Below are 144,179 nucleotides of genomic sequence, written 5' to 3'. Positions count from 1 at the left end.
TGGGCTCCCAGTACAGAGTAAGATAATAGATATTTTTGCTATTTCCATTTGATTTAATAAATAATTCTTCTTTCTGTCTAGAATTTCTCTCTTTCTTTTCTCTCTCTAAAGCTGTGTGTCTGTGTGTTTCTCTCTCTCTTCTGCCTTCAGATCTCTGTAGTTAAAATTCTAGCAGAAGATAAGTGACTCAGCAAGCTGGATGTTAATCTCAGTGGTTCATTTATTCTTAAAGGAAAAAATTCTCTTAACAGTATATCTAGAAGTAAGGGAATGAAATTTTTAAGGCTCTTGTAGGAAAAGCATCTTAGATACACACAACATGGCTTAGATTTCCCTCAACATGGCAGGAAAAGAGGTCCAAGCTCATCAGTTCAGTTCAGTCACTCAGTCGTGTCCGACTCTTTGCAACCCCATGCATCGCAGCACACCAGGCCTCCTGTCCATCCAAGCTCATAGCAGAGGTTAAATAGATATCTTGTTGTTTTTCGGTCGCTCAGTCGTGTGACCCCATGGGCTGCAGCGTGCCAGACTTCCCTGTCCTTTATCATCTCCCAGAGCTTGGCCAAACCTCTGTCCATGAGTCAGTGATGCCATCCAACCATCTTATCTTCTGTCGTCCCCTTCTCCTCCTGCCTTCAATCTTTCCCAGCATCAGGGTCTTTTCTAATGAGTTGGCTCTTCTCAAGTGACCAAAGTATTGGAGCATCAGTCCTTCCAATGAATCTGCTGCTGCTGCTGCTGCTAAGTCGCTTCAGTCGTGTCCGACTCTGTGTGACCCCATAGACAGCAGCCCACCAGGCTCCGCCGTCCCTGGGATTGTCCAGGCAAGAACACTGGAGTGGGTTGCCATTTCCTTCGCCGATGCCTGAAGGAGAAAAGTGAAGGTGAAGTTGCTCAGTCATGTCCGACTCTTAGCGACCTCATGGACTGCAGCCTACCAGGTTCCTCTGTCCATGGGATTTTCCAGGCAAGAGTACTGGAGTGGGTTGCCATTGCCTTCTCTGGAGTAGATATATACATACCATTTATTATGCTCAAATGTGCAAGCTATTTTTTCTTTCTGTGTTTAATGCTTATGAGAAATCATGCCTAGGATTGACTTTGTCAAATTTGATCCATTGCCTCTATCTAGTTCTTAATCTGCATGCATATAGCTCATCTATTTTTATTCTTTTCTATTTTTATTCTGAAACAAAAGAATTGTAACACACTTTTTCCGTTTTAAGCTATATGACCTGGATTTGGATCATGTATTGGTCAGAACAGGCTAGATTATATTTCCCCTCATGTTCATAATGGCCTCACCATCGACAGTTTATTTTTCTAACCTCTACGTGTACAGTGCAGACCAGCAGGGCCTTTCTTCATCATCCTCATTAATGTATATCCACTGTTGGAGACTCCAATATGGGCTTTTGTGATTGTCAGCATAAGGAGAAAGGGGGAATCAGCCAAGCACAGGGACGTATATGCTTCCACTGGAAGACACACATGAACACTCCTGTTCATATTTAACTGTGTAAACCAAATCATGTGGCCTCTCTTACTTAAGAAGGTGGGGGAAGTGCAGCCCCGCTATATTCCTAGAGAAATAAAGACAGAGGCTTTATAAGCAGCTCTAATAACAGGCCAGATGGCCTCCCTGGTGGTCAGGTTGGCGACATAGAATAAGGAGTGATTCAGTGCGAATATGCAAAGTGCAATTAACATTCCCTCCAGTTACTTGGAATACAGAGAAGGAAGTCTTTCTACAAATGTTTGTAGCAGAGACTAGCTCAGAACTCACCAAATGTGTTGCTTCTTTCTGGTCTCCCAGGCAATACTACCCAGCCTCACTTTTATTTAGTCCAAGACTGTGTGACAAAGTTCTGGCTAGTGTATCTGGCCACACTGATGTGCCTCCTATAAAACCCCTTGTTTTATTCTTCATGTTCTTTCTGTTATAGGAACCATGAAACCCGAATGCAGAGGGTGGTAGTACCATTAGCTGAATGGAGCTGGGTCCTTGACAACATTGCTTGGAGAAAACACCAGGAAGGCCTCACAAATCCAGCTAGACTGTTACATGAGAAATAGACTTGTATTGTGTAAAGCCACTATAATTTGAGGGCTGTTTGTTGTAACTATTAGCATCAATTACCTTTATATGGTTCAACTGGCTTAAACTTGGATATCAGATATAATCACAGACTATTAGAAAGTTCTCAGTCTATTTCATTTCTTTATCTCATAGAAAAAGAAATGAAGTGACTTGCCTAAGTTCACCCTGCCAGTTTTTGGAAACCCTAGGACTAAAATCCAGTCCCCAAGTCTCAGTCAAAGGCAGGCTCCACCAAACCAGACTTGCCTCGGTTAGTATACGCACACTTTTCCGTTCTTTTGTACAACTGCCAGTGAAACAAAACACGCAAGTTGAATTTTGTGAAAAATAAAAATTTATCTTTTTGAGGAAGAGGATATTGAGATTTAGCCTAATCTTTTTCCATATTAGCATATCTAGGCTGTTCATAACATATTGAACTTAAAGCTTACTTTAATTTGTTGATCAGGACAGATTCAGGTTTATCACCAGGACAATGCCTTATTATATTGTTTGGTTTTGTTATACTGTGCCTGATGTTTAAGTTTGTCCACCTCTGGGAAGCGAGAGGTTGAATTCTTTGGGTACAATATATGGGTTCATCAATTTCTGAGAAAAGAAGACTAACCTTGCTGACCTTCAGTGTCATCAGATTAAATTCAAAGTTTTTTACTACCTGGACTAAATCCATGGTACTTATAGTATCTAGGATAAAGTGGGGCAAACAAAACCACACACAGGTTAATTTAATTGCTGTAGCAGAAACTATACTTGCGTGATCTGTTATAGATACCAAATCTTGATTCATTTGTGTGGCAACCAGCCTAGGCCAGGTGATGAAGGTGATGGATGTAAACCAGATGTGCCAATCTTGTCTCCTTTGTAAACAAGTTTTCTAGAAATGAGAATGGGGACAAATTTTGGCCAGTGAAATGTAACTAAAAATCTGCTGGAGTTTTCTGGAAAATATTTTCCTCTCCAAGTCAGACACGACTAAGCCTGCCTGCATGCCTGAAGAGGGAAATGCTGAGGAAAGGCCATTAGTCTCTTCCACTGCATTCCTCCATTGGGATTTAGTCGTGGGAGGATGAGACTCTCAAAGTGGGAGCAATAGTCCAAGGTGGGAAAGACTAATGCGAGTTGGGCATCTCTTTTTCATATCCCTTTATAACATTACCTGCACCCCTCCCGATAAGCACACGGTTTCTTATTTCTCAGTTCATTGCAATTGAGGGATTAAAGGTTCACTTCAGTTCAGTTCAGTCACTCAGTCGTGTCTAACTCTTTGCAGCCCCATGAATTGCAGCACACCAGGCCTCCCTGTCCATCACCAACTCCTGGAGTTCACTCAGACTCACATCCATCGAGTCAGTGATGCCATCCAGCCATCTCATCCTCTGTCATCCCCTTCTCCTCCTGCCCCCAATCCCTCCCAGCATCAAAGTCTTTTCCAATGAGTCAACTCTTCACATGAGGTGGCCAAAGTACTGGAGTTTCAGCTTTAGCATCATTCCTTCCAAAGACCCCAGGGTTGATCTCCTTCACAATGGACTGGTTGGATCTCCTTGCAGCCCAAGGGACTCTCAAGAGTCTTCTTCAACACCACAGTTCAAAAGCATCAATTCTTCTGCACTCAGCCTTCTTCACAGTCCAACTCTCACATCCATAGATGACTACTGGAAAAACCATAGCCTTGACTAGACGGACCTTAGTCAACAAAGTAATGTCTCTGCTTTTGAATATGCTATCTAGGTTGGTCATAACTTTTCTTCCAAGGAGTAAGCATCTTTTAATTTCATGGCTGCAGTCACCATCTGCAGTGATTTTGGAGCCCTAAAAAATAAAGTTTGACACTGTTTCCACTGTTTGCCCATCTATTTGCCGTGAAGTGATGGGACCAGATGCCATGATCTTCATTTTCTGAATGTTGAGCTTTAAGCCAACTTTTTCGCTCTCCTCTTTCACTTTCATCAAGAGGCTTTTTAGTTCCTCTTCACTTTCTGCCATAAGGGTGGTGTCATCTGCATATCTGAGGTTGTTGATATTTCTCCCGGCAATCTTGATTCCAGCTTGTGCTTCTTCCAGCCCAGCGTTTCTCATGATGTCCTCTGCATATAAGTTAAATAAGCAGGGTGACAATATACAGCCTTGACATACTCCTTTTCCTATTTGGAACCAGTCTGTTGTTCCATGTCCAGTTCTAACTTTTGCTTCCTGACCTGCCTACAGATTTCTCAAGAGGAAGATCAGGTGGTCTGGTATTCCCATCTCTCAGAATTTTCCACAGTTTATTGTGATCCACACAGTCGAAGGCTTTGGCATAGTCAATAAAGCAGAAATAGATGTTTTTCTGGAACTCTCTTGCTTTTTCGATGATCCAGTGGATGTTGGCAATTTGATCTCTTGTTCCTCTGCCTTTTCTAAATCCAGCTTGAACATCAGGAAGTTCACGGTTCACATACTGCTAAAGTCTGGCTTAGAGAATTTTGAGCATTTCTTTACTAGCAATTCATTGCAATTGAAGGATTAAAGGTTAGACCCTTTAAAACTTCCCAAAAGATTTATTGGGTTCCAGCCCCCCACCCCGTCTCTGACAAATTAGCCTAGTCACCACATTTCCATCCCTTCTATCTTGCCAGGATAAGGGTGATACAGATAATATTTGTCCTCAAGTTTCTAATTTATAAAATTGCAGTGATAAAAATCTACCTGTTTTTGTTATTAAAAGGACTGTACTGAATTCATTTATTAACTCATATTTACTAAGTGCCTATGAAAGTAAAGAAGTGAAAGTGAAGTCACTCAGGCCTGTCCGACTCTTTGCAACCTCATGGACTGTAGCCTCCCAGGCTCTTCTGTCCATGGGATTTTCAAGGCGAGAGTACTGGAGTGAGTTGCCATTTCCTTCTCCAGGGGATCTTCTCGATCCAGGGATCAAACCTGGGTCTCCTGAGTTGTAGGTGGACACTTTTACTGTCTGAGCCACCAGAGAAGTCCCCACTAAGTGCTTATAGTGAGCTAGAAATTGTGGTTAGCACTGATGATACTGAATGAACAAAATAGACATGATTTTTAGCCCTCATGGAAATTCTGATTGAGTAGAAAAGACAGGCAGAAAAAGTAAATTGTTAAACAAACATACCAATAATCAGAAAGAATTTCAATGAGCTAAGCAGGATAGAATATGGAGGAAAATGAGTGGGGCAGGAATACTACTTTAGATAGTCCAGAGAAGACCTCTAAGAGGTGATGAGATTTAACCTGAGAAGTATGGAATGGAGCCCACCAAATAAAGAATGGGGAGCAAGGGAAAAGATTTTGTAGCAGATGAATAATAAGAATAAAAGTCTTGAGATAGGAGGAGCTTGGTTATACTAAAAGAAGTGAGAATGTAAATGTGGCTGGAATGCAGTTAATTATAAAGAAAAATGGCAGGGACTAGGACATGTAGGGCTTTATCGTTCATAAAAAGGAATTTTTATTTGATTCTAATTGCAATGAGAAGTCTTTGAAGGGTTTTCAGCAGGGGAGGCATGATTTTATAGGATTTAAAAATTAAAACTCTAGCTTTTGTGTAGAAAAGATGTAGAGATGTTCAAAGTGAGGAGACCATATAGAATGCTACATAGTGCTATAGGTAAGCAATGGCTTAACCTGAGAGAAGAGATGGAAGAGGGGCTGGAATAGAAGTGAATAGATTTAAGACAAATTTAAAAGGCTGAATCAACAGAATTTTCTGATGGATTGAGTGTGGGAGGTAAGAGAAAGGAAAAATTTACTGGTATCTTCCATATTTTTGATTCAAACAACTAGATGGATGGTGGGGCTGCTTTCTAAGAGGAGAAGACTAGAGAAAGGAGATTTTGGACTTGGGGTGATAATCAAGTCTGATGTGGATTTTTTAAAACAGTTGGCTAAAAGTAATTTATTTAGAGATGTCATATTGGTAGCTGAATGTGTATTTATAGATACGTCTAAACTGGTACAACAGTTAGCTATTGCTGTGTAACAAACCATACCAAAAATCAAAACTTAAACAACAACAGTTTTGTTAGCTTGTGTTTTTTCAGGTTGGTAAGTTACCCTAGGTTAAGTGAGGATCTTCCTTGATGTCACCTGGGTTCTCTAGTGAATCAGGAGTCAGCTGAGTGTTGGCTAAGTGCCTTTGTTTCTGGCGGTTGGTTGATTGTCAGATGGCATAGCGATCTATATGGCTTTTCATTCTTTAGTGGGCTGCTTTGGTCTTGTTCATAAAATAGAAAGAGGGTTCTAAGAGTTAGTAGAGCCTTAAGCTCATAACTGGTCAGCATCACCTTCCCAGAATTCTACTGATCAAAGAAAAATTAAAGCCCCTTCCAGATGCAGTGAGTAAAGAAATAGAGTCTACTTCATGATGTGAGCTGTTGCAAAGTCACATAGCAAAAGGGTATATACACAGAGAGGTCATTAACTGGGGCCTCTTGTTATTAACTGACTATCAGTTCAGTTCAGTTCAGTTCAGTTCATTTGCTCAGTCATGTCTGACTCTTTGTGACCGCATGGACTGCAGCACGGCAGGCCTCCCTGTCCATCACCAACTCCCAGAGTTTACTCAAACTCATGTCCATTGAGTTGGTGATGCCATCCAACCATCTCATCCTCTGTTGTCCCCTTCTCCTGCCTTCAATCTTTCCCAGCATCTAGGTCTTTTCAAATGAGTCAATTCTTCGCATAAGGTAGCCTGAGTATTGGAGTTTCAGCTTCAGCATCAGTCCTTCCAATAAACATTCAGGACTGATTTCCTTTAGGAAGGACTAGTTGGATCTCCTTGCAGTCCAAGGGACTCTCAAGAGTTTTCTCCAACACCACAGTTCAAAAGCATCAATTCTTTGGCGCTCAGCTTTCTTTATGGTCCAACTCTCACATCCATAGATGACTACTGGAACATAGCCTTGACTAGATGGACCTTTGTTGGCAAAGTAATATCTCTACTTTTTAATATGCTGTCTGAGCGACTTCACTTTCACTTTTCACTTTCATGCATTGGAGAAGGAAATGGCAACCCACTCCAGTGCTCTTGTCTGGAGAATCCCAGGGACGGGGGAGCCTGTTGGGCTGCCATCTATGGGGTCACACAGAGTTGGACACAACTGAAGCGACGCAGCAGCAGCAGCAGCAGCTAGGTTGGTCATAACTTTTCTTCCAAGGAGTAAGCGTCTTTTAATTCCATGGCTGTGATCACCATCTGCAGTAATTTTGGAGCCCCCAATATAAAGTCTGTCATTGTTTCCACTGTTTCCCCATCTATTTGCCATGAAGTGATGGGACCAGATGCCATGATCTTACTTTTCTGAATGTTGAGTTTTAAGCCAACTTTTTCATTCCCCTCTTTCACTTTCATCAAGAGCCTCTTTAGTTCTTCTTCACTTTCTGCCATAAGGACAGTGTTATCTGCATATCTGTGGTTATTGATATTTCTCCCAGCAATCTTGATTCCAGCTTGTGCTTCATCCAGACCAGCATTTCTAATGATAAGTTAAATAAGCAGGGTGACAATATACAGCCTTGACATACTCCTTTTCCTATTTGGAACCAGTCTGTTGTTCCATGTCCAGTTCTGACTGTTGCTTCCTGACCTGCCTACAGATTTCTCAAGAAGCATATCAGGTGATCTGGTATTCCCATCTCTTTCAGAATTTTCCACAGTTTGTGGTGATCTACACAATCAAGGCTTTGGCATAGTCAATAAAGTAGAAATAGATGTTTTTCTGGAACTCTCTTGCTTTTTTGATAGTCCAGTGGATGTTGGCAAATTGATCTCTGGTTCCTCTGCTTTTTCTAAATCCAGCTTGAACATCTGGAAGTTCATGGTTCACGTACTGTTGAAGCCTGGCTTGGGGAAGTTTGAATTTTGAGCATTACGTTGCATGTGAGATGAGTGCAATTGTGTGGTTGTTTGAACATTCTTTGGCATTGCCTCTGAATGGGATTGGAATGATAATCGACCTTTTCCAGTCCTGTGGCCACTGCTGCATTTTCCAAATTTGCTGGCATATTGAGTGCAACACTTTCACAGCATCATCTTTCAGGATTTGAAATAGCTCAACTGGAATTCCATCACCTCCACTAGCTTTGTTCATAGTGATGCTTCCATTGATTTTGCATTCCAGGATGTCTGGCTCTAGGTGAGTGATCATACCATCATGATTATCTGGATCATGAAGATTCTTTTTGTACAGTTCTTCTGTGTATTCTTGCCACCTCTTCTTAATATTTTCTGCTTCTGTTAGGTCCCTACCACTTCTTTCCTTTATTGAGCCCATCTTTGCATGAAATGTTCCCTTGGTATCTCTAATTTTCTTGAAGAAATCTCTAGCCTTTCCCATTCTATTGTTTTCCTCTATTTCTTTGCATTGATCACTGAGGAAAGCTTTCTTATCTCTCCTTGCTATTCTTTGGAACTCTGCATTCAAATGGGTATATCTTTCCTTTTCTCCTTTACTTTTTGCTTCTCTTCTTTTCACAGCTGTTTGTAAAGCCTCCTCAGACAGCCATTTTGCTTTTTTGCATTTCTTTTTCTTGGGGATGGTCTTGATATCTGCCTCCTGTACATTGTCACAAACCTCCGTCCATAGGTCATCAGGCACTGTCTATCAGATCTAATCCCTTGAATCTATTTGTCTCCTCCACTGTGTAATTGTAAAGGATTTGATTTAGGTCATATTTGAATGGTCTAGCAGTTTTCCCTAATTTCTTTAATTTAAGTCTGAATTGGCACTAAGAAGTTCATGGTCAGAGCCAAAGTCAGCTCCCAGTGTTGTTTTTGCTGACTGTGTAGAGCTTCTCCATCTTTGGCTGCAAAGAATATAATCAATCTGATTTTGGTATTGGCCATCTTGTGATGTCCATGTGTAGAGTCTTCTCTTGTGTTGTTGGAAGATGGTGTTTGCTATGACCAGTGCGTTCTCTTGGCAGAAATCTATTATCCTTTGCCCTGCTTCATTCTGTACTCCAAGGCCAAATTTGCCTGTTACTCCAGGTGTTTCTTGACTTCTTACTTTTGCATTCCAGTCTCCTGTAATGAAAAGGACATCTTTTTTGGGTGCTAGTTCTAGAAGGTCTTGTAGGTCTTCACAGAACCATTCAACTTCAGCTTCTTCAGCATTACTGGTCAGGGCATAGGCTTGGATTACCATGATATTGAATGGTTTGCCTTGGAAATGAACAGAGATCATTCTGTCATTTTTGAGACTGCATCCAAATACTGCATTTCAGACTCTTTTGTTGACTATGAGGGCTACTCCATTTTTTCTAAGGGACTCTTGCCCACAGTAGTAGATATAATGGTCATCTGAGTTAAATTCACCCATTTCAGTCCATTTTAGTTCACTGATTCCTAAAATTCCTAAAAACTATTGGCTATAGTATATGTTATAATTCAGGAATCTTCAGCATTTAGGTAGTATTTAAACCATAGAAAAAACTGAGCTCAACTAGAGAGAAAGTATAAGTCAAGGAGAGAAGAGTCTTAAGACATTCCAGCATTTGGCTAGTTAGGTTGGGGCCAGCAAATAGACTAGAAGGCAAAACAAGAAATAGAAATACATAGAGCATGTACTAATGCTTAACAAACTGAGTCTCAATATAGCTTATCTTCATTCACTGAGGTGTCTTCAGTTCAGAGAAGACTTAGTTAGCTCTATGGTAGGAGAAAATGGGCTATAGACTATAAGAATCCAGTAAAAACCATGTAGAGTGTATAATTTAGTTGGAGGGACAATTTCATGCTCCCATAAAGTTAATAACAATGTAAGATAGCTATACAGGTGTTTCTCAAGGGCCTATCACTGAGAAATCTTCAGCAAGATAAAAATCAACCCTTTGGCTGGCTACATGGATGCTTTTGCTTTGTGAAAAATTCATTGAGCCATACTCTATTACTTGTAATCTTCCATGTGTGCATTATATTGTATAAAAAGATTAAGAAAAACATAGTTTATCCCTCTGAGCTATTGATACTGATAATGATTTAGTTTGATTTAAAATACTGCCTTTTCACAAGAATTTCCTTTTATTATACTAGCTTTCATATATATGATATATTCTTGTATAGTTCGGGACTAAAATTTAGGAAAAGAGGCTTGACAATTAAAAAATACCTTTTCCTTATAAGCAATTTAATCATGATTAATTTTTAAACCTTTTTTCAATGGTTTTGAAAACATATATTATCTTTGTCTTCTACCTCAGCTTAAATGAACTCCCATTATGAAAAGCAATATAGTTCTCTGCTTTAGCATGTACTGTACTTTAAACATATGAGCAAAAAAAAAAATTCAAACAGAGGATAAATTGCTTTTTGTTATAAGTTTTTGCTAACAGAAGGTAAGAAGTCCTTTTGAAAAATACAGTTGAAGGAAAAGAAATTGGAACAGTTAGAAAGAAAAGAAGACTTTGCAGAAATAAAATAAAGACCAATCAGATAGGAGCTTACTTGGAAAACTGGAATAGGGACAAATTGGCTGGGTCAAAAAAGGAAAACAGCTTTTAGAAAAATGGCTATAGAAATAATCATAGAATTTAAAGTTGGTTTGGATGATTTAGGAATGCTGGGGAGGAGGGATGACAAGACAGCTCATGTTTCAGGAGATTTGCATCATGTTTTATGCAAAGTTGAGCTATAAGTTGTTTTTATAATCAAAGTAACCAAAAATGATTATTAACTATATATTCATGGCATGTGAGCATTGGTAGTGACTGAACTCTCAGATAGCTGTTTGAGTGATGAGGTACAAGGACCCTCAAATCAAATGAGGAAGCCAAGACCCAAGGAAATTAAGTAATTTGGTGAAGGCCATCTGAAGAGCCGAGAATAAAGAGGTATAGGACTAGTCTGAGTTGTTGTTGTTGCCGTTGTTTGGTCACTAAGTCATGTCTGACTCTTTACGACCCCATGAACTGCAGCATGCCAGGCTTCCCTGTCCTTCACTATCTTCCTGAGTTTGCTCAAACCCATGTCCATTGAGTCAGTGATGCCATCCAACCGTCTCATCCTCTGTTGCCCCCTTCTCCTCTTGCCCTCAGTCTTTCCCAGCATCAGGGTCTTTTCCAATGAGTCTGAGTTAATCACCTCAAAATCTAAACAGAGAGGCTTGCTCTATTTTTGTAGGTAAATCATGCAAAAATGAACTTGGTAGAAGATGTAGTTGTTATGGATTTTGTTTTCATATTGGGCAAAGCCTGTTACCAGAAGCAAAGTGAAGTCGCTCAGTTGTGTCTGACTCTTTGCAACCCCATGGACTGTAGCCTACAAGGCTTCTCTGTCTGTGGGATTTTCCAGGCAAGAGTACCAGAGTGGGCTGCCATTTCCTTCTCCAGAGGATCTTCCCAACCCAGGGACTGAACCTGGGTCTCCTGCATTGTAGGCAGATGCTTTACCCTCTGAGCCACCAGAAGCAAACGGAATGCCAAAGCAAGTGATTTACAATGGGTGCCAATATTTCTGTAAGAGAGACTGTGGCAGTTTTTAAAAATGGCCACAGATTCTTTGCTGTTTCTTTCATCGAGAGTTTGAGGGTCCATGTCACCTCCCCTGGACCTGGGTTGGGCTGTGACTACCTCCTGCAGAACAAATTGAGGTTGGAAAGCAAGTACAGAAGCCAGGACACCTGGTCAGAGGTTGTTGCTTACATTCAGAATGATTGCAGCTTGGAGTAGGGGGATGGTTTTGGGGATGGTTTTGGCGATGGAAAGAAGCTCTAAGAGGTGGAATTTAAGAGGTGGGATTAACTGGATCTGATGATAGAATGGATAATGGGAGGGTATGACTTGAGCAGTAAGAAGGTTCTGATTTCCCTAACTGGAAAAAAAAAAAAAAACTAGGCATAAAGCCCCAACATTCTATTTTAGCCATTTGGGATGACCATGAGACATCCTGCTTTATACTGGTGGTTGGGTTTCAAATGGGCAATTAGATCCATAAGTTCAGAGCCCAGGGGAGAAATCTGAGGTAGGTATAGAATTTCTCTTATTATACAAAAGTTAATTTTTTTTTTTTACTTGAAATATTCTTTTGGCTTCTCTCCAAACCTATGAATTTCAATATTCTCTTGGGCTTCCCAATCACTTCAGTTTCAGGTAACACAACACCACGGTCATCTTCCTCCATCTCTGTTTTCATATATGAAGGTTTTCTTCAGTTCTCTTCTTTTGTGAAGTAAAACAAAAGCTAACCAGATTTCTGAGTTCTTAGCCAGAACATCAGAAAACAAACAAAAACACAAGACTTAGAGCTTAAATGGCTCCACTGCACATTTGCAATTTCACAGCAGCCCCTAAGGGTTTAAGGGAAGTATTGCAGGCTCAAAGTCTAAGAAACAGATGGTGCCCCTCATCAGATTTGCCCGTAAAATTCTGTAACTCAACATGACAGATTACATCTATTTTTCTGTTCATAAAAACCTCAAGAGAAGGCCACTTCTCCAGATCTAATAACTACCCATGGGACTATAATGCTGGTTGGTACTGTACTCCCAAATCCACACTCTCCTCCTCTCGGAATTACCATTATTGCCCCAATAGGTCATTTCTATTCCCTCAAACTTGCTAGTTTGACCCCATTAAGTCATAGTTTGGAAAGAACTCCTGTTTAACTTCTTTCCTCAGAAATAATTTCTTTGTAATCTTTGTGATCAAAATGGTAACAAGAGTAAAATTGGCCACATACCCATATGTATTGGCTATTGTTCAGAATTTCTGGGCTCAGGAATCAAACTGGGAAATGCCCCCATAGATAACATAATGAGATAAGTTCTGTAAGTGCCCTATAAGGGCAGAGGGAGAGGGCTTAGTGGTAACAATTTTGTCTCTTTAGGAAATGAGGGCAGTATCATTCTCAGAGGGGAAAGCAGCATTTCTCACAAACGGTTAAGATCATGATCATTTAGATTGTTGCACTTCTGGATCATCTTTATCTTTCAAGCCTTAACTCAAATACCCCTTTTCTCAGAGGCCTTTTCTGCCTGCTCATTCATTTAAGGGAACCACCCTCTTCTCTGGCCAATTACTTCTTTATTCATTACTGTATCTATTCCCTTCCTTGTACTCATGGTAATTATTTGTAATTTCCTGTTTCAATGTTTGTTTATATGCTTATTTGGTATTCAAGTGCTACTTTATCCCTCATTCAGAATAGTTGCTCAATTAATTAATGCAATGTCTGAACAAGGCCCAATTCACCAGCTAGTCTAGTGAGAGAACTCCATCCAATTGATTATCTGGTATCCTCTGCCAAGCACTATCCAATAGAAATATAATACAAGTCATTTATGTAATTTTAAATAGTCTAGTCACTAAAGAAATAGATAAGAAATTAACTTTATAATATATTCTATTTTATGTAATATATCATTTCAATATGTAATCAGTATAAATATGATTAATGTAAAAATGATTAGTGAAATAGTTTACATTCTCTTTTTTTGTAGTAAGTCTCTGAAATCTGGTCAGTTTAGTCAGTCAGTTCAGTTGCTCAGTCATGTCTGACTCTTTGCGACCCCATGAATCACAGCACACCAGGCCTCCCTGTCCATCATCAACTCCCGGAGTTCACTCAAACTCATGTGCATTGAGTCGGTGATGCCATCCAGCCATCTCATCCTCTGTCATCCCCTTCTCCTCCTGTCCTCAATCCCTCCCAGCATCAGGGTCTTTTCCAATGAGTCAAGTCTTTGCATGAGGTGGCCAAAGTACTGGAGTTTCAGCTTCAGCATCAGTCCTTCCAATGAACACCCAGGACTGATCTTTCTTCACAGTCCAACTCTCACATCCGTACATGACCACTGGAAAAACCATAGCCTTGACTAGATGGACCTTTTTTGGCAAGGTAATATTTCTGCTTTTCAGTATGCTGTCTAGGTTGGTCATAACTTTTCTTCCAAGGAGTAAGCGTCTTTTAATTTCATGGCTGCAATCACCATCTGCAGTGATTTTGGAGCCCCCAAAAATAAAGTCAGCCACTGTTTCCACTGTTTCCCCATCTGTTTCCCATGAAGTGATGGGACCAGATGCCATGATCTTCGTTTTCTGAATGTTGAGCTTTAAGCCAACTTTTCCACTCTCCTCTTTCACTTTCATCAAGAGGCTTTTTAGTTCCTCTTCACTTTCTGCCATAAGGGTGGTGTCATCTGAAATCTAGTAAGTATTTGATATAGTACATCTTAATTTGAATGTTAGATTTTTATAGGAGCTCCTTGGTTTGTATTTTGATTTTATAAAATTTATAGTTGAAAAAGAAGACTCATACCCCCAAGCAGTTCCAAACATGTTTAAACGTTTTCTGAAAATGAATCAAGTATCAGATTTTAAATGTGAATTTAAGTAAATTAAAATGAAAGAAAATTAAAAATTCAGTTTGTAATTACAGTAGACACACTTCTAGTACTTAACGGTGCTAGTGGTTACTACATTGCAGCATAGACGTTTTGTGAAACTTTTCTCATCATGTTGTCTTGTGGAAACGTGTCCTCACAATCAGATTATGCTATTTCAAGAGGGAAAAGAAAAAGAAACTTGCAACATTAAGTGGGAGTGTTTGCCAGGAACTTTGGCAGGTATTTTCCAAATAAACTTTCAAACAAGCCTATGAGGTTGATTCTACTGTCTACATTTTATCCCTCGGGAAACTGAAAGCTGAGTGAGAAAGAACTTGCTGCAAGCACATGGCGTCTTTTTCTCTCCAGTGGTTTCTAGATGATAAGAGTGAGCAAATGGATGCTCATCCTCAGTTTTGTACCGCGTCTTCCTCGTCTTTCTGGGTACTACCCTGACCACATGGGAGCATGCCCAGCTCTGCAGGTGTGGGTCACATAGTGCAGCCTCTCTGCTTCCAGCTCCTCACAGATCCTGGCGAAGTTTGGTCCTGACATAGGAGGTAGATGGGCCCCTGGGCAGAGCAGCTGGAGTTTGTCAAGCAGAGTAAATTGAAGCTGTTTTTCCTAGACACTCCAAGGACAAAGTTAATGGCAGGAGCTGAGCTCTGCTGGAGTAAAGAGATAAGATGACCACTCCTGAGGTCAGTGAGACCTTCCCAACTGCATATGTGCAGAAAACCTCCTTGGGGGGTCAAAAGGGAGGGGGACCACCCCAAAATAAATGTTTTCAAACCACCCCTCAATATCCCTTTTCTTTTCTTCCTTAGTGACAGAACACCTTATTTTTAGCTGGACATGTGCTCCTCCCCTGAGAACAAAAACTATATTTCTCTACTTCCTTAGCTACCTGTGGTCGTGTGACTACCTTTTGGCCAATGCAATGTAGGAGGAAGTGTGTGAGGCTAATGGGAAGTTTCCTTAAAGAAAGAATTCCTACCTTCCTCTATTGCACATAGAGTAGCCTCAACTGAATGCAGAGTTGATGGCTGGAATTTCAATATCCATGTGGATCATGAGGTGGGTGCCATTGTGCTTTCTGAGAACTTCTTTTTTGTTTAGTCAATACAGAGGACTGTAAATAGTAGGAGGGATTCTGGGCCAAGCTGGGGCCACCTGTAGGCAGTATCTCCCAAGCCTTTCTCCCTAAATATTTGTTCTAGGTACTTGTGCAAGAACTCACTTTCATTTTGCTATCTATCACACTGTTTTCTGAGTTTCCTAGTTCCTCTTCCTCCAGGCATTTCATCCTTCTTTTCTCTCTTCTAAGAACTCGTTGTCTGTCTAGCTTTCTGGCTATTGACTTGCTATTGGAGGTTGATTGCATTAATGTCACAGATTACCAGGCCTGCCTTTATCCATAGTTTTCTTTAGTGATCTTTCACACTGATTCTGGGACCTGGCCCTGAGATATTTGATTAATGAGATAGCAGCTATCTTTTTGAAAAGTACATGCACATTTTTCCTTTCTCTCTTGGATCTCTGCACCACCAAAAGAACATGCCCGAGTTAGCCTGCTGGAGGGATGGAGGGGTGTGAGAGATAAATGGAACAGAGCCAAGGCGTCTCAGCTGAGGTCACTCTAGACCAGCCAGCTGACAGCCAGCCTGGCAGCTGATAGTGGATGTCTGAGCAAGCCCTGCCAAAATCAGTCAGTACTGGTCCAGGGTGGCAGAACTTCCTAGTGGAATCATAGGCTGATGAGAATTTACAAATGATTGTTGTTTCATGACAGTAAGTTTTGGGGTGGCTTATTGCATTACCATAGCCACACTTCCTTCCCCAACTGCCCCTCCCACTGTCTTACCACAAGCATCTCTGCTTATAATTGATAGGATTTACCACCTATATGATTACATAAGTTGATATTCTCAGTTTAACTAACCCCCACCTGAGATTTTTGGCTTAAAACAGCAATCATTTATCCGTGATTATTCATGAATATATGGGTCATCTATTGGATCTGCTGTGGGTTTTGCTTGCCTGATCTTGATGGGACTTGCTCATGCATCTGTGGTCAACTGGAGGTTAGGCTGATTTATTATAGCAACACTGGGATGATTCTCTCTCCACGTGGTCATCATCATGGCCTGAGCTTATTCACATAATGGTCACAAAGCTCCAGAAGTACTCAAGAGTGATGAATTCTAATGTGAAAGCTGTTTTCAAGCCTCTGCTTACATCATTTTTGCTCTTTCCATTGACTCAAACCCAGAATGAATATGGAAAAACATTGTAGAGTGACATCAGAAAATTAGGATCACTAGTGCAATTGATCCACTGTAGTGATATCACACAAATACTTTGGTTTCTCTGAGCCTTGGTTTCCTCTTTCAAAAATGGAGATAATAATACTAAGACGTTATATTTGAATTATATGTAAATATGTAGAAGTCCTGGGTCTTCCCTAGTGGCTTAGATAGTAAGGAATCCATCTGCAATGCAAGAGACCTGTGTTCAACCCCTGGGTTGGGAAGATCCTCTGGAGATCGAAATAGCAGGAGATCACCAGTATTCTTACCTGGAGAATCCGATGGACAGAGGAGCCTGGCAGAATACAGTCCATTGGGTCACAAGAGTTGGACATGACTTAGGAACTAAACCACAACAACCAAATGAAGTCCTAACCCTCAGTTCCTCTGAATGGATCTTATTTGGAAATAGGATCTTTGCAGATATAATTTAGTTAAAATGAGGTCATTAGAGTGGGTTTTAATCCTGTATGACTATTGTCTTTGTGAGAAGAGGAAAACATTGTTAAGATCCAGACACATGAGGATTGAGGGAGATGTAGGCATAATAGAGCCGCAAGCCGACATATACCAGGGATTGACAGCCACCACTAGGAACTAAGAAGGAGTAAGGAAGAATTTTATCTGTAGCCTCAGAGGAACACGGTCCTGCCAACACCCTGATCTTGGACTTCTGGCCTCTAGAACAGTGAGAAAACACATTTCTGTTATTTTTAAGCCACTCAGTTTGTAGTACTTATTACAGCAGCCTTAGGAAACTAATACAGCCCTACTTCTCAGGCTTAAAACTCAACATTCAGAAAACTAAGATCATGGCATCCGGTCTCATGACTTCATGGTAAATAGATGGGGAAACCGTGGAAACAGTGACAGACTTTATTTTTCAGGGCTCCAAAATCACTGCAGATGGTGACTGCAGCCATGAAACTAAAAGATGCTTGCTCCTTGGAAGAAAAGCTATGACCAACCTAGACAACATATTAAAAAGCAGAGACATTACTTGACCAGCAAAGGTCCATCTAGTCAAAGCCATGGTTTTTCCAGTAGTCATGTATGGATATGAGAGTTGGACTATAAAGAAAGCTGAGTGCCAAAGAATTGATGCTTTTGAACTGTGGTGTTGGAGAAGACTCTTGAGAGTCCCTTGGACTACAAGGAGATCCAACCAGTCCATCCTAAATGAAATCAGTCCTGGGTGTTCTTTGGAAGGACTGATGCTGGAGCTGAAACTCCAATACTTTGGCCACCAGATGTGAAGAACTGACTCATTTGAAAAGATCCTGATGATGGTAGGGCAGGAGGAGAAGGGGACAACAGAGGATGAGATGGTTGGATGGCATCACAGACTCAATGGATATGAGTTTGGGTGGACTCCGGAAGATGGTGATGGACAGGGAAGCCTGGCGTGCTGCAGTCCACAGGGTCGCAAAGAGTCGGACACGACTGAGCAACTGAACTGAATGAACTCCACTGGCAGAACTTTTATCTAAGTATCAGTGAGAGAAGTGACTGCTGATGGATGGATGCTGGCCCTACAAGTGGATCTTCTGAGGTAATGCCAATCCCATTTCATATTGGGAAGAATTGCTTCAATAAAGGGAGAGGGTGCACAGCTGTGCAACATCAGAGCTGCCTCAGATCTCTGGTTTTAGAATCCTTGGTTTTTCAAAGGAAACACCACTTGTCTTCCTGTCAGCCTCCCTCCTGGCTTGTGGTCAGCTCCCCACATCTGCCCACACCAGTTCTTGGGAGGTATGTCTGCGGTGCCGGGATGTTTCCATTTTCTGAAGAAGCAGCTCTGAGCTCTGATTGCTGGCCTTGCTCCCATGTAACTCTAGCTCCAGTTAACATTCCAGGAAGACAGAGGCTAAATTTAATTCCCTTTAATCTCATGATTTCTATACCATATCCTCCATTCAGACTCTTGTATTATGCAAGGAACTTGATTCTGGGCATTCTAGAGGCAGTAGTGGTAGTTTTTGTAGTCAAACAGGTGGGGAAAGTCATGTTTCTCCTGTGGGAAATCTCACATCTCCTTAGACATTTTAGGAAGTTTGGCACATGAGAGTGCTTCCAGAATGCACCACCAGATTCCTCCCAGAATGCTCCTTGCTGCTTCCCAACCTCTAACATTGTTCATTCTGTTCTCCTTGGCAAGATAGTGCTTCTTAAACACTAAGAACTTTATTTTTGTACAACTTTAATCCAGCAAAATATTTTCCCCACATTTGCCTTATATTGTCTTTTTATTAAATTATAATTGACTTATTATATTAGTTTCATAAGCACAGCATAATATTTAGTATTTTTATACATTATAAAATGATCACAAATCTGGTTGCCACCTTTCACCATAAAAAATTATTTCCAAATTACTGGTTATATTTCCTATCCTGTACATTGTATCTCCATGACTAATTTATTTTATAACTGAAGTTTCTACTTCTTGATCTCCTTTACCTATTTTGCCCATCTTCCACTCTCCTCTCCTCTGGCAACTACCAGTTTTTCTATCTATGAGTCTGTTTCTGTTTTATTTCTTGTTTTTTAGATTCCACATATAAATGAAATCATACAGTACTTATCTTTTTCTGTCTTACTTATTTCACTTAGCATAATATTCTCTAGGTTCATAAAGGTTTTTTCAAATGGCAAGACTTCATTCTATATGATGGTTGAGTAAAATTCCATTATATATATATATGTACACATATACATATATTTATATATATATAAAATGATTTAGTGACTAAACAACAAAAACTATATATATATATATATATATGGATATATATACATACACACCACAATTTCCTTGGACACTTAGCTTCCATTACTTGGCTATGGTAAATGATGATGTGATGAATATAAGGTACACATATCTTTTCAAATTAGTGTTTTTATTTTAATTGGAAAAATACCTAGAAGTGGAATTGATGGGTTGTATGATAATTCTATTTTTAATTTTTAGAGGAAACTTCATATTGTTTTCTATGGTGGCTACGCCAATTTACCTTCGCATCAACAGTATACAAGTGTTTCCTTTTCTCCACATCCTCACTAATTCTTGCTATTTCCTGTCTTTTTGATACTAGCGATTCTGACAAGTGGGAGGTGATTTCTCACTGTGGTTTTGATTTATATTTCCCTGATGATTAGCGATGTAGAATATCTTTTCATGTGTCTGTCAGCAATCTGTACCTCTTCTTTGGAAAAATGCCTATTCAGGCCCTTTGCCCATTTTTCAATAAGGTGTCTGGTTGTTTGTTTGTTCTTTAGTTTTATGAGCTCTTTATATATTTTGGATATTAATCCTTTATTAGGTGTATGTTTGCAAATATTTTATCCAACTTAGGTTTTCTTTTCATTTTGTTGATAGTTTCCTTTACTATATAACAGGTTTTTAGTTTGATATAGTTCTATTTATTTGTTTTTGCTTTTGTTCCTCCTTTTTGAGCCACATAGCCAAAGAAATATGACTAAGACTGATATCAAAGCATATACTGCCTATGCTTTCCATTAGGAGTTCTGTCCCTTCAGATCTTTTATTTAATTATTTAACTCATTTTGAGTTCATTTTTCTATGTGGGGTGAATAAGTAGCTCAGTTTGATACTTTCACATGAGGTTATGCAGTTTTCCCAACACCATTTATTTCAGAAGTGGTCTTTGTGCCTTTGCATATTCTTGCCTCCTTTGTCATAGATTAATTGATCATACAATCATGGCTTTATTTCTGGGATCTATTCTGTTCTGTTGATCAATGTATCTTTTTGTGTTAGTACCATATTGTTTTGATTACTATAGCTTTGTACTATAGTTTGCAATCAGGAAGAGTGCTATTTCCTGCTTTATTTTTCTTTCAAGACTGCATTATTCTTCTGGGTCTTTTGTAGTTCCATACAACTTTTAGTATAATTTGATCTAGGTCTGTAAAAACTGCCATTATTATTTTGATAGAGTTGTATTGAATCTCTATAATGCTTTGGGCAGTACAGATATTTTAGCAATCTATAACTGTGGTATATCTTTTCACTTATTTGTGCAGTTTTCAATTTCTTTCATCAGTGTTTCATAGCTTTCAGAGTACAGGTCTTTTACCTTCTTGGTTGAATTTATTCCTAGATATCATTCTTTTAGATGCATTTGATGAGGTTGTTTTTATCATTTCTTCTGGTGGTTATTGTCAGTGTATAAAAATGTGACAGATCTCTGTATATTAATTTTATATCCTGAAATTTCACTGAATTCATTTATTTGTTCTAATAGTTTTTTTGTGAAATCTTTAAGGTTTTCCTTATATAGTATCATGCCATCTGCAAATAGTGCCAGTTTTACTTCTTCCCTTCCAATTTGGTTGCCAAATTTTGAGAATTTTGAGTCATGGGTCAGAATAGAGAGAGCATAGAGCTTGAGATAAAAGGCCTGAGTTCAAGATTCATCTTTAACACTTAGTATATGTCTTTGAGCATGTCATTTAACATCTCTATACCCTAATATTACTATCATTATTATTATTGGTGGACAGAATAACTTCATTCTGAGAATCAGCTAAGATAATGAATCTAAGTGTGCTAGACTGTGTAAGAGTTATTCAGTTCAGAAAGAGAAAATGTATTTATTCATTCACTGAGCTAACAACAATTGAAAACCCATATATGTGTAGGTCTTCTGCTAAATGCTGGAAATATAGTAGTGAACAATATAGTTGAGGTCCTTACCCTCATATATCTTATATTCAAATGCAGGAAACAAACAATAAACTACCAAAAGATAGGCACAATTGCAAATAAGTAGATACTTACAAATTATATTATTTTCTAGGAAGGAAGCTATTATAATGGTAAACTAGGAATAATTAGGAAGCCATTTGGGCTAGATGTTAAGCAACATGGACAGAGCTGAGATTGTCTAAGATTTGAAGGTTCTAACTCTATGCTTGGAGGAAAAACTAGGCAGGCAAAAGTGTGATGAGAAAAAAACAATCTTTTTGCTCTTTTTCTGTAAAACAACTTGAATTTCCTGTAGATCTATTTGTCTTGCTGCCTTGCTACTCTCTACTCATTGGATCACCAAAGAAGCATCCTATCTTCAGGGGAAAGCAGATGCCCCCTAGACAAATGCCAAGTGTCACTGAATTATAGAAGGGCCTTTCTCAAGTCTAGTGAACAAAAGTTTAGGAAGCTAGATTTTGTTGACAAAAGAACAAAGGAAGTTTTAAATTTAAAAATTTTCCTTTATACATTAAGAGCAATTAGAGTCTAAACACAAGGTTTCAACATGCCACAGAGGTAGAAAGAATTTAGTCTGTATTTGAAGGGAGTTTCAATGAAAAAAAAGGGGTAGAAACTTTCCTACCACTAAAACAGAGAGGGAAACTGAAGGATAAGAAGTCAGATTAAAAAAAAAAAGAGAGAGAGGGTCAGATATGAGTGAACTGGGTCTTTGTGCACGGTAAGTTGCTTCAGTCATGTCCAACTCTTTGCAGCTCCATGGACTGTAGCCCACCAGGCTCCCCTGTCCGTGGGATTCTCCAGGTAAGAATACTGGAGTGGGTTGCCATGCCCTCCTCCAGGGGATCTCCCCAACCCAGGGATCAAGCCCATGTCTCATGTGTCCTGCATTGGGAGGCAGGTTCTTTATCACTAGTGCCACCTGGGAAGTGTTTTTATATCTTTGTAGTAGATATAAAAACATCTTTCAAAACATGGTTTTAGGGAACATTGTTGAACAGCAAACATAAGTCCATAAATGCCTATCTCCTTATTGACAGGATGAAGAATTTATTAAGTGTCTATCTTTATCTCACATAGTCCTTGTTACTAGGAAACTACACTCACCTCTAATGACAGTGGTGGGGCTTAATTGAAGTACATGATGGTAATCTCAACCCCCTTAATTGCAAAACTGGTTTAGAAATACAGGCCTTAGGCAATCAGCATATGGCCTTCTTTTGTCTGTTCTTGTTTCGAGTTGGTCCAATCAGGCTGAAGGAAAAGCCTTTTACTACAAGGTTACAGGAAAGTTTCCTCCTACCCTCTCCCATTGCTCATGGAGGAAGCAGGTTGCCAATACGATTTACAGTCGACTTCTGACCAAATTAGAATCTGGATTTGGAATGAGGCCAACATTGTGGCTCTCAGAGTGAAGAAGCTAAAAGAACTCACATCCCAGCTGACTTTGTTAAGATCTTGAACCAACCAATTCCAATACTAGACTTCCCATTTTGTAATATTATAATTTTATTTCCCCTTTAGTCAATTTGAGTCAGGCTTTCTGTTACTTAGAGCCAAATGGGAGAAATAGCCAAACTGTTCTGGAGAAATGCCAAGGTAGGGAGAATAATTTCTCACTTTTATGAGTAGATCCTAGGAAATTTTAAAGATTATTAGAGGAGTCCTATGTCAACAGGAGGAGGCTAAGGCAAAAGAGAAATACACACATGGCATGATCTGATTAATCAGCAAAAAAGCATATGCCACCTGCATTAACCTGAGAATGCTTTATAAAAAATTCAGAATTTCTTGCATGATAAAGGGAACAACGGGACATGTAAGACAGTTGAGGGAGCTGCCATGTGACTCCTTTCCCAGTAAAGGGTGTGGTGATTTTGTAGTAGAGGGCAGTAAGATGTGTCACTCAGGCTAAGTTTGAATGGAAATCACTGCAGCAAGGATGAGTCAGCAAAGGCAGACCATGAGTTACACAAGAGCCATCAGCACTGGCTGCAGCAAGATTAGACTTTTACCAGATAAGGGGAGGCATATCTGAACTTGAAGTCGTTGGGAATCAGCAGAGAACCCCAGGTAGGTAAGACTGTAAACATCTACCTATACCCAAACTCCATATTAGAGGGGAAGATCAAATTGTGAAGCCAGCTGAGAAAGAAGAGATAGAATCTTGATAGAGCATCTGGAATTAAAAGTGATTAATTACATATCTAAATGAAACTGGTTTAATCTGAAAGAGACTGTGTTAACCTCACTCTGGTAGTTTGCATTATTTGCTGTGATTCTTTGCCCATTCTGTATCCATGCCCTTGATCATGGGACCTCATAACTCCTCTTTCTAATGAGGTAAAGTCTAGGGTGAAGTCTATTTCCACACTCCTAGATGTGTGGCTACATCACCTGTTTTAGTGAATAGCAGGAAGCTGAAGAGATTTGTTTCAGTTTGAAGCCTAAGTCTCAAAAGGCCGATCTGTTTCCATTTTCTTGCACTTTTATGTCTGCCATCATCATGAAAACATACCCAGGCTGAAGAGTTACATGGAGGAGGACTGAGTCACTCTAGTTATGCCAGCTAAAGACATCTTTAGATCAGCTCACATCCAGACATCCCCAGATGTAAAAGTTTTCTCTTAACACTGTAAAAATTTATCACAGTTTTAGAGGCTTACGAGGGGTTCTTCCCTGGTGTCTCAGATGGTAAAGCATCTGCTTACAATGTGGGAGACCCAGGTTCAATCCCTGGGTAAGGAAGATCCCCTGGAAAACGAAATGGCAACCCACTCCAGTATTCTTGCCTGGAAAATGCCAGGGACGGAGGAGCCTGGTAGGCTACAGTCCTAGGGGTCACAAAGAGTTGGACACGACTGAGTGATTTCACTTTCACCTTCAAAAGGACACAGATTTATTGTTGTAGATCTGGAGATAAGAAGTCTCAGAAGAGCCCACAGAACTGCATTCTTTCCAGAGGCTATAGGGGGAAGTCTGATTCCTTGTCGCTTCCAGCTTTTAGAAGCTGCAGATATTCTTTGACTCACGGACCCTTGAACCACCTTCAAAGTCAGCAGCATAGCATCTCTTTTGTGTGACGTCCTACTGATCTCTTTTATGAACCCTAGTGAGTATCTCAAGCCCACCCAGATAATCAAAAATAATCTTTCCATCTCAAGATCCTTAATCACAGCTGCAATGTAATATATTCACAGGTTCTAGGGATTAGGATATGGACATCTTTGAGTACCATTAGTCTGTCTATGGAAATATATATCTAAGGAAAGATATAAGCATCTGAATGCAGAGTTCCAAAGAATAGCAAGAAGAGATAAGAAAGCCTTCTTCAGCGATCAATGCAAAGAAATAGAGGAAAATAACAGAATGGGAAAGACTAGAGATCTCTTCAAGAAAATTAGAGATACCAAGGGAACATTTCATGCAAAGATGGGCTCGATAAAGGATAGAAATGGTCTGGATCTAACAGAAGCAGAAGATATTAAGAAGAGGTGGCAAGAATACACAGAAGAACTGTACAAAAAAGATCTTCACGATCCAGATAATCATGATGATGTGATCGATCATCTAGAGCCAGACATCTTGGAATGTGAAGTCAAGTGGGCCTTAGAAAGCATCACTATGAACACAGCTAGTGGAGGTGATGGAATTCCAGTGGAGCTGTTTCAAATCCTGAAAGATGATTCTGTGAAAGTGCTGCACTCAATATGCCAGCAAATTTGGAAAACTCAGCAGTGGCCACAGGACTGGAAAAGATCAGTTTTCATTCCAATTCCAAAGAAAGGCAATGCCAAAGAATGCTCAAACTACCACACAATTGCATTCATCTCACATGCTAGGAAAGTAATGCTCAAAATTCTCCAAGCCAGGCTTCAGCAATACGTGAACCATGAACTTCCTGATGTTCAAGCTGGTTTTAGAAAAGGCAGAGGAACCAGAGATCAAATTGCCAACATCCGCTGGATCATGGAAAAAGTAAGAGAGTTCCAGAAAAACATCTATTTATGCTTTCTTGACTATGCCAAAGCCTTTGACTGTGTGGATCACAATAAACTGTGGAAATATCTGAGAGAAATGGGAATACCAGACCACCTAACCTGTCTCTTGAGAAATCTGTATGCAGGTCAGGAAGCAACAGTTAGAACTGGACAGGGAACAACAGACTGGTTCCAAATAGGAAAAGGAGTACGTCAAGGCTGTATATTGTCACCCTGCTTATTTAACTTATATGCAGAGTACATCATGAGAAATGCTGGACTGGAAGAAACACAAGCTGGAATCAAGATTGCCAGGAGAAATATCAATAACCTCAGATATGCAGATGACACCACCCTTATGCAGAAAGTGAAGAGGAACTAAAAAGCCCCTTGATGAAAGTCAAAGAGGAGAGTGAAAAAGTTGGCTTAAAGCTCAACATTCAGAAAACGAAGATCATGGCATCCGGTCCCATCACTTCATGGGAAATACATGGGGAAACAGTGGAAACAGTGTCAGACTTTATTTTGGGGGGCTCCAAAATCACTGCAGATGGTGACTGCAGCCATGAAATTAAAAGACGCCTACTCCTTGGAAGGAAAGTTATGACCAACCTAGATAGTATATTCAAAAGCAGAGACATTACTTTGCCGACTAAGGTCCGTCTAGTCAAGGGTATAGTGTTTCCTGTGGTCATGTATGGATGTGAGAGTTGGACTGTGAAGAAGGCTGAGCGCCAAAGAATTGATGCATTTGAACTGTGGTGTTGGAGAAGACTCTTGAGGGCCCCTTGGGCTGCAAGGAGATCCAACCAGTCCATTCTGAAGATCAACCCTGGGATTTCTTTGGAAGGAATGATGCTAAAGCTGAAACTCCAGTACTTTGGCCACCTCATGTGAAGAGTTGACTCATTGGAAAAGACTTTGATGCTGGGAGGGATTGGGGGCAGGAGGAGAAGGGGACGACCGAGGATGAGATGGCTGGATGGCATCATGGACTCAATGGACGTGAGTCTGAGTGAACTCCAGGAGTTGGTAATGGACAGGGAGGCCTGGCGTGCTGCGATTCATGGGGTCCCAAAGAGTCGGACACGACTGAGCGACTGAACTGAACTGATTCTGTCTACCATACCATATACATGAACAAGCCCAGACTAAGACCAGCTGACATAGGTGTATGAGAAACACATGCTCAGTGTTGTGTGCCACTGAGATTTTGAGATCATTTTTCATGTGGCATTGTTTTGCCAGTCGATAACTGACACATGATAGAGATTGAACTATTCTTAACTGGCCAGTTTAAAATTATATCTTGCCATTAGTTAAAGTAAAATCTACAGTGCAAAATGAGAGTAAAGTAGTAAAAAATGTTACTTTACTTTTGTTCTTTCTTTGTTTCTACTTTTTAATTATGGAAAAAAAAACAGAAAATGTAGAAAAACAAAAATATAGAAAAACAAACTGAAATATATAATTAAAAAGTCATTTGTCACACATCATTCGAATATGATTGCTATCAACCTTTTGGTGCATACCCAGAATTTTCAAATATTCAATCCTTAGAAATTATATTAATGGGACTTTCAATGGAAGGTTGACCTGACCCAGGAGAGCTCTCTTCCATCTCAAATACAGAACAAGTGTATTATAAAATAATAACACGAGTGAGAGAAGGTCAGAGTTAGTGCATTCTAAACTATTGTACTGTTTGGAAGAAGGAAAAAAAGTGAAGATTATCTTGTGATTTTTTAAGAAGGAGAAAGATGAAGATTAACTTGGGTTTCTTAAGTGTAAATGCTAAACACTTAAGAATAACCACTAAAATAGTAGAAATAAAATGGGACCAATAAAGGAAGCCAAAGGAAAGGGATCCAACAAAATTCAGGGACAGGAAGAAAAAGAAGCAAAGAACAGTCTCCCAAATGGAATGCACAAAATAAGATGGCAGAGATAATTCATTATAGTAATACAAATAGATTACATAAAAAGTAGAGACAATTAATCTGGTTTAAAAATTATCTATTTGCTACTTTCCAGAGAAGCATTTAGGTAACAAAACTCAGAAGGGTAGGAAACAAGAGATGGAAAAGGTATTTGGTGTATCAGGCAAATACTAAAAGAAAGATACAAAGCCCTGTATAGATTGAAGAGCTGTATGTACTAGAGAAAATTTAAAGATAATATATAGAGCTATAAAAATGGAAGATTATATAGTCATGTGATGGAATACTAGGTAACAATTGATATGAATGAACTAGAGCCATATAAATCAGACTAGAGCCATATGAATCAGATTTCAAAGCATGTTGAATGGAAAAAGAAATGGAAAAATGTTATATTCAGCCTGACAACATTTATCCATATAAAAAAGCAACTCTGTATATCTCCCGTATGTATGTGGCAAAAATAGGAAAATCTGGACTAGGTGATATACACTATATTTATGAATCAGTCAGTTTGAGAGGGAAAAAGATAGGCTAGAGAAATAGAATAAACAAGACTTCAGCTGATGTATAATTATTTTAAGCATGCTGAAGGAGATACTGCCAGGGTCCAGCCCCGGTGGATCCAGGGAATTCGAAGGGTGGACAGCGTTGGCGTGGAAAGACTTGTTTATTGATTGATATGATTAGATTAAGAAACTGTAGCGTAGTAGGAAGATTAAGTGGAGGAAGAGGGCTGAATAGCTTGGTTTACGCGGAAGGCCAATAAAATTCCAGACAAGGAATTTGCACCATCTACGTTGGGCCACCGGCGCCCGCTTGAATATCTAAGGGTGCCTCGCCTTAAGCTCCCTTTCGTGCGGGTCTTAACAGCCAGGGCAAGTAAGTAGACCTGGCGAGCCTCCGCGCCCCAGGTGGAGATTCAGCCTGAAGTTAAAGTAAAGAGCAGAGAGAGGGAAGGGGAGAGAAGAAGAGAGAGAGAGACACGGGGGGAGCCAGAGTCCCAAGAAACCAGGCCGAGAGACCAGTTCGAGAAGCTGGTCCGAGAAACTGGCCCCCGGCCCCTGGCCCCTGGCCCCCATCCTTTATTGTTCAGAAGGTAATACAAAATTATGTAGCATTCGCAACCCAGATTCTTTCTGTGTATCATTTTGTATACAAAAGGTCTCAGGTGATTTACATTATCTTCTGGCCAAGAGGCTTGTTAACACTTTTTGGCACTCTTCCTTAATGAATGTTAATTTTGTTTCCCCTGAAGTGTTTTTCTTTAATCTGCATCTCCTTAAAGCATTAAAGTTACATCTCTATAGAACAAAGGTGCAGTGGGATATAACAAAGAAGGTACTTAACTCGAAGATCTAATGTTGCTAATACCAGGTCTACTACTTGTTTTTCTATATACCAACTATATCTAAAAATAAAGGATATGAAAATTTGGCAGCACACATTGACTCAACAAATGAAACGTTTAATCAGTCCTATTCTAAAGATTTTGACTCCTCGGAAGCTCCTACATTCCTAGGATGTTTTAAGCTTCCTGTGCCTCCTGCGGTCAGGAGGCCTCAAACACAAGCGCAGCTGTACGAGTCCTGCAGGCAGGCTAGAAAGCCATCGGAGGGGTTTTTGGATTGAAACACTCTTTCAAATGCAGAAGACTAAAGCCCTGAATTGACTTTTTCCAGAAAATGTCAGAAAAGTGGAAAAGCAGAGCACAAAAACCGGCAGATTTTTGTTGGGGTACATGCTTAGGAATTTCCAGAGGGGCCCCTGAAGTCTGAGCACGCCTTGCGTATGTCAGCTTCCTTCCTCATGACCTTGTCACGGGCGGGATTCCTCACACTGGCTCCCTGCAAGATACATAGTTGAACCTTGAACAACATGGATTTGAACTGCTCTGGTCCTCTTATTCACAAGATTCCTTTCCAGTAAATGCCGCAACACTACAAGGTCTACTGTTGGTGGAATTTGCAGATGCAGAATCAAGGATATGGAAGGCCGACTGTAAAATTATAAGTGGATTTTCTATTGCACTGGGGGGCATTCTTCACTCTGGCATTGTTCAAGGGTCAACTGTAATGAATCATTCGCATCACAAATGCAAACTGATGTTGAAATACAGACCAGCATTGTCGTTGCTGTTGTTGTTCAGCTGGTAACTTGTGTCTGGCTCTTTCCAGCTCTACGGACCACAGCTTGCCATTCTTCCCTGTCTCACTATCTCCCTGAGTTTGCTTAAACTCATTTCCAACCATCTTATCCTTAGTTGGCCCCCTTCTCATCCCACCCTCAATACTTCCCAGGATCCGGGTTTTTTCCAATGAGTCAGCTCTTTGCATCACGTGGCCAAAGTATTGGAACTTCAGTTCCAACATCAGCCCTTCCAATGAATATTCAAGGTTGATTTCCTTTAGAATTGACTGATTTGATCTCCTTGCTGTCCAAGGGACTCTCAAGAGTCTTCTCCAGCATCACAGTTTAAAAGCATCAGTTCTTCAGTGCTCAGCCTTCTTTATGATCCAACTCTCACATGACTACTGGAAAAGCCATAGCTTTGACTATACCAACCTTTGTTGGCAAAGTGATATCTCCATTTTTTTTTTTAATACACTGTCAGGGTTTGTCATAGGTTTCCTTTCAAGGAGCAAGTGTCTTTTAATTTCATGGCTGCAGTCACTGTCCACAGTGATTTTGGAGCCCAAGAAAAGAAAATTTGTCATTGTTTCCACTTTTTCCCCATCTAGTTGCCATGCAGTGATGGGACCAGAGGCCATAATCTTAGTTTTTTGAATGTTGAGTTTTAAGCCAGCATTTTCATTCTCCTTTTCACATTCAAAAAAGCAAAATGTTGTCTGAGGAGGCCTTGCAAATAACTGAGAAAAGAAAAGAAGCTAAAGGCAAAGGAGAAAAGGAAAGCTATAAGCATCTGAATGCAGAGTTCCAAAGAATAGCAAGGAGAGATGAGGAAGCCTTCCTCAGTGATCAGTGCAAAGAAATAGAGGAAAACAATAGAATGGGAAAGACTAAAGATCTCTTTAAAGACTAAAGAACATTTCATGCAAAGATGGGCAAAATAAAGGAATGAGATGGTGTGGACCAAACAGAACAGAAGATATTAAGAAGAGGTGGCAAGAATACACAGAAGAACTGTACAAAAAAGATCTTAATGACCCAAATAACCACGAGGGTGTAATCACTCACCCATAGCCAGACATCCTGGAATGCAAAGCCAAGTGGGCCTTAGGAATCATTACTATGAACAAAGCTAGTGGAGGTGATGAAATTCCAGTTGAGCTCTTTCAAACCCTAAAAGATGATGCCGTGAAAGTGCTGCACTCAATATGCCAGCAAATTTGGAAAACTCAGCAGTGGCCACAGGACTGGAAAAGGTCAGTTTTCATTCCAATATCAAAGAAAAGTAATGCCAAAGAATGTTCAAACTACCCCACAATTGCATTTACCTCACATACTAACAAGAAGTGAAGTCACTCTTTGCGACCCTATGGATGTAACCTACCAGGCTCCTCCATCCATGGGATTCTCCAGGCAAGAATACTGGAGTGGGTTGCCATTTCCTTCTCCAGTGTATCTTCCAAACCCAGGGATGGAACCTGGGTCTCCTGCACTGCAGGGAGACTCTTTACCATCGGAGCCACCAGGGAAGAGCCACCACATGCTAGCAAAGTAATGCTCAAAATTCTCTAAGTCAGGCTTCAACAGTATGTGAACTGTGAAATTCCAGATGTTCAAGCTGGTTTTAGAAAAGGCAGAGGAACCAGAGATCAGATTGCAAACATCTGTTGGATCATTGAAAAAGCAAGAGAATTCCAGAAAAATATCTACTTCTGCTTTATTGACTATGCCAAAGCCTATGACAATGTGGATCACAACAAACTGTGGGAAATTCTGAGAGAGATGGGAATACCAGACCACCTGACCTGCCTCTTGAGAAACCTATATGCAGGTCAAGAAGCAACAGTTAGAACTGGACACAGAACAACAGATGGATTCCAAATAGGGAAAAGATTACATCAAGGCTGTATATTGTCACTCTGCTTATTTAACTTAGATGTACTATTCAGTTCAGTCGCTCAGTCATGTCCGACTCTGTGCGACCCCATGAATCACAGCATGCCAGGCCTCCCTGTCCATCACCATCTCCCGGAGTTCACTCAGATTCATGTTCATCGAGCCAGTGATGCCATCCAGCCATCTCATCCTCTGTCGTCCCCTTCTCCTCCTGCCCCCAATCCCTCCCAGCATCACAGTCTTTTCCAATGAGTCAACTCTTCACATGAGGTGGCCAAAGTACTGGAGTTTCAGCTTTAGCATCATTCCAAAGAAATCCCAGGATTGATCACCTTTGGAATGGACTGGTTGGATCTTCTTGCAGTCCAAGGGAGTCTCAAGAGTCTTCTCCAACACCACAGTTCAAAAGCATCAATTCTTCAGCGCTCAGGCTTCTTCACAGTCCAACTCTCACATCCATACATGACCACAGGAAAAACCATAGCCTTGACTAGACGGACCTTATTCAGCAAAGTAATGTCTCTGCTTTTGAATATGCTGTCTAGGTTGGTCATAACTTTTCTTCCAAGGAGTAAGCATCTTTTAATTTCATGGCTGCAGTCACCATCTGCAATGATTTTGGAGCCCCAAGAAATAAAATCTAACACTGTTTCCACTGTTTCCCCATCTATTTCCCATGAAGTGATGGGACCAGATGCCATGATCTTTGTTTTCTGAATGTTGAGCTTTAAGCCAACTTTTTCACTCTCCTCTTTCACTTTCATCAAGGGGCTTTTTAGCTCCTCTTCACTCTCTGTCATAAGGGTAGTATCATCTGTATATCTGAGGTTATTGATATTTCTCCTGGCAATCTTGATTCCAGCTTGTGTTTCTTCCAGTCCAGCATTTCTCATGATGTACTCTGCATAGAAGTTAAATAAGCAGGGTGACAATATACAGCCTTGACGTACTCCTTTTCCTATTTGGAACCAGTCTGTTGTTCCCTGTCCAGTTCTAACTGTTGCTTCCTGACCTGCATACAGATTTCTCAAGAGACAGGTTAGGTGGTCTGGTATTCCCATTTCTCTCAGATATTTCCACAGTTTATTGTGATCCACACAGTCAAAGGCTTTGGCATAGTCAATAAAGCCGAAATAGGTGTTTTTCTGGAACTCCCTTGCTTTTTCCATGACCCAGCGGATGTTGGCAATTTGATCTCTGGTTCCTCTGCCTTTTCTAAAACTAGCTTGGACATCAGGGAGTTCACGGTTCACGTATTGCTGAAGCCTGGCTTGGAGAATTTTGAGCATTACTTTACTAGCATGTGAGATGAATGCAATTGTGCGGTAGTTTGAGCATTCTTTGGCATTGCCTTTCTTTGGAATTGGAATGAAAACTGACCTTTTCCAGTCCTGCGGCCACTGCTGAGTTTTCCAAATTTGCTGGCATATTGAGTGCAGCACTTTCACAGCATCATCTTTCAGGATTTGAAACAGCTCAACTGGAATTCCATCACCTCCACTAGCTTTGTTTGTAGTGACACTTTCTAAGGCCCACTTGACTTCACATTCCAGGATGACTGGCTCTAGATGATCGATCACACCATCGTGATTATCCGGGTTGGGAAGATCTTTTTTGTACAGTTCTTCTGTGTATTCTTGCCACCTCTTCTTAATATCTTCTGCTTCTGTTAGGTCCATAACATTTCTGTCCTTTATCGAGCCCATCTTTGCATGAAATATTCCCTTGGTATCTCTAATTTTCTTGAAGAGATCTCTAGTCTTTCCCATTCTGTTGTTTTCCTCTATTTCTTTGCACTGATCGCTGAAGAAGGCTTTCTTATCTCTTCTTGCTATTCTTTGGAACTCTGCATTCAGATACTTATATCTTTCTTTTTCTCCTTTGCTTTTCACTTCTCTTCTTTTCACAGCTATTTATAAGGCCTCCTCAGACAGCCATTTTGCTTTTTTACATTTCTTTTCCATGGGGATGGTCTTGATCCCTGTCTCCTGGACAATGTCACGAACCTCATTCCATAGTTCATCAGGCACTCTATCTATCAGATCTAGGCCCTTAAATCTATTTCTCACTTCCACTGTATAATCATAAGGGATTTGATTTAGGTCATACCTGAATGGTCTAGCGGTTTTCCCTACTTTCTTCAATTTAAGTCTGAATTTGGCAATAAGGAGTTCATGATCTGAGCCACAGTCAGCTCCTGGTCTTCTTTTTGTTGACTGTATAGAGCTTCTCCATCTTTGGCTGCAAGAATATAATCAATATGATTTCAGTGTTGACCATCTGGTGATGTCCATGTGTAGAGTCTTCTCTTGTGTTGTTGGAAGAAGGTGTTTGCTATGACCAGTGCATTTTCTTGGCAAAACTCTATTAGTCTCTGCCCTGCTTCATTCTGTATTCCAAGACCAAATTTGCCTGTTACTCCAAGTGTTTCCTGACTTCCTACTTTTGCATTCTAATCCCCTATAATGAAAAGGACATCTTTTTTAGGTGTTAGTTCTAACAGGTCTTGTAGGTCTTAATAGAACCGTTCAACTTCAGCTTCTTCAGTGTTACTGGTTGGTGCATAGACCTGGATTACCATGATGTTGAATGGTTTGCCTTGGAGACGAACAGAGGTCATTCTGTCGTTTTTGATATTACATCCAAGTACTGCATTTCAGACTCTTTTTTTGACCATGATGGCTACTCCATTTCTTCTGAGGGATTCCTGCCCACAGTAGTAGATATAATGGTCATCTGAGTTAAATTCACCCATTCCAGTCCATTTTAGTTTGCTGATTCCTAAAATGTCGATGTTCACTGCTTCCATCTCCTATTTGACTACTTCCAATTTGCCTTGATTCATGGACCTGACATTCCAAGTTCCTATGCTATATTGCTCTTTACAGCATCGGACCTTGCTTCTATCACCAGTCACATCCACAACTGGGTATTGTTTTTGCTTTGGCTCCATCCCTTCATTCTTTCTCGAGTTATTTCTCCACTGATCTCCAGTAGCATATTGGGCACCTACTGACCTGGGGAGTTCCTCTTTCAGTATCCTATCATTTTGCCTTTTCCTACTGCTCATGGGGTTCTCAAGGCAAGAATACTGAAGTGGTTTGCTATTCCCTTCTCCAGTGGACCACATTCTGTCAGACCTCTCCACCATGACCCGCACGCCCTGGGTTGCCCCGCAGGCATGGCTTAGTTTCATTGAGTTAGACAAGATCGTGGTCCTAGTGCGATTGGATTGACTAGTTTTCTGTGAGTATGGTTTCAGTGTGTCTGCCCTCTGATGCCCTCTTGCAACACCTACCATCTTACTTATATGTAGTGTACATCATACAAAATGCTGGGCTGGATGAAGCACAAGCTGCAATCAAGATTACTGGAAGAAATATCAATATCCTCAGATACCCAGATGACACCACCCTTATGGCAGAAAGTGAAGAACTAAAGAGCCTCTTAATGAAATTGAAATAGGAAGGTGAAAAGCTGGCTTAAACTCAACATTCAGAAAACTAAGATCATGGCATCCAGTCCTATCACTTCATGGCAAACAGATGGGGAAACAATGGAAACAGTGAGAGGCTTTATTTTTGTGGGCTCCAAAATGACTGTAGATGGTGATTGCAGCCATGAAACTAAAAGATGCTTGCTCCTTGGAAGAAAAGCTATGACCAACCTAGGCAGCATATTAAAAAGCAGAGACATTACTTTGCTGACAAAGGTCTGTCTAGTCAAAGCTATGGTTTTTCCAGTAGTCATGTATGGATATGAGAGTTAGACTATACAGAAAGCTGAGTGCTGCAAAATTGATGCTTTTGAACTGTGGTGTTGGAAAAGACTCTTGAGAGTCCCTTGAACTGCAAGGAATCCAACCAATCCATCCTAAAGGAAATCAGTCCTGAATATTCATTGGAAGGACTGATCCTGAAGCTGAAACTCCAATGCTTTGGCCACCTGATGCGAAGAGCTGACTCATTTGAAAAGACCCTGATTCTGGGAAAGATTGAAGGCAGGAGGAGAAGAGGACAACAGCGGATGAGATGGTTGGATGTCATCACTGACTTGATGAACATGAGTCTAAGTAATCTCCAGGAGTTGGTGATGGACAGGAAGCTTGGCGTGGTGCTGTCCATGAGGTCGCAAAGAGTTGGACACAACTGAGTGACTGAACTGAGATTCACTCTCCTCTTTCACCTTCATCAAGGGGCTCTTTAGTTCCTCTTCACATTCTGCCATCAGAGTGATATCATCTGCATATTTGAGGCTGACAATATTTCTCCTAGAAATCTTGATTCCAGCTTGTGATTCATCTATCCTGGCATTTATTGTGATATAATCGGCATTATGTTAGGAGACTCAAAACAGCAACTGGGGAGGAAAAGTATTTCTGGAGGAAGAATTGAACGGTCTTGGTTCAGGTTCACATACTCCATTTAGATGGTGAACACTATGCTTTGTGCAAATAGAATCTATTTTTTCCTGTTGTGTCTCAGAGCCAACTCCAGAGAAAGAATCACAATATATTTGGTGGCTGACCTTGAGAATAAGAGTGTCAATTTCTTTCATTGTAAAGCAGCAAATTTAAACAATGTCATCCTTAGTCACTTCATGGAAAATTTACCAGGAGCCAAGTGACCTATATTCTAAGAGAAACAACTAAGCAAAGAGAAGTATTATAGACAAAGCATCAAGTGTGGAGACCTGAATACTCCTGTGTAAGAAGAGGACTTGGAGAAGCTCATCGGTTTAAGTTTCTCACTTGTCAGATAAGAAAGGTTGGGCCAAATCAACTCTGAGTTAAGTTCTCACTGGCTCACTGTATGTGACTTTGCAAGTCTTCCCCTTAAAAAGTTGAGCTGTGACTTGCTTTGACAAATAGTGATTGAATGAAAATGTGCAAGCTATAAGCCTCGATTTTAGGATTCCTTGTGTGAGATTTTCTTCTCGCTCTTGGAAGCCTGTTTCCACCATGTACAGAAGCCCAGGCTAGGAGACGAATCCAGTCAACCTTAACTCAAATTGCAGAGCCAAATAAATAATTTTTTTTTTTAGTCATAAAGTTTAGGGGTGGTTTGTTATGCAGCAATAGCTAAGCAATATAATTTTCAAATTGAAAATTTAATGAGTCAATTACCCTTCCCTTCCTTATTCCTTCAGACAGAGGGCATGTTTTCTAGGAAACTTCCCCTGACCAAGAAAGCATCCAATGCAAAGTCTTGATCCTGTATCATTGTCCTATTGGCTATTTAAAGAGTGGGAAAGGAAATCATACCTTTTACCTGGAACCTCTTTATTTCTGCCTCAGGCTTTTTTAAATTTACTTGTTTGGCTGCACGAGGTCTTAGTTGCAGCATGGTAGCTCTCTAGTTGTTGTTGCCTGTAGCATGTGGGATCTTAGTTCCCCTACCAGGGATCGAACCCTTGTCCCTTGCATTACGAGGTGGATTCTTAACCACTGGACCACCAGGGAAGTCCCTGCTTCCAGCTTTTTCTTATGTAGCTAAGGTCAAACTACCCGAGGCTCTCAATGTTCACTGAAGAAAACAATTCAGTAGGCGTATCTGTCTTTAGTTTCTACACCCTGTCCTCTGACACTCACCATCCTTGAAGGTGGGCAGCATACTCTGGCTGTCTTTAGATGCTTGGGACTGTTGCCCACGAATATCTAACCTCACTTGTGTGGTGATCTTTTAGCTCAGAACTCTGTCCTCTGTATTTCAAGGTGATACCTAGTTATGTAACAGATTAATTCTGATGCTGGCACATCACAGATATTTCAGCTCAAATTGGCTGAGGGGAAATCTGTTTCTGTTTCCGAAGGGTATCTGGCTTCAGGCATGGTTTTAATTAGATTTCCATCTTTTTCACTCCATCCTTAATCTCGCTTTTCCTCTGTGTTGCCTTACTTTACAGGCAGGCTTATTCCACGTGATGATAAAAATGGCTGCCGGAAGCCCGGGACTCCCGTGTTTTCTGCTGAATAACTGCAGCATAAAAAGACCTCTCCTTTCCCAGAAGTTTCAGCAAAAGTCTAGAAGCTGATTTTCACTGGACTCCTCAGCTCACATAGTGTGTCTGAACTGATTACTTTCTCCAGGGAAGGGCAAATGCTAACTGGCCAAACTGGTCATTGGCTGGCCCCTCAGAGAAAGTTAGAAGTGAGGGTGGGGTGAGCATCACTCAGTCGATGGCTCAATAAAGAGTGGGATTTTCTGTGGCATGTCAGGTGCTGTTACTAGAAGGGGGACAGATGTGAGCAGACAGAACCAGCAGCGACCATCCAAACAGTGGTTTTCAATCTCACTGTACATTATAGTCGCCTGGTGGGGGGTGGTGGGAGGACTTTTAGAAAATACCTCCAGATATATTGCTTTATTCGGTCAGAGGTGTGGCCTGGGCCTCAGTATTAGTTTAAATTCTCCAGGTGATTCTAATGCATAGCCAATGCCAGAACTGCCACATTAGGAATATTAATATTAATTGCTAATTAAGCCTGACCCTGGGGAATGCCTCAAAGCCTGCAGGTTAGGCTGAAAGAGGTCATCTCCCGACCCTGGAGAGCTAGGAATCCAGGTGGTACAGGGGACATGGGAGTGGACTGGGGTAGGCAGGTAGGAAAGGCTAATTGCCCCCAATCTGAAGTATACTGGCAACCACCTGCTGTGTACACAAGCTGCCAGCCCTGATGACATTAAATTTAACATTAAATTTTGAGAAACGTTTTGGTCCAGAAAGCCAAAGAATCCACTCTGACACTCCCCAATTGCAGAATGAAAGGTCAGCTACCCTGTCAGAGGCCTCCTACCTCCAGGGTCAGGTGCAGAGACCCTTGAGAGTCGCTGGCATAACTCAGCCTGTGGAATAGGCACCTGTCTCCCTGGTCCCCATCAGAGGGGGTGGGACGTCATTCCCACCTTTCTTGCTGCAGAATGTTTCTCCCAGCTGGTTGGAGGAGGCAAATTCTCCTCATCGTTCTAGTGAGGAAAAGTTCTGGCCAATCAGAAGAAGCCAACTGGAGACTGCAAATGTGGGGATGAGATGGCAGAATCTGTTTTTGGAACTGCAAAAGACACACCTCCCGGAGCACAGAGCTGCCCCAGAAAGCTTGTTGTCAGGCAACCTCTGGCAGCCGCTCTGCCTGCTGAGCTGGGGGCAGAGGTGGTCAGAGACTGTTGGTTGCCTGGGTATCTGCATCCAAAACTACACTGCGAGGCTTCTTTCAGAACTTTCATTTTGGGGAAAACAAGAGAGGAGAAAGCTCAGAGAGAGGCGGTGGGCTCAGTAGGTAGGGTAAGGGACATCCTAGCCCCAGCACCATAGTTCCTGTGGTGTCTTCCTCGACTTGAGTACATGAGTGCCTCCCTGAGTCTCACTCTCCTTATCTGTAATAAGGGGTCCTAGATGTGTCTGAGAATCCTCCAGCTCTGCAAACTTTGTGATTATGATAGTAAGGGAGGGGCCACCAGCCTGCTTTGCTTTGGGGGCAACGGAGTGTTTATGGCGCCCTCATTTTTAAGAGCAGGAGACGCCCCCTTTTCTCCTTGTCCTTTCCTTCCCTCCTGATCATGTCCCTGTCACTCTAGGAACATAAACTTCGAGGACGAGGACGAAGCCCCGAGTGTGTGAGGGGCGGCCAAGTCCAGCCCCCGCAACCCCTGTGGCGTCTCTGGCTTTAACCCCAGAGTCACAGAGGGAGACGTCTGGGCTTCTGCAGGCCCGGAAGCTCAAAGCCCTTCCTTTTGCGCCCCTCTCTCCCGCCCTGTCTCTCTCCTCCCCCTCCTTTCCCCTTCCTTCCACTGCTGTTTACTGATCCCCCAAGTCGTGATGACGTGCCAGGCGCGGTGCCAAGCGCTAGGGCCCCGAATTCATCAGAGGGTGGGCGAAAGCTCTGCCCCGGCGGAGTCTACCGGGGCGGGCGTGGAAATAAACAAACAGTGACGGTGCCGCGCCCCGAGGGCGCCCGCGGAAGCGAGCGCGGGGTGCTCGCGAAGCCCCCGGGAGGACGCCCGACCCCGGGAAGGCCGGGCCGGCGCCTCCCGCCGCCGCAGATGGCAGCGGGCGGAGGAGGCCGGGCTGCAGCCCCGCGGGGACCGCGGTGAGTCAGGAGTCCGCCTCCCCGCCCGCGCGCGGGCGAATCCCGGCGCTCAACTCGGCGCCGCCCGCGCCGCGCCTCCGCCCTCCCCCGGCGCCTGGCTCCCCGCGCCCGCCCGCCGCTGGCACCAGCCCAGGGTCGCGGCGGCAGGAGGGAGCCGAGAGGACGGGTGCTCGCGCGGCTGGAGCGGGGCGATCGCGGGGTTGCCGCGCTCCTTGGCATCGGGAACGTTGCCGGGGAAAGCGGGGAAACAGAACCCGTGAAATGACTCAGGGTTCTTGGAGTGGCTGCGACGCGGTGGTGCAGAGGGCTGGTTCCAGAAGGAACGATGGGATGCCAGAGGCCTGGTGGTTCTCTAAGGCTCAAAGAGAGGGACCCTGCTCCAAGCCAAGCTGGAATTTTTGCAGGAGAGTAGAAATGCACTTAAAATGTATATCCCTAAAAATATCTAACTGCGTATTTGAGTGAATTCGCAGCAAGCAGGTGACCTAGAAAGGGAAATAAAATCCTGAAGCCTTGTGTCTCCACAGAATAATCCCTCTGCTGGGCCAAAGGCAAATGCCTTAACCCCACTGGCCTTTCCAGATGACTTTTGGAAAGAAAGCCTGGAGGCAGGTTGGAAATGAGGTCATTTCTGTTAGTAACTACCCAAAGGGGCAACTCCAAAAAGCCACCTTGAGCTCCACGGGTGGCAGGGAGGTCACCAGGTCCCCCAGGAGCTCCTGCTAGCTGGAATCTGTCCTTCCTCCATAGGCTAAAGGCAGAGGACTGGCACTGCCCCGGGCCTCTGGGATGAAAGAGCTGCCCCAATTTAGAGGTGCTTCCACCAAGATGGGCAGTGACTTGTTCAGTAAAGCCTATGATTTGGGATCTCAGCTCACAGAGGGCCAGTGGAAACTTCTGTGCCTCTTATCTGTAGCAGTTTGCTTCCAAGGAGCAGAAAGCTATTTTTCCTCCATAGAGTGGCCGAAGTCATGCTCCTGCCACCCAAGTCAGATTGTACTGTCACAGACCCCTCCTGTGACTTCCCATCCCAAGTCATTACCAAGCCTAAAGGCCCTCTGAGATCAGGCCCCTGTTACATTTGCCTCCTTCCCGTCCCCTCTTTCCCCTTGCTCCTTCTGCTCAGGCCACACCGGGCTCCTCCCTGGTCCTTGAACACAGCAGGTGCACTCCCAGCAGGGTCGTCCCGCATACTGTCAACTGAATGACTGAGCACATTGTATGCTTACTTATGTGCTTATCAAGCATCTCCCCTAAAAAGCGAGTCCCCTGGGGACAAGATCTTTGTCTGTTGGGCTGTTCTACTTCCGGTGCTTGGCACACTGTAGGGGTTCAAATAAATATTTGTGGAAGGAATGAGGTCAGGATCCACCGAGGAATTTGTTCAACTTCACAGTTAGAGAAACAGCTAGAAGATGAGCCCTGGTCACTTTCCTGACCTAGAACTTTTCTGGTATCTCAGACTCAGGCTGGTTATTTGGAAATGATCTCAAATGAAATCAGATTGGACAATGGCTACTGAATAAGCTGGATATCTTCTCAAGATGGAATTTCTAGGATCCTTAAAAAACCCCAAGTGCCCCGTTACTCTGGAATGCAGCTATTACTTTAAGTAGGAGGTTCCAGTAGATGTTGAGTGATTCGTGATGCTGTGCCAATTTTTGGTCTTTCCTGACATTTCTTATTTAGCTACCTTTGAAGGCTTGGTTGGAAGCTGAGCTTTAAAGAATATAGGGCCTTTACTGACTCTCATCCTACCCATTTAGTCTGGAGTTATTTTTGAAAGAGAGAGTCCTGCAGACTGAAACCAGAATCCTAAGATCTGTATCAAATCATTAGAATACTGCTAATGGTCATTTGGGCAAAGATGGGCATTCTAAGTGGTTCAGGCTTCTTGCGGCCATTTTTTTTGTGTGTGTGTCATACCATCTAGTTCTTTTCTTAGCAATTGTTTTATTTTTTTTCTTTTAAATTGGAATATTATCAAGGATATCCAAGAATATCAGCAGTGCTAGTACTTTTTAAAATAGCATGATGCAAAGAAGTCCCAGAGTTGGAGACAGGAAAACTGGGCTTGCATCTTGTTTGCTCTGTATCCCAGCTCTGTGACCCTCTTTGTATCTTCAAGTCCTCATTTGAACAGGTAGGGTTGTACTATCTACCTGAGAGCTCTGCAGTGAAGGTCAGATGAGTTACTGTAGAATAAAGTGCTTTATAGGTGGTATAACCCTGGGTACTTCAGTGCCCAGCATGATGCTGTTAGAAAGAACATTAAAAATAAAACTGAGGATAAAAGTCCATCTTTCTGCAGTTGCAGTCAGGGTGGCGGCTGTGTACAAAATACAGAGCACTAGAGCACATTAAGAAAGGAGTTGAGAGCAAAAATGAAAAATCTTCAAGTGTCAAGGTCACTGTGCCCGGATGGGGGTGGGGAAGTGATCAGTATAGAATTATAGAAGTGTGGAAGTATGTAACAGATAAATCATGGGGCTGGACCGGTGAGAGCTGGAGGGACCAGACAGTGGATACTATCTGATCAAACTGGCATGCAACTGAGAATGGAAAGCTGGAAGGATGGGTGGGGCAGGGTCTAGATCCTGTCCTCCTCACATCTTCAATTTAGCAAATGTTCTTAAGTGAGGACCAGGTGTTAGACATGGTCTTTCCATCATTTCCAGGACACTGTCCCCAGATACCTCATGAATAATTACATCCTTCTTGTAGTGTGCTGCTATTGGTATACCCTACCCCTCCTCTGCTCCTTACCCCATCTTAGCTTGGAGCAGTTGATTAGAGAAGTAGGGGATTTTAAACTCCTGAATACCAAGAAAAGCATGCAGTTTTCTATAGTTGGAAGCCTGATGCAGGTTTCTAGGGAGTCAGAAGAACTGGGTTTTCTGAGGCTTTGATGATGCATCCAACAAAGCCAAAATGACTGATTCAAACCAAGTAAAATATTTAAATTTACTCTCTTGTTATCAATTTATGAAACACTTATTCTATGTTTTCCATGTGTTGCCTCCTCTGTATTAGGCTTTCCTGGTGGCTCAGATGGTAAAGAATCTGCCCCAAATGCAGAAGACCTAGGTTCGATCCCTGGATTGGGAGGATCCCCTGGAGAAGTGAATGGTAACCCACACCAGTATTCTCATCTGGAGAATTCCATGGACAGGAGCCTGACAAGCTACAGTCCACAGGCTTGCAAACAGTTAGACACGACTGAGTGACTAACACACCCCCCTCTGTATTATCTGTTTTAGTCAATAAGCCACTAGTGGGTAGGCAGTCTGGCTTCCTAGCACACCAAGCACCAAGTGAAAAGCACCATAGAAAATATTGTCTAAAGACAATGTGTTTTCTCTATCATATAAAATAGCCTTCAAATGACCAAAGTTTTTCATCACTCATTGAATATGTATCTGGTGCCTATGGGGTTCTCACTTCACTTACTTTATTTTTATTTGGGTCCTTAACATTGGGTTGATCAAAATGTTCTTTTGGGTTTTTCTGTAAGATGTTATAGGACTTTTTGGCCAACTCAATAATTGCTTCTCATAAATAATCCTATGATGATACAGATCCTGATACTGAAGCTTCTGCTCATCTAGGACTTAAGAAGAGAAGGTGATTCACTGACTGGAGAGAAACAGAGTAATGATAACAAATGGTAAACCCATTTGCATTGAATTGAAGGTAGGAAGATGAAAGGAAGGTAGTGTCTCAGTCAGCTATTGCTATATGACAAATCAGCCCCAAACTCAATCATTTCAAATCTTTTTTTTTTTTTTTCTATACTATGCATCACTGGTTGGATGGAGGTTGGATAATCTAGGGTGTGTTCAGGTGGTCTTGGTTCAGTGTGTAGATAGTAAGAGCACCAGAGGTCAAACTCAACTAAGCAAGTTCATTTTGAGTCTTCATCACATCACATTTGCTCCTGTTTCATTGGGTGAAGCGACTCACATTGCTGAACCACTCATCAATAAAGGGGAAGGAATTCTGTCTCTAGAGGGAGGAAGTACCAAAGGTCCTGCATACAGTGAGAGGCAAAACAGGGAGGATCAATAATGCATAAATTAGAATCTAGTTTCTGTATATGGAATGTTTCCAGGAGATGGGAATATCATTGTATTCTACCCCCTGATATTCTAACTCATTAAAATCAGTTAATACATGGATTAGGCTGTTCTAGCAGCAGTTGGAATTCTCCTCCAGTGAAAGCCCTTTTGGCTGTTGATTCATTGGCAACCGCAATCCTAGACATGGAATCAGAGTCTTCAGTTCAAGTTCTAGTGGTACCACTTCTCTGTACATCTCTGAGTGGCATGCTCCAGGTGCTGTTTCCTCATCTATAAACTGAGAGTAATCATTCTCTACTTATTTCATAGGGTTGTTATAAAAGTCAAAATTAAATGAGATCATAAGTATGAAAGTGTTCTGCAAGGTGGAAATAACTGCACAGCAAGGAAACATTATTAATGAGCAAAGTGCCCAAAGCTTCCTGATATGGGGCCTGTTTGTACTGGAGATTTTTAGAAGTCCATCCTCTTATTCAATTCCACTGATTCAGCAACTTGCATTGTTTTTTGTTTTTTGTTTTTTTTTGACTTGCACTGTTATTGCGCTCCTTAGGCCTTGTTCCTGGTGCAGCCAGAATGTAGCATAAGTAGTCTGAGATGAGGCGGGGTAGTCAGGGTGGGACTATCAGGAAAGGAGCATGAAACGAAGTGGTGAAGCCAAGGGAAAATTCAGCCCACTTCTTGTGTTTCTGAACAGCAGCGTGGCCATCAGTGTCCTCTGAGGGTCTCCCAGTACGGAATTCTGAAACCAATGTCCTTTCTTGTGATTGTTATTTAATTTCTTCCTGGTTATTTTTCAGTGGTTTTTAATGGAGGTTGGAGCATGCCGTGGGAGGCAGTGCCAACTAATACAGAGTAATGCGCAGCTTTCAACAGTATCTTGTGGTTTCCTTTGCTTGGCTTTCACTTCAGTTATAAAATCCTTGATGTTCATGAGTCCACCTAAAAATACATACTTGTTTAACAACCTTCGCCATCTACATTCTGCATATTCGGATCTGGGAGGCCATCTGTTCTATGTCTTGGAGCGAGCTGGTTCCTAGGTGTGCCATCCAGCCTCATCCGGGAGGTGGCCTGGGGTGTCCATATGGCCTCTGGCATTTTCCTGGTCACACCAATACCTGGGCTCAGGCCCAAGAAGAGGTTTGAGACTAGGAATGAGCGTCGTCCCAAACACACCTAGGTTGGATCTTCAGTGTAATCTGACTTTTCATGCTGTATCTGGAGAGAGAAGGGAAGGCCATAGGGTATTTCTAGTGATCTCCTGTGACAAAATTCATTGCTTAGAGGGTTTCTCCTTAGTGCAGTTATTTAGGCAAGACCCCTAAATGGAATGGTGTAATCTCTGATTTTCTAAGAAACACCCTACCCACACTGGATCCAAGATAAGGTAGGTTGAAATGTGAGCTTAAGATAAAACAAATGTGCGCATGAAGCTTAATGAACTTGGTATGGGGAGGAGGGGCAGTTGATGGAGTCAAGATCCCTTAGTCCCAGCCTCAGCTTTGTCCCTGACCGGCTATGAAGTCTTGAATTAAGCCTTTCATGGACCTGTGCCCTAGTTTCCTCCTCTGTGGCAGGGGTGAATTGACCAGATGTCCTTCAAGTCCCACCCAGCTTTGTCATCTGAGACTTTGATGCCTTCCCTGTCCTCACTGATAAAATGAGAAAGGGGAACTATTTTACCTCCTCCACCTCATGATTGTGCTTTCTAGTAGGAGGGAAACGGGACTGCACAGGGCTCAGCGCAAGCCCTGGCGGCCATATGTGTTCTTTGGCAAGAATCTAGGATTAGAAGATGGAAAGGAACACAGAAGGAGAAGCGGACCTTTTCCCATTGGCATGAGAGGGAGTGTTTTGGTTTAAATGCTCCAAACAAAAGTAAGACAAAGGAGTCTGCATCTTAACATTTTTCATGTAAATAATAGGCATCAACCCATTAGTGACAGTAGTCAGAGGGCATTATTTCAAAGTGCATTTTTCACCCAACAGGTACCGTTTGGAGTCCAAAGGCACATTTTTGGCAAAGCCCCCAGGCCTGGTGATGTTTTCCTTAGCAAGGGGCATTTAGAAACTGGGAGAGAGACTATGCAGAAAAGGGAGTGTGTCCAGAGAGTAAACATGTCTGTGTTGCTCATTTTCCAGGAACACAAAATTAATAACCTCAGTGGCTTGATTCTCCCTGTGGATGCATCTAGACACCTCACTGCCACTGCAGGTGCCTGGGGATTAATGAGCATCCTCCGCAGCTTGGCTTGTTTTTGCTTTTACCTCTCTCTCTTTCCTAAAATCTTCCATCTAGTGCATCACCCTGTTTGGCCAGCAATGACAAGAAACAATGCATTGGTTTACTGGGCTTTGAACTCATAGCTGTTTTCTAGACTGCGTCAGTGTCAGATGGTCTGTGTATACATCAGTCTCTTTGGGGATGGAAAGAGGAAAATTGTGATAAGCTAAATAATTTGTGGGGTGCATTTTAAAAGTTCTAAGTAGGTGTTGCTTTTATAAATTCTTGTGGGCCAGTGTAGCTCTAGTTTGCTGCTGTTAGGTGCTGCTCACAGGGACCCAAGTGCAAGTAGTTGAGTTGGAGGGTGATGCCAACAAGCCCATAAGGAGGAGGCGGGGCAGGGACAGGGAAGCAGGGTCAGATTAGGTTCATCCCACTGAGGGACTCTGAGGGCCCATGTTGAGAATTCGTCTGAGTTAGTTATCCAAAGGGAGCCAGGAGGCTGGGGTATTTATCCATGAATCCCTGTCAGTTATTATCTGAGGGCTGCTCCAAATGTATGTAAATTACTCAACAGGGGCTTCCCTGGTGGTTCAGTGATAAGAATCTGCCTGCCAATGCAGGAGACCCGGGTTGGATCCCTGGGTCAGGAAGCTCCCCTGGAGAAGGAAATGGCAACCCACTCCACTATTCTTGCTTGAAAAACCCCATGGACAGAGGAGCCTGGCTGGCTACAGTGCATGGGGTAGCAAGAGTTGGACGCGACCTAGCGGCTAAGCCACCATGGGCCTGACTAGTTCTAAGGCGGAAGCACTAGAATACACCCTCAGGAGTAGAGATTCATGTGCATCAGTCACGTCTGACTGGGCGGATTCTTTACCGCGGAGCCTCCTGGGGAGCCCAGAAATTCAGGTAGGAGAGCTTTATTACGTTAAGAGCTAAAGGAATATGCGCAGGGCTGTACCTGTACTTGCTGCAAATAGGCACATCAAGGAGACCACATACAACAAATAGATACATGTGGATGAAAGTATCAGACTTCCTCCCTCAAAGTTAAATGATAAAGGAGCCAAATGATTCAGAACTGAAATGGCCAAAAATTGGAATGAAGCTTAAACCAGGCTCCTCAATGATTTTGCCAGGCATGGGGTTATTTTCTCCTCTATTTCTTTGTGGCACTTTCTCTGTGTTGGCTAAATTCTCAGTAGTTGCTACCCTCATGGTTGCAAAATAGTTAACAGTAGCTATATTTTTTGTCTTTAACATCCAGCCAAGAAGAGAAAGTCTGTTTTATAAAGAGCTTAAATAAGTTCTATAATTAAGTCTTTTGGGCTATGATTGCCATTATTGGGGTCATAGTCCCACCTTTAAAACAACCATTGCAGCCAGGGGACTTAAGTCTATCAAAATTCCTGAGTTTTTGGAAGGAGTGAGAATGGTGACTCTAACTCAGAACACCTGACTGGGAAGTTTAGTCTGTTGAGACAAGAATAGGAGGTGATTATTACTGAGGTCTTTAAATCTAATAGTACAGGTGTTTGATAAACTTAAAGGAGTTAAATTCAGTGATATTATCTTTCAGCCCCTTAATGAATCCGGCTGAATGTCCAAGAAGGAGAGAAAGAAATCAACAGAGGTGGAGTGAAAGAGGGAGGCCAGGAAAGAAAAGTGATGGTGCAAAGCCTGGGTACCAGTCACCACTCCAGGGAGCTGAATTCAGACTGTATCTCTGACAACACTAATGCTGGGTAATATTTATTTAGCTGAGCCTAATAAGCAGTGTAAAGCGTCTCATCTCTCAGATTGGCACAGCAAGGGGCCACAGCAGCCAGGCTGCTGATAATTAACAGTGAAATGCCTGGCGTGCTTGGTCCTGCAACATCCGAAGAGAAGCCTGGGACTGCTGGGCAAATTTATTTTCTTCTTGCTGGCTGGGGTAAGGAGGGAGCTTGCTGCAGAAAATTACTGAAGAGGCAGCCAGCCAAGTGCAGAACAAAATGGCTGTTGTGAAAAGACAGGCTGGGCTGAGAAGGGCAACTCATCCCTTACCTGTGAAGGTTCCATACTCACACACTTTGCATTTTCAGTATCCTTAGCCGTAGACTGATATAGGCAAAGCGGAGATAAATTGTTTTTAATTCACAAGTGCTGCAGTTGAAACAGCAGCTGCAGAATCAAAGAATTTTCGAATTCAAGTGAACCTTGTACTCTGTGCGGTTCAACCGTGTGTGTTTACTAATGAAGAAATAGAAGCCTAGCACAGATGTGCGGCTTGTGACTTCACAGCTGAGTCGACACGAGAACTCAGTCCCCATGTCTGCCACTGCAGTGTTGATAATAACAATGTCTATGATCTAAATTCTTAACATTCACCCTGTACATGGATCTTCTTCTCTTTTTACAGCTGAATCATTCAGTGAAATTCCATACAGCAAGTCAATAGAAGACGGATGACTTCAATACTTTAAAAAATTTTTTTAAATTTATTTTTAATTGTAGGATAATTGCTTTACAATGCTGTGTTAGTTTCTGCTGTACAATGTGAATCAGCTATATATATATGTATATACATAGCTAATTCAAGCATATATGTATACGTATATATATCCCCTACCTCCTGAGCCTCCCTCCCATCCCCAGCTTCAATCATTTTTTTAAAAATTTATTTTATTGAAGTAGAGTTGATTTACAATGTTGTGTTAATTTCTGCTGTACAGCAAAGTGATTCTATTATATACATATATATTCTTTTAAATATTTTCTATTATGGCTTATCATAGGATATTGAATATAGTTCCCTGTGCTATACAGTAGAATCTTGTTGTTTATCTCTTCTGTATATAATAGTTTGCATCTGATAATCCCATACTCCCAAGCCATTCCTCCCCCAGCCTCTCTCCCCCTTGGCAACAACAAGTTTGTTCTCTTTGTCTGTGTGGATGATTCCAATACTAATCAGTACTGTTCATGAATAAGTTTGGAAGCTCTCTCTAATTAACTAATAATAGTGATGATGGGGATGATGTTGTTTAGTCACTAAGCTGTATCCAACTCTTTGTGACCCCATGGATTGCAGCCCACTAGGCTTCCCTGTCCTTCACTATCTCCTGGCGTTTGCTCAGACTCATGTCCATCGATTCAAGGATGCCATCCTCTGGTGCCCCTTTCTCCTTCTGCCCTTAATCTTTCTAGCATCAGGGTCTTTTCGAATGAGTTGGTTCTTTGTGTTAGGTGGCCAAAGTGTTGGAGCTTCAGCTTTAGCATCGGTCCTTCCAATGAATATTCAGGATTGATTTCCTGTAGGATGGACTGGTTGTATCTCCTTGCAGTCCAAAGGACTCTCAAGAGTCTTCTCCAGCACCATAATTTGAAAACATCAGTTCTTTGGTGCTCAGCCTTCCTTCTGGTCCAACTCTCATATCCATAGATGACTACTGGAAAAAACATAGCTTTGGCTCTATAGAACTTGGTCGGCAAAGTGATGTCTCTACTTTTCAATATGCTGTCTAGGTTTGTCATAGCTTTTCTTCCAAGGTGCAAATGTCTTTTAATTTTGTGACTGCAGTCACCATCCATAGTGATTTTGGAGCCCAAGAAAATAAAATTTGCCACTGTTTCCAACTTTTCCCCATCTATTTGCCATGAAGTGTTAGGACCAGATGCCATGATTTTAGTTTTTTGAATATTGAGTTTTAAGCTGGCTTTTTAACTCTCTCTTTCACCCTCAGCAAGAGGTTCTTTAGTTCCTCTGCCATTGGAGTGGTATCATCTGTGTATCTGAGGTTGTTGATATTTCTCCTAGCAATCTTGATTCCAACATGTGGTTCATCCATCTGGCATTTTGCATGATGTACTCTGCATAGAAGTTAAATAAACAGGGTGACAAAATACAGCCTTGATGTACTCCTCTCCCAGTTTTGTTGTTCCATGTCCAGTCCTAGCTGTTGCTTCTTCACCCGAATATAGATTTCTCAGGAGGCAAGTAAGGTGGTCTGGTATTCCCATCTCTTTAAGAATTTTCCACAGTTTGTTGTGATCTGTATAGTCAAAGGCTTTAGCATAGTCAATGAAGCAGAAGTAGATGTTTTTCTGGAATTCCCTTGCTTTTTATGTGATCCAGTGGATGTTGGCATTTTGATCTCTGGTTCCTCTGCCTTTTCTGAATCCATTTTTCTAAATGCTAGCCTGTGAAATGAGCACAATTGTATGATAGTTTGAGCACTCTTTGGCATTGCCCCTCTTTGGGACTGGAATGAAAACTGACCATTTCCAGATGGGAATGAGAGATAATAATTATTCAGCTCTCAAAATATGCCAGGAATTGTGCTAAATAATTTATGTACATTATTATTTTGAATTTTAATTCTCATAATAAATTTTTGATGTGCTATTCCCCCGTTATATGGTGAAGGAAATTGAGGTTTACAGAGTTTATGATGCATAAGAACTCATAATTGGAAATGGTGGGGCCAGGATCTGATCTCACCTGGTCTCATTCAAAAGCCTGTACCAATAACCATGACTAACTTTTGCTTCTCAGGCCCTGCCAGTATTTCAGTGACTTCTATTTTGTTTTGTTTTGCTTCTCCAAGAAGAAATTCTCTATTCGGAGAGATCTCGTATCTTTTCCTTTTACCCTTAAAAAACTCAAATTAATTGTACTTTGTAAATTTGTGGTTAATGATTTTGGAGATTTAATGCTTTTTTTTTTTAAAGATCACATATGAAGTACTACATTTACATATTTAAAGACAGTTTTCCTAAATGTCAAGTTCAAAATATAGATGTATCTGGATGTGAAAAGGAAATGACTTTCTTGTATTGCTGACTCTCCTAGCTCTCAAACTGAAGGTTGCATCCTGGACTTAGAGCACTGTGAGGACATCAACCCCCACCCGAGGCATCCCTGCAAAATAGTCTTTCTTTCTGCTTGAGTCCCCACCCCTGATCGGCATGACTTCCAATTCTCCTTCCTCCAGTTTCTCCAGATGGCAGACATTTTTCAGCCTCCTGGCTCCTGCAAGTTCTTCCTACTGACTTGGAGCCAATTCCTATAATCTAGCTTCCCCCTCTTCAGAGGGTTGTGCATAGCTTCTACAAGGACGGGGCCATCTGACTCCTCTGCCTGTTGGCTCCTCTTGCCAGTGTCCTCATCTGACCTCGGTTTTCCCCCAGTTGATCCCCGTGGAGAGGTGACTGTTGGTTTGACTTGAATGGTTTTCCTGTTGGCCCCCATCTCATTTTAATTCTTCTTTCCTCAACTTCATTGTTAAGATCCCATTCTTTTCTACTTTGTGGCCGTTTCTACCGGGCTATAATAGTATTATTATAACAGGTAGGTGGGTTAACTCTGTTTTAAACTTAGAGCAAGCAGTTTTGTTAATTACATCAGCAGAGAGCTGGTTCAAGGATTACCAAAGAACTGACCATTGGCATATAGGGGTATGGGAGGAACTGCTCAGCACGGAGGAGAAGCCCCCTACCACAACAAAACTGATGATTGAGGCAGACACAAGAACCACGTAGAACACATCCAAATATAGTTTGTACCTTTCTCCTTTTCTTTTAATTTTTTTCTGTCTTAGCTTGTTAGACCTAAATTTGCCCCTATTTCTAACTTCAAGCAATTACTGTCTTATATGGTGTGGTTTAAGCTTTTCCTACATTGTCAGTAAAAATTGCCCTTCTCTGTCTTCTAGAAACATGCAATCTACCTGAATGTTTATGACATAAGCATTTCCCAAAAGTGTGAAGACTCAATTAATGGGGGGCTTAACTACTCATGGGCTTCCCTGGTGGCTTAGAGGTTAAAGCATCTGCCTGAAATGCAGGAGACCCAGGTTCAATCCCTGCGTCAGGAAGATCCCCTGGAGAGGGAAATGGCAACCCACTCCAGTACTCTTGCCTGGAGAATCCCATGGAGGGAGGAGCCTGGTGGGCTACAGTCCACGGGGTCACAAAGAGTTGGACACGACTGAGCGACTTCACTTTCACTTTCATACTACTCATGAAAATCACCTTTAAGAAAGCAAATATTTCTTCTGTTGGATTTTTTTTATCTTCAATGAATACTTTTTACTTTCCCTTTATATCAATGCTTATATTTTAATTAATTATTATTATTTCTCATATGTTGAGAGCCTTGATGAAAACTATAAGTTTTTTCTCTCCAGTAAAATGTCCAAATCTCTCTCTCTCACACGCACACATTTTGATCTGTATCCCAGGGTATTCATTGCTGCTCATACCCACAGAAGTCCCTTCTTCCTACTACTTTCAGACGAAGAGTTCCATAAGATAAGTGAGGTCATTTTATTTTCCTGATCCTTGTCACCTCCAGACAACAGAAGGAAGGCCAAAGTCCTCCATGACTATGCTCAAATGACTCTTCCTGTCCATTTATCCTCTGTCCCAGCAACATGTGCGTTCTTATCTCTTCGTGCCTTTCAGGCTGTGCACTTGACCTGGAATTCTCTTCTCTCCTTCTCTACCTTGAAGAATCAGATGCATCCCCAGTCACACCAAGAGCAACTTCTGTGACTCCTTCTATCACATAACTGACATAGACGACAGACACAACCAGGCTTCATCCTCCCTTTCTCTACCTTCTGATTCCATGAAGATTTGATCTCTTTGATAGTATTTAGAAGCATGGAAATCTTAAAATTAAACAGAACCTTAAAAACCATTATGTAAAGCTTTATTTTAGTTTGTATCAAAATATTTACCAATAATAATAGCAATTTAAAATAGTTAATGTGCAATTTTTACCTGTTGGGCACTGATCCAGCCATTGGGACATAGCATGGAACTTTATACTGAGAGAAGGAAGACTATAAGTTAGTTTAAAAAAAAAAATACTTAAAATCATTGAGTATTGGAAGTTCATTACTTTGGTAATTGATTTAGAGAATGACTAGAACATTAATTTTTTCAAATTGGGAGGTCGAGAGAAGCATCTTTGACATTTGAGTTGAAACCTGAATGTTAAGAAGGACCTGCCCAGCAATCCCACTTCTGGGCATCCACACCGAGGAAACCAGAATTGAAAGAGACACATGTACCCCAATGTTCATCGCAGCACTGTTTATAATAGCCAGGACATGGAAACAACCTAGATGTCCATCAGCAGATGAATGGATAAGAAAGCTGTGGTACATATACACAGTGGAGTATTACTCAGCCATTAAAAAGAATACATTTGAATCAGTTATAATGAGTTGGATGAAACTGGAGCCGATTATACAGAGTGAAGTAAGCCAGAAAGAAAAACACCAATACAGTATACTAACACATATATATGGAATTTAGAAAGATGGTAATGATAACCCTGTATGCAAGACAGCAAAAGAGACACAGATGTGTATAGCGGACTTTTGGACTCAGAGGGAGAGGGAGAGGGTGGGATGATTTGGGAGAATGGCATTGAAACATGTATACTATCAGGTAAGAAACGAATCACCAGTCTATACAGGATATAGGATGCTTGGGGCTGGTGCATGGGGATGATCCAGAGAGATGATATGGGTTGGGAGGTGGGAGAGGGGTTCAGGATTGGGAACTCATGTACACCTGTGGTGGATTCATGTCAATGTATGGCAAAACCAATACAGTATTGTAAAGCAAAATAAAGTAAAACAAAACAAAACAAAACAAAACAACAACAACAACAACAAAAAATGTAAAAAAAAAAAAAGAAGGACCTGGTCTAGGCAAAGAGGTGGGGAAGAGAACCTGGTAGAAGATGCAGCAAGTGCAAAGGCCCCAAGGTGGGAGCTTGCTAAAATAAAGACAGAAAGCCAGTGGTGGAGGTGTTCTTAGTTGAGAGGAGTTAGGAATTTGGAATTTATTCTGAGTGACACAGAGCCTTCTGAGTCTGCAAGCTCCTGGAAAGCAGACATATGTGACTCCAGTGCAGTGCTTGGCAAAAGAAATAAACGCTGCAAAGAAAAAGCCTTATAACCAAGTCATTTTGAGAATGTTAAGATGCTCCTTATTGTACACTACTGGGAGAAAGTTGTTTCCTAGGCTATGCTATGCATATCCATGGTCACATTTGGCTAAGAGAAAATTCAGCTGTTAAGTAACAACCTTTGGATTTCAATTTTCTCCAAGGACCATTGTGGGAACTTTTATGAGCTCATAAAAGTCCAGCTTGCCCTGCAAGTTCCCATTCATTCCACTTTCTTAGATTGTATCTTATCGCTGAAATGGTTTGAAGCCTCAGGAACTTTACAAGCTTCTATCTGCTGTTGGCTTTTTGCCTCTAGCATTCAATTTTCACACCAATGTTTATGAATTCAAGAATGGTACGAGACTGGCTTCCTCTGATAGGATTTTTTCCCTTTCAACACATTTTCAAACATTGCTTATTTAGAAGGTAGTATAAAACATATATGTTCAGTTTAAAGAATAATTATAAAGTAAATATTTGTGTAACCACTACCTGGGTTATGAAATGGAATGTTGCATTTTAAAAAGTGAGATTTTAGGATCCAAGCCGCCTTTAGAATCGAAATCACCCGGTTTGCATCCCTTCTGTAGATGTAAAGTCTAAGGCTGAGAACTGCCAAGTGGTTTTAGACAGGCCCTGTAGCAGTTAGTGATGATGCTAATGGAGAACCATCAACGCTAAACCAGCAGGTGCCACTGAGATTGGGGGCTCAGTTTCTCAGACCAGGTTGTCTGGGGTTTGGATGAATATTTCAATTAGAGTTGGGAGGGCAAGCAGATGATCTCAGGGAGGGACAATTATTTCCCCTTCTGGAAGCTTTCTATGAGGGTAACACTTATGGTCTCTTTTCAAGGTGCTTGTTAACTATATGTGACTGGATTTTTAGCATGGAGTTCTTTACATCTCTTTTATTCTTTTTCATCACTAATTTGGTTCATGTTTACAGTCAATATTTTCTAACTATTGTAAGATTTTTAGTGAGTGGTGGAATCAGAAGTGGTTTGGAGTTTTGCCTCAGTGGCTTTTTATTCCAAAGACAGTTTTAGTTGGAGGAACAGAGTGTTGTCGTATCTTTTCTCTTTTGCTATTTCTTTGTTGTAGTCTTTATATTAAAAAAATGGATAATAGTGAGTAAAGCACTTTCCTGAAATCTGTGAGCAGTTCTCACAACCTGTTAAGTTTGAGGAGGGGTCACTGGGAACCTCTGATTTATAGTTAGTTGGTCAGAAATACAGTGCCAACCTCAGACCTTCAGTTGGCCTCTGAAGTGGATTGCAGTCTTGTAGGACTAGCCCTTAACCTATGGGGTCTGTGCTAATTCCAGATAGGGTCATAATTGAGTTAAATTATAGGATACTTAGTGTCCACTAAGAATTGGGGAACTACTTGGTATAGTTCCCACACATACACACACACATACACACACACAGACACACATTTGGTAGCAGAAGCGAAAAGGAGAAGAAACTAGTGTTTCTTTTTTTTTTTTTAATGAGTCTAAAGACATTTACACTTAAACATTTAAAAAATACCCTGTGAATTTTTTGTGAAGACAAAAAAAATCATCTTTAGAACGAACGAAGCCTATAACCACTTCCTTCCAAGTCTGTCATCTTTGAATATTTTCACTGTAGTCAAATCAAATTAAAATTTCCATAAAATGTAGTGTTGGTGAGGGGAAAAAGTTACACAGAGGCAGCATATCAGTTTAGGGTTCTGGTTATAATGATGGTGGAAAAGGAGCTGGTGTATAGAATGGGGCAATGAGAAAGGCTTTGTTTCAAAGCAGCTTTTCTCTTGGTGAAACAGTGTGATTTACTCTTTTATCTTTCCATGCTTCGTTTTCCCTCTCAAGCTATCTTCCAGTTCACAAATTCTTCCTTCTGCTCTGTTCTGCTGTTATAATCATCCATTAATTTTTTTCTTCGGCTATTGTATCTTTAGGTTCTAGACTTTCATTTATTCTTTAAAGAATCTTTAAAAATTCTACGTTAAATTTTTCAATCTTAATTTTTATCTGTTTCAATGTAGCAAACAGTTGTAAACTCTGTTTCTTATATTTATGTATAAGGAGACCCTATTGTTTTCTTTATGTGGTCTGATATTTTTGATGCTTCTATTTAATGACTTTTATTTTTATCTGATTTTATTTTATGTAAGACATTATCTTTGGAAAAATATCTGTGGGGATTTTTTTGACCTGTGATGTTGTGAGAGGAATTTCATTTCTTTCTTTCATGTGCCTAGAGCACTAGCATTGTGAGGCCACCTTAATCCAATTTAGGAATTTAGATCATCTGGGCACCCCAGGTGACTCAAAGCTAAATTATATATGAGAGCTTGGTGACTTTGGTTTCAAGTTTTATCTTCCTGATGCAGTGAGCCTGGCAAAAATCCCTTTATACAGTTTCTCAGATGCATCTTCCATATCAGCAAAAAGTGACACCAAATAATGGTTGGCCTCTCTAGTTTTCCCTGGATGTTGACTTGTTAATTCTTTACTACCTTATTTACTCTTTCATGCCTTCAAGTGACTTTTATTATTAATTTTTAAAATATATATTTCCAGTTTTTTCTGGTTGTCCTCCGTGATAAGACTAATTCAGTTATGTACTGTTCTATTTCTAGAGGCGGAGTCTTGAAATAGTGTGATTTATAAACCACTCACCTGTGTGTAAACTTCAGGGGCTGGTTACACACTGACTAGAGAGCAATATCTGAACTGCCACCTTTTTCAGATGTTGCCCTGTTACTTCCTCTGGGGATTACTTCATTGCACTCTGACAGCTGTTTCCTGCCCTTCTCCTCCCAACTCCCTACTGAGCTGTACTCATGACGCAGAACTCTCTCTCGGCATTTCATACCCTGAGCTAGAAGACAAAATGTGTGTCTACACATCCTCAGCCTTCTCATTCAGTTACTGACTGATTGATTGATGACTGTATTTTGGTGAATGGCCAGGAGGGAATAAGTGAACTTTTAGAAAATACATGACTTGAAATCCTGAAAACCAAATCATTTTCTCTTGAAAAATTCAGGATATGTGATATCTTCAGAATCAAATATGTTCTTTTTTGTGAGATTTAACTAAAGATTCAAAATTTTTTCAACACATGCTTCGGATGGGTTTAAAAGTTGGCATAGCAATTTGTGGGTACTTGCAAAAGAGCCTTTTGTAATTTTCTTGGCTTAAAATCCCTTAAACACATGAAGAAGGGTTATTTTTTAAGTAAAATTTTATTGAAGTATAAAATAAATACAGGAACATGCACAGACTATATGGCTGAATGGATTTTGGTAAAGTGAACACATCCATGTAACCAGGACTTTAAAATCAGAACTAGGTCATTGGCAGCACCCCAGATGGCTTTTTCATGTCCCCTGCTAATCTCTAATTCCTCAGGGGTAACCACTCTCCTGACCTCACATTAGGGATTAGTTCTGCTTATTTTTGAATTTTATAAGTAGAATCATTTAGGACACACTCTTGTGACTATGTGTTTGGTGTTTTATTCTCTCAATATTATGTGTGTAGGATGTATTAATATTATTGCATGTGATTGTTAAATCATTCACTCTTCTTTTTTGTTATAGTCATCTATTGCATGAATATACTGTAATCTATTTACCCAGGCTACTGTTAATGGGCAGTAATGGACCATTTTACAAACAGTGGTGTGACAAAAACACTTGTGCATTTTTTAAAAGTTATTTATTTGGCTGCATCGGGTCTTAGTTGTGGCCCTGATATCTTTTATCGCCGTGCACAGGCTCCTCATTGTGATGTGCAGTCTTGTCTTTAGTTGTGGCACGTGGGCTTCACAGCTGCAGCGCTCAGGCTTAGTTGCCCCATGGAATGTGGGATCTTCCCCGACCAGGGATTGAACTTGTGTCCCCTACATTGGAAGGCAGATTCTTAACCACTGGACCACCAGGGAATTCCCTCTTGTGCATTCTTATTATCTTTTAGTAAACATAGATATCAAGAAGATTCTCAATGCTTCATCTCCTAAGTTTTATCATGATGACCCAGATTCTTGTTCTTCATCTCCTAATTTGGACCAAATATAGATGAAGATTCTGAAATGATTTCCATGAACTGCTTTCTGTGTAAGTTGGGAGCACATTGTCCAACCGACTGTGGTCTTTTGGCTGAACCATATCACTATAATCTAGTGGTTGAGCTGGATGAATTTGATCACATGGTGGAAAGACGTCATTGGTAAAGTACCTCAGTCAGTCAGTTCAGTTGCTCAGTCGTGTCTGACTCTTTGCGACCCCATGGAATGCAGCTCGCCAGGCTTCCCTGTCCTTCACTATCTCCCAGAGCTTGCTCAAACTCATGTCCATTGAGTTGGGGATGCCATCCAACCATCTCATCCTCTGTCATTCCCGTCTCCTCCTGCCTTTGATCTTTCCCAGCATCCGTGTCTTTTCCAGTTCTTCATGTCAGAGGGCCAAAGTATTGGAGTTTCAGCTTCAGCATCAGTCCTTCTAATGAATATTCAGGACTGATCTCCTTTAGGATGAACCGGTTAGATCTCCTTGCAGTCCAAGGGACTCTCAAGAGTCTTCTCCAACATCTCAGTTCAAAAGCATCAATTCTTTGGTGCTCAGAAATCCTGGGTCTGTACCCTGACTTCTGAACATTGTTTTGTGTTTCCATCTGGCAACCTAAATTATATCTATTACCCATTATAGATTATCTTAGAAGTTAATTCTGCCACATCCCAATTGAATCTTTTAAAAATGTGAGAAAAGACTGTTTTTTAAAAATAAAATATGGTCCCTTATGAAAATATTATTACAATTCTATTAGCTAATGAGATACTGTGAGAGTTCAAAAAGAAAGGATATCTGTTCACAGAATCTCCAAACTGCTTAAAAATTGGACAGAAAAACTGTCCATACATTAGAACAAAAGATGCTTAGAACAAAATACTATAGCCAGCGTGAGTTATTGTCATATATGCCTCGAAGTTAAACAGATGGCTAATATGGGAATTAGAGTAGAATTACTCATTCATTCCACAGAAACCAATCGCGTCTCTATTATTTGCTACTCTCTATGCTAATATAATTTACATTAAATTATATTAAATTAAATGTTAATTATATAACATAGTGCCTTTATAACATGATCTACTATAATTCCAAAAATTGACAAGAACTGGAGAGAAAATAAATCAACATAAGTAGAAGGGTGGGAGTAGGATGCTATTTCAGATAGGGGAGGGAAAGGGAAGTCAGGAAATCACTTTGAATGAGTGACTCATGCAGAGGCCCAAGTGGAGCGAGGGAACAAGAACTGTCCAGATCTGGAGGAAAAGTATTCTAGGAACAGAGACTTATAAGACCAACCCCTGAGATGGAACTGAGATTGGCAGATTCAAGGATGAGTTAAAATGACATTACACCTGAAGTACAGTGAGCAAAGGAGAGAAGAGAAGGTCAAAGGAGAGAAGCAAAGGAAGGCAGGGGCTATGGAAGGAATTTGAATTTTATCCCGAGGGTATTAGCATTCCACTGAATCACAAGTGGGGATGGAGAGTGTGTAATCTTATCTGACATACTGTTGGCAAAATATGGCTGCTGGATAGGGAATGGATTATAGGTATTAGGAAGGGAAGCAAAGCAGTCTCCTCTGAGAAGCTCATTTGGTTCCCTGGGTTTGGGAGATGGGAGAGATACATGTGGTAAAGGCTACTACAGAGCAGATCAGGAAATTGTTCCCAAGGAAAAAAGAGCTAAACGCCAGAGTTTCAGTTTGAGAAGGTATCAGATGAACCCCTTTTACCCCTTTATTTTATAGATGAGAAAAATTAAGGCTCGGCAAGCCTAAGTAACTTTCTGAAGGAGAAGATGTGATCGCCATGTTCAAAGCATGAGGACATTTGGAGAAAGGTAACTTCTGCCACTAAGTAAAACCATTTATGCAATAAAGTGAAATTATTGGTAAAAGTTACAAGTATTTTGAAATTAAGTGCTCAGTTTTCCCCTTTCCCCCCTCCTCCAACAACCTCTTTTGGTAAAACAAAATAGCCAGCTTACTATCTTGAGATGACTTTATGAAAGCAAAATTGACTTTGATGGTATGGGGAGGGAGGTGGGAGGGGGGTTCAGGATGGGGAACACATGTACACCCGTGGTGGATTCATGTTGATGTATGACAAAACCAATACAATATTGTAAAGTAATTAGCCTCCAATTAAAATAAATAAATTTAAATTTAAAAAAAATTGACTTCAAACTTTTTGGTGGCAATGTCCAAGACCTCAATTTTCTTAAAGCTGACACAATGCTGGGCATATGACAGGTGCTTAATAAATAATTGCTGGTGGAACTGGGAATCAGAATTCTGAAATGTTGTTTAAAAAAAGAGAGAGAAAAAAATGCCCACCAGCTCCATACTTAGCATTGTGCTAACACTGAGAAAGAGCAATTAAAGTATGCATGTTTTGCATTATAAGTAGCAGAAACTCAGCTCAAACTGATTTGGTGGTGGTTTAGTCACTAAGTCATGTCCAACTCTTGTGACCTCTGAACTGTAGCCTTCCAGGCTCCTCTGTCCGTGGGATTCTCTAGGTAAGAATACTGGCGTGGGTTGCCATTTCCTTCTTCAGGGGATCTTCCTGACCCAGGAATCAAACCCAGGTCTCCTGCATTGCAGGCAGATTCTTTACTGACTGAGACATGAGGGAAGCCCATCAGACTGATTTAAGCATGAAAAGTCATTCATTGGCCCATGTAATTAAGTCTAGGGAAGTATACTGGTTTCAGGTATGTCTGGATCTAGGGCTCACCAGGCCTTTAAAGAATTCTGTCTTTGTTTTTCTCTCTGTCCATTTATTTGTTCATCTTTCCTTCACGCTGGCTTCATTTTCAGGCTGAATTTCTTCACATGGAGAACGTTCCACAGTTTTAAACTTGTCTTCCTGTTTATTAACACCAACAGAAAGATTTTTCTTTTCCAAAATGGTTCTATCAAAAGTCTTCAGGGGCCATGCCAGTGAGCCCAAAGGAAGAGTAAAGAATGACTAACAGAAGTTGGTATAATTGATAGTGGCAGGTAAAATGACAAAGACCTGCTGTCAAAGCGAAAGATGCAAAGGGGAATCTGTAGCCAGAGGCAGTGTCTGCTTATGCGATCTCTCTGAAACGTGAGATTACCTTAACTCTAGAGCAAGACTTGCCAGCTCAGTATCCAAAAGGCTCCTCTGCTTTCAGTACGCACAGTGCAGATATTAGTAGATGCTTTTAGAAGCTCTCTTATCTCTTGGTTTCCTGAGGCAGCTAGATTTTTCCAAGGCCCCCCTGAGAAATTGAACAAGCTTCTTCTTGGGTGTGCAAGTGTTTACAGGACTGGCAGCCACGGTCATGCTCCTGTCTTCCTCACAGATGCCCAGTCATCAGTATGAAGTCCCAAATGCCCATAGTTTATCCACAGCTTCTCAAAAATATTCTTCATGTTTATAAGAGGGACAATGACCCCGGTGTCTGCTTTCCTCAGAAATTCAAGAGCTAGGGCCATGGAATAGCAAACCAAATGGGTCGGTGACTTCAGGCAAATGTGTCGTTTTCACTCTGTCTTGAAGGTAACCGAAGAAACAAACTCTGCTTCCTTATATTCCACTAAAAATGTCCCCCCAAATCCTACCATCCAGTTGAAATATGAGTCAATTAGGAGCTCTAAAACAATTAAATTAAACTGAAAAAACATTTTATGAAAGAAATTGAATAGATTGTTTGAGGTCACAGAGCATCCATTAATGAATGTTTGCCTCAACACGTGCAGCTTTATTTTGCCTCCCGGATTGTAACATTTCTGAAATCTGCTGATTTCTCCTTCGTGTATAAATTCTGAGAACGTGTCTTTCTAGCCATGGCTCCACAAGACCAGTATTAATCATCTTCACAACTATTGTCATATGTGTTACGTCATCAGGGATCAGTGAAGGCAAGAAAAGCCACGCTAGGTATTTCAAGCAGAAGGGGTTTAATTCAGGGTGCTTACGAAATGGTGGAAGGAATGGAAGTCAGAGGCACCAGCAGAATTGGTTTCAGTGTCCAAGCCAAAAACTACTCATCATGTTTTTCACTCTTGATGCCTCCAATAACCACCTCACTCCCAGGAGACTGTTGACTAGAGAGTGGAACCCTGAGTCTGACTGCTGCTCTCAAACCTCTCAGCTGCCAAAAACTCACTGCCTCCACTCTATTTCTACATTACAAAACTCAGGCAACTGCATCTAATTGGCACAATGTAGTTCATATCCACAACCCTGATAGCAAGGGTGTCGGCAAAGTGTAATTTTAAGACTTCCAACCTCTTGGAAGGAAAAGAGGAGGTTAAGAGAACTAATCCAAGAATATGCCATTTGTACTCACTTTAGAAATTAAAATGATTCTAAAAAGAGACCTTGTATTTATACTGTAAATGAAAATCCAGGATCATTTGCCATTAACAGAAGTTATTTGTCAAAGTAAATGCAAGGAATTTTTTTGCCATAAGTTTCCCAAAGATATCTTTCCTCCCTGAGAAAACAGAATAATTATAAAATGCTCTTCTCCCAGGCTTTCTCCAAACCACACTATTCCCCCACGCTTGCCATCTACCCATTTCATGTGAGCCAAAAGAGAATATTTGAAATTAAATTATAGCTCACGTCTCAATTAAAGCAGATGTCTGTATGAACCATATTTAAGCTTTTTCATCCTGTGGGGGTTTGGAGAGGACCACACAGAACCTCTCAGCCTCACCAGCACACGTTGATGTACTTTGGGAAATGCTTTACTGGGTTTTAAGCAACTTGAAGGTACTTTGATCTCCTTTGTCTTAAGTTCTAGGATAGGATCCACATTTTAAAACATTCAGGATCTCTTTGGTAGTCCAGCGGTTAAGACTTTGCCTTCTGATGCAGGGAATGGAGGTTCAGTCCCTGGTTGGGAAGCTAAGATCTCACATGCCTCATGGTTGAAAAACAAAGGAAAGCATAAAGCAGAAACAATATTGTAACAAATTCAATAAAGATTTTTAAAATGGTCAACATAAAAAAAAGTCTAAGAAGAAAAATCTAACCTGGAATTACAAATTGAAGAAGGAAGAGAATCAGGAAAGACAACTTAAGGGAATTTCTGGAGTGAAGCAAAGACCAATAGTCAATTTAAAGAAGTTGCCTTTGTCTGGGGGATGGGGATAGGGAACCTGCGGTTACTCTTGCAGGTTGAGCTCTGGACAAGAGTTGTCCGTTTAACCCAACTTCTTTCCTGGTGCTTTGGATCTATTTTCCCTGTTAGCAGCTCCTCAAACCTGTCTCTGCCATGAGGACCATTGTTTTCTCCTTTCCTTCCCACATTTAACCGTGATCTAACCTACCATCCCCAATTCTGCCTCATCTGTCTTCAGTATAGTCACCCCTACCAGCTTTTTTCTACTGTCTGCCTTTCAAAGAGCTCTGTGACTGTCTTTTTTCACACCAGAATCCACAGCATCTAGGTCGCTGTTTGTTACAAACTCTCAATTCACATTGGTTAAACGACTAACACATGGGTCAGTGAACAGTCAGTCTGCTGGACTCAAGCCAGGCCAACACAGAAAGAAGCTCTGACCCTACTCAGCCTTGCTTTGTACCCTCTGTGTTTTGTGCAATGCCAGATGGATCAAAACTGTTTACAACGGAATGTGCTTCCAACTCCAGACCACCTGAAGCTCACACAAGCCTTCGTGTTGTAAACTCGGTGTTGAGGTGATGCTGGAAATTTCTTCTTTGGTCTTAGAAGAAGACAAAGAACTATCTTTTTTCATTCTCTGAGCCCCAGTTTCCTCACCTGAAAAACAGGGAGGAGCTTTTGGTGTGTGATTCACTAGTTGTATCATGGATCATATGAAATGATCCATTTATCCATGTATTTAATTGTTTAAGGAGTAGTTTTATGGATGCCTACGACGGACAAGGCCTTTAAATGGCGTCTTCTCAACCTAGGTGCAATACTTCAGCTCTCCTTCTTCAACATTCCTACACTTCCTTTTCTGCTCTGTTTTTCTCAAAAGTGTCTATATATTTAAAAATTTATATTATTTGTTATAATTATCTATTAAATTTTTTATTATATACCTCCAATTACTAGGTTTCTAGGTTTTAAGCTTCAAGAGAGGGATAATTTGGGTTTTTGGTGTTTTGTTTTTTGCTATTGGTTTCCTGGGCCTGCCCCTTTATGGGCATTTAATAAATAATGTTGACTGAATAAACAAGTGTCCCATGTTTGGAGAGCAAGTGATGGAATAAACCAAGTTATTGTATAAAACTCAAATGTGTCCCTTATTAGAGAAAACTTGCTGAAGAATGTGTGTTCTGTACAGATTGCTTGTACAGAAGGGCTGGAGTTGGGCTGAAGGAACAGTTTAGGAGGCCAGTACATAACCCAGGCAAGAGAAGACAAAATGCCTGAGCTCAGACAGTGTTTTGAGTGAAGGGAAGGAACCATTAGAAAGTACTGAGAATAGAGAATTGCAGGTGGTGGGTGCTTAGATGTGAGTTATGGTGGGAAAAGTGAAATTGACATTGAATCTCTCATTTCCGGCTTGGCTAACTGGGTGAATGATGATAAATTGTGCTGAGATGGGGTTGTTGGAGAAGGAAGTGACTACTTGAAGGATAAATACAGGGAGAGATGTGTTGTCAGGTTCCTCTGGGTGGACAGATGTTCACCACGAGGTGGACCAAGGCCCTGGATTGGGAAGAGAAATTTAGGCTGGGGCAAAGACTCGAGAGTCCCAGTCCCAGGCTCTAAGAACATCATGCAGAGTGAAGATGGGAAAGAGCTAAGGGGAACACTATCATTTGGGATAAATGGAGAAAAAGAGAGCAATCATAAGAGTGGGAGAAAACAAGGGGACATTTTTCAAAGAGGGAAAAGCCAAAGACTTCAGATGTCATAAAGATATCAAATAGCACAAAGAATGAAGGGTTTCCACCCAACATGGCACATGGAGAATCAGGTGACAACATGGACATTCTAGAAAGACTGAAGATCATCAATGTCATTCTGCCTCTCTATGGACTGAGGAGCAGCCCATTATGTTAAAAAATAAGCCTTTGCCTATTCTGTTTGAGATTCTAGAGTTCTGTACCATGGATGATGGAAAAGACTTCTGTTTACTTAAAATCCAAGACTACTACAATCTCCTTCAGGCCAATTATCCATAATTCCCTTACTTTATTAGCAAACGTGGTGTGCTGGAGAGTTTGGCAATTGGGAGCCAGATCTAATTTAACATCTGTTATGGCTAAGGGGTATTCTTGCCTCAGAAATCCCACGGACAGAAGAGCCTGGTGGGCTACAGTCCAAGGGGTCACAAGAGATGGACACAACTTAGCAACTAGACCACCACATTGGCTAAAGGGGGACCTTGAACAACACATGGCATTTTCTTTCAGTTCAGTTTTCTTCATTGGTAAAATTATGGGGTTGGCCTCAATCAGGCCCCAGGGGATATGCATCAGGGGTAGTGACCTTTTAACTTTAATATTTATGAATTAATGAAATCTACGGTAGAAATTTATTAAAGATTCTACAAGTATCCAATTTCTATCCCACTCCAATGATAATTTTGTTGGAATCATTTCAGTTCCTCTATATATTAGGCATATAGAAGCCTAAATAGTACACAGAGCTTTCTAATATGCTCATGACTCAAGCAGCAGAGTATATGAAGAAGATGGAACAAAACATAGACTCCATACCTCTGTCATAGCCTGCTGGCTGTTGTCAAGCTGCACATGGTTTATTTACTATTCTGGTTACAAAGAAGCAGGGCTAAACCACTTACATTATTCTTAAGGTTCCTTGTAAATATAATTGACACAAATTAAGACAATATTTGCCAAGGGTCCTGAAAACAAAACACAATGACAAAATGGCTAGTCTATTGATTTAATAGATTTCTTAAATGTAACTAAGAAAAATGTTTGCTGTTTAAGCTACGTTTTCTCAAAGTTTCATCCACATGATTTAAATACCAGTGAACCTCTCCCTCTCAGTCTCTTAAAGAAATGGAGATAGTGAGGACTGAAGAATTCTGCTGCTGCTGCTAAGTCGCTTCAGTCGCGTCCGACTCTGTGCAACCCCATAGACGGCAGCCCACCAGGCTCCCCCGTCCCTGGGATTCTCCAGCCAAGAACACTGGAATGTGTATGGTGGTGCTGAAAATGTGGTCTTTGAAATTCATGTGTTAACAGTATTAGATTATTATTCAGCTTGTCTCCACTCCTTCCTCTCAACTTCCAAGGAAATTGCGTACTCTCCTGCCTAACACATACAAGACCTTGATCATGTGTCCTTGATCTTAGACCGTTGGGAAAGCCTAGAGACCTTTTCAAGAAAATTGGAGAAACCGAGGGAACATTTCATGCAAAGATGGGCACAATACAGGACAGAAATGGTAAGGACCTAACAGAAGCAGAAGAGATTAAGAAGAGGTGGCAAGAATACACAGAAGAACTGTATAAGAAAGGTCTTAATGACCCGGAAAACCACGATGGTGTGGTCACTCACCTAGATCCAGACATTCTGGAGCAGTCAAGTGGACCTTAGGAAGCATTACCACAAACAAAGCTGGTGGACGTGATGGAATTCCAGCTGAGCTATTTTAAATCCTAAAAGATGATGCTGTGAAAGTGCTGCACTCAATATGCCAGCAAATTTGGAAAACTCAGCAGTGGCCACAGGCCTGGAAAATGTCAGTTTCCATTCCAGTCCCAAAGAAGGAAATTGCCAAAGAGTGTTCAGACTATTATACAATTTCATTCATTTCACATGCTGGTAAGGTTATGCTCAAAATCCTTCAAGTTAGGTTCAGCAGTTTGTGAACCTAGGACTTCCAGATGTACAAGCTGGATTTAGAAAATGCAGAGGAACCCTTGTTCAAATTGCCAATATCCATCAGATCATAGAAAAAGCAAGGGAATTCCAGAAAAACATCTACTTCTGCTTCATGGGGTCATGAAGAGTTGGACACAACTGAGCAACAGACACTTTCAGTTTTTTCTGCTTCTTTGACTACGTGAAAGCATTTGACTGTGTGAATCACAACAAACTGTGGAAAATTCTTGGAGAGACAAGACCTTACTTGTCTTCTGAGAAACTTGTATGTGTCTCAAGAAACAACACTTAGAATCAGACATGAAACAACAGATGGGTTCAAAATTGGGAAAGGAATACGACAAGGCTATACACTGTCACCCTGCTTATTTAACTCCTATGCAGAGTACATCATGTGAAATGCCATGTTGGATGAATCACAAGCTGGAATCATCAATAATCTCAGTTACACAGATGACACCACTCTAATGGCAGATAGTGAAGGGGAAATAAAGAGTCTCTAGGTGAAAGTGAAAAAGGAGAGTGAAAAGACTGGCTTAAAACTCAACATTCAAAAAACTAAAATCATGACATCCAGTCCCATAACTTCATGGCAAATAGAAGGGGTAAAAGTGGAAACAGTGATAGATTTTATTTTCTTGGGCTCCAAAATCACTGTGGACAGTGACTGCAGCATGAAATTAAAAGACACTTACTCCTTGGAAGGAAAGTTACAGCAAACCTAGACAGTGTATTTAAAAGCAGAGACATCATCTTGGCAGCAAAGGTCCGTATTGACAAAGCTAAGCTATGGTTTTTCAGTAGTTATATATGGATGTGAGAATTGGACCATTAAGAATGCTGAGCACCCAAGAATTGATGCTTTTGAATTGTGGTGCTGGAGAAGACTCTTGAGAGTCTCTTAGACTGCAAAATCAGAACAGTCAGTCCTAAAGGAAATCAACCCTGAATACTCATTGGAAGGACTGATGCTAAAGCTGAAGCTCCAATACTTTAGCCACCAAATACAAAGAGCTGGCTCATCAGAAAGGACCCGGATGCTGTGAGAGATTAAAGGCAAAAGGAGAAGTGGGTGGTAGAGGATGAGATGATTAGATAGCATCATTGACTCATTGGACATGAATTTGAGAAAACTCCAGGAGATAGTGAAGGATAGGAAAGCCTTTGCCATGCTTCATGGAGTCGCAGAGTCATTCACGACTTAGTGACTGAACAACAAAAATGTGGGTGGAAATGACAAGGTCACTGATGTTCTGACATGAAACAGTGTCGGCTTCTCCTTTGAAATAGCATCTTAGACAAATGCGGGCAGTGCATATTTCTGCTAGTGCTTCAGGAAACTTCTTCTCCATCATGAAAAGGATTTCTCCCTAGTAACTCTCCATTTTCAACCTGAATCTCAAAATGAGATTCATGCAACAAAATTGCCCTAGTGGACCTATAGACTCTGAGTGACCCCAGCTGACTTGTGGACCCTGAAACATAAGAACAAATGATCATTGTGTGAAATCACTGAATTCTACATGGGTGTGTTATGGAATATGGTTGTTTCAATGGTTAACTTCAGTTCAGTTCAGTTCAGTCGCTCAGTTGTTTCCGACTCTTTGCGACCCCATGAATCACAGCACACCAGGCCTCCCTGTCCATCACCATCTCCCAGAGTTCACTCAGACTCACGTCCATCAAGTTGGTGATGCCATCCAGCCATCTCATCCTCTTTTGTCCCCTTCTCCTCCTGCCTCCAATCCCTCCCAGGATCAGGGTCTTTTCCAATGAGTCAACTCTTCGCATGAGGTGGCCAAAGTATTGGAGTTTCAGCTTTAGCATCACTCCTTCCAAAGAACACCCAGGACTGATCTCCTTTAGGATAGACTGGTTGGATCTCCTTGCAGTCCAAGGGACTCTCAAGAGTCTTCTCCAACACCACGGTGCAAAAGCATCAATTCTTCGGAGCTCAGCTTTCTTCACAGTCCAACTCTCACATCCACACATGACCACTGGAAAAACCATAGCCTTGACTAGATGAATCTTTGTTGGCAAAGTAATGTCTCTGTTTTTCAATATGCTATCTAGGTTGGTCATAACTTTCCTTCCAAGGAGTAAACATCTTTTAATTTTGTGGCTGCAATCACCATCTGCAGTGATTTTGGAGCCCCCCAAAATAAAGTCTGATACTGTTTCCACTGTTTCCCCATTAATTTCCCATGAAGAGATGGGACCAGATGCCATGATCTTAGTTTTCTGAATGTTGAGCTTTAAGCCAACTTTTTCGCTCTCCTCTTTCACTTTCATCAAGAGGCTTTTGAGTTCCTCTTCACTTTCTGCCATAAGGGTGGTGTCATCTGCATATCTGAGGTTATTGATATTTCTCCCGGCAATCTTGATTTCAGGTTGCTCTTCCTCCAGCCCAGCGTTTCTCATGATGTACTCTGCATAGAAGTTAAATAAGCAGGGTGACAATATACAGCCTTGACGTACTCCTTTTCCTATTTGGAACCAGTCTGTTGTTCCATGTCCAGTTCTAACTGTTGCTTCCTGACCTGCATATAGGTTTCTGAAGAGGCCGGTCAGGTTGTCTGGTATTCCCAGTTCTTTCAGAATTTTCCACAGTTTATTGTGATCCACACAGTCAAAGGCTTTGGCATCAGTATCATTTAGCATAGCACCTTTTCTCATGGATCCAGTGCTCTTTGAGATCTCAGATCTCTATCCAAGGTCTAATTGATCTGAGTCAGGAATCAAGGCAGAGGTGCACTTAAAGTTTAGTTTACAATTTTGTCTAGATCAGAAGTCAGTTTTACTTAACAACTGTTTTACTTAACAATTGACCATTTTTAATATAAATCTAATTTTCATTGTAAAATTCTAATTTCAGATTTTAATTCTAAATATCCACTAAAGACGACTTTATCTCTTAGGATATTTGACAATGTCTGGACTCTCTTTGATTATCATGACTCAGAATGGGGCTGCTACAAACCAGAGATGCTGGTAAAAACCCTACAGTCTGTGCCTCCTCACAACAAACAATTATCCAGCCCCAAATGTCAATGGTGTCAAGGTGGAGAAACCCTGGCCTAACTACATATTAATACTTCTTTCCCTCAGAATGTGTCAGATTTTATCTTTGGGTAGCACAGCATTAAGACTGATCATCATTCATTAGGAACAAATAGGAAAAGTTGACCAAGTATACTGTATCACTCCAGATAGCCTCCTGAGAAGGTACCAGAATCCTTCTACTGTTTATTAACCCACTGGAAACTATAAAGAAAAAGTAATTATCTGCTTCATTTTTGAGATTTAAAACTCTTCCACTGGACTTAAATGTTTTAGTCAAGCTTTCCCTTTTCACCAGCACTTCAGGAAAACTCTTTATCACTCATATCAGAGGCCTTGTGAATTTGTTATTTATTTACTCTCTCATTCATTCAAATAATTTATGAAGCAGCTACCATGTGCCAAGCACTTTTCGGATTCTTGTGGCCAAGATATCAGGTTTAATTTTGTGTTTGTTTCGTTTGGATTTGAACAGAGTGTATGGGAATGCATGAAACTCACCTTCATTTCCAAGCGCCCCAACAGTGACCAGAATCTTGCTGTTCACCCTGCACCTCTTAACACCCCTTCCTGTGTTATAGGTTTTGAAAGGAAAAGAGCCTGCCTCTCACTAGAGATATGAGATACATCTTCTCACCCTCCCTTAGAGACAATCAGATGTAAACTGTTGGAGGACTTTGTATTAGAATCTAGAAGATACTGGTGATGACTAGAGGTAGGTGCAAAAGTTTTTCTGATGGCACTATAAGCACAGGTTCACTTTACAAGCATGTTTCTCAGTGTATTTCCTGTTAATATCATATTCTATAAGCAAACATTCCATATGCTTTGTTAGTGAGAGGCATACCAGCAGAATCTGATTCCACAAGGTGACATTAAAGCTGAAGAATAGTGACCGCAAGAGAGAACTTCTTAGGTTGAACTTGAAGCTGTTGGGCCACTTGACTTATTTATTTATTACATTTTATTTTTGATAGTGCTGGGTCTTTATTGCTGCTCATGGGCTTTCTCTAGTTGTGATGAGCAAGAGCTATTCTCTAGTTGCAGTGCGTGGGCCTCTGGTCGTGTTGCAGAGTGTGGAGTCTAGGCACACGGGCATAGTTACTTCACAGTATGTGGGATCCTCCAGCATCAGGAACTGAACTCGTGTCCTGTGCATTGGTGGGCAGATTCTTAACCACTGCATCACCTGGGAAATCCTGAGCAACTTGATTTTATCTAGCTGAAAGAGATGGAATTTTCTGGGATATCCTCAGGCATATTTGGGTCTTCACAAGTGTCTAAGCTCCCAAGGTGGCCTCCAGGAGATGGCTTGACCTGGGGCAGACTCTCAGCAGGAAGGCTCCTCCCTTTGTCTTTGCTTTGTCCTTTCAGAGTCAACGGAAGGTGGTATCCAGTGAGCCAGGATGTGGGGAGCCCAGGACAGGAGAGCGGGGGTGATCCAGGGCTTGATCCACAGACCCTGAGGTACGGACGGTGCACGGATGAAACACATCCCTGGCTGCCGCAAACTGGGATGTCTGTACCTTTTGGTTAATTCGGTTTTGATATTTTAGATTCAACCCCAGTATCTCCTTCAGATAATGCATTTTTCTGTACCCACAGAAAGAGGAGAAAGCAGCTAGCAGCAAAATGATCTGACACTCAGAAAATCAATGCCAAATGTCCACTTTCATGTTTTCTCATCTAATCCTTACAAAAATCATGTGAGCAGACTTAGTTCCTATTTTTCAGTTTAAAAAAAAAAAAAAAAAGAGATTCCTAGAGGGAAACTAACTCAAATTCTTATTCATGTTTATCTGACTTTCAAATCTGTATTATTGTTCATTAACTACAAAAGCCAATGTCAGCTCCCTTTTATGACCTGTTAATGTTCAAGTAAAATTGATTTTTGTCATGGGAAAAAAACTGGCTAGAGGAAGCAGGGAACATACATTCAGCCCCTTTGATGGGAGAGTGACATTGTGCATGGTTTCAAATCATCCAAAGGGCCAAAGGATCTTCCCTGAGTTCGCCAGCTTGCCTCTGAGGACCCCAGGCATGGGAGTTCAGTCAGAGTCGACGTATCTGCTCAGGGTTAGTTTAGGCCCAGGCGCCCATGCCCTTTTGCTTGCTCCAGGTCACAGTGCAGCCTGGAGATCGCTCGGGCGAAAAGCATCCTCGTGTCCTCTGACTTTTGCCCTCTGACTCTCTCTCAGGGCTTTTTGCAACCATGTTGGTAGCAACCAGTGGCCCCCAGCTTACAGTGACATGTCATATGAAGTAATAAAACAAGAGGTAATCTGGCCAGACCCAGTCATTGGATTTCCTAGAGTTTCAGCTTTTCTTCAAGAAAATATGGTTGCATAACTGAATCACTTTGCTATGCGCTTGAAACTAACACAGCATTGTTAGTTTCAACTATGCTCCAATATAAAATAAAATTAAAAAAATAAAAAGCTCAGTAAGAATACACATTTAAATTTATTTCTGCTAATGCTTTTTCCAAACTTTAAACTTTTTATTTTGTATTGGGGTATAGCTGATTAACCGGAGAAGGCGATGGCACCCCACTCCAGTACTCTTGCCTGGAAAATCCCATGGACGGAGGAGCCTGGTAGGCTGCAGTCCATGGGCTCGCTAAGAGTCTGACACGACTGAAGGACTTCACTTTCACTTTTCACTTTCATGCATTGGAGAAGGAAATGGCAACCCACTCCAGTGTTCTTGCCTGGAGAATCGCAGGGATGGGGGAGCCTGGTGGGCTGCCGTCTATGGGGTCGCACAGAGTCGGACACAACTGAAGCGGCTTAGCAGCATAGCTGATTAACAATGTTGTGGTAGTTTCAGGTGAACAGCAAAGGGACTCAGCTGTATAGAAACATGTATCCATTCTCCCCTGAATTCCCCTTCTATCCAGGTGACCACATAACATTGAACGGAGCTCCATGTGCTATACAATAGGCCCTTGTTGGTTATCCCTTATAAATATAGCAGTGTGTACATAACCTTCCCAAAGTCCAAATAGTATCCCTTCACCCCAGCAACCATAAGTTCATTTTTTAAGTCTATGAGTCTCTTTCTGTTTAGTAAGTAAGTTCATTTATATCATTTCTTTTTTGATTCTACATATAAAGGAGGTCATATGATATTTGGGCTTCCCTCATGCCTCAATCAGTAAAGAATCCATCTGCAATGCAAAAGACCTGGGTTCGATCCCTGTGTTGGGAAGATCCCCTGGAGAAGGGCATAGCAATCCACTCCAGTATTCTTGCCTGGAGAATCTCCATGGACAGAGGAGCCTGGCGGGCTGCAGTCTGTGGGGTCGCCAAGAGTTGGACAAGACTGAGCAACTAAGCACCACACATATGATACTTCTCCTTCTCTGTCTGACTTTCTTCACTCAGTATGACACTCTCTAGGTCCATCCATGTTGCTGCAAATGGCATTACTTCCTTCTTTTTAATGGCTAAGTAATATTCCATTGTATATCTGTGCACATCTTTACTTATTCCTCTGTCGATGGACATTTAGGTTGCTTCCCTGTTTTAGCTATTGTAAACAGCGCTGCAATGAACAGTAGGGTGCATGATGCTGATTCCCCCCAGATATACGCCCAGGAGTGGGATTGCAGGGCCATACGGCAGCTCTATTTTTAGTTTTTTAAGGAATCTGCATACCGTTCTCCATAGTGGCTTTACCAACATACATTCCAGCAAGAGTGTAGGAGGGTGCCCTTTTCTCTACACCCTGTCCAGCACTTGTTGTTTGTGTATTTTTTGATGTCTGATAATGTTAATTAACCTGATGTTGAAAATAAAATCTTAAATTTCACACCCCCTCCCTCAAAAAATGGAAAACATGGTTTCTTCAAAGGGTAAATGATGTGGGGCAGTTGTGTGTGACCCCAGAATCAGGGTGTTCAAATCCTAGCTCTTATATTTACTTGCTGTATAACCTTGGGGATATTACTTCCCCTTTCCAGTGCCTCAGTCTCCGCATCTGTAAAACAGACTCATTTGTCCATTGCACACACGTGTTCTGCCATGGACCACACCCTTGATGACATGTGCTGGGGAAGGAGCAGTGAGCAAAACCAACCGACAGCCTTCTGTTCTCCTAAAGGAGACTGATGATAAACAGGTCTGTGTGTAACACAGCTTTAGAGCATGCTAGATACCATAAAGACAAATACAGCAGGTAAGGGATGGAGAGCTGCGGGGAGATGGCCACATTCCAAAGGGCAAAAGAGAAAAGGCTCTTGGAGAAGATAAAACACGGAGACCAGAGTATAGTGAAGGGAGAGAATAACACAGTACCTAAGGCAAGAGTGTCCTGAGCAGATGGGGTGAAAATATTAAATAAAATATAACAACTGTACCCACCTAACTGGAGTGCTGCGGAAGTGACAAAGGAGGGTATGTGTAAAATGAGACCACAGAATCTACCCTGCGAAGGTGAGCCTGCATGCAGCCCAGGATCTCAGAGATGAAAGAATGATACAGTTCTGTCCCACCCTTTCCCTAGTAACTCACGTGTCTTGTACAGTAGTCTCCAAGCTTTGGCTTAAGTGCCTGTCAAGACCAGGAGCTTCTACTCCAGCAGGCAGGGCCTGGCCTCCGAGGTGGGGGGCTTTTCTTTGTGAGGAGGCATATCATCCTCTGAGCTTGTATCTTACATCTGTTGCTCAGGAACCTACCCGCTGCCTCTTTCACACACTGCCGCCTCCAACATTTGTAATGCTTTCATCTCAGCTCCATCGGTTCCTTCAACCATTCCTTATCTGTGTGGCTTCCGGATTCCTCACTGTTCCATTTGATCATTTCAAACACACTGCACAGCGCACTCAGTCTCTGATAGATGGGGGAGTGGGGTGTGTGGGGGGGAGCAAAGTGGTGAGATCAGTGCTGGAGGCTGGAAGCTTCCCACACAAAAGCTCCTTCCTAAAAGCAGAATCTCGAGATAAAGAGATGTCTCCTCTTCTCTGTGGGTGCCTGCTTCAGCCTTTGGTCCTGCTCAGGCATAACCAGAGCCTGCACTGATCTAAAATCACACCTAGGGTGATGGTTAAGAGAATCGGTTGACTGACCAGTGCTTCCAGTTCCCTGGAGAAGAGAGAATAGAGAGCTGGGGATGGTGGGGACATGGTGAGTGGTGGTGGGGTCAGGACAGATGCTATCGCCATGTTATTAGTTAAGCATCAGCTTAACGGGATTAGAATAGAGCTGATGAGTCAAGAATCCTAAATTCCATTTCCTGTGAACCAGTCAGCTAGGTGCTGCTCCCCAGCTTTAGCTCAGCTCCCCCCTCCACCAACTGCCTCCTAAAACAAGCCATAGCTGCAAGGGTGAGAGGGCATATGTGTCTTGGTACAAGCCCATCCCAGCTACTAGAAAATAATTCCGAGGAGAAATCTGCCTGATGTAGACGACTGAGGTCATGTTGTCTTCAGAGCTTACCTGTTTCGGAGCAGATTCTCCTTGACGTGACTCCTGAACGGATGGGCACATTTTATCACTGTGGGTCACAGCCCTGAATTTTAAGCAAAGCATTCAACAGTATTATGAAGTTCTGTTATCATCTTCTTCTGGTTAAATTATTGGAGAAACACAGACATTTGGGCTGGTATGTAGAAAACAGGAAATAGCAGTAAACGCAGTCATTTTTTCATCTGTTTTATTTGTTTCAGTTTTTATATTTAGAACAATAAAGCTTAATTCTTAAATTGAATGCAGGAAGGGAGAGTGCAAGTAAAACTGAGGCAACCCACTCAGGCTGATCCAATATATTAAGCCATAGTCACAGTGCAAACAGCGTCTAATCACAACTTCTCAGTGATTTATCTGCTCTCCTGGGCCGGCTTGATAAAGCAGCCACCCCACTGATGTTCAGATGATGCCTTTCCAGGACTCAATTTGCTGGAAGCTGCCAATTGGCTGAGTAACTGCAGGAAAATAATGAGCCGGTTTCCACTGGTCGATCTGTTTGATTGACAGGCAGGTTGGGCAGAGCCAGGAATTGCTGAGGGGCCAGTCCATTCCAGGACAACAGGCGATCTGACCTTGAAGCTATCCAAACTGGGCGAGCTGCCACTTGGGGATCCTGACACCGTCAGCCACATGAATCTGCAAACTCATCCTACCTGACTCAAAGCTTTTGCTGTTGTGGAAAATGTGATTGCAGAATTTTACTGCCTTCTGCAGTTTACAGACATGGTTTGTTTTTTTTTAACTCCGCGAAAGTGGGAAGTTACTATCCTTTGCTCCCTCTGTATCCAGTCAAAGCCCAATGATTCTTTAGAGACAAACTCCTGTATGGATGTTTTCTTGACTGTTATCATGAGGTGCATAATAATCTGTCTCCCCCAAACTTCTAGAGCTTCAGCTGTCAAACCTCAAAAGTCACTGTGCTTGGAATGTCCTGAGCATTAAGTTAAATTGCAGGTTCTTATTCAGCTAGTGAATATTCAGCAAGTGGGGACTTGCATTTCTCACAAGTTTTCAAAGGATCCACACTTCTGTAGCAAGCATCCATTTCCTTGACAATAGAATTGGGCTGTCTGTGACCTTAAACTTGTCTCCTGATATAACCAAAACGTCAGCAGGGCTTCTGTGCTCTCTGCCTTTTTATCTTCCTTAGCACTTCATCGAGTGCTGTACGAACAGGTAGTGCTAACAAATATTTGTTGAATAAAGAAAGCTCTTATATGGGAGAAACCATGTCTATGCCTAATCAGCACAATGACTCATGCAGGAAATGTGCTCAATAATTATTCGTTGAATGAATGAGTGACCTGCCAGTATCTGGGAGGCAGATATTTCTTGTGAGAAAATAACAAAAAAGAGATTAAGAAAAAATTTTAAGCTCCATTTATTTGAATCAAGCAGGTGGGGAAAGGCTGGAAACAAATTCAGGAAACATGGCGTCTGGAATTAATACCCTGGCCACGTTGCATCTAACACATACGGTGTTAGACCATTTCTGTTGTGAAGATTTTTAAAAGTGTTTCCACTGTCACAGTAGGCTTTGGAGTGAATTTGCTGATCTGCCCTGTTTGGAGTGCTGTGGAGAGGCACACAGCAGAGTGGGAAAGGGCACCAATTACTCTGGCAAGACTCCACGGGAAGCAAGTCTTAGTCTGCCTGAGAAATGCTAGTTTTGGTGCTGATTATTTTCAGTGACTTTGCCTCCTGCTTTCCTTTCTTCTGATTACCCACCAACACTCACTCCCACTTATGGACCAGCTTTGGACCTTGGCCTGGTTTTAGCTGCTGGGAGGTTGTATGAGTGTCCTTGCCGAACAGCCGGACCCTGACTGCATATAGAGGTCACAGCTGTTCACAGAGGGGGCTAGCCATCTCCCAGCATTGGGGAAGGAGGACAATTGATGGCAGCCAGGAGAAACAGGGAGGACACAGGTCAAGGCGGCATGGGAGTTTCGTCTTCAGATTTAGGCAGATGGCTAAGTATATACTGTGCTTTTATAGCCCATGAGTTTCTTTACTTGCCTTAAGTAGCTGTCTCACCAGCCTGTTTTAGAACTTCTACCATTAGAGCCAGCATTTGGGGTTTGGAAAAAAATCAGACCAAGGCTTTGGAAGGCCACTGTTAACTGTCCTTTTGATATCTGACATCCTTGGGGGCACCAAGGGGGAGCTTTAGGCCTCCTCGGAGTCTTCCTATGTTAGTACCCAGGCAGGCAGAGCCCTGGACATTTTCCAGCCCTTCCAGCTGGATTTGCAGGGCATATCCACTGACATGAACCCTGAGCCTTGCTGAGCTAGTCATGTTGGCTGTTGGATTGTCACAGAGTTGAGGGGGAGTATTCAGATGCCTCCAAGCCTGATGGGCAAGTCTGCAGCTTGGAACTGCTTTCTGGAGGGGCAGAAAGAGACAGTGGAGTCCTAGAATCCTCACCCCCTGCAGGTGTAACCCAGCATGCCCAGAGCTGCACCTGTTTCCCATTACTGCACCCAGCTTTCCAACCCATTCTGCAGTCTGGCTGGCTGTTTTTTGCTGCAGGGCTGGGTCTCCTCTGGCGCAGGTGGTATGCATGCTCCACGGGACCCAGGAGAGGTGCACTAGGCAGCCTCCAGTCTCCCTGCGTGGCTGAGAGCACTGCAGTGAGCACTTGGGCCAGCTCCAGGCTGGCTGCCAATAACCTCTCACAGACTGCGTCACAGCCCAGCTCTCTGGCTTCCAGGCAAGGGAGGAAGAAGCAAGCAAAGCCACGGGCTTGGAATCTCTCTGGCGCAGCTTCAGCCGCCTCCCATGTTCCTCTGCTGTTTCACGAGTCTCCTCACTCCTTTTCCTTTACTCCGTTCCCCACCCTACCCCAACCATATCATGCTGCCACACTTGTCCTTCTGATGGCTTGTCATGTCAGCCTCCAAGCAGAATTACTCAGACCACAGCACATCCCATCAGGGCAGCACTGTCTAGAGAGGAACAGGCTTGACCTTATAACGTGTTAGGCATGTCACTGGTTATCAGAGTGAAGTAATGAAAATCTGCATTTCCCCTCTAGAGACCTTTCCTACATGGAACCGGCTGGGTGCTCGTGTGCCTCAAGGTCACCTTTCTGTGGGTTGATTTCCCCACCTGCAGAATGCAAACAAGGACTCCTCTCTTCTCTGTTTCCAGGGGCTCATGAGTATCATAAGGAATATTGGAGGGCTTCATGAGCTTTGCAGATGATTCAGCGCTAAAGAATCTGCCTGGCTATGCAGGAAACACGGATGCAGTCCATGAATCTGGAAGGTCCCCTGGAGAAGGAAATGGCGACGCAGCTCAGCACTCCTGCCTGAGAAAGCCCATGGACAGGGAGTCTAGCAGGTGTGTCTTGTGTCCATGGGGTCACAAGAGTGTTGGGCATGACTTAGCCACTAAACAACAAATAACAATCACAAATTAGTGTACAGAACATTACCCGAGGAGCTTGTTAAAATGCAGATTCTGATTCCATAAATCTGGAGTGAGTCCTGAGTTTCTGCATTTCTGACAGTTTTCTAAGCTAATGGATGCTGCTGGTCTGGGGACCACTCTGAGTAGTGAGGGGCTAGCAAACAAGAAGGCAATTTGAACATCATGAAGCACACAGGAACTGTAGCATTTTAATTATCTTATGTGTTTGTCTTTCTAAAAAGCACATTTGCATCCTTAAAAGAGTCTTCATATCTTTAATGCAGATAGATGAATGTCATTATTTTCAGCATCCTAGAGAGCTACTAGAGAGAAAATGTGACACTAAGATGATTATCATTCCTGTTGTCACTGAAGTTGCCTCTTCCTTTTTTCTCCCTTTTCCTTTTTTCTCCCTTTTCCTTGCCTTTCCCTCCTCTCAGAGCAGGGGTTGAAGGTGGATTCAAATGCAATCTCTTATCTAAGCAGCTTGTTGTCAGCAGGTGAACAAGGGTGTTGGGTCATTTCCCAGGCCTGATGATGGACAAAAGAGGGGTTGATTGAAATCTATTCTTTTCTCAAAGTAGAGTGTGTGTGTGCATCAAAAAGCATGTAGAATTGGCCCTGCATATCTAAGGGTTCCGTATGCTCTACCCACCGCAGATTGAAAATACTCGGAAAATAAAATACAGAAAGTTCCAAAAAGAAAAACTTGAATTTGCCATGTATGGGAAATGCTATCTACATAGCATTTACATTGTATTAGGTATTACAGATAACCTAATGATGATTTAAAGTACATGCAAGCGAATGCGCATAGCTTATATGCAGACACAATGTGCCATTTTACATAAGGGGCTTGAGCATCTGTGGATTTTGGTATCCAGAGCAGGTGCTGGAATCAGTTCCCTGCAGATGCTAAGGGAGATTGTGTAAGAATGTTTATAGCAAGACTATTTATAAAGTCAAAGCTGGAAAGAACCCATTTTAAATGTCTAGTAGTAATGGAATAGAATAAAAAATTGGGCTGTATTCATACCATGGAATACTGTATGTGCATGTATGCTAAATTGCTTCAGTCATGTCTGACTCTTTGTGACCCCATAGACTGTAGCCCACCAGGCTCCTCTGTCCACGGGATTCTCCAGGCAAGAACACTGGAGTGGCTCACCATGCCCTCTTCCAGGGGAACTTCCCAACCCAGGGATCAGACCCAAATCTCCTGTGTCTCCTTCATTGCAGGCAGATGCTTTACCATTGAGCCACAAGGGAAGTCCAATGGACTACTACAGAACAATAAAAAGTGAGCAAACTACCATAACATGTACCCTCATATATAAACCCCATAGACAAAATTTATTACCAAACTAAGATTTGGTTGTTCAAGAATCTAATACTGAGAGACAAGAGTTGGGCAAAAGGAAAGGCAGCTTTATTGAGGAAGCTGGCTGTCTTGGGAAGAAGGTGGACTCAGGTCCCAAAGAATTTCCACTCTCCATGCTTGCTCAGATTTTATAGGGAAAGGGGCTACATGCAGGGGAAGGGGCAGTCTTCTATTTTCAGAAATAATTGTCTCAATCGTGTGATTCCAAGCAGCCATCGGGTCTTGCTTAGAGAAGGAACCATGAATGCCCTACAGTTGCGCCATGAATCTCTGGTCAACTAGGGTTGCCCCTGCAGGATCCTGCTTGGTTTCACAACGATGGGCAGACATCAGACATGCTTTATGATTCCACTTATATGAAGTTCAAAAGCAGGCAAAACTAAGTAACATGGTGTAAAACCAAGTAACTTCTGTGTAAAGGGGCAGTGCTGATGGCAAACTGACAAAAAGGAACCTTCTGGGGCCTAGGAAATGCTTTCATGTTGATCTGAGCTGAACTCTGAAGACCTGTACAAATTATTGGATACTTATTACATCCTAATAAAGAAATTTTAAAGCTACAAAAAGAGAACGCCTAGTTCAGATTTTATCCTCAGATTTCGCATTTCGGAGCCCCACGCCCGTCCCTCTTTATGCCACATCTTTTATTGAATGGAAGTCCCTGTTGGCCGTATTCGCCAACTTCCCTGATATCCTTGTGCTGGCTTCCTGGGTACCTTTCCTGGACCATGGACCAGAAATAGAACCTGCCTTCTCTTCACTTCCCCTGTGACTGAACAGAAGGCTTTAAGTTCTCTGAGCTCGAAGACTGCCCCTGCCTCAGGCACTGTATCCTCTGGTTACCAGGACTCTTGCTCTCTCTAGAGCTCTGAGCTGTAATCCCACCTCCTCAAGTCCAAAATCAGACATGCAGAGCTGCTTGTAGTTTGAAGTTTAAGGCTTCTGTCCCACATTTGGGTTTCTTCAAGAAGAGTCTGGAAGCTGTGAGACATCTGTTGTGAAAGTATTTGTTGCCACAGTAATGCTGCCTAGCAAGGCACATCCAAACTCAGCATCTTCAAAAACAATCATTGCTAGTTCTCAAGGTTATGGTTATGCTGGGTGGTCCTTCTGCTCAGGGCTCTGCTGACCTCTGCTGTGTTTGCCTGTGAGTCCATGATCAGCTGGAGGATGTCTGCTCAAGACTAGCTCACCCACATGCTTAGTGGTCAGTTGGCTGCTGGCTGGACAATGGCATGGCTGGGTCACATGTCTAGTCTGGATATGGTCACATGGTGGTTGCTAAGGGTCCAAGGAAGAAGGGTGCTCAAAGGTACTGGAGGTGAGGCTTGGAGCTAGAAAACCGTTTCTTCTTTCTTATTCTGTCCTTCAAAACAAGTCACAGACCAGCCCAGGTTCAAGAGGTGGGAACACACTCTGTGTCTCATCTAGAGAAACTGCAAAATCACATTGCAATAAGTGTGCGTACAGAGAGGGGTGGAAAATCAGGGCCATTTTTTTTTCTGTAATCAATCTACTACATGTGACTGGGTATTAAAAGAGAGTCCTTGAGAATTGGGTCTTTTGCCTTCTGCAAAGCATCTGTGGGGTAGAAGCTGCCGTCTAGGCCTCCCACAGCCTTGACTCTGACCCCACAAAACTAGTCAAACCTGTTCTCCACTCCTTTATTATGCATTGTTCTTTTGGGGCTCAGCAGACTGCTTTAATCCTGCTGGTCAAACAGATGTGTGGCAACCTGAGTAAGCACATAAAAAGTAAGTACATAAAAATGTTTTAGGTCAAATTTCCCAGAAGAGCCTGGAATGGGGATTTTTGTTAAGTGATTTGTTGTGGGAAGAATCTCAAGAAAGTGGAGACTAAGGTGTGGGTGTGGTTTCCCACCGTGAGATAGGGGGACTGGGCCCACTTGCCTCCTACCCTGGGTATCATCAGTCACTGGCCAAGGCTGACTCTGGATAAGGAGTGACCACATCTCCATTGCTGTGGCTTCCAGCAGCCTTGGGCAATTTTCTAAAGCTGTAGCTCTACGCTCTTAATGGCGACACTCAGAGTAGCTGGGAAATGGGAGTGTGGCGGAGGAAATGAGGTCTGGGCTGAACCACAATAGCATTTACTAACAAAGAGGCACTATTTAGAAAGTGAATTCTGAACTCAAAGAACATCTAGAGAAAATCTAGAGGAGACCTGATAACTGTGTCCCAGTTTTGATGAGTTGTATGACGCATAGAGGAACCTGTTCTGCAGGCAAATCTAGAATTCATATCCACAGAAGCAGATCTGGGCTTAACATAAGGGGAGAACACCGCATAATTTGAGCATTCTGAAAATGAAAAGGAATGTCTTGGGGGTGGTGAATTTCTGAAAAAGAGACTCGACAGCATTTGGTAGGATGATAGGATAGGCTATCAGTTAGGTTCTCAAAGAAAGATAGTGAGGAATCATGGGAAAATCCCACATCCTTAAGTCCTTAATGTTCTGGCCAGAGATACTTCTTTTCTTAATATGGAGCTCTGGCCTCAATCCCTGGTTTATCACCCCCAACTTTGACTGGCTGGGCCACATGTCAGCTGAGAGGTTTATAGAGTGAGCCCTGGTGAACAGATAGCATCTGTATAGTCAAAGCTATGGTTTTTCTAGTAGTTGTATACAGATGTGAGAGTTAGACCATAAAGGAGTCTGAGCACCAAAGAATTGATGCTTTCAAACTGGTGCTGGAGAAGACTCAGAGTTCCTTGGACTGCATGGAGACAAAACCAGTCAATCCTAAAGGAAATCCACCCTGAATATTCATGGAAGGACTGATGCTGAAGCTGAAGCTCCAATACTTTGGCCACCTGATACGAAGAGCTGACTCACTGGGAAAGATCCTAATGCTGGAAAAGAGGTGGTTAGATAGCGTCACCAACTCAATGGACATAAATTTGAGCAAACTCCAGGAGATAATGGGGGACAGAGGAGCCTGGCATGCTACAGTTCACAGGGTTGCAAAAAATCCAACACGACTTAGCAGCTGAACAACAACAACAAAAAGGTGAAGAAAAAGGTGGATGCTTCAGTAAAGGTGTAGATAGACCCTGAGAAGAAAAGTCACTCAAACGACATGGCCTTACACTGCCTTTGAGTCTTTTTGGAGCTGTACCCTCACAAATGTGGGTGCTCTGCTTGGTACAGGGAACAGTGGAATTTTCTTATGCCTCTAGTTTGTACAATGAAAATCACTTGGAGACCTTTTAAAAACCCTATTGTCCAGCTGCTCTCCAGACCAAATAAAATCAGAATTTCTAGGAGTGGGAGACACATATCAGTAATTTTTAGTTAGACCAGTAATTCTCAGACTTTAGCAGTAATTCCCAGACTTTACAGTTATCTGGAAGGCGTGTTGAGATACAGAGTTCTGAGTCCCAACCCCAGAGATTCTGATTTAGTAAATCTGGGGAAAGGCCTAAAAATTTCCTTTTTAACAGGTACCCAGGTGAGGTTGATGCTGCTGGTCTGAGAACTGCACTTTAAGAGCCCACTGAAAGAGATGAACAGAAAGAAAGAAATAGAGAAATCTGTCTGTTTTGGTTTCGGTGTAACCCTGCCTCAAGTGAAGGCTTGGTGTAGGTGACCCTTCATGCCCGTTTTTTGATTCCCTAGTTCTGTGGCCATTCACACTGGTTGTTATTTGTACTCAGCTGTGGGGTGCCAGATAGTCAAACTCTCAGAATGGTTGGGTAAACATTTTCAAGATATCCTAGGTGCTCAACAGTGGGTAGAAACAATCCCATGTTGAGTCAAAAATAGCTGAAATCTTATCCTCCCCGGAAAGCACCAGGATATTTCTTGGGAGTCAACTCTCATTTGCAGTGAGTTTCAGGCACGATAGACTTCCGTTAGTTGCATCTGCTTGCTGAGAGCATTCCCTCCCCAAAAGCTTTCTTGAGAGAACAACTTTTCCCCAATATCAGTGAATTTGGGAGAAACTCAAGGTGACATTGTCATACATGCCACTTTTGAAGACTCTCTCTCTTGCTGACTACTAATAATTGCTAACTTCCTGAAGGAGACAGAAGAGATTAATTTTCTGTATAAGCTGATTTATAGTGGCCACCTCTGAGAAGATGCCCTGAGTCACTCCCCTTGACTAATGCTCATGGCAGATTATTCAGCGATAAAAATCTTCCCTTTAAACACAGAAAATTTATGGGCAAACATCAAGGCCCTCCCCCTAAACTTGCAATTAATCTAGAGAGTAGCTAGGAAAAGCAAATAAAGGTCTCTGTTATTTTCTCAGTTGTATCCAACTCTTTGTGACTCCATGGACTGGGGCCCACCAGGTTCCTCTGTCCATAGGATTTCCCTAGGCAAGAATACTGGAGTGGGTTACCATTTCCTTCTCCAGGGGATCTTTCCAACCCAGGGATCAAACACCTGGGCTCTGCATTGCAGGTGGATTCTTTACCATCTGAGCCACCAGGGAAGCCTGTGAACACTAGAGTGGGTAGCCTATCCCTTCTCCAGGGGATCTTCCCAACCCAGGAATTGAACCAGGGTCTCCTGCATTGCAGGCGGATTCTTTACCAGCTGAGCTACCAGGGAAGCCCAAATAAAGGTCATTTAGAGCAAAAAGGGATACTGCAAATATGGATTGTCAGGCCCTGTCCCCAGGTAGTGACCATGGAGCCTTTGTATGTCATGTTCTCTTGTTTCTCCTAATAGAAATGAGGCTGACTCTGCACCAATTATAAGGCCTTATTAGTTTAAAATGTAAGATGTTTTTGAGAATCCACACAACAAGATAACTATAATATTACTACTACTATCATTTATTGAACTTAAGTCACTGGGTTTTGTCTTTTTTTTTTTTCCCCTCTAAGTCACTGTTTTAATGACTAAACCCTGAATTTTTAGAAGTCATTCAGTCCTCCTGATGACCTTAGGTGATGAATTCAATTGCTCCTCCATTTTCCAGATGGGTGATCTGGGCAGAAAGAAGGAGCTGACTTGAACTAAATCACAGCTTTTAAAGTGGTACAGCCAGGATGAGGGCCCAGCAGGTTGACTTCAGGACTCTTGACCTCATGATGTACCAAACAAAACGAAGCAAATGAAGAGCCCCTGAAACAGGGATGGACTCAGAGGTAGGATTTTTGTTTTGACTTTTTTTTTTTAAATTGTCAGGCCTGTGAAAGTTGAAGTGGTATATTTATGAAAGGAGGAAGTTTCGTGGAGGGCCAAAGAATTTAGATGTCTTTGGCTTTGAAACCAGACCAGGAAAGATAAAGGGCTCATTAACAATTACAAGTGACCCTTGAGCAACATGGGTTTTAACTGCATGAGTCCACTGCAACTGGGATTTTTTTCACTGACTAGTACTTCAGTATTGCAGGATCCGAGGTGGGTTGAATTCATGGATACTAAGGAACTGCATATATGAAGGGCTGACTAGAAGTTATACTTGGATTTTCAACTGCATAGAAGGTCATTGCCCTTAATCCTGGATTGTTCAAGGGTCAACTATATAACATACCCAATTATTTATTATAATCTTATATGATATAAATATAGATGCATATATATAACATATAAAATTAATACATAACCTATAAAACATCTACTTCTGCTTTATTGATTACACCAATGCCTTTGACTGTGTAAATCACAACAAACTGTGGAAAATTATTCAAGAGATGGGAATTCCAGAACACCTTACATACCTTCTGAGAAATCTGTGTGCAGGTCAAGAAGCAACAGTTAGAACCAGACATGGAATAGGGAAGGGAAGCCTGGCGTGCTGCAGTCCATGGGGTCACAAAGAGTCAGACTTGATTGAGCAACTGAACTGAACTGAATATGTATGAGATATATAACACACTATATTAATATTAATGCATTATATATGATATCTAACTACATATATATATATAAATATATATAGTTTTTGGAACAGCTTTATTAGGATATTATTCACGCACTATAAAATTCAGTAAAGTTCACAAATCCAAAAAGAGAATAAACAAAATGGGGCTGCTGGAAAACTCTCCTTAGAGAGTCTGAAAATGATCCATCAGATCCAGAATCTGATTACATGGGTTGATCAACATATGTAATAGATGACAGGATATTTAAATGTTTTCTTTCCCAGCTTCAAGCCTACAGGCTAGGTGAGAACTATCATTTTTATTTTTCAAAAGATAAATTTTTAGTTATCAATATTTCTCAAAGCCAGCTCTAATAATGGCATGTTTATTAAATGGCTTCAATTTGGGGGGGCAGGGCAATATCTCTTCTAATTTTGTGGTTTTAACATTTTTCTTAAAAGCAAAATAAGACAGGATTTTAAAATTCCCGGGCTGTTTTCTTTGACCACATCTGACCACATCCGTGTTTGCTTTCTAAATTTTTAATGGTTTCAATCAGGGTTAAATTGTTGTTGAGCTGTTGAAGAGGGTTATAATTTACTCCACACTTACTTGAAATTGAATGGTCAATTAAAATACCCACTAACTAATCCCTAAATTGACTGGACTTAAGAAATTTTTTAAAAGGTATTTAAGGGAATAGTAAAATAAATGATGCCTGAATGGTTAAAAGCCCTACAATTATTTTAAAGGCCCATTTTAATTTAGTTTGAAACCTACGCAATGTGAAAAGTGCTGCAAAGAACAGTGGGGGCAGTCGGGTGCTATGTTCTTCACTAAAGGAAAAGTGAAACAGCATAAAGAGAGGTGACGACTCCTGGAGACAGAAAGCGATGGTGGCTTCCAGTCTGGCACTCTGGCATCTCTGTAGACTTCAGTGGATGTGAGGCCCGTGAGGGTACCTGGGCACCATGCTCCGGGGAACCAGTCTCACCAAAGGCCCCACACCCAAGAATAACACAACTGTCAGAGCCAGTTTTCCAGCACAGTCTATTTGCTTCTGAACAAGAAGCCTACAAGGGCCAAGCACCAGGGAGGGAGCTGCTCAAATTCTGTGCTGCACACAACCTCCTTGACCTTTCTGGGAGCTGGGAGGTGGGTGGGAAGACCCTTAACACACACTGAAGTTGAATCTTCTTTGACCCGAGTGAAAACAGAACTGAGCATCAGCTACCATTTATTTTTTTTTAAATTGAAGCAAAAAGTATTGTGCCATATTTTTAAGCATGAGAATTTTTGGCAGCAGAATCAAGCTGACAGCTTAAAGCTAAAACTTTATCTTTGATCTCTTCATGTTCTCACCTCTTGGGAAAAACGTCAGAACCAAGTTGACATGGGTAAGGGAGGTACTTTGTTGCCGGAATTTGAGCAGATGATGGAGGCAAATCCAATGTTGGAATTTTTCCCAAATATTTTAACAGGGGCCTTCTGGGATGCATGCTTTAAGAATGAAGGCACTGTGAAAAGATAAAGGGCTGGAACCCAGGGGTTGTTCAAAAGTCACTTTACCCTGTCAGAGGCAGTGCCAATGTACAGCTAAGAGAACAATCTGTATTCAGTCCAAGGCTCACTGCTACTGTTGTGTGATCTGAGGAATGTTACTTATCTTCTCTGCATTTCAGTTCCATTATTTGTATGGGCATGAGTTTGGGTAAGCTCTGGGAGGAGTTGATGATGGACAGGGAAGTCTGTCATGCTGCAGTCCAGGGGTCACAAAGAGTCAGGCATGACTGAGCAACTGAACAGAACTGAACACAACCATCTGACTGAATCAATGCTCAACACTCTTTCTGTGTCCTCCCCATCCTTGGGGGTGATTACCAAGCATGTAAGCAAAATCAGAATGCAGGGGAAAAGGAGGATCAGAATGCATTTGATGACTCTCCAGAGGAAACCATTTCAGACTGGATTATGGAATACTGATTTTCAGATATTTGCAAGAGTGCTTAAGACAAGACTACACAGGTGAAAGTGTGAAGATATTATCAAAACATGCAAGTGATGTCATCCTTTAAATTTCTGATGCCAGGTCAGTCCTAACCTCTTTTGGACCTTCACTTCAGTTCAGTTCAGTCACTCAGTCATGTCCGACTCTTTGCGACCCCATGAATCACCACATGCCAGGCCTCCCTGTCCATCACAAACTCCCAGAGTTCACTCAAACTCACGTCCATTGAGTCGTGATGCCATCCAGCCATCTCATCCTCTGTCGTCCCCTTCTCCTCCTGCCCCCAATTCCTCCCAGCATGAGAGTCTTTTCCAATGAGTCAACTCTTCGCATGAGATGGCTAAAGTATTGGAGTTTCAGCTTTAGCTTCAGTCCTTCCAAAGAATACCCAGGACTGATCTCCTTTAGAATGGACTGGTTGGGTCTCCTTGCAGTCCAAGGGACTCTCAAGAGTCTTCTCCAACATCACAGTTCAAAAGCATCAATTCTTTGGTGCTCAGCTTTCTTCACAGGCCAACTCTCACATCCATACATGACTACTGGAAAAACCATAGCCTTGACTAGATGGACCATTGTTGGCAAGTAATGTCTCTGCTTTTGAATATGTTATCTAGGTTGGTCATAATTTTCCTTCCAAGGAGTAAGCGTCTTTTAATTTCATGGCTGCAATCACCATCTGCAGTGATTTTGGAGCCCCCAAAAATAAAGTCTGACACTGTTTCCACTGTTTCCCTATCTATTTCCCATGAAGTGATGAGACCAGATGCCATGATCTTCGTTTTCTGAATGTTGAGCTTTAAGCCAACTTTTCCACTCTCCTCTTTCACTTTCATCAAGAGGCTTTTTAGTTCCTCTTCAAATGTCTCCAAAATAATGGAAGAACAAAACTTCTCATTATAATATTGAACTGTTACTGGGAGCTCAGTTCTATTGAAAAAAGAACTCTAGATAAAAGTATTAAATCAAAGCAAAGATGATCTCCAGCCTTGTATTCCTTAATGTGCTAACATTCAGGTCTGCAAAATCCATTCTCTTCCTATTGACTCTGGCAGAACTATTAACAACCCCTGTGGCTAACTCCTTTCTTCTCAAGGCCAAGACTCTGTCCAGTTAACTGGCAAACGGTTATAATTTTGGTCACTGGTTCATTCAAAAGTTATTCAGTTTGCATTTACTAAGCACAAACCACATGCTAAGGGATGTTCTAGGTACTTGTTTTACAGAAATAAGCCAGTAGTAATTTTGATGTGTGGAAATTACAGTTTAGTACCATGTCTTTCTGGAAGAGCAGCCATGGGAGGGGTGAGTTCTATAAATTATTCGTATCTACTGTAAAGTCAAGAGGGAAGCCAAAAGAGAGTTTTCTGAGTTTTGTAGCTGAATGATATTCCTCATTTTCTACAAGTCCTATACATATTTTCTAGGAAAAGTATGGAGAACCCCAGATGTAACTGGTATAATAGCAAACATTTTCTCGGAAGCTGAACTATTGGTTAAATTTCTCCAAGATAGACAGTCACAGGTATTTGTTCCAAGTGTTTCCAATCAATGTAAAATTTTGTTCTGGGCACCAGAGCTGGATTTATTAATTTGGGGCTAATGCTGAAGGGAACAATAAAACATGATGCTCTTGCTGGAAAATAATCAATGGACCCATTTAATAAATAAGTATTTATTAATTTCACAGAGGATTTGAGGTTATCATGGCAAATAAGACAGAGTGACTCTCCTTGTGAATTTTCTGTTCTGGTTGTGGAAACAGTAATGAATGCAGAAAAAAAAATAAGTTCTACAATTGCAGAATAAGATGGAAGAGAATTACAGAGGTAGGTCATGTTTTAGATAACCACAGGAGGGCTTTTGAGGAGTTGAATTTAAGCTGGACCTGACCAGTAAACAGGAATGAGGCATGCAAAGATCTATGGGAAAAATGGTCCCAGGGAGAGAAGACAGCATGCGACTAAGCAAAGATCAGTGGATCAGGCTAAAACAGAAGGACACGAGGAGCAGGTGGTACAACTGAGCACATCCCCAGTTGGTGTTGAGTCATCTGACAGCAGAATGAAATGCAGAAAGAATTTCTATTTGGAAAGAAATGATCTAGCTATTTAAACAGGATTATGTACAGCTCAGAGCCAGGGCATTGAGGAAAAATGGATACCGTGAAAGCTGGGTAAATTCTTCCTACATAGGTAAAGGCTGAGCCTTGAGATATGGGTAAAATCGAGCTGACTAATGAGGTCCAGTAGCTGCTGAGAAGAAATCTGGAGGCCCTGAAACAGGAAGGCTCTGATAAGTTCGACTTTGGAGTCCACTAGCTTTCAGACCTGAAGGTAGGGTGACCCTATTCTATGGGGTAAAGACAGAAAGCAATTGCTTCCTTCTTGGCTTAAGCTGCCTGGAAATCCACTGGAAGACTGGACTCTTTATAAGCTTTAACCACAGCATGTCAGAACAGAGCTATATTTTTAAAAAGAAAAAGAAGGAGAAAATCAACCCAATGCTTCCTATTCTGCAGTAGGTAGATGAGAAAAAACCCACGTGTCAATGGTACCTCGTTTCCATGATAAGCAAAAATTCCAACATTATTTAACTAATATCATTACTTGCACTGTGATGCTGACAGCTTCTCACCCATGGCTCCTGAAATCACTGCAGGGCTTTGTGATTCTCTGGGAGGAAATTGCTGAATAGACTCAGATGATGTAGAGCATGAATTCATAGTAAACCTTGCTTGGTGCTCTCCGTGTGTATGGAATGCTTTTCGATCTCGCTTCTCTTTTGGATGCTATGACCAAATGACAGAGTTGATTCTCTATTTCCAATGTGGTTTCTGCCATCTTTTCATAAAAATATGATGTCTTCTACTTCTCTGATATTCAGGTCTATTCACCAAAACTGGACTTTTCTTTGAGCATGGATTTCTCTCTACCTCTCAGGAATGGGACTACTCCCCACTCTTTGCTCCTATCTCTGGCTGGTACATGGTCTGGCCCAGGGTCTTCTTCCAGTACTTTTGCAGACCTCTGTCATTCTTGGACATCCTGGAAGTAGAGAGGGTCCCCTTTGAACTTCCCATAGACTAAGTCTTCCAATAACATCAGTAGATCAACAAATGACATACTAACCTTTGAAGCCATAGGCCTGCCTGTCTTGATTCCTTTATCTCCTGTGTTTCTCATGCTCTTATATTTTCAGTCTGGAGATAATGCTCTGCCTGTTATTGGACTCTAGTAAAATTTATTTCAGCCTTGCCTTGTTGTGCTTAGTCAAACTTAGAGGAAAGTTGGTTTGGTGGAGACTGAGCTCGATCACCAAATCTGCTTCCCTCTCTTCCTGGGTGCACAGCTAGACCACATTTCCCAGATTCCTCTGCAGGTACTTGTGGCCATGTGTCTGAGTTCCTTCCAGTAGAATGTTGCCCATGAAGATTTCCCATGAGCTATCTCCCATTTTTCCCCATCTATCAGCTAAATGGGGAGGATTCTAAGAACTAAGATGGGGAGTCATCAGATGAAGGAGTCTGGGCCTCACCAGCCAGCAGAATTCAGTGGACTTTATGAATTAAGAATGTATTTTTTTGTATTTTGGGGCTGCTGAAATTGTAGGGGTTGCTTGTTGTAGCAGCTAACATTACTAACCCTAAGTAATATGTTGGTCATATCCCTTTCCCGAGGTACTGTCCCCACCCATAAATTCTCCTAAACAACCCCCACATCACCAGTTCATTGAGTCTGACTCACTCCCAAGAGGCAAGGGGTTTAATTAGGAACACATGAATAAGAAGCAGAGTCCCCTCTTTCCCACACCAAATCCCTGAGAGCTAACATTTAGTGAACAGTGACTGTTAAGAAAAACAGATTTAATGTGAAGCTAATAAATTTTAAGCTTGGGGCCTCTTACATGCATGGACCCTTCCCAAGGCCTTGAAAATGGACTTCACATCTGTTCATAAGGTCAATGCTTTCATAAAAATTGCAAATGTAAAATGCTTTTTTTTTTTTTAAAATTTGTGGGAGGGTGTATTTATACCGACTTCCAGACCCTGCTATATCTAGATACAACCTCAAGGCTGAGTGTTAAGCATGTATTTTCAAATGTCATCCTCATAGCCATTATGTAATAGGTGCTATTATTTTACAGAGAAGAAATGTGATGCATGAAGATTTTAAGTCTCTTATCCCAAGTCACCCAGCTGACTTTCTTCTTTTAATATTTATTTATTTATTGCCCCAAATCACCCAGTTCTTTCTTTTTTTAAAAAATATATACATATATATTTATTAATTTATGGCTGTAGAACTCCGGGAGTTGGTGATGGACAGGGAGGCCTGGTGTGCTGTGATTCATAGGGTCGCAAAGAGTCGGACACGACTGAGTAACTGAACTGACTGACTGACTAACTGTAGCACAAGGGCCCTCTTTTGTTGAGTGTCAGCTTTCTCTAGTTGCCACAAGCCGGGGCTACTCTCCAGTTGCAGTCCCTGGGCTTCTCATTGCAGGGACTTCTTGTGTTGCGGTGCAGGGGCTCTAGGGCGCGTGGGCATCAGTGTTTGCAGCATGCGGCTCTAGGGTGCCTGGGCTCAGAAGTTGTGGTACAGGAGTCTAGTTGCCCTGAGGCATGTGAGATTCTAGTTCCTGGACCAGGGATGGAACCCATGTCCCCTGCATTGGCAAGTGAATTCTTAACCACTGAGCCACCAGGGAAATCCTCAGCTCTGACTCTTTTTGGAACCAGAATTCAGGCACAGACTCTAAAGCCCAAGCCTGTTGCCACCCTCATGGTGTCATCCTGAGAGTCACCTACCTAAGCAATAGCAGCAGTGTTCAGCATATTTCTCTTAGCCCCTCTGAATAACTTCTTTGGACCCACCCTGATTTCTTTAGTCCCAGATAAGAAGAGATGGAGAATTTTTGCAGGGGTACATTAAAGTGCTAATTTCATACACCAGGAAACACATAGGACTTAGCATCAGAAGATGTGAGTTTTAGACTAAGAAAACAACGGCATGTAATGGCACCAATTTTGCCAAGAGATGGATGTACATAGCAGCAAGCAGCTGGATCCGATGAACGGCTCTGGGCTGTCAAAGGCAGGGAACAGCTTCAAAACTCATCACCAGCTCAGCTTCCACATGGTGCAAAAGAACTGGAAGATGGGAAGATAAATGGGAAGACCCAGAATGGGGGTCAAAACACGTTACTCCAGATGAGCCTCAGAGCCAGCAGTGCCCTGAGGCTTGTGGGCACACACCAGCTGTTACTTCTGTGGTGGTTTGATCCCCAACTAATATGCCAGCTGGTGGAGTTTTATTTCCTTGTTGACTTTTTTGCTGCCACCTGGGGAGTCTTGGTAACTGTAAACAAAGATTTAGAACACTAATAAAGTGTCAGGCGCCAATGCAGTTGACTCTGTACTAAAATCGAGTAAGCTGTAGATGAGCAGCTGGCGTGGGAATCCCAGACACACAGGCTGGTGGGGAGCAGGAGTCCAGGAGCCGTGAGCTGGAATGAGAGAAAGGATCTAACTATGGAGGCCCCTTGGTTCAGAGCCCAGCTTGGGCATTTGGAGTAGATGCTGGTGCATGGCAGGGCCCCCAGCTCTCAGCTGCTGGGAGCATTGGCTGCTAAAGGATCACAGAGGCTCCCTACCCTAAGAACTGTCACCAACTGATGCCTAGGAGATTATACCTCTATACCCCTCCCCAGGTGAAGACCACAGAAATGACTGATTGCTGCAGGAGTACAAAAGTCCAGCCCCTTTGCCTTAAGGAGGAGATGACTGTGTCTCCAGAGCCTTTCATGGATCAGGCCAAGTTTCGATTTTGCCTGAGCACCTCTCTTTGCTTGCCTTCTTCCTCTGCCCCATCTGCTTTCCTCCCTTAAAGTCTTCTCCTAAACTCCTTCCTCAATACTCCGTGGGCCCCTGATTTTCCCTGTCCTGGGCTCTGTTTCCAGGGACCTGACCTAAGAAACACAGCATGCATTAAAATGGTAACTATTTTATTATATAAATATTACTCTAAGCCACAGTGAGTAATGGACTTTCTGTCTGCTATGGGATAGACCTGGATTTCTACATAGGACCTACCTGTAGATCCAGACTTGGAAAGCAAAGAAAAACAAAGCTATGGGGTAAAAAATGGGGGTTGAAGTAATGGCCACACCAATCCAAAAGGCCATGAGGATATTTGTATGGCTATCTGTGGTCCTTATCTTAAGACCCAGAGCCCTGAGGTACCATTTTTGTATCTTCAGAGCCAGTCTTAAAAGTGGGAGGTGGAGGGAGAGATAGCTGAAAGCCAAGAATCTTCCAGATTTGACTATCACTCATCTAGAATTGGACCCAGGAGGAACTGTTGGGGACAGAAAGTTGGCCAATCAATAGTTATTGACCTCAAGTCTGAAACTTCAAGAGAATTTTTCTCTGGCTTGACAAAAACTACATTCACAATGCCAGATTCCCAGTGCATAAATCCAACTGGAAATTCCCAAAGACAGGAGCATCAGGAACTCTGAGCCACTCAGATATTCTTTCCCTATACTTCTGTATAGGGTTGCATGGTTCTCATTTTAGCAGAGGGTTCCAAGAAGCAGATCTTGAAATGAGAATTGACATGCGACTTGATTTACTGAGGAAGTTCTCTTGGAAAAAACTGGGTGTGGAAAGCAGGACAGAGGAGGAAAGAAGCCAAGTCAAGTTGAAGCCTTAGTCTTAACCCTCAGAAGTGGTTGGTAATGTCAATTACACCTCAAATTTTGGCCAAACTTCAAGAGCTGGGATTTCCTCTTCCCAACCCAATCACTGGCTAGGGACTACTTTTGAAAAGCCAAGGAATTTCTATCTCTCAAGCTGATGGTCCCAGGGGGGGTTCTCCACAGAGCATCCCAGAGATGAACAATTGAAATCAAAACACTTAGAAGCATCTTTTCATATGTTTATTAGCCATCCGAATGTCTTCTTTGGAGAAATGTCTATTTAGTTCTTTGGCCCATTTTTTGATTGGGTCATTTATTTTTCTGGAATTGAGCTGCATAAGTTGCTTGTATATTTTTGAGATTAGTTGTTTGTCAGTTGCTTCATTTGCTCTTATTTTCTCTGATTCCAAAGACTGTCTTTTCACCATGCTTATAGTTTCCTTTGTTGTGCAGTAGCTTTTAATTTTAATTAGATCCCATTTGTTTATTTTTGCTTTTATTTCCAGTATTCTGGGAGGTGGATCATAGAGGATCCTGCTGTGATTTATGTCAGAGAGTGTTTTGCCTATGTTCTCTAGGAGTTTCATAGTTTCTGGTCTTACGTTCAGATCTTTAATCCATTTTGAGTTTATTTTTGTGTATGGTGTTAGAATGTGTTCTAGTTTCATTCTTTTACAAGTGGTTGACCAGTTTTCCGAGCACCACTTGTTAAAGAGATTGTCTTTAACCCATCGTATATTCTTGCCTCCTTTGTCGAAGATAAGGTGTCCATAGGTGTGTGGATTTATCTCTGGGCTTTCTATTTTGTTCCATTGATCTATATTTCTGTCTTTGTGCCAGTACCATACTGTCTTGATGATTGTGGCTTTGTAGTAGAGCCTTAAGTCAGGCAGTTTGATTCCTCCAGTTCCATTCTTCTTTCTCAAGATTGCTTTGGCTATTCGAGGTTTTTTGTGTTTCCATACAAATTGTGAAATTATTTGTTCTAGCTCTGTGAAAAATACCATTGGTAGCTTGATAGGGATTGCATTGAATCTGTAGATTGCTTTGGGTAGTATACTCATTTCCACCATATTGATTCTTCTGATCTGTGAACATGGTATATTTCTCCATCTATTAGTGTCCTCTTTGATTTCTTTTTCTACTTTCTCATTATTAGTGTATAGGAATGCAAGGGATTTCTGTGTGTTGATTTTGTATCCTGCAACTTTACTATATTTATTGATCAGCTCTAGTAATTTTCTGGTGAAATCTTTAGGGTTTTCTATGTAGAGGATCATGTCATCTGCAAACAGTGAGAGTTTTACATCTTCTTTTCCAATTTGGATTCCTTTTATTTCTTTTTCTGCTCTGATTGCTGTGGCTAAAACTCCCAGAACTATGTTGAATAGCAGCGGTGAAAGTGGGCACCCTCGTCTTGTTCCTGACTTTAGGGGAAATACTTTCAGTTTTTCACCATTGAAGATAATTTTTGCTGTGGGTTTTGTCACATATAGCTTTTATTATGTTGAGGTATGTTCCTTCTATTCCTGCTTTCTGGAGAGTTTTTATCATAAATGGATGTTGAATTTTGTCAAAGGCTTTCTATGCATCTATTGAGATAATCATATGGCTTTTATTTTTCAATTTGTTAATGTGGTATATTAGATGGATTGGTTTGTGGATATTGAAGAATCCTTGCATCCCTGGGATAAAGCCCACTTGGTCATGGTGCATGATCTTTTTAATGTGTTGTTGGATTCTGATTGCTAGAATTTTGTTAAGGATTTTTGGATCTATGTTCATCAGTGATATTGGCCTGTAGTTTTCTTTTTTTGTGGCATCTTTGTCAGGTTTTGGTGTTAGGGTGATGGTGGCCTCATAGAATGAGTTTGGAAGTTTACCTTCCTCTGCAATTTTCTGGAAGATAGGTGTTAGCTCTTCTCAAAATTTTTGGTAGAATTCAGCTGTGAAGCCGTCTGGACTTGGGCTTTGGTTTGCTGAAGATTTCTGATCACAGTTTCAATTTCCGTGCTTGTGATGGGTCTGTTAAGATTTTCTATTTCTTCCTGGTTCAGTTTTGGAAAGTTGTACTTTTCTAAGAATTTGTCCATTTCTTCCGCGTTGTCCATTTTATTGGCATATAATTGCTGATAGTAGTCTCTTATGATCCTTTGTATTTCTGTGTTGTCTGTTGTGATCTCTCCATTGTCATTTCTAATTTTATTGATTTGATTTTTCTCCCTTTGTTTCTTGATGAGTCTGGATAATGGTTTGTCAATTTTATTTATCCTTTCAAAGAACCAGCTTTTGGCTTTGTTGATTTTTGCTATGGTCTCTTTTGTTTCTTTTGCATTTATTTCTGCCCTAATTTTTAAGATTTCTTTCCTTCTACTAACCCTGGGGTTCTCCATTTCTTCCTTCTCTAGTTGCTTTAGGTGTAGAGTTAGGTTATTTCTTTGACTTTTTTCTTGTTTTTTGAGGTATGCCTGTATTGCTATGAACTTTCCCCTTAGCACTGCTTTTATAGTGTCCCACAGGTTTTGGGTTGTTGTGTTTTCATTTTCATTCATTTCTATGCATATTTTGATTTCTTTTTTTATTTCTTCTGTCATTTGTTGGTTATTCAGCAGCATGTTGTTCAGCCTCCATATGTTGGAATTTTTAATAGTTTTTCTCCTGTAATTGAAATCTAATCTTAATGCATTATGTCCAGAAAACATGCTTGGAATGATTTCAATTTTTTTGCATTTATCAAGGCTAGATTTATGGCCCAGGATGTGATCTATCCTGGAGAAGGTTCCGTGAGCACTTGAGAAAAAGGTGAAATTCATTGCTTTAGAGTGAAATGTCCTATAGATATCAGTTAGGTCTAACTGGTCTATTGTATCATTTAAAGTTTGTGTTTCTATGTTAATTTTCTTTTAGTTGATCTGTCCTTAGGTGTGAGTGGGGTATTAAAGTCTCCCACCATTATTGTGTTACTGTTAATTTCCCTTTCATACTTGTTAGCATTTGTCTTACATATTGCGGTGCTCCTATGTTGGGTGCATATATAGTTATGATTGTTGTATCTTCTTCTTGGATTGATCCTTTGATCATTATGTAGTGTCCTTCTTTGTTTCTTTTCACAGCCTTTGTTTTAAAGTCTACTTTATCTCATATGAGTATAGCTACTCCTGCTTTCTTTTGGTCTCTGTTTGATGGAATATCTTTTTCCAGCCCTTCACTTTCAGTCTGTATGTGTCCCTTGTTTTGAGGTGGGTCTCTTGTAGACAACATATATAGAGGTCTTGTTTTTGTATCCATTTAGCCAGTCTGTCTTTTGGTTGGGGCATTCAACCCATTTATCAAGACCACAATGAGGTACCATTTCACACCAGTCAGAATGGCTGTGATCCAAAAGTCTACAAGCAATAAATGCTGGAAAGGGTGTGGAGAAAAGGGAACCCTCTTACACTGTTGTTGGGAATGCAAACTAGTACAGCCACTATGGAGAACAGTGTGGAGATTCCTTTAAAAAAATGGAAATAGAACTGCCTTATGACCCAGCAATCCCACTGCTGGGCATACACACTGAGGAAACCAGAATTGAAAGAGACACGTGTACCCCAGTGTTCATCACAGCACTGTTTATAATAGCCAGGACATGGAAGCAACCTAGATGTCCATCAGCAGATGAATGGATAAGAATGGAGTATTACTCAGCCATTAAAAAGAATACATTTGAATCAGTTCTAATGAGGTGGATGAAACTGGAGCCAATTATACAGAGTGATGTAAACCAGAAAGAAAAACACCAATACAGTATACTAACACATATATATATGGAATTTAGAAAGATGGTAATGGTAACCCTGTATGCGAGACAGCAAAAGAGACACAGATGTGTAGAACAAACTTTTGGACTCTGTGGGAGAAGGAGAGGGTGGGATGATTAGGGAGAATGGCATTGAAACATGTATACTATCGTGTAAGAAACGTATCATCAGTCTATGTTCGATACAGGATACAGGATGCTTGGGGCTGGTGCACTGGGATGACCCAGAGAGATGATATGGGGAGGGTGGTGGGAGTGGGGTTCAGGGTTGGGAACTCATGTACACCTGTGGTGGATTCATGTCAATGTATGGTAAAACCAATACAGTATTGTAAAGTAAAAAAAAACAAAAACAAAAACAAAAAAACAACACTTGGAAGGCAAGGAAAGGCACATTGAAAAGGTCAAAGTGACCCAAGGGAATCTGAGTGGAGCACCACTGGAAATGCTACACATTTATGATTATTTTAAGGGACTGGAAAAGGCTAGTTTCTGCACATATACAGTTTATTTTTATTATTTTTAATGTTATAAAAATTGGAGGGCATAGGAGTTAGCCTTAGAAAGTGTAAGTTTTAATTCATGTTCTGACTCATATAAGCTTTGTGACCTTGAGTGGGTCACTTAGCTTCCCAGGGATTCAGTTTCTACATCTGTAAGTAAGTTTATTACTTTTGAGCTTTTCAATATACATTGATATTTTCTGTTGGCTTCACAGGTTTTATATATATATATATATATATATATGTATGTATATATATATGTTTTAAAACATCAAGTAGGATGGTAGTTTTTTCATTTTGGCATGTGATTTTGATGGTACTTTTTCTTTTAGGTTTAAGGCACAGTATTTTTTAGCCACTCAAATATGAGACTGTTCTTTTTATCACTATGCAATGTCTCTTCTTATGCTTTTTGGCTTGAATTAAATTATATCTGACATTAATATTGCTACATCATGTTTCTTTTAGTTAGTAATTGCCTTTTGTGTTTTTTTATTTTCAACATTTCTAGACAATTATGTGTCATTTGTGTATTGTAAACCACAGATGGCTTTTAAAAATCTGTTTTGATAATCTTGTTTCTATAGATTCCTTGAATTTCTTTATATTTATTTTGATTACTGCTCTATTACACTTAGCTATATGCTCTAATTTTATGGTTTAGACTTATCGTGTTCTTTATTTGCCTCTCTTCCCACTTTTCCTTTTTTCTATTTGATAGTTTCAAAATTTTCGCATATTTACTTAAGTGTAAAATTTTGTAACAAAATTTAAGTTATTCAGTACTCTCCTCCCACATAATTAAAAAATTTAATATGCTTTAATTACTTATTGGCTTGCAACTTAACATTCGAAAAACTAAGATCATGACATCCAGTCCCATCACTTCATGGCAAATAGAAGGGGAAAAAGTGGAAACAGTGACAGATTTTATTTTCTTGGGCTCCAAAAATCACTGTGGACAATGACTGTAGTCCTGAAATCCAAAGGTGCTTGCTCCTTGGAAGGAAAGCTATGGCAAATCAAGATAGCACATTAAAAAGCAGATACATTATTTTGCTGACAAAGGTCTTATAGTTCAAAACTGTGATTATTCCAGTAGTCATGTAGGGATGTGAAAGATGGATCATAAAGCAGGCTGAGCACCAAAGAATTTATGCTTTCGAATTGTGGTGCTGGAGAAGACTTTTGGGAGTCCCTTGGACTGAAAGAAGATCAAACCAATCAATCCTAAAGGAAATCAACCCTTAATATTCATTGGAAGGACTGATGCTGAAGCTGAAGCTCCAAAACTTTGACCACTTAATGAGAAGAGCTGACTCCTTGGAAAAGACCCTGATGCTGCGAAAGATTGAGGGCAGGAGAAGAAGGGGATGACAGAGGATGAGATGGTTGGATGGCATTGCTAACTCAGTGGACATGAGTTTTGAGGATACTCTGGCACAGTGAAAGACAGGGAAGCCTGGCATGCTGCAGTCCATGGGGTTGAAAAGAGTCGAACTTAGCGACTGAACAACAATAACAAAAAAAAATTACTCACTGAACACCCTTTCCATATTTCCTTCGTATCTTTTGAATTATATCTGGTTATGTGGACAATACCATTCTTTTTTTTAATGAGTAGATGGTAAATTTATCAACATATTTTTCTAAATTTTACACTGTTTCTGTACTTCACTCCATCCATTTCTCGAGATGTTTCCTTCTTCTGCCTAAACTACAGTAGCTGGTAGTTTAGTAGTTATTTCAGTGAAGATCTGTGTGTAATAATCTTTCCAATTATTTCCATTTCATCTAGAGTGGATTCTTCTTCTCTGTTGATCGTGTTGCTGTCTTTCTTAGCATTATTTTCTCATATGTTTTGTAATTTTATTATTGAATGGAGACAGAGAGCTCACTCACTTTCTTTCTCTCCCACTCCTTGTTTCATAGTCTTGCATATTTATATTTGATTTCTTCCACTACTTCCCAAGAACAGTCAGTCTAAAACCAGGTCTTGGACTTTTCCTGGTGGTCCAGTGGATAAGAATCCACCTGCCAATGCAGCAGACATGGGTTCGATCTCTGGTCCAGGAAGATCCCACATGCCTTGGGGCAACTAGGCCCCCCATGCACCACAACTACTGAGCTGGTGCCTTAGAGTCTGTGCTTTGCAACAGGAGAAGCCATCACAATGAGAAAGCCCAAGACAGAGTAAGCCTTGCTCAGTGCAACTAGAGAAAACCCACATGCAGCAATGAAGACTCAGTACAACCAAAAAGAAAATAAATAAATAAATTGTTAGAAAAAAGCTACAAAGCTGAGTCTTGTACTGGTAGTTCAGGACATGCAAACTACATTGACATTGGAGTCATTACATATTCATCAACCAAGTTAGCAGATTGTTAAGCCCAAGTCCGGGATGAAAGACTTCCTATGTTACAGCTTTCCTGCTACACTGCTTTATATAAATGGTAGCTCAGACAGTGGTTTTAAGAGCTTATTTTAGCATCCTTTAATGTATGAAGAAACTTTCAAGCTTGCTTCTGACTTCAGTGAGTTTGAAGATGAGCCTCTTACTTCTTTGGGGACACTTTTTATCTCGTTACCCCATAGGAACTCAGATTTCTCCGTTGGCTTCTGGATCTGGAGTTCAGTGAGTCTGCAAACACAATCCCAGTTACTCTTCTGTGTTCACTTCCATTTCTGGCTTTCAGAAATGTTTATCTCAGTTTTTGGAATGGTCATATTGTTTAAATTCTTCTTTTTAGATGTCATATTCTGTATCAGTCAGTTCCTGCTGCATAATACTGTACCCCTGAAAAGTGAGTGATTTACAAAAGTCATGCACTCGCATTCATTTATCTGGGCTTTTCCTGCGGTTTGGCTAATCTGGGGTGGGTTCACTCTGCAGGAAGTGAGACGGGGGAATAAAAATGTTGGCTTCTTGCTATCTTGTCTCCTGTTTGTGTCCCCTCCTCCCACCTCACCCTCTACCAATTAGCCAAGTTCAGTTGTAGCTGAAGAATTAGGGTACCATTGAGGAGTCCGTAAATGTCAGTCCCCTGAGGCACAGAGCTGGGTAGAGAAGGTGAGGGGGCAACACAGAATATCTAGTCTGATCCAAGGGACATCATAGATAGTTGGTAAAGCACTGGGAGTCACAGGGCACATGCAAACAGAAAATCAAGACTCTTGAGTCTCAGAGAGGTGTGATCCCCCCAGTCATATTTTTGGAAAATCACTCCTTAGGGGCTTTAGGAAATTGGCAACTCTTGGCCTAAATGGGGGATACAAAGGCAGGAGTCCCAGGAACTCCAAGTGGCAAAATCCTGTTGCCTTTGGAAACCATCTTGCACTCAGAGAAATATGGCACCCTTTGGACCTTTTATTACTTCGGTCTCATTAATCTGGTCTTTGTACTGAGAAGAATGAAAGGAGGGCAAATTTTTCCATTCAATGAACATTGAAGTGGCAGTCAAGTAAGCTATTGAGTTGCAGCTCTGCCACCGTCAAATCTGTGACCTTGGACAATACACGTGGCTTGTTGAGCCTCAGGTTTCCTCCTGCAGAAAATGAGGAGGTTGAATCAATTGCTTTCACTTCTTTGAAAACTCAGTAGCTATGGTTTATAAATGGGATGAATGACACTTGCAATTTTGTTTTCTTTTTATTAAAAAATATTCCACTCTGACTGTTCATGCTCTGGTCTCTTTACTGAATTACTCGAACTAATGGGAATCTAGTGAAAGAGCTTTGTATTTTCAATCTTCCTTTCCCTAATGCTTAAAACCATTTTTTTCTTCTCTGCCTCCCAGGCAAAGGAGAGCCAGCGCTGACAGCCACCCAAGGCAAAACATGGTTTGATAATGATAAAATGAAAGAGCTTGCTGCCTATAAATTTAGATCTCCAGCATAGATACTGATTTCCTAGCCTCATGGACATCCCAGTAATTATCTAGAATTATGCATAATTTACCTACTTACATTTTCTAAGAAACTGTCAGTTTTCAGGTCAGAGTTTGACAATTTATTGGTTTGTCCTGTGAAAATAAATTGGGGGCATCACGGGCTGGAGTCTGTAATGTGTGCTGTTGAGGCCATAGATGTGAAGCGGCCTCCTATTTATAGCTGAGCAAGCTTAATTGTTGCTTTTCAATCTAAATAGAAAGGCTCTGTTTACTGCTGCTTTTAATTGCTGCAAGTGGTGAAAAAGCATGCAGGGCCTCTTCAGTAAAGGCAATTCAATAAAAGCATTTTGTCAATAAATTATTATTGCCATCATGAAAGTCGTGATCTGCATTCAAATATAAAGCAAGCAACAGCTTGGCTTCTCCCTTTGATGGACTCAGCACAATGCTTTTACATTTTCTTAATTCATTCTATTTTTCTCCTGTTTTTCACAGACTATTAGAGCTGATAAGGGCACTGTGGATCTTCTTAATCTCTAGCCCTTATTTTACAAAGGAAAGTCTCTGAATTACCTGTGCAGGGCTGGGACATGATTGTGTCTAGTCTTTTTTTTTTTTCCTTTTTAAAGATCATTTGAGAAATCAGAAAATCAATCTGCTTTCTATGAGTGCCTAGTTGAAAGGGGATTATGGAACCCACCAAAGCATTACTTGCACAGTTCTCTTTTATAAAACTCTTATCAAAATGTTCTACCAAGTATATCACTTTAGCTTCAATTTCCAGGGATCTGAGTAACACAGTATAAGGATCCAACCCAGAAGGCAGTTCTCTGTGTGGAAGGCAGGGGATCATATTTTTCACAAATGACCACACAGTATTTCCAGGATCGCATACTCTTCCAGAACCTTGCCTTCCTCCCTCAGTTCACATTTCCTTTTCTTGAACCTGGACTTGTCTTGATGAGTAGAATGCAACCAAAACCACTTTGTGTGACTTCTGAGGCAAGGTCCTAAAAGTCACTGTGTTTCCACTTCCTTTCAGGATGCTTGGAACACAGCCACCGTGTAGAGAGGAAGTTCAGGCTGCATGAAGGAGCCCTACATAGGTGTTCAACAGAGCCAACAGTCAGCATTGACTTCAGAGCGATTTTGAGCTGCTCCAGCTGATGACAAGCTCTCTGTTGGGTCCTGTTGAAACTGCAAATTCTTAAGGACAATAAATATTGTTGGTTGAAGCCACTACATTTTGACATGTTATACAGCCACCAAAACTGGAATACTGTGATACAAATACTACGCCCTTGCATCTCAATTCTCTTTAAAGTCTCTCTTCCCCTTTCCTTTATAATGGGCCCTTGTCCATTTTCTTTATTTTTACTAGGACCTAATACTACTTCAAATACCATTGCTACTACTAAAAAAATAAGATACTTTTTATAGCTAATGTTGAGTGCACATACCTACTGAACTCTACCTATAGATTTAAGCCCTAACATGTACTAAAGTATCTAAACTTCATCTTAACCTGGGATGGGTTGAATTGTATCTGTCCTCGCCAAATTTACATGTTGAAATCCTATATCCCAGTATTTCAGAATGTCTGTATTTGGAGACAGGGTCCTTAAAGAGGTAAAATTAGGTCATTAGGGTGGGCCTTAACCCAATTGACTGGTATTCTTATAAGAAGAGGAGATCAGGCCACAGATATGCACAGAGTAAAGACCAAGTAAAGACACAGACAGAAGATGGTCCAAACCAAAAAGGCACAGCCCCCTAGACACCTTGATCTCAGAAGTCTAGCCTCCATAAGTGTGAAAAGTGCATTTGTATTGCAGTCTGTGGTATTTTGTCATGGCGGTTCTAGCAAATGAGTACACAACCTTAAAGTGGTATTGAGCTCAGATGAAGGGTTTACAGATGCAGAAGCTGACACAGAGAGAAGGCAAGTAGCTTGCCCATGGTTAACACAACTTTATTTTCTTTCAGAAATCAGGAAAAATGCCCCAGTAATTTAACTTACATAAAGAGTTTCACAGTTAGTTCGAAGGAAGATTAAAAATTAGAAAAGTCAAACCTACCCTATCATTGTACCATTTAGCAACAGAGTCCTCAGAAATATGTCCCCCTAGTCCTCTTGGCTGAGTTAGGACAAAATGGCCACAGGGCAGGCGTGAATGCAGTCACATTTCACCATGGCTGTGGATGCCAGCTGGGGCCAGAGTATTTCTCTGCCTCTCCCTCTCCATCTGCTTTCCACATCCACACTGATGCCCAGGGCAAAGCTGCACAGAAAGAGAGTGGGTTCCTGAACAACTGTGTGGAGTGAAGTCACTGTCCATCCATACTGAATGAATGCAAAGAATAAATCTCACTGGGTTAAACCACTGGATTTTGTGGGGTTTTTGGTTTCATTTGTTTTCACTGCTGTGAGTTTACGCTTACACATAGAGATTATGATTGGGATTAAACTAGTCAATCCCACTGCTGGGCCACAATAATTGGTTTAGGTTGGGTGCATGCCCACATCAAAGCCAATGAGATATGAGGAGCTGTTTTCTGAGGATTCTGGCAAAAGGAATAGTCTTTCACTGAAACTGTTAGAACTGATTCCCTTTTTCCACTTCTCTCCCAACTCAACATGCTAAGCAATTCAGACTTTCAATCTGCTGTAGCCTTTTGCTGGCAGGAGACCACTGTGTGGAGTCAGAGGGCAGAGAGGTGGGGAAGCCAGGTCCTAATGACATCACTGGTTTGCTGGATGAAGCCTTGCCTGATTTATCTGTGAACTCCTTCAGTTCTTTGAGACAGCTAGATCATTTCATTGTTTGAGTCTAAGATTTCTGCTCTTAGAAACATACTCAGTGTTACTGAGCCCCAGCTGCCTACACAGAACCCATTATCTCCCTTTTACTTCCTCACAGAACCTCTCTTTTACAGATGCCCCATCCTCATGTAGCCCCTATGACCCAGAGGAACCCCTTCAGCTTGAGGAGTGAGTCTGATGGGATTAAGAGTTGACCCCCTTGTCTGCAGTTGGTTTGGGAAAAGTCATGTGACCCAGTTCTGGTAGATGACATGTGATGAGAGGATTCCTGGTATCATCCAGGGAAGTTCTGCCTTGGTCTTAAGAGTAAACTATTCTCTCTTTCCATAACTGAAGTCAGATGAATCTACCAGTATCCCCTGGACAACCTTAAAACATGAAACCAACCATGGGAATAGCAAAGCCGAGGATTATATAGAACCTAAACTCCAGATAACAATATTGAGATCCTGGATCAACCAACTCTTATTACATTTCCTATTAAATGAACATATATATGCCTTCATTGAAAAAGCTCATTTAGAAATAATTGAAAGTCACCCAGTTGTTTGAATAACTGAAAGTTAATGGCTGCATGAACTATCCCAGTGGTTCCAAATGCTTCCAATAGAGCAAATAATCTCTTTTCTCTGTCCCCAAAGAAATGATAGCCACTATGTACTTTCCTCTTTCCTCTCTGTCCCCTTAGGCTATAAATGACCAAATGGTTTTCCTCTCACATGAAGAGGCATGGAATAAACTCCATGAAATCTGTTCAGACTAGTCTTGAAATAGAAAAAAGGTGTTGAAATACCTTAAAGTGGTCTGTGCTCTATGATACAGCCTAGGAGAGGCTATTTGACAATATCCTTTGCAGTAAGAAGGGCATCAGTTGGCATGTTGTTGGCCTCTTGAGTGAACAAAGGTCTAGAAAAGAGATCAGGTTTCTTTCTTCTCTTGTCCAAGATTGTTCTATGGTTATATTGCAGGGATTAATGACTGATGGTGAAAATGAAATTAGTTGTTAGTCTTAGCCAGGTAATCATGTTCCTTAACTACCAGGAGAGATGGACCTTGAGGCCTCTAATTACATAAAGAAAACTTTCAAGTGTCTGCTGCTGCTAAGTCGCTTCAGTCGTGTCTGACTCTGTGCGACCCCATAGATGGCAGCCCACCAGGCTTCCTCATCCCTGGGATTCTCCAGGCAAGAACTAATCTTTATATATAGATCTGGTTCTTATATTTGTAAAATTTCTTCTTCCATTAATGCAACTTGTGTATATTGTCAACTCTGGGGGTTAACTATAGCAGGTTTTGTCAATTTCATTATGCAAATAAATTTGAACAGGGAGAATGATGATTTCTCGACTGACTCTATCGATAGACCATACACTGTATGATTTCAATTCTTTTGCATCTCTCAAGATTTGTTTTACGGCCCAGGAAATGGTCTATCTTGACCTATGTTCTGCTGGCAGTTGAAAAGAATGTGTGTCCTCCGTTGCTGGGGGACACTCTATAAATGTGGACTAGATCCTGTTGGTTGATGGCGTTGTTGAGTTCTTGTATATCTTTTCCAATTTTCTAACAAGTTGTTCCATCAAATATTAAAAGAGAGGGTAGAAGTCTGAAACTGTATTTGCAGATTTGTATACTTCTTTCAATTTTATCAGGTTTGTTTCATATAGTTTGCATCTGTGTTGCCTGGGGGATACACAGTGATTGTCACTATATCTTCTCTGTGGATTGACCCTCTCATCAGTGTATAATCTCTCTCACTAAGTCTGTATTTTTTTTTTCTGTCAAGTCTAGTCTACTTTATCTGTTATTAACTATCATCTCCATTCAATAGATCTCATCCCACATCTTCCCCTCTTACCAGGCGATTATCTCAAGTCTAGTCTTCTTTGTTATTAACTAGCCATGCCTGCTTTCCTTTGATTACTGTTTCCATCATTTTACTTTCAACCTGTGCATGTTGCTATATTTGAAGTGAGTTTCTTGTAGACAATATATAGTTGGATTACATTTTTAAATCCATTCTGCCAAGGTCTTTTAACTGATATATTTAGACCATTTAAATTCAATGTACTTCAGGTGGCCCTAGTGGTAAAGAACCCACCTGCCAATGCAGCAGATGCAACAGACGTGAGTTGGCTCTCTGGGTCAGGAAGGTCCCTGGAGAAGAAAAGGCAACCCTCTCCTGTATTCTTACCTGGAGACTCTCTTGGACAGAGGAGCCTGACAGGCTACAGTCCATAGGGTCATACAGAGTCAGACATAACTGAAGTGACTTTGCACACATTGATATAATATTTTCCCAAGTGACTCAGTGGTAAAGAATCCGCTTGCCAATACAAGAGACATGGGTTCGATCCCCGGGTCGGGAAGATCCCTTGGAGAAGGAAATGGCAATCTGCTCCAGTATTCTTGGCTGGAAAATCCCACAGAGAGAGGAGCCTGGCAAGCTACAGTCCATGGGGTTGCAAAAGAGTCGGGCGTGACTTAGCACACATACGTGACACATGCATTGATATATCAGGCTTAAGTTTGCCATTTTATTTTTTTTTGTTTGTTCCTGTTTTTCATTTATGATTTTTTTTTGCTTTCATAGGAGTTATTTGAACAGTTTTTTAGAATTGCACTTGAACTATCTGTAATGTTCATCAACAGTGTATCTCTCTGTGTAGTTTTTTCCTAATGGTTGCTCTTATATGTATATATACATAAAAAACTCATCACAGTCTACTGTTGTCATCATTTTACTCATTTGAATGAAGCGTAGACAATCTTACCTCTCTTTATGTCCATTTATCCTCCTCTGTTCATAAGAAAATTTTCTGAAATATTTCCTCTACATATTTTAATAAGCATATCAGGCAATGTTATAATTTTTGCTTCAAACATCAAATATAATTTAGAAGTCTCAGGAAGAAAAGGTAATTCTGTTGTTATTATGCATAGTTTTGGTTACTGTATTTCTTCCTTTCTGATGGTCTAAGGTTTCTTCTTTTACCATGCTATTTCATTTTAGAGAATAGCTGCCCAACTGAGACCAGAACCTCCAAGCTCAGCTCAGTCCCAGTTGCAAGCCTTAGATTCAGGAGCTAAAGAAACAGTTGTCATTTCAAGTCATTAATTTTGGAGCTGTTTATTACCAGCATTGCTGTAGTAATAGGTAAGTGATATCAAATGGATGGGAGGCCCTGTACACCACACACACACACACATACACACACACACACACATATACACACACACACACACCCCTCCAGCAGGCTCTTATGTGTGGAAAAGACTGAGATTATTTGTAACCCTTGCAGAGAACAAGCCTAGCCCAATGGGTTTAGGCTTTGGCTTCTCAGTCTTTAAGGACCATCTTTTCCAGATTCAGAGATCCCCAGATAAAATAAGACTCTGAGGAATACTGTGTTCCCTTCTAAGCCTGCCCTAGCTTTCCAGGCAAGATGTAGAAAGGCCAGAGAAGCCCTCTCTCTTAGAGGTCAGGCTCTATCACCTCCATTTAATAGATCTCATCCCATATCTTCCCCTCTTACCAGCCCATTACCATCTGCTGTCTTGTCTTCATGGTGTTTTGTGCTGTGAAGGCTGGTTATGGGTTTTCTCTAATTTGCATAAAAATCAAGAGTTCTCATTACATTCAAAGGAGAAAGGGTGTATCTTTTTACAAGCCACACCAAAGAATCCACGTCTGTTCTAGAACTAGGTTCATGCCCTTTCAGAGTAGAAGACTGTAGCATTTCTAAAATGCTTATTGTTAAATTCCAGAGTCCCTCTTTCCGCAATATGCCAGCAAATTTGGAAAACTCAGCAGTGGCTGCAGGACTGGAAAAGGTCAGTTTTCATTCCAATCCCAAACAAGGGCAATGCCAAAGAATGTTCAAACTACCACACAATTACACTCATCTCACATGCTAAAAAAGTAATTCTCAAAATTCTCCAAGCCAGGCTTCAGCAATATGTGTACCGATAACTTCCAGATATTCAAGCTGGATTTAGAAAAGGCAGAGGAACCAGAGATCAAATTGCCAACATCCACTGGATCATCGAAAAAGCAAGAGAATTCCAGAAAAACATCTATTTCTCCTTTATTGATTGTGCTAAAGCTTTTGACTGTGTAGATCACAACAAACTGTGGAAAATTATTCTTCAAAAGATGGGAATCTTCAAAAGATGGGAATACCAGACCACTTAACCTACCTCCTGTGAAATCTGTATGCAGGTCAAGAAGCAACAGTTAGAACCAGACATAGAATAATGGACTGGTTCCAAATTGAGAAAGGAGTATGTCAAGGCTGTATATTGTCATCCTGCTTATTTAACTTATATGCAGAGTAGATCATGCAAAATTTTGGGCTGGATGACGCACAAGCTGGAATCAAGATTGCCGGGAGAAATATCAATAACCTCAGATATGCAGATGATACCACCCTTACGGCAGAAAATGAAGAAGAACTAAAGAGCCTCTTGATGAAAGTGAAAGGAGAGTGAAAAAGCTGGCTTAAAACTCAACATTCAAAAAATGAAGATCATGGTATTTGGTCTCATCAGTTCATGGCAAATAGATGGAGAAACAATGGAAACAGTAAGAGAGTTTATTTTCTTGGGCTCCATAATCACTGCAGATGGTGACTGCAGCCATGAAATTAAAAGATGCTTGCTCCTTGGAAGAAAAGCTATGACCAAACTAGACAGAACATTAAGAAGCAGAGACATTACTTTGCTGACAGAGGTCTGTCTAGTCAAAGCTATTGTTTTCCAGTAGTCATGTATGAATGTGAGAGTTGGACTATAAAGAAAGCTGAGTGCCAAAGAACTGATGCTTTTGAACTATGGTGTTGGAGAAGACTCTTGAGAGTCCCTTGGACTGCAAGGAGATCCAACCAGTCCATCCTAAAGGAAATCAGTCCTGAATATTCATTGGAAGGACTGATGCTGAAGCTGAAAGTCCAATACCTTGGCCACCTGATGCGAAGAGCTGACTCACTGGAAAAGATCCTGATTCTGGGAAAGATTGAGGGCAGGAGGAGAAGGGGATGACAGAGGATGAGATGGATGGCGTCGCCAACTCAATGAACATGAGTTTGAGCAAGCTTTGGGAGTTGGTGATAGACAGGGAGGCCTGGAGTGCTGTGGTCTGTGGGATCACAAAGAGTCGGACATGACGGAGCAACTGAACTGAACTGAACTCTTTCCATAAAGAGGGTCTCTCTAGCCTTATTTCCATAAGCAATTTTTTTTGTTTTTTGTTTTTTTCTTAAACCAAAGCTGTCCCTGAACTCAGAGAAGTCAGGGTAAGGCTTTAAGATTTTTTTTCTGTTTCTAGCCATATTTAGAAAAGTGAAAATGTTAGTTACTCAGTCATGTCCGACTCTTTGTGACACTATGGACTGTAACTGGCCAGGCTCCTCTGCCCATGGAATTCTCCAGGCAAGAATACTGGAGTGGGTAGCTGTTCTTTCCCCAGGGAATCTTCCTGACTCAGGGATTGAATCTTGGTTTCCTGCATTGCAGGTGGATTCTTTACCATCTGAGTCACCAGGGAAGTCCAGCAGACAACTAGCCAGTCATCTGTTTGACTCCACAGGAGGGGATCCTAACCCTTACTGGCATGGTGAGCACTGGGGGACGGATGAAGGGAGCAGCGAGCATTTTCTGAGGAAGCATCTCTCCTGGGATGCCATGCTGGGCGGTATGGGTGTATCACCTCATCTAAGACTTAACTACAACCCTTGACATTGATACTACTGTTATCTTCATTTTATAAACAAGGAAATGAAGGTTCAGTAAGGGGAAGCACTTAGCAAATGTTAATCGACTAACAATGTTACTTCTACAGGCCTGCCAGACCTTGCTAATTACAAGAGAACATCATTCCCCTCCAACCCTATTCCCTACACACTTTTTCTGAAATTTAAGAAAAAGTAGAGATGATAATATGGCAACTACCTAGTATCTTTTATAAAGAGTTGATCGTTGCTTAAATTTTGTCTCATTTGCATGAAATATTTAAAATAAAATGTTAAATATCTTGGATCCTCACTTTCAACCTCATTTACTATCCCCTTCTCCACTTCCAGCCCCAAGAATGAATCTCTACTATAAGTTTAATGTTTTCCTTCTGGCCCATTTCCATACAGCTCAAAGACCTTTCTGGGATTAGAAAATTTCATTGTTCTTTCTGCTTCCTTCTAGTGATTTTGGGAACTCCACACCTTAGAGAAGGTCAGTGACCTCTGCCTGCCCTCTGCGCTTTGCCCACCCCCTGCCCACCATGGTGTGTGACGTTGGTGCCAAGGGGCAAGTTCAGCCTGAGTAATGTTCTTGGTAGAGCTGAAGTGGTCCACCACAGCTACAGCAGACAGCTCTTTGCTCCCAACTCATGCTGCTAATTGTTCAGTTCCAAGGACAACCAGGAACATCGCACTTTGCTTCCAGAGCTGCATGATATCTTGATATGACGCCATCTAGTGTTCCAAACTTGGATTGGGAAAAGAAATGAAGCATCACCTGCAAATAAAACAAAAAGACCTCAAACTAGCGGGGGGGAAGATGTTATTACTTAACTAACTTAAAAGCGAAGCTTGAGTTTTCTTTTTCTTTTTTATATCACCATTGCAGGAGGCAGCACGGGTGTCCCACTTGCATATCCTGACCCTCACCCCTTTGGTGCAAAGGGGCCAGGCCACCAACTACCAGCACCTGCCCAGCAGGGGAGGCTGAAGTAAGGGGAAATCAGTGCCCCCTTAAAAAAAGCCCTCAACAATAACTGCTAAGAATTGATATATAAATGCCTTAGCTCCCTCTCTCAGGTAGGATAACAGAAAGGCATGTGTCCAGCACTCCCAGAGTTTTCCAGTGAAATTCAGCTCTATCTGCCAGAGTGCTGGCTGGCCAGAGTGTGCTTGCTTTACCAGCTGCTTTCCTCTGGGTCTCAATCCCCTGTGCTCCCACTAGCATTTCCTTCACTTCTCAAGTAACCAAGTAAACCATTGCCCTGGTTTTCTCTGTCTCAGTGTCTCCCAAACTGAGAAAACTCCTCTGTGGTCAATTGCAGAGTGGCTCCAAACTACTCCCTCCTCCCTATCTTTACCGTGTGATGTTGCAGCTCCTCCCACGAAGCAGTGGACTGGTCTTGGGTCTGACTTTGGCCACTAGAATATGGAGGAAGTGATGGCATGCCAGTTCCAAACCTCGGCTTCAAGAAAATATGTAGGACACCTGAAGGGAACATACTCCATAGCACAGAGAACTCTACGTAATGCACTGTGGGGTGCCAGATGGGAGAGAAATCCAAAAGGGAGGGATATATGTATATACACTTTGCTGTGCAATAGAAGTTAACACAACATCATAAAGTAACTACACTCCAATAAAAAACTGATTAAGAAAAAGGAATATACAGGACTACTTTTTTCTCAAATATCATGAGCTTTAATAAATGGGTGGTTTGTCACTAACAGAAACTGATTGAAGTCCATATCTGAGACCCTCCCTTGTATGCATTTCCTTGAATAAGAGTATTATTTACCTTAAGGAAAAGCATTTTCTCTGAAAAGAGAGGTTAAACAACCTTTTCGGGGTTGCCCAGCAGAATGTGAATGCAGTAGCTGTCAGGGTCCCGGTTTATTACTTTGCTCCCGGGCCTCTGTGCTGAGTTACCTCGTCTGGGTTTGCCTGCTGGCTGCTGCATTTTCTCTCCACCATGGCTGCCAGGGAGGCTGCTGGTTTTTTCCAAAGCCCTCTTTTCGAAGAGCTGTGAGGTAGGAGGCGCCTGTGTTTTCACAGATTGTGCCAATGACATATGTGTCTACTAGGGAATCAAGTGCTTACAAAACCGGCCTGAGATGCAGAGCTCACCAAAACCACTGCCATTGCTGGATGCTGGAAAATTTATGGAGCTGCAGAGCCAGCAGGATGCAGAGTAAACAACACTGAATCCAGTAAGTCTAGCTGCTGCACGCTGGCTTTGCCTCTGGCCTCTAAAGTTATTTTCAACCCTAAGGAGCCAGGATTCAAGGACTAAGTGTGGCTTCATGCAAATGCAGAGCCAAAAAGCAAGAGGTTAACCGTCTAACTGAAGGACGTTCTTATAGGCTAGGGCAGTGGTTCTCAAAGAAGGATCGTTTTACCAGCGTCACCTGGGAACTTGTTAGAAAATTCTCCGGCCCCGTTCCAGACCTTCTGAATCAGAATTTTGGGGGATGAGGCACCATCAATCTGTTTTATTAAGCCCTCCAGGTGAATGGAAGGCAGGCTTAAGTTTGAGAATTACTGATTTAGGGGCGTGTTATTACAAAGGTGGCTCACGGCACTGGCGTCCTTTGGGAGCTGGTTAGAGAGGCAGAGCCTGCACCTAACGAGACCCCCAGGTGATCTGAGTGCACCTCAAAGTTGAGAAGCTCTGGGTATGCATTTCTAGTCTCAAACCTTGAAGTTTGTGATTCGCTGGGTCTGGGGTGGGGCCTGCCAACTTATATTTCTTAAAAGCTCCCAAGTATTGCTGTGGTTTCAGGGGCCACACTTTGAGTATCAAGATTCTAGTCCTCAGGCTGGGCTTAGAATCTGGGTCATGGGAGGGGTTCAAGGCAATCAAAGTTTGAGCCGCTCTGGACAGACGTGCAGGGTGCACATCACTCAACTTCAGAGACACCATTCACATAGACTGAGTGAAGGACCGGAAGCCCTCAGCTAAGCAAGATAAGAGGCAGGGCAGAATAAAGAGCCGGGCTGAGAGCAGAAGTGGATTTGAATCGTAACCTTGCCTCTAATGTAGTGTGATCTTTGGAAAATTATTTAAGTCTGTGTTTCAATGTCCCTATCTGCAGAATGGAGACGGTCATACCTACCCCGCTAGATGAGCTATTCAACGGTCAGCAAAACAAGAGCAGCAAATACTCACTCCCTCTCAACCAAGGGAAGAGCAGTGTCATCAGAGGCGCTGTCTCCCTCCCCTCCTTCAGTCTCCTCCTAGCCAGCGGCCTAGCTGCCTGCCTCAGGCTGAAGGCCAGGTAAGCCTGATGGGCTTTTCTTTAGCACTCCCAGGGGTCAGATGAAGGTGATACAAGAATAACGCAGGCTATTTATATTAGGAACACTTCTCATGGGTTTGTAAAAATCGATTCATAAAAATGACCAATGAAGCCAATTTCAGACCACACCCAGGTTTCACCTGTCTGCCAACGTCAAAAGAGACAGCAGCATCTCTGGTCCTGACAAGGCTCTCTGTGATGCCCCTGGCACCTGGAGTCACACAGAGGCTTTACGGGGGCACCTTGGCGGAGAAGTCTGCCCTCCTCCACTTAAAGGACACAGTTGGGCCCCTCCCGTGTGTTGCTGGTGTTGTTTTTGAGAAGACACTCGGGGTTTCTCTGAAACAAATTAAAGACCAAATTAAAGTATGTCTTTGGGGCAAATGGAAAGTCATTTGGGGTACAGAGCAGATTGAAAAATGCGATCAAAGTTTTAAAACCCAAACCAACCAGGGCTGGTAAGAGGCCAGATGAACCTTCATGGTTTCAGAAAGTAGACATCCCTAAATTTGTTTTCTTGCACTTTCAGAAAATCAGAAGAAAAAGATATGTGCTTTTTGTTTTTTCATTTTTAATTTCAGGGCTTGTTTTAATTTTAGTAGGGGATGGAAAGACTGCTGAGTTTGGGCAAGAATTCAGCCTGAGACAGCCACTAGAGGGCGTCAGAGATTCAGGAAAGCTCTTATTTCCAAAAGAGGCCCCAGCAGCTGAAAGGTCTGATCTGAGTGGGGTGTTTGGGGAGAAATGGGTTCCTGAAAATCTTTCAGGCAGGTGCTCACCGAAAGGAAGTATCCAGGTCCGTAGGGAAGCTAGATAATTAATTAAACAATTTATTCACTGTATTTTTTCTGAATACAAGCCACTTGTCCTTGGTGTGAAAGTACAGATAAGGGTGTAGGACTTTTAATAAGAGTCTGTAACTGAAAAGGGCTCAGGGGGTGGTATCAAGGACAAGCTTGGAAGCTGTGGGCCGTCATACCCCATTATTTCTATGTGCTTCCCCAATAAACTTAAAATCAAAATAAAAACAGCATGTTTGCTAGGCAAATACAGTAATGTCCCCTACATACAGGGCTTCAAGTTTTGCAAACTTTCAAAGATGTGAACATGCATGCCAGCCTCTGTATGCCAGCTGTTGTTGTACTGTACTGCTCTACTTTTCAAGGCACTGCACTATGAGATTAAAAAATGTTTTCTTTATTTTTTGTATTTGTTTATTTTCTACTTATTATTTGTGTGAAAAGTATTATAAACCTATTACAGTACAGTACAGTACTATATAGTCAGTTGTGTTAGCTGGGCTCCTTAGGCTAGCTTTGTTGGACTTAAGAACAAATTGGACTTAGGGACATGCTCTCAGAACGAAAATAGGGGACTTACTGTAGAGTTTTGAGCAAAGTTCCAGATTGTCACCCATAGAACTGTGGTGCTGGAGAAGACTTTTGAGAGCCCCTTGGACTGCAAGGAGATCAAACCAGTCAATCCTAAAGGAAGTCAACCCTTAATATTCATTGGAAGGACTGAGGCTGAAACTGAAGCTCCAATACTTCAGTCAAAATGTGAAGAGCTGACTCATTGGAAAAGACTCTCATGCAGGGAAAGATTGAGGGCAGGAGGAGAAGGGGATTACAGGGGATGAGATGGTTGGATGGCTTCACCGACTCGATGGACATGAGTTTGAGCAAACTCCAGGGGATAGTGAGGGACAGGGAAGCCTGGTGTGCTGCAGTCCATGGGGTCTCAAAGAGTCGGACGTGACTTAACAACTGAACAACAACAAGAAGAATGTCTTGATTGGAGCTTTGCAGTGTGTGCTGAAGCGGGAGTAAAGCTGACTCTCTATTGTTGCTCAAAAGGCCCTTAAAGTGTACAGTAAGACAGAACACCATAGAACTTAGCAATTCCCCTTTCCTGGAGAGATCTAGAACAGAAGGGGGGATTCCAGTAGGGGGACATGCTAGAAAATGGCCTACAAAGGTATGGTCCAGCCAAGGAGTTCCTGGTCCCGGGAAGCAATGGGGCAGAGCAGGCACCTCTTGGTCCACCAGCCTCTGGGTGGAATTGATTCCTGAGCCCCGCCCTGCTGCCTCTGCAGCCCCTGCAGTAGTTTGGCTCTCTGACAGTATTACCTACACCTCCCACCCTCCCTCCCTCCCCAGCGCAGCTGGCAGCGACTTTTGTGGGTCAGGAGTGTTGAGGATCTGGAAGAAGGGTTCCTCAGAGCAGGAGAAGGGTCTCCCAGTCCACGGTTTGCTCCAGGAAAGCTGAGTCCTGGATGACTTGCAAATATGGTCTCTTTGCAGAGACATTCTGGGAAAGGACAGGAATCAGTTGGGTTTCAGTATATTTCCTTGGTTGTAAGAGACAGATAGATAAAATAAATGAGACACAATCTATTCCATCAAGTAATATAATGATGTTTCCCTTTCTATTAATAATAGAAATTTCCTTTTCAGAAGCTAAAAATTCAGTGAACCTCTTCAAGCCTGATTTACCGTGGATACCAGGAAGACAGCCCTCCTTGTGAGAGGCCCTCTCTCTTGCTGTCTGGATCACTGTGGCCAGCCCCTCTGGCTCCTCTCCTTCTGGGGGTAAAGTCAGCTCCTTCAGCCCTCCTGTAGATAGCACCATGGACTCCCATCACATCACGTCCAAGCATCTTTATCCAGCCTCCAAGGACAGGTCATCTCTTCTACCTACCACTCAGCTTCTGCTCTTATCCTGATGGTCGTCTCACTGCCCAACCGAAGGGCCCCTGATGTCAACCCCTCTGAGTATTTGGGCGTGTGGTTGCTCTTCCTTGGGAACCTTTCCTCCTTGTTGGCATAAAAGTTGAACTCAAGCTACACTTCCTCCACAGAGGCTTTCCTGACCACTCAGCGCTTATCAACTGCCACTTGCTTTGAATTTTCCCATCTTTCTACAGACACTAGGGAATTACTCCAACACTGCTCTTTTTTCTCTCTGTTATGTTAGGAAACTTAGTTGTGGCCTGACAAAGTAGCATGTCAAGACCCCAATATGGACACATTAGAAATGCAGCAAATTTATGCCTGGTTAACTTCTCTGCATCCTTCAGAACTTAGGTTGAATCTCGCTTCTTAAGGGCAGCTTCCCCCATTAGATCAAAATCCCCTACTCTAGTTTCCCAGAGAACTGGGACCTCATAGAACTCCTGTAGAGAACACTCCCGGTTGTGCTTCTCAAAGACAGACTTCTTTAAAATTTTTGTGTTTTTTTTTTTGCTCAGTTCTTTGCATGAGGGTTAGGATGAGGTCTGGTTTTGCCTAGTGCCTAGGGAAGTTCCCAGCACATGGTGGGTACTCTATAAATATTTTCTTGAAAGAATGAATGGATACTGTTGGGAGGGCTGCACTGATATGAACCATGAACTTCTTGGGGAATGAGGGCAGCAGAGCAAAGGCTGCTAAGCCCCTGTGAGCTGGTACCCTTGCGCTAAACAGAGGCTGACAGCAGAGAGAGGCTCAGACGGGTCAGGTCAACAAAATCATTTTACTGTTGTTGACAATGAGCGACATGACATTTTCTCAAAGCTTTTGTGAGGAGGCTATCAAAGATATGCTTTCATTGTGGAATATAAAGTTTAAAAAATTATAAGGAAGCAGAAATGGCAACTCCTCTTATAAAATATTTTATATTTATTTTAGAAAAATAATATTTTCTTCCACCCTTGGTGTAGTAACTTTATGTTGCATAGTGAAAAGTTTTGAAGGTGGGGTCTCCACAGAACTCCCTACCGGGACACCAGATCCTGGTACCCACAGGTTCAGTTCAGTTCAGTAGCTCAGTCATGTCTGACTCTTTGTGACCTCATGGACTGCAGCATGCCAGGCCTCCCTGTCCATCACCAGCTCCCAGAGCTTACTCAAACTCATGTCCATCGAGTTGATGATACCATCCGATCATCTCATCCTCTGTCGTCCCCTTCTCCTCCTGCCTCAATCTTGCCCAGCATCAGGGTCTTTTCCAGCTGAGTCAGTTCTCTGCGTCAGGCGGCCAAAGCACGTCTAACTCACTAATACCCATCCATGCTCGCTTCCTTCCCTTTGCTGCCTCATTCCCACATTCTTCCTGTGTTTCCTGGAATCTTCTCCCAAAGAAGCCATTTGCCTCAAATCCTTGTTTCAGGGCCTTCTCTGGGGTACTCAGTCCAAGGAGTGATCCCACTACCCCATTTCTTGGCTATGCATTCAGGCACTGGCCAGGTTGGAGTTTCTCTCTTCTTTTTAACTAAAGTGGTAGCGAAAAATTCTAAACAATCCAACATATATTTTAAGGAACAGGGTAAAAATGCAGAAGTGTTCCAGACTGCTGACTCTCTATCATCAGAACTTCTGATAGGAAGGCTCCCAAGCGGGAATAAATGATACAGACTATGGCCTCTTTGGAGGTGACTTTGGATTGTTCTTTATTTCTCCTCTCATTTCTTTTTTAATCTGCTTCCTCTACAATAGAAACCATCCTAAACTGAACTGTTTTTGCTGCCAATCCCTAATTAGGTTTCCAGATACACCCACAAGCCTGGGTGTGAGGCTAGGCTTGCTGTAAAGCATGTTCATATGTACTTCATTTTATTAAAAGCTAGCGCTAGTTCTGAAAGCCTGATGCATGCTGACCACTCTCTACAAAGTTCTGCAGGAGATTCTGCGGGGGCTATTGAGACACTATCCTTGTAGGGAAGATAAGATACATACACAGCCGGATTCATGCAGGGCCAAGGGTGATCTGCCAACTGAGGGGCACACCCAGGCTGAAACAAACAGGAAACAACTAGAGGAATTCAGAGAAAGTGGTGAGTCATTCTGGCTGGAGTTTGAGAAAGCTTCAGGGAACAGGCTAAGAATGATGGATGGGTTGGATTTTAATGGAGCGCGTGGGTCAGGACAGAAAGAGAAGTACTCAAAGTTTCCCCATCTGTTTCTAGGGGGCTCCTATTTGATGTTAAATGCTAAGACTGATGTTTCTCTCTCCCTCTCCACAATAGTGACAAAACTTTTAGAGTTTCCTTCTACTTCAGCTCCTTCAATACCAACGAGGAAATTGCATCGTCTTTCTGATGTAAACAGAATGGGTCAGATCCAAGTTCAACCATAACACAGGCATATCATCTGGGAATGCATTTCACATGTAACAGAGGTGTAAACAAAACAGACACTGATTGTATCTCTCGTTGGAAGAAGATCAGAGATAGGCACTAGTTGCTGCTGGTTTAGCTGCTCAGCAGTCTCATCAAGAACCCAGGCTCTTCCTTCTTCCTCCTCTCTCTTCCTCAAGCTGTTGGTTTTTCAGCCTCATGCTGCTCACTTCCTACTTGCCAGTAGGTTGCTATGGATCCAGGCTTCAAGACCACCTCCGAGGCAGGAAGAAGCAGGGAAGACAGCACCAGAAGCCTCCCATCTTTTGCTCAAACAGCAAAAGTTTTCTCAGGAGTCCCCTGCAAATCTCTACTTCTATATCTTTGACTAGAACTGGATCAGAGGCTCAGCTGTAACACATTCTGGGAACTTGGGCTTTGCACTTTTCAGATTCTATAATTACAGAGAGCAAGGAAGGAGGGATAAGGAATGGCTATCATGATGATCCTATCAGTTCTGCCTCCCCTGCCAGACATTTCACCTGCTGTGGCCAAGACTCTCTGAGCCTTGCTCCCTCTTAGCTGATAGCTGGTCTACTAGTCAAATATTACCTAGCCATACCATGTAACAAAGCAGCCCAAACCCCCATGGCTAATAATAATATGCATTGCCATTCTTCCAGGTTTTGCTGACTGGCCAGGGTGGCTCTGTTCCACGTGTGCTTCATTCTTCTGGAACCAGAGGAATGGTGTGGCAGAGTTCTGAGCAAAAGAAGCGAGCAGAAAATGTGCTGCCCTTTGGTGTAGGCTCAAAACTTGTCCACTGCCATTTCGGTCCACATTTCACTGGCCAAAGCAAGCCGTGTGGGACCACAGAAAGACTTTGTAGCGGAAGGAACTACACATTTACTTGGGAAAATGTAGGTATGGAGAGGTGAGGGGAACTGGGAAAATTCACATACGCCAGCCTGTTTATCTAATACGTTATCTGTGTGACAGTGGGGGGTGGGGGTGGGGGGGGCAGGATATGGATGTGTGTCCCTGCAAGTGATAAATATATCTGTAACAGGTCAGGGGCTACTGAATGCAGTGCCCGTCAGTGATGTGGCCCCAAGGTGGTAATTTTAGAGCAGATGTGGGGGTGGGATGGATACAGAGGGCTAGGCCTGTTGAGAAGGCAGAGGATGTTGTACCTTGAATCACCTTTTGTGGATGGCTCTTTTTCATTGAACATGTCCAACAAAAAAAGACTCTGAGGTTCAGCTTCTCATCAGATATCAACTTGGTGTTATCGGACCAGACAATTGGCAGCCTCATTCTCCTTCCGTGTCTGGGTGTTTTCATCCTCTGAGTAGGACTGAGTTCTGCTTTCCCCAGCACAGGCAACTGTAGATGTTACCTTAATTTCTCAAGGAATCTTTTCCCAGATACACCTCATTTACTATAATCCCTATAACTTGATTAAACCAAACATTGGGACAATAAGAAGAGAGAAGACAATTCCTCATGATGGTCATGATACCCACATGGTTCCTTGGTGCCGTTTCATTTAACCAGAGTGTCTTTGACAGGAGGGCTGCCCTGGTTTTAATTTAATTAAATTCTGACACATCCTCCTAAGCTAGAAATCACGATACAGTATTTAAAGACATAGAAATGCCTTTGAAAAAAGTATACACATCCTTGACTTTGACAATGAGATTCATTCATTAACTCATTAAACATTTTCAGTGGTTTTTCCTCTCTCTGGAGCCCACTTCAACAGAAAAAAGGCATGTATGAACTCACTTGAGAAGTCAATGAATCTTCTTTTCTAAGAAAAATAGATAATATCACATTTTTGCAGATTTATTTAGTGGACTTTTTTTAGAACTTATCTGCCAGACTCTATTCATAAATTGTCTTATATTTCACATATATTAGCTTATTTAATTTTTATTATGAATGTACAAGGAAGGTCCTATTATTGTTCCCATAATACTATGAAGCACATGAGGTTAAACAGCTTCCTCAAGATTGAGTAGCTTGGAAAAAGTGTGGGTTCCCACAAGACAAATGCAAAAAGGAGATGAAACACTTGGCAGATGATATAGTGTTTCTCATGAAGCTGCATAAATTCTGAATATGTGTTAGTCGCTCAGTCATGTCTCACTCTTTGAGACCCCATGAACTGTAGCCTGCCAGGCTCCTCTCTCCATGTAATTCTCCCAGCAAGAATATTGGAGTGGGTAGCCGTTCCCTTCTCCACGGGATCTTCCCGACCCAGGGATCGAACCCCAGTCTCCTGCATTGCAGTCTGCAGATTCTTTGCAGTCTGAGCCACCAATCATTTTGGGGGGAAACAAGTAGCCTTCTTGGGGCTTCCCTGGTGGCTCAGATAGTAAATCAAGTGACCTGACCCAAGGAGAGGACAATGACCAGAAAGCCTGGAATCCTGCTGCGTCTTTTAGGGAAGAAGCACACCCTCTCTGATAGGGACGTGAAGAACAGGACATGGACTGGCAACCATCTTGCCACTGTTGAAGAAACTCTGAGACTGAAAGCAAGGTACTGATATCAAGAGACTGAGATAAATCAATTCCTGATGATATTGTTTGAAGCCCTGGGTTCAGCCATGCCCAAGTTTCTCATTACAGAGCCTGCAGATGTTTTAGTTCCTCAAGTCCATCGAGAGCCTTCATTGTCAAAGCCAGTTTGAATCAAGTTCCTGTCATGACAAAGAGCCCTGTCTGAAAGCGAACAAGTTCATTTCCCAAGCCTGTTGTTCTGCTCCGTGGACCTCCATTCTATCCAGCAGACCTTGAAGATTTAGGTTGATTTTCTTTCTTTGATGCATCTACAGACATCCTGTCATGTGAAGCTTCCCTCCTGCTTCTACATTTGCTTCCTTACTGACACTAGGAACAAGAACACAGCTTCATTTACAGGCTTCAAATGGATCATTATGAAGAAAAAAATAGGTCCCATCAAAAAGTAGCATGATGAAGTTAGAAAGGTTAAAAAAATAAAAGCTCAGGATTTTGCAGTCCTGGTCTCATGGACTTTTTCACTGTTTAATGTGGTAGCCATGAGCATCGTGCATCTGTCAAGCACAGCAACCATGGCCATGAGTGAAAAACTGAATTTTTAATTGTATTTAATTTTAATTGAAACTTAAAAACTGATACTTGATTCAGTTACTGAAAACCATTTTTAAAAAATGTGTGCTCAGAACGTGAACACATGAATTTTTCTTGGCAACTGCATGTTTTATAAAATGCAAATACAAATCAAATATTTCCAATAAAAATTTAGTATCTGAATTGAGACATGCTGAAAGCACAAAATACATGTAAGATTTCAAAGATTAGATTAGAAGGAAAGCAAAATTAGTTTATTAATTAAATTTTACATTGATTGCATATTGCCATTATATTTTTGATGTACTGAATGTAAAATACTCTTAAAATGACTTACCAGTTTCATGATGTTGGTTTTCAAGATTCACTCTTCTAGCTACTTTCAAATATGCAATAGAGCATTATTGACTATAGTCACCATGCTGTACATTATATCCCCATGGGTTATTTTATAACTAGAAATTTGTACCTAAAAAGTACAAATTAGTACCTAAAATGAGTGACCCTTTTCACTCATGTCACCCACCACTTATTTTTTTATTATGGCTCATGTTATATTTCTATTGGATGGTGCTGGTGTATAGTTCCTAAGTTGTCATTGAAGACCCTACTTGTATTCTGCAGAATGGAGTTTATCAAACCTGTGAACCTGAGAGTGTTCAGGGTTTGAGCTTTTATTCTGGAAAAACATTGAAGAAACCTATCAACAACCTCTCTTATGCTGGTCTTCCTTATAAAAGTCTGCAACAATCTAATTAAGCAGTTTTGATTATTTTTCATGGTATTGGATCAGTCAATAGTCCTTCTGTTTGTTCTCTTGGTCTAAGTGATACACTTCTGACTGAAGGGCAAAAAGCATGAATTTCTGAAAATGTTATTCTGAAAAGGAAAAGGAACTTCCCTGGAGGTAAAAGCTCTGAGATTCCGCTGCTGGCATGGATTCAGTCCTGGTTGGGGAACTAAGATCCCACAGACCATGGACACAACCAAAAGTAAATAAATAGAATAAAGGAGAAATATTCTATTTAGTGCAAAATAGGAGTTATTGTAAATTGTTTCCAGAAATCTGTTCATATTGCATATCTTTGTCGCGGATGTGGAGAAGACACTGTCCTTATGGCAGAAAGCAAAGAAGAACTGAAGACCCTCTTGATGAAAGTGAAAGAGAAGAGTGAAAAAGTTGGCTTAAAACTCAACATTCAGAAAACTGAGATCATGGCATCCAGTCCCATCACTTCATGGCAAATAGATGGGGAAACAATGGAAACAGTAAAGACTTTATTTTTTTTGGGGGGGGGGCTCCAAAATATGCAGATGGTGTCTGCAGCCATGAAATTAAAAGACACTTGCTCCTTGGAAGGAAAGCTATGAGCCACCTAGACAGCATATTAAAGAGCAGAGACATTACTTTGCCAACAAAGGTCCATCTAGTCAAAGCTATGATTTTTCCAATAGTCATGTATGGATGTGAGAGTTGGACCGTAAAGAAAGCTGAGTGCTGAAGAACTGATGCTTTTGAATTATGGTGTTGGAGAAGACTCTTGAGAGTCCCTTGGACTACAAGGAGATCCAACCAGTCCATTTTAAAGGAAATCAGCCCTGAATATTCATTGAAAGGACTGATGCTGCAGCTGAAAGTCCAGTACTTTGGTCACCTGATGCAAAGATTTGACTCATCTGTCAAGACCCTGATGCTGGGAAAGACTGAAGGCTGGAGGAGGGGAGACGGCACAGGATGGGTGGTTGGATGATATCACCAACTTGATGACCCTGAGTTTGAGTAAGCTCCAGGAGCTGGTGATGGACAGGGAGGCCTGTCATGCTACAGTCCATGGGGTTGCAAAGAGCTGGACACGACTGAACAACTGAACTGAACTGATTTTTGTCACTGTCTTGTCAATCTTCTGTTATGTCTGATATTTTTATTGAAATACTGGCAACCTTGTGAAGCCTCCATTTTGCTTTATTTATCCCAGTTTCCCATTTGCTGAAGATGACGCTCCAATACCTTGGGCACCTGATGTGAAGAGCTCACTCATTGGAAAAGACCCTGCTGCTGAGAAAAATTGAGTGTAGGATGAGAAAGGAGTGACAGAGGATGAGATGGTTGGATGGCATCACCGACTCAGTGGATATGAGTTTGAGGGAACTCTGGGAGATAGTGAAGGTTAGGCAAGTCTGGTGCACTGCAGACCATGGGGTCACAAACCATCAGACACACTATAGAGACTGAACAACAACAACTCCCACTTTCCAGAGATCATGATTCTAGAGTCCTTCCCACTCAGAAGCTGGAAGATACAGTTAGAGCAGAAGGGTAAATGAGGGCTTGATCCCCAAGGGATGTGCCAACTGAGGGGCCCTGGTCCCGTTGGGTCCCCTTCCCAGGTCAGGGACTTCTTTAGAATTTCCTTGTGAGCTTTCAAAGGTCCTTTTGCACAATCAGATGATGAAACAGAAGCATATGACCTTCATTCTGGAAAGCTGAAAATTGCACGGTTTTTAAAGGACTTCATTGTAAATCCAGAATGTACCCTGCAAAGCATTTATCCGCTTGCTTTCAGCTCCATTCTCCACTCTTTCCTGTCTCTCTTACATTGAAAGGGGCTCATCCTGCAAGCTACATTTCTCAGATTTCTCAGCCAATTGACTTCTGGCTGGATTCTGCCCGTGGGAAATGTGCCCAGAAGACAGGAGAGCAAAGGGCAGACAAGGAGAAGCAAGGGGGTTATCTTCTCTCTCTTTCTTAAGATGCATCATCTTTGGCAGTAACTTTTTTATTTTCCAGCTTTTGTCAAATAATCTTTTATTCATGACACTGTATGAAATAGTTTAAACGTGTGCACAAAATAATACTAAAAATTGTTTATTCACTTATATATAATTTTTTTTTGTAAATTAATTAATTTATTTTAATCGGAGGCTAATTACTTTACAATATTGTAGTGGTTTTTGCCATACTTTCACATGAATCAGCCATGGGTGTACATGTGTCTTCCATCTTGAACCTCCCCGCCCCCCCACCTCTCTCCCCATCCCATCCCTCAGGGTTGTCCCAGTGCACAAGCCCTGAGTGCCCTGTCTCATGAATCGAACCTGGACTGGCGATCTATTTCACATATGGTAATATACATGTTTCAGTGCTATTCTCTTAAATCTTCCCACCCTTGCCTTCTCCCACTATGGTTTTTTCAGTGGTCATGTATGGATGAGAGAGTTGGACTGTGAAGAAAGCTGAGCGCCGAAGAATTGGTGTTTTTGAACTGTGGTGTTGGAGAAGACTCTTGAGTGTCCCTTGGACTGCAAGGAGATCCAACCAGTCCATTCTGAAGGAGATCAGCCTTGGGATTTCTTTGGAAGGAATGATGCTGAAGCTGAAGCTCCAGTACTTTGGCCACCTCATGCGAAGAGTTGACTCGTTGGAAAAGACTCTGATGCTGGGAGGGATTGGGGGCAGGAGGAGAAGGGGATGACCGAGGATGTGGTGGCTGGATGGCATCACTGACTCGATGGACATGAGTTTGGGTGAACTCCTGGAGTTGGTGATGGACAGGGAGGCCTGGCATGCTGCTATTCATGGGATCGCAAAGAGTCAGACATGACTGAGTAACTGAACTGAACCGAATATACATGTTTCAATGCTGTTCTCTCAAATCATCCCACCCTTGCCTTCTCCCACAGAGTCCAAAAGTCTGTTCTTTACATCTGTGTCTCTTTTGCTGTTTCGCATACAGGGTCATTGTTACCATCTTTCTAAATTCCATATATAAGCATTAATATAATGTATCAATGTTTTTCTTTCTGACTTACTTCACTCTGTATAATAGGCTCCAATTTCATCCACCTCATAAGAACTGATTCAAATGCACTCTTTTTAATGGCTGAGTAATATTCCATTGTGTATATGTACCACAGCTTTCTTATCCATTCATCTGTCGATGGACATCTAGGTTGCTTCCATGTCCTAGCTATTGTAAACAGAGCTTCAGTGAACAGTGGGGTACACATGTCTCTTTCAATTCTGGTTTCCTCAGTGTGTATTGCTGGGACACATGGCAGTTCTATTTCCAGTTTTTTAAGTAATCTCCACAATATTCTCCATAGTGGCTGTACTACTTTGTATTCCCAACCAACAGTGTAAGAGGGTTCCCTTTTTTTTATATATAATATTTTTAAAAATTTGTTTTTCGGAAGTATAGTTGATTTACAATGCTATGTGAGTTTCTGGTATACATAAAAGTGATTCAGCTGAGTATATACATATATATATATTCCTTTTCATATTCCTTTTTTTTGTAACTGTTGTGTTGGTTTCCACCATACAACAACACAAATCAGTCACAACGATATATACATCTGCTTCCTCTCTAGCCTCCCTCCTATCCCCCATCCCATCCCTCCAATCTACAGATTCAATGCAATCCCTATCAAACTATCAATTATATCTTTCATAGAACTATATATGCTTTTTAAAATGAATTATAATAATACATGTTAAGGAGCTTCTTGATGGTCCAGTGGTTAAGATTTTACCTTCCAGTGCAGGGGATGAGGATTCAATCCCTAGTCAGGGAGCTAAAATCCCACATGTCTTGTGGCCAAAACCCAAAACATAACACAGAAACAATATTGTAACAAATTCAATAAAGACTTTAAAAATTAAAAATATGAAAACTATATATGTTAAAATGATTAGGATTGGTAGTGTTATGCCCAGAGTCTGAGTCCCCAAAACTGAGAGAATAAGACGTCCACAGCAATGCAAAAGCATAAAGGGGTTTATTGCTAGCTCGAGTTAGGGCCCAGGTTTCATCCAGCACAGTGGAATCCGACAAGAGCCCCAAGCCCTGAATCACATATACTTTTATACAGACGGTTCTTTGTTTCTGTAACAGCATAGCTGATTGGTTAAACCATACACACACGTGGGACTTTTAAACTTCGCATCCCTATCTGGACTGGCTCAGGTCTGGCGCGGGTGGGGGGCTACGGGGATTTCTAATTGGTCTAGCTACACTGCCTGCAGGAGTTCCCAGTGCCTCAGCTTTCCTAGAGACTAAACCTCAGGCCTAGCCTGCCCCTTAGAGCCTGTCCTGGCTCCAGTTTGGTCCTAACATTCCCCCCGTCTTCAGCTACGTAGAGGAATCTTCCTCTTTATTTTGGGGCAGGGCCCAATACTGTTGCCTCAGTACTAGTACCTGGGCTGTATTAATGTGCTCCTTAACAAATGTGATAAGTCTATTTAGGATACAGGGGCCGGGCCAAGAGTGAGAATCAGTAGTAGCACTATTAGAGAGCCCACCAAGGTGGAAATCAGCGTTGTTAACCATGGGGACTGTCGGAACCAGGACTCAAACCATCCCTGTTGGGCCTCTCGCTCTCTTTTCCGTTGGGCTAGCCCTTTCCTTACTTTGGCCATAGATTTTTTACTACCCCTGAGTGATTTACATAAAAACAATGTTTTTCCCCTAATGCAGTACATAAGCCCGCTGAGAGACTTCATACTCAAGATACTTTTTGGGAATTGGGGCAGAGGTCTCTTTCTTCTGTAACTTCTTCCTGCTGTGCATGGGCATAGGACTGCCTAATAGAGCAGAAGTCTCTCTCTACCTGATCTAAGTTGGGGTTTTCCACATCTGAAACCAACTTCTACTCTTGTAGTAACAGCAATTTAGTTGGCCCCTCTCAGAGATGAAATAGACAAGGGCCAAACAGGAGACCTAACAGGATGGTCATCTCTGGTCCCTGGAAACAGAAGGCAACATTTGGGGTGAGGGTTGCAGGCTTTGTGACCCCTTCTGATGGGTTGGTGGTGAGGCAACAGACCTGTGCTCCAGGAATCTTGTGTTCAGTCTGAAGTTACCATCTTCCACCTGGGTGGGGGCTCAAAGACATTGTTATGCATATTTCTTTTTTGAGTAGGAACCAGGACTCTGTCTGGAGGCTGTACCAACCTTTGATTGTTTCTGTTTTTGTATCCCCTCCTTTCCCTGATTAGCAATTGTTTGAATCCATGCTTTGGAATTCAGGGAAGGCCAAGGAGGCTGAACAAAGTCTATATCCTACAGATGAGAAACGGAGAACACAGAACAGATCTGCACTCCAGAGCCCCACAGAGTCCCGCTCAGGTTTAATTTTAGGGAACTAGGCAACTATGACTGTGATAACTTCCTTCAAAATGGGGCATAGGACTGCCCCAGCTTGGAGTATAGACACTGAATCGGAAGTATTTCTGAGTTCCAAGTTTTAGATCTGAGTCTTGTATGATTAAAATCCTAATCTCATTTCTTTTTAGAATAGGTCTCAAACCCAGTCTGGACCTGGCACTTCAGGGAGACTTGTAGCCATGTAGCCAGTTGCCTAGTTTTATAAAAAGTAAGGTTAGTAGCTTCCAGCAGACATTGTTTTGAAAATGGTGGCATCCAAGCCTGATACGACTCAGAAAACTCAAGTGTTTAGCAATACAAGGTCTAATCTGAAAGTACACCCATAGCATCACCTAGTTATTTCCCAGGATATCTGAACCATAGCTACTCTATTTTGACTTTTAATTGTAAACTTTTCCTTAATAGCCAAAGCAGATTTTACTGTTAATGACATCTGTGTTTCTCTAGGTATGAGAAGATGCAAGAATTGGGACTCATAAAATCTTTTCCTGAAAAGATCTAACTATCTGAAGGCCTCTTCTGCCAGTTTTTTTTTCCAGAGCACAGAATGCCTCATTCCTGATTTTCACCCTGAACTCCTTTCAGGGGTTGATAGTCGGCAGTTGCAGTGGCCATGATTTAATCCTTGTAGATGTAGATGGTGAGTGTCAGTCTTCAGTTGGCAGAGCCCCTTTTTGCTCATAAACTTGACCATGATTATGAGGGGGGCACTTCATGACCATTTTATCCCATGGTGCTGAGAGTGTCCATTCTCAGGTAAACAGGCCACTCAATGTGCTGTTACTGGACTAGGCCATAAAACAGTACCGAAATTCTCTGGACCACCTGTCTTACTAACTTTTTGGTCCAGGAAAATATTCCCTCTTGCTGCTTCTTGCCATATCTAGAGTTACACTGTTACCATCATCGATCTCATATGGGACTATATATTGTTCTATTAGAGGCCTCACACACATATTGGACAGTGTAAGAAACAGCAATTTTGTAAGACAGGGAAAATACAAATAACATAGCCAGCAGTATTAGTAAAGTCACAAGTAAGACTTATGTTAAGAACTTCCATTAGATGTAGCCCAGTATAGCTTCAGGTCATCTGACTTAGTCTGTCCTGTAGAATCTTTATCTTTTAGGGAAATTATATATTGGCACCTTCTATAAGGCACATAGCCCAGTTTTTTTTAGTGTTACTAGACTGATTATCTTTAGTATGATTTACTTATTTTTTTATTTTTTCCAACAGAGGAGACTTTAAACCTAAATTATTGTAGCCTGGTATTATCTATATAAATCCATCCCATAATTGTGGGAGAGTTTTCTCTTCTTTGTGGAAACTTTTCTTGTTCTTGGGTAGTAGGAAAAAGCTCAAATTTACAGCCAGAGTCAGAGCAGGCATTATTAATTGGCCTGGTGAGGGGATCCTATCTAGTAATACCATAGTGACCTGAATATGACTATAATTTTTAAGTAAATTTTCTCAGGGCCAACCAGTTAGAGTCTGGTAGTAGAGAAATTTACCAAGGTAACCCAGAACTAGACACAGGTAATTGGCCACAAACCCAACAATTGGATTGATTTTTAAAACTAGCATAGGATCAGGCCTATGATAGAAAAGCATTTGACTTATATGCAAAGGTCTAAGAAGTCAAGAAAACATAAGTGATCATACGAATCAGGGCCAGCATCATGGGGAAGCTGTCTCCTCTGATGTCATCATCTTTTCATCCTGGTGTACTGTAGTTTCTCCTGATAAAAAAAGTCCTTCCATTCATGTTGGAGACAGTCCCTTAAATTATGTCTTTTTCCAGTCCTGGTTGCAGGTCATGAGGCATCTGATCTTTATCCAAAGATAGATTACTGAGATAAGCTTCAGAAACAAACTTAGGGTGTTCTTCAAGAATTCAATTAAATTTTACATTAACATCACATAACATCAAAGAACTATCCAAGAGATGAGTCTTACTAGATGCAGACCTCCATTAACAAACTGGTATTTAGCATTTAGAAATATCTTTTTCTCCTTAAAGTTACCCTTATTTTTATCAAATATAACCAAATTAAGGCTAGTTTGTTTGCAAAATAGGTCTGTTCTCACTGATTTTGGTCTGATGATTTTTATAACCATAATTGATTATAGGCTTTTTATTTTGCTGAAACATTTATAGAGTCTCAGACTGAGCTTTTAAAATAAAACAGGGCTGGGAAACTCACACCGAAAGCTTATCACAGATTTTGCCTAACAAATCTAGGTGAATTCTTCCCTTTTTAAGGTCTCAAAAATTTCTTGAGATTTTTGTATCCGTGAAATAACCTTCCTAACTCATTTGATAAACTTACTGGAAACCTAAGAACTTCCAATTTTTGGAGGAGTCAGATAGAAAATATAATTGTTTTGTTTATAATGTTTAATTTTACCAAAGTATTGTCATATTTCCCCTACTCCCTGAAAACATAAGATTCAACCCCATAATTTTTCAGATAGAAACCATAAAAGTTATAAGCATATTCACTGGTTCATTCAGTCCTTTTGCTAACTTTTGTGAAGTCATTAGGTTTTTCATTAAAATACCAAGACATATCAGAATGTTAAAAACTCCATATAATTTTTAGGATATCTGTATTAGTAATTTTACCCTACATTATAATATGAGCAGATGTGTTATTTATTTGATAATCTTTTTTATGTAATTTAACCAACCAAATAAACACAGTTTAATATCTCTCTTTGGGATGCTTCAGGGGCCCTCTGAAGCACCCCAAAGTTAGCTAGAAGCCAAAAGTGCATCATAGAATGATTTAGGAAGTTTTGTCAACAAATATCAGACAGGTTTCAAGCACTCAGTCAGATGGGACTATAGGTCACTGTGAAACAGTAGCTATTCACCCAGCCAAAGTAACAATATGGGATTTCAGAGGCAAATACAGAACAGACCATTTAAGAGGCAAATGAACTTAAATCTATTGTCAAATGTAGTTCAACATCTGAAGAAAATGTGTCCTTTTAACAGAGAGGAAAGCCAAATTCAGGTTTTTGTGCCAGCTTATTTTTAGTCATTAACAGTCCCAAATTTCTTTAGCTTCTTTGTAAGAGGAAACTAATGTTCAGTAATAAATGTTTCAAAATTTTACTCTATTTGGAAATGAGCTAGCTAGTCAGTAAACTTCCATCACTTAGTTAAACACAACCCAATTCAAGTTACCCCAATTTGGACAGACTATTTCAGACTGACATTCCTAAAGCATAATTATTCTTAATAGAGTTTATCTAAAAGCTCATATCTCATTTACATTTTTTTGAAGTTTTTTTACTTGAGGTAATTTTCTTGTTGACAAACTTGTAACAGATATAATATTTAACATATTAAACCTAGGTACAATGAAAATATTTTTTTAACGTTAAGTACTCTAAGACATGTCTATATTAAATAGGTCAACAAACAAACATTAATATCAGGTATTTAACGCTGAATATTTCCCAGTTCACATAAACCTGGAATTTATTGCTTAATTTAGAATTACTTGATTTGTAAGTGCTTACCATTTTTAAGCCAAATAAATAGATCTCATATACAAATTTACCTCAAAAATATTACCCAGAGACAGAAACATAACAAGACATATTTAGACAGACACAGTGCAAGATCTAGCTTCAAGTCTTTTGTTTTTTTTTCTCAGTGTCAGGAGTTAGAGAGTCTAGATAAGTGTTTTTAAGAGCCCTGGTCTCAAGGCACAGGGAAAGAAAATCAAATTCTAACAAATGGCGGCAGGTCTAAACCACATGGTGGCCAGACAAAGCAAAACAGCCACCAAAAATCACTACACAGATCACAGAGTTAAAACACACACATATAAACCCGGCAGTCCTCATCAAAGTGAAAGTGAAGCCGCTCAGTCGTATCAGACTGTTTGCGACCTGTGGGCTGTAGCCCACCAAGCCTTTCTGCAACATCAAAGATTTTAAGGGAGGAAAGGAAGCCAGGTTGAAAGAAGAAGGGGGAGGAGGCGGGAGAGGGGGCAAAAGGGGTGGCCTTACAGATGTCCCCACAGACGTCTCCTGCCACAGATACCCAGGCGTTACAGGACTTTTCCCTGGGCTTCCAGATAAGGGAGGACTGGAACTCGGCCCTACCAGAAATCAGAACCAGAATTTGAGTTCTCTGCCAAGAGGAGGTAATCAGTCTCCAATCCTCAGCTCAGGCTGAGGGCCCTTCGACCAGATTTCTGCATCCAGGACCAGGGGACTAGAAAAACAGGGAAGGATAGGAAGGGTTAAGGAGAGGAGACAGAGAGGGAAGGGGAGAGAGATCAATAAAGTCTCTTGTTTCTTACCGGTCGGGGCACTCTGGCCAGTTGTCCACGTCAGGAGGAGACCAGGGACAAAAGGGTCCCAGTTGCGGCCGCTGGGTCTGGTCCATTGGCAGGCAAGCTGGCCCCTGAGTACCCCGAGTGGTCAGGATGTGAGTCTCGGCTTTTTCACCAATAATCATAGATTTTGCACCTGGCAGGACGTCCACAGAGCCAGCCGCCTCCCCAGCACAATGCCAGGCCTCGGCCTTATGCTGGTCTTAACCAGAAAACAGAGCCAGCCGCCTCCCCAGCATGATGCTGGGCCTTGGCCTTACGCTGGACTTAACCAGAATTAACACCGGTGTTCAGAGATCTCTCCTCCTAGTGAGGAAACCCCTTCTGCCTGGAGAGTGTTATTCTTCCCAGTTCAAGGGATCCCAGACGAGTCCCCAAATGTTATGCCCAGAGTCTGAGTCCCCAAAACTGGGAGAATAAGATGTCCACAGCAATGCAAAAGCATAAAGGGGTTTATTGCTAGCTCGAGTTAGGGCCCAGGTTTCATCCAGCACAGTGGAATTGGACAAGAGCCCCGAGCTCTGAATCACATATACTTTTATACAGACGGTTCTTTGTTTCTGTAACAGCATAGCTGATTGGTTAAACCATACGCCTGCGTGGGACTTTTAAACCTCGCATCCCTATCTGGATTGGCTTGGGTCTGGCGCGGGTGGGGGGCTACGGGGATTTCTGATTGGTCTAGCTACACTGCCTGCGGGAGTTCCCAGTGCCTCAGCTTTCCTAGAGACTAAACCTCAGGCCTAGCCTGCCCCTTAGAGCCTGTCCTGGCTTCAGTTTGGTCCTAACAGGTAGAATGCGTCAAGGAATGATATAGGGACTGGTTAGTTGTCTAGAAACTGGGGCTTGCAACTAATTATTAGAGTGCTAATGTGCACTGATCTATGATGAATAATCCTTGCTTCCCGAGTAGATTAACTTTAAGGAAAGAGCTAATGAAATTCAGAACCTCCCAAAGAGATCATAAGTAGACATTTGATTAAGCAAACTGAGCAAGAACTTGGTTCAGTTCAGTTCAGTCGCTTAGTCGTGTCCAACTCTTTGTGACCCCATGAATCGCAGCACGCCAGGCCTCCCTGTCCATCACCAACTCCCGGAGTTCACTCAGACTCACGTCCATCAGGTCGGTGATGCCATCCAGCCATCTCATCCTCTGTCGTCCCCTTTTCCTCCTGCCCCCAATCCCTCCCAGCATCAGAGTCTTTTCCAATGAGTCAACTCTTCGCATGAGTTGGCCAAAGTACTGGAGCTTCAGCTTTAGCATCATTCCTTCCAAAGAAATCCCAGGGCTGATCTCCTTCAGAATGGACTGGTTGGATCTCCTTGCAGTCCAAGGGACTCTCAAGAGTCTTCTCCAACACCACAGTTCAAAAGCATCAATTCTTCAGCGCTCAGCCTTGGTAATCATGAAAATGGTCCTTGTCTTTTCACATTTCATTGAGCAATTGCATTCCTCCAGCAAACAAAGGACTAACCCATTAAACATTCAAGTACTTGATGGTTATGCAATCAGCCATCAGAAATATTCAAGCTGCCCTTCTAGCTGATCTGGGTTAACTGCTTTTCCCCATCATCCTTGAAGCTTTTATATGGCTTTTGTCTGCTTCATTTCTGGTAAGCTATTTTAACAGGTAGAAATTGTTGCAAACCTTAAGATGCAAGAAAGGGGACATTTTTCTGATTTTATAGCTCAAGTCAAATGTAGCTCATCAAGGTTAGCAAAAAGTCTGAGTAGTTATTATTTTTCCTAGATTCCTCTGTCATATATTAGTGGAAACCAAGAAAACTAGGGGTCTGGCTTCTGGTCTGCCAAGATATGCATTGCCCAACCCAAGTTGGGCCAGTAAATTGTAAGCAGCTGTGTTGTCTTCCTACTGTACATTATCATAGCACTTGCCTCCTCTAGACCTAGCTGCATACTTTGAATTTCACAGCTGCCCCCAATGATGCAGTGCTGTTTGTTTTAAATTAAGGGTCCCAACCTCCAGGATCTAATGCCTAATAATCTGAGGTGGAGTTGATGTAATAATAATAGAAATAAAGAACAAGATAAAGGTAATGCACCTGAATCATCCCATAACTACCACCCCAGGCTTGTCCATGGATAAATTGTCTTCCAAAAAATCTGGTCCCTGGTGCCAAAAATGCTGGGGACTGCTGTTTTAAACCGATTCCCAGGGAACCTCTTCTTTTTGTAATTTCCAGTTTTGAAGTGCACTTGGAATTTGAAAGTTCTATCCTCCCAGGCTTGAGAAATTCCATCTTGCCCCTTGAAGAATCTAAGCTACTCCATTTTGTTAACAGAAAAACTCCATTTTGTAAGGCTCCGGGAAAAAAGCCTTTGGAAATCCCCGGACCTCACCCCACCATCCACGAGCCAATCGGACCCCAGACCAGAATCTCCTGACTTAACGTTCAGGAACTTGTGGTCTACCTAGGTAATAGGGACCAATCAGAAACCAACACACGACCCTTCAAAAGAAAGTGACCAATCAGACGTCCCCCTACCTAGAAATTCTTATTTTTCATGAACACTTCCTATATAAGCAATGTAATCCAAAACCCGGAGCTCCTCCCTATAGCCGCTGCGTCGATAATGGTGGAGGCCCCAGCTCGAGCTTGGTAATAAAGACTCTTTTGCTTTTGCATCAGATATCGGCTCCCTGGTGGTCATTGGGAGATTTCGCAACTTGGGCATAACATCCTCACCTGGCCTCTCGCCTGTGACGGGGAAGTGAAATCTCCTTTTTGTTAATTCCACGGGTACTTATTGAATGTCATCTTAATTCAGATCCCATCTCTTGTATCAGGCCCTGAGGTAATTCAAGTGTGAGTCGTTTATGTGGGAAGCATCCCAGGTAACACTAGTAGGGAGGTGTGGAGGTGACACAGGAAGGGCAGGCAACCTTAGGGAGTAAGTTACCATCATGGACGATCAGAGCTCAAGCCCAACGGGGAACTCTGGGAGCTACTGTAGACAACTCAGTGTCGACTCATAGAGGGAGTGGGAGCTGGATTATATATCCACCTACCCCTAAGCATGATTGGTTGAGGGTTTTCAGCAGTTAAATACTCAGATTGTCCAATCTACTGTGCCTGAGGCCAGGGTTGCTTTCTGCTGTTTGGAAGAAGACCTCTGAGGAGAGACACAGACACTGGCAGTTGGAAGTAGCGACAACTCCACCTCGAGGGGAGGTAATGTAAAGGCTTTTTGTTCCAGCCATGAGGAAGGCACTGAATTAAGTGCTATAGAAAAGCCACTTAAATTGGTATGTGAAGCAGGAGCAGCTATGTTTTGCTGGCTGTGCGTTCAGAATGATGCCAAGTGCTGTAGGGAAATCAGCGGAAGTAAGAAGCATGATGTCCCTCTGATCTGAGGGACTTACTAAGTAGGGAGGATGGCCTTGTTATTCTGCCATGCAACACAGGCAAATGGACAAAATGCAATGGTGTATTGGTACTAGGGGAGGATTGGAATTCGTGGGAAAGGTTTCATGGAGAAGGTAGAAAATAAAGGAAGAACAGCGTTTGTAGAAACAAGGCCAAAGCCTGTATTATCTGAGGACCAATGAGACAGACAGCGTGGAGGCAAAGTTAGCTTAGCAAGTTGTCATGTGGTGAACAAGCGCATGAAGGAGTTGATAGAATATGTTCAATATGTTCAACTTCCTGATGTTCAAGCTGGTTTTAGAAAAGGCAGAGGAACCAGAGATCAAATTGCCAATATCCACTGGATCATGGAAAAAGCAAGAGAGTTCCAGAAAAACATCTATTTCTGCTTTATTGACTATGCCAAAGCCTTTGACTGTGTGGATCACAACAAACTGTGGAAAATTCTGAGAGAGATGGGAATACCAGATCACCTGACCTGCCTCTTGAGAAATCTGTATGCAGGTCAGGAAGCAACAGTTAAGAACTGGACATGGAACAACAGACTGCTTCCAAATAGGAAAAGGAATACGTCAAGGCTGTATATTGTCACCCTGCTTATTTAACTTCTATGCAGAGGACATCGTGAGAAACACTGGGCTGGAAGAAACACAAGATGGAATCAAGATTGCTGGGAGAAATATCAATAACCTCAGATATGCAGATGACACCACCCTTATGGCAGAAAGTGAAGAGGAGCTAAAAAGCCTCTTGATGAAAGTGAAAGAGGAGAGTGAAAAAGTTGGCTTAAAGCTCAACATTCAGAAAACGAAGATCATGGCATCCGGTCCCATCACTTTATGGGAAATAGATGGGGAAACAGTGGAAACAGTGTCAGACTTATTTTCTTGGGCTCCAAAATCACTGCAGATGGTGATTGCAGCCATGAAATTAAAAGATGCTTACTCCTTGGAAGAAAAGTTATGACCAACCTAGATAGCATATTCAAAAGCAGGGACATTACTTTGCCGACTAAGGTCCATCTAGTCAAGGCTATATTTTTTCCTGTGGTCATGTACGGATGTGAGAGTTGGACTGTGAAGAAGGCTGGGAACCGAAGAATTGATGCTTTTGAACTGTGGTGTTGGAGAAGACTTGAGAGTCCCTTGGACTGCAAGGAGATCCAACCAGTCCATTCTGAAGGAGATCAGCCCTGGGATTTCTTTGGAAGGAATGATGCTAAAGCTGAAGCTCCAGTACTTTGGCCACCTCATGAGAAGAGTTGACTCACTGGAAAAGACTCTGATGCAGGGAGGGATTGGGGGCAGGAGGAAAAGGGGGCAATGGAGGATGAGATGGCTGGATGGCATCACGGACTGGATGAACGTGAGTCTGAGTGAACTCCGGGAGTTGGTGATGGACAGGGAGGCCTGGCGTGCTGTGATTCATGGGGTCGCAAAGAGTCGGACACGACTGAGCGAATGAACTGAACTGAACTGATCTGAGGGCTCTGATTCTCAGTCCTCTGGGTTATAGTCATTTGGAGATCCCCAGAAGAAAACCTTGAGATGAGAAACATGCTTAAATGCTTTATTTAGGAAGAGCTTCTGGGAGACCCTCAAGGAATGGGGGAAAGCTGTTCAGGAAGAGATGAAAGCCAAACCAGTGGTGGTGAATTCCAACCCGTGGGGGACGCTGCAGTGGAAGTCCCGCCTTGGCAAGGGGGCGGGGCTTCCTCTCGCCTTACTGAGCTGTGCTCCTCAGGGCAGGGGGAGATAGATTAGGTGTGGTCATCAGTCTCCACTTATTAACAGTCTAAATGGGGGAGAAAAACTTGCAAACACATATGGAGTATGTGTGTGTGTTAGTTGCTCAGTCGTGTTTACTCTCCATGACCCCATGGACTGTAGCTTGCCAGTCTCCTCTGTCCATGCAATTCTCCAGGCCAGAATACTGGAGTGGGTAGCCTTTCCCTTCTCCAGGGGATCTTCCCAGCCCAGGGACTGAACCCAGGTCTCCTACATTACAGGCAGATTCTTTACCATCTGAGCCACCAGGGAAACCCACAAACACATATAGGCAGCTGGAAAAATAGCTGCTGCTGGTGGAGAATAAGAAAATATGCACCCAAATGAAGTTCTCTCCAAACAGTGAATGATTTAACATCTACAGGCAGTGCAGTTCCCCCCTCAAACATAGTAGAATCACTCAACAACATAAACATGGCTGATTTCCTCCCAGGAACTACTTCTTAAAATTTCTTCCCCCAAAACAGAACTTTCTGAAAAGTGACTGTTGGAAGTGGTAAGAACCTGGCAGGAACCCAGTTTATATTCCACAGCCTTGACCCAAGAAAGAAAAGACTAAATATTAAACTGAATGTTGGTGAGACTGTTGTGTGTGTGTTTTTTTTTTTCTCCTGAAGGTATATTTTCTCTTTCAAGGACTAGCAATTCAAAGTATGTTCCACCCCCTGGCCAGGGCACCAAGAAAGCAGTGGGCATTTGCTTGCAATAGTAGGCCATTTCCCCCCATGATCTCTAGTGCAGGGATTGTGAAACTGCAGAGCAGTATCCAAAAGGCTTCTATGAGTCTTAAAGGACCAAACTGAAAAAACACGGAGCTTGTACCATATGATATCATTTCATATTGTACATATACACCTAGTGTTACATACTAGTACACACACTACGTACTAGGACATGTCTATGTGAGGAATTCACTGTTACTAAATTTTGGTATTCATACATTCTATATTTTTAGTTAATTATTTTTTAAGGGTTTTATTTTATTATTTCTCTTAAAATATATTTTATTGAAGTGTAGTTGCCTTACAATATTTCAGGTACGCAGCAAGATGATTCAGTTACATATATACACATATATTATTTTTGAAATTATTTTCCATTATAGGTTATTGTAAGAATTGACTATGGTTCCCTATACTATACAGTAAACCATTGGTGCTTGTTGTGTATCTATTTTTTAAAATTAGAGATCTAGCATTCTGTTTGTACTAAGTCAAACAAGTGGAATCAAAATGTCATGAATTTTTTGGTTAGGAAAAAATTCATATGTTTTCTAAATATATATATTATACATATTATTTATATAGGAGAAGGCAATGGCACCCCACTCCAGTACTCTTGCCTGGAAAATCCCATGGATGGAGGAGCCTGGTAGGCTGCAGCCCACGGGGTTGCACAGAGTCAGACACGACTGAAGCGATGTAGTATACAAAAGTTTCTACTGTGCTTGATAAAGACTTGAGAAAGAACGTCAAAGAAAAAAAGAAGAAGAGATGGGGCAGTTGAAAAATATAAACTAAATGAAATGGGAGCACTGAATGTGAAATAGAAAAAGTGAAACAAACTTGATAAAAGTAAAAGATCAACACATAGTCCAGTTGTTTTTACACATGACTGCTCCTTAGAAACATATCTGGAACTCTGGAGAAAAAAAAAGCAATACCTGGGCATTTGTATTTTTCAAAAAAAAAAAAAAACTCAAGATAATTCTGATAAGCATTGGGATTTTAAAAAGTGATTGTAGATTTTTGTAGTAAATGATAGTTTTGATAAAGAGTTCTATTATTTTTCTGTTGACCAATCATGACACAATGGTGTTAAGTTAGTAAAATTAGATAATACAATAGTGAAAGATGTTTATCAGTTTGCACAGTCAATAGTCAGACATAAAATTAAAGAAAATTACAATTGCAAGCCATAATGGAAACATGTCATGGTGGCTGTGATGGAGAAGGAGCCAAGGTCAGGGGTGGCGGCCGAGAGGAGCTACCCCATATCCAAGATAAGGAGCGGTGGCTGTGCTTTCTGGAGCAGCCATGAAGAGATACCGTATAACCAAGGTAAGAGAAACCCAAGTAAGATGGTGGTCACTGAGAGAGGACATCAGAGGGCAGACAGACTGAAACCACAATCACAGACAAGTAGCCAATCTGATCACATGGACCACACCCTTGTCTAACTCAATGAAACTAAGCCATGCCATGTGGGGCCACCCAAGATGGCCAGGTCATATTGGAGAGGTCTGGCAGAATGTGGTCCACTGGAGAAAACTAATCAAACTGATCACATAGACCACAGCCTTGTCTAACTCAATGAAACTAAGAGTCATGCCATTTAGGGCCACCCAAGACGGATGGGTCATGTTGGAGAGTTCTGACAAAACGTGGTCCACTGGAGAAGGGAATGGCAAACCACTTCAGTATTCTTGCCTTGAGAACCCCATGAACAGTATGAACAGGCAAAAAGATAGGGCACTGAAAGATGAACTCCTCAGGTTGGTAGGTGTGCAATATGCTACTGGAGATCAGTGGAGAAATAACTCCAGAAAGAATGAAGGGATGGAGCCAAAGCAAAACAACACCAAGTTGTGGATGGGACTGGTGACAGAAGCAAGGTCCAACGCTGTAAAGAGCAATATTACATTACATACATAGGAATGTTAGGTCCATGAATCAAGGCAAATTGGAAGTGGTCAAACAGGACATGGCAAGAGTGAAAGTCGGCATTCTAGGAATCAGCGAACTAAAATGGACTGGAATGGTGAATTTAACTCAGATGACCATTATATCTACTACTGTGGGCAGGAATCCTTCAGAAGAAATGGAGTAGCCATCACAATCAACAAAAGAGTCCAAAATGCAGTACTTGGATGCAATCTCAAAAATGACAGAATGATCTCTGTTCATTTCCAAGGCAAACCATTCAATATCACAGTAATCCAAGTCTATGCCCCAAGCAGTAATGCTGAAGAAGCTGAAGTTGAACGGTTCTATGAAGACCTGTAAGACCTTCTAGAACTAACACCCCCAAAAGATGTCCTTTTCATTATAGGGGATTGGAATGCAAATGTAGGAAGCCAAGAAACAGCTGGAGAAAAAGGCAAATTTGGCCTTGGAGTACAGAATGAAGTAGGGCAAAGGCTAATAGATTTGTGCAAGAGAATGCACTGGTCATAGCAAACACCCTCTTCCAACAACCTAAGAGAAGACTCTACACATGGATATCACAAGAAGGTCAACACCAAAATCAGATAGATTATATTCTTTGCAGCCAAAGATGGAGAAGCTCTATACAGTCAACAAAAACAAGACCAGGAGCTGACTGTGGCTCAGATCATGAACTTGTTGCCAAATTCAGACTGAAATTGAAGAAAGTGGGGAAAACTACTAGACCATTCAGGTATGACCTAAATCAAATCCCTTATGATTATACAGTGGAAGTGAGAAATAGATTTAAGGACTAGATCTGATAGAGTGCCTGATGAACTATGGACAGAGGTTCGTGACATTGTACAGGAGACAAGGATCAAGACCGTCCCCAAGAAAAACAAATGCAATAAAGGCAAAATGGCTGTCTGAGGAGGCCTTACAAATAACTGGAAAGAAGGGCAGTGAAAAGCAAAAGAGAAAAGGAAAGATATACCCATTTGAATGCAGAATTCCAAAGAAAAGCAAGGAGAGATAAGAAAGCCTTCCTCAGCAATCAATGCAAAGAAATAGAGGAAAACAATAGAATGGGAAAGACTAGAGATCTCTTCAAGAAAAATAGAGATGTCAAGGGAACATTTCAGGCAAAGATGGGCTCAATAAAGGACAGAAATGGTATGGACCTAACAGAAGCAGAAGATATTAAGAAGAGGTGGCAAGAATACACAGAAGAGCTATACAAAAAAGATCTTCACAACCCAGGTAATCACAACGGTGTGATGACTCACCTAGAGCCAGATATCTTGGAATGTGAAGTCAAGTGGGCCTTAGGAAGCATCATTACGAACAAAGGTAGTGGAGGTGATGGAATTCCAGTTGAGCTATTTCACATTCTGAAAGATGATGCTGTGAAAGTGCTGCAGTCAATATGCCAGCAAATTTGGAAAACTCAGCAGTGGCCACAGGACTGGAAAAGGTCAGTTTTCATTCCAATCCTAAAGAAAGGCAATGCCAAAGAATGCTCAAACTACCACAGAATTGCACTCATCTCACATGCTAGGAAAGTAATGCTCAAAATTCTCCAAGCCAGGCTTCAGCAATACGTGAACCGTGAACTTCCTGATGTTCAAACTGGCTTTAGAAAAGGTGGAGGAACCAGAGATCAAATTGCCCACATCTGCTGGATCACCAAAAAAGTAAGATAATTCCAGAAAACTATCTATTTCTGCTTTATTGAGTGTGCCAAAGCCTTTGACTGTGTGGATTACAATAAAGTTTTTGGATGCTATCTATGTTTCTGAAAAAGGAACAGTTCAGTAGGCTGATTAATAAGATCTACATTGCTCAGGTACAGATGCAGCAAGATGTCAGTGATTCTTTGGACTTGTGATAAGGGACTTCCCTGGTGGCTTAGATGGTAAAGCGTCTGTCTAAAATTGTGGGAGACCTGGGTTCGATCCCTGGGTTGGGAAGATCCACTGGAGAAGGAAATGGCAATCTGCTCTAGTACTATTGCCTGGAAAATCCCATGGACAGAGGAGCCTGGTAGGCTACAGTCCATGGGGTTGCAAAGAGTCGGACACGACTGAGCGACTTCACTTCACTTCAAAGCGATAAAATCTCTTGACTGGGGAGAAGTGTCTTAACCCCATTTTCACTGGCTGCTGCTTTGAGAGTTCCCATCTTCCATCCTAGATTTTTTCTACTCCAGTTCCTTAGGAAAGAAGACATGTCTCTGGAGACACAAAAAGCTTGAGTCCCCTTTAAAGATGATGAGGATAACAATTCAAATATCTGGAACTGGACTTCTCAAATTTTTTGAGTTACAAACTTCCCCACTTTGTCCTGCCTCTCAGCTGACAGATAATTCCATATCTCTTGGACCCTAGTCTTCCAGTTTGACTTAGGATATCAATGTTCTGTAAATAATTTGTGATGTTGAGAATGACTTAAAGGAGTTTGTGATTTTTTTTCTTGTTGTAGAGTCACTGTGAAAATTTTCTTTCCAACGTATTACACTCCAAGGGACATGGGGCTTCATCTTGAGTACATGCAGTAGGTAGTGCCAGCTGCTGATAAGTCACTTCAGTCATGTCCAACTCTGTGCGACCCCATAGATGGCAGCCCACCAGGCTCCGCCATCCCTAGGATTCTCCAGGCAAGAACACTGCAGTGGGTTGCCATTTCCTTTTACAATGTGTGAAAGCGAAAAGTGAAAGTGAAGTCGCTCAGTCATGTCTGACTCTTCACGACCCCATGGACTGCAGCCTACCAGGCTCCTCCATCCATGGGATTTTCCAGGCAAGAGTACTGGGGTGGGTTGCCATTGCCTTCTCCAAGGTAGTGCTAGAGAGAAGTCAAAAGACTTTAAAAGAATATAAAACCATCTCAGACCTCCCTTCTTAAGGATTTCTTGAAAGCTTACCAATGGAAATAGCATCATTTGTCATCATACAATGGCAACATTCCCTTCCATCATGTTTCTCCCATCAATGGCATCATCTTTTTTGGATGTCTCCAATATTTCTGACTTTTGAAAGAATTATTGT

The 144,179-nt window shown here is 41.8% G+C and overlaps 1 long non-coding RNA gene and 1 other non-coding gene across 2 annotated transcripts; both read left to right on the top strand.

Annotated features, from left to right (window-relative positions):
- LOC102181967 lies at positions 39,309 to 115,965 on the top strand. The gene is made up of 7 exons (XR_001918983.1): positions 39,309 to 39,503; positions 59,576 to 59,667; positions 108,549 to 108,692; positions 111,050 to 111,149; positions 111,731 to 112,259; positions 113,353 to 113,478; positions 114,364 to 115,965. It is a non-coding gene; the product is annotated as an uncharacterized LOC102181967 (long non-coding RNA).
- TRNAF-GAA lies at positions 51,599 to 51,671 on the top strand. The gene has a single exon. It is a non-coding gene; the product is annotated as a tRNA-Phe (tRNA).

The sequence above is a fragment of the Capra hircus genome, chromosome 13, assembly GCF_001704415.2.
Source record: "Capra hircus breed San Clemente chromosome 13, ASM170441v1, whole genome shotgun sequence".
Taxonomy (NCBI): domain Eukaryota; kingdom Metazoa; phylum Chordata; class Mammalia; order Artiodactyla; family Bovidae; genus Capra; species Capra hircus.
Note: the sequence above shows the minus strand (reverse complement) of the source record. Positions and strands in the feature narration are given on the sequence as shown.